General features: G+C 43.6%; 2 protein-coding genes across 5 annotated transcripts; one reads left to right on the top strand and one right to left on the bottom strand.

The window, feature by feature from the left end:
• Positions 1 to 28389: 28389 nt before the first annotated feature.
• On the bottom strand, positions 28390 to 33642 carry JMJD4 (jumonji domain containing 4). Its single transcript, XM_082836685.1, has 6 exons — positions 33167 to 33642; positions 32745 to 32910; positions 30547 to 30672; positions 29930 to 30197; positions 29205 to 29351; positions 28390 to 28754 (listed from the first exon to the last, which is right to left on the bottom strand). The coding sequence occupies exons 1-6, from the start codon at positions 33429 to 33431 to the stop codon at positions 28452 to 28454; spliced, it is 1275 nt and encodes a 424-aa protein (XP_082692811.1). The 5' UTR covers positions 33432 to 33642; the 3' UTR covers positions 28390 to 28451.
• A 313-nt stretch (positions 33643 to 33955) lies between these two features.
• SNAP47 (synaptosome associated protein 47) lies at positions 33956 to 92953 on the top strand. Of its 4 annotated transcripts, none has more exons than XM_082836678.1 (5): positions 33956 to 34045; positions 44399 to 44943; positions 66896 to 67386; positions 74866 to 74990; positions 92346 to 92953. In XM_082836678.1, exons 2-5 carry the CDS (start codon positions 44444 to 44446, stop codon positions 92490 to 92492), a joined length of 1263 nt encoding a protein of 420 aa, XP_082692804.1. In that variant the 5' UTR covers positions 33956 to 34045; positions 44399 to 44443; the 3' UTR covers positions 92493 to 92953. The 4 variants fall into 4 exon arrangements, with proteins under 4 accessions (XP_082692804.1, XP_082692806.1, XP_082692803.1 ...); XM_082836680.1 differs by having other exon boundaries at positions 33967 to 34045; positions 44599 to 44943; XM_082836677.1 differs by lacking the exon at positions 33956 to 34045 and having other exon boundaries at positions 44215 to 44943.
• The last annotated feature ends 17992 nt before the right edge of the window (positions 92954 to 110945 follow it).

Below are 110945 nucleotides of genomic sequence, written 5' to 3'. Positions count from 1 at the left end.
CATCCCTTCCTCAGTGTAGCAAAATCTTGGTCTGGAGTGGCCAAAGCTAAGTTCCCAATTCCCTTGCTCCAACAGAGAGGGAACAGAGGAGCTTTTATTTGTAAAGTTCTACCCTGTCTGAGGGCTGCCAGAAGTACTGGGCTCTGTCTTGTCTATCTCGGAACTCAGATGGGGAGAAGCAATAGGCACTGCTCCTAAAAGTTGTGGGTGGACTACAGTCCCACAGACACCTGGGGCAAGACAGTGAGGGTAGAAACATAAGATAGACCATCTAAAACCCTGAGGAGAGGCTATGGTTAAGCTTTGGGAAATCAAGACTTAAAAGCAGCTGAAAAACCAACATAAGGCCCAACCACAAAAGACCTAAGGAGCTCTTAAGTTTTCACCTCCATCTGATCCCTAGGCTGAGAACAAGCCAGCTAATTAGTAAAGGACTGCTCTAGCAGAGAACCAGTCTGCAAAGACTGGGAGAGGTGACTAGTTTCTCGTTTTGTTCTGTTTTTTAAGAAAAGACAAAAAAGTATTAAAGAGCAGTTTTAGGTTCACAGCAAAATTGAGAGGAAGGTATAGCGATTTCTCATTTATTCTCTACCCCAGCACATCATAGCCTCCCCCATTATCAACATCACTCACCACAGTGGCACATTTGTTAAAATTGATGAACCTACACTGACATATCCCAGTTACCCAAAATCCATAGTTTAGGGCTCACCCTTGGTGTTGTACATTCTATAGCTTTGAAAAAATGTATAATGAATGACATGTCTGCCATTACAGGGTAGTTTCACTGCCTTAAATCCTCTGTGCTCTGCCTATTCATCCCTCCCTGTTCCCTAACTGGCAACCACTGATATTTTTACTGTCTCTATAGTTTTGCCTTTTTCAGAATGTCATATAGTTGGTATCATAAAGTATGCAGCCTTTTCAGATTGGCTTCTTTCACTCTGTAATATGCATTTAAGTTTCCTCTGCATCTTTTCATGGCTTGATAGCTCGTTTCTTTTTAGAGCGGAATAATATTCCATTGTCTGAATGTACCACATTTTATTTATCTGTTCACCTACTGAAGGACATCTAGGTTGCTTCCAAATTTGGGCAATTATGAATAAAGCTGCTATAAACAGCCATGTGCAAGTTTTTGTGTGGACATAGCTTTCAACTCTTTTGAGCATGACTTCTGAATCATATGATAAGAATATGTTTAGTTTTGTAAGAAACTGCCAAACTCTTTTCCAAAGTGGCTGTACCATTTTGCATTCCCTTCAGCAAAGTATGAGACTTCCTGTTGCTCCACATCCTCCACAGCATTTGTCAGTGTTCTGGATTTTGGCCATTCTAATAGGCATGTAGAGGTATCTCATTGTTGTTTTAATTTGCATTTCCCTAATGACATACAATGTAGGGTATATGACAATCTTTTCATATGCTTATTTGCCATATATCTTCTTTAGTGAGGTGTCCATAAAGGTCTTTGGCCCGTTTTTTAATCTGGTTGTTTATTTTCTTATTGAGTTTTAAGTGTTCTTTGTATATTTTGTATAACATCTGACAGGTCCTTTATCAGATATATTCTTTTGCAGATATTTTCTCCCAGTCTATGGCTTGTCTTCTCATTATGTTGACAGTACCTTTCACAGAGCAGACATTTTTAATTTTAATGAAGTCCAACTTAATAATTATTTCTTTCATCAATCATGTTTTTGGTATTATATCTAAAGTCATTACCATACCAAAGGTCATCTAGATTTTCTCCTATGTTATCTTTTAAAGTTTTACATTTTGTGCTTTACATTTAGTTCTTTGGTCCATTTTGAGTTGATTTTTGTGAAGGGTGTAAGGTCTGTGTCTAGAGTCATGTTTTTTGCATATGGATGTCCAGTTGTTCCAGCACTGTTTGTTGAAGAGACTATCATTGCTCCATTGTATTGCCCTTGCACCTTGTCAAAGATCTATTGGCTATAGTTATGTGGGATTTCTATTGTGTTTCACTGATCTATTCTTTCACCAAGATCGTGCTATCTTGATTACTCTAGCTCTATACAGGCATATCTTGTTTTATTGTGCTTTGCTTTATTGCACTTTGCAGATATTACATTTTTTACAAACTGAAGGTTTGTGGCATTGTGCCTGGAGCAAGTCTGTCAGCGGCATTTTTCCAACAGCATTTGCTCACTTTGTGTCTCTGTGTCACATTTTGGTAATTCCCACAATATTTCAATTCATTATGAATTCACAGTCATATTCATTACGATTATATTTGTTATGGAGATCTCCAATCAGTGATATTTAATGTTACTATTGCAAAAAGTTTATGACTTATTGGAGGCCCAGATGGGTTAGCATTTTTTAGCAATAAAGTATTTTTTAAACCTAAAAATAGAACTACCATATGACCCAGCAATCCCACTACTGGGCATATACCCTGAGAAAACCATAATTCAAAAAGAGTCATGTACCACAATGTTCATTGCAGCACTATTTACAATAGCCAGGACATGGAAGCATCCTAAGTGTCCATCGACAGATGAATGGATAAAGAAGATGTGGCACATATATACAATGGAATATTACTCAGCCATAAAAAGAAACGAAATTGAGTTATTGGTAGTGAGGTGGATGGACCTAGAGACTGTCATAGGAGTGAAGTAAGTAAGAAAGAGAAAAACAAACACCAGTTGCTAACGCATATATATGGAATCTAAAAAACCGGTACTGATGAACCTAGTGGCAGGGCAGAAATAAAGACACAGACGTAGAGAATGGACTTGAGGACACAGTGGGGGAAGGGGAAGCTGGGACGAAGTGAGAGAGTAGCATTGACATAATACACTACCAAATGTAAAATGGATGGCTAGTAGGAAGCTGCTGCATAGCACAAGGAGATCAGCTCGATGCTTTGTGACGACCTAGAGGGATGGGATAGGGAGGGTGGGAGGGAGGCTCAAGAGGGAGGGGATATGGGGATATATGTATACTTATAGCTGATTCACTTTGTTGTACAGCAGAAACTAACACAATATTGTAAAGCAATTATACTCCAATAAAGATATTAAAAACTATTTTTTAGTTAAGGTATGTACATTGTTCTTTTAGACATAATGCTGTTGCACACTTAATAGACTACAGTATAGTGTAAACATAACTTTTATATGCACTGGGAAACAAAAAAATTCATGTGACTTTATTTTGATATTCAGTTTATTGCTGTGGTCTGAAACCAAACCTGCAATATCCCTGAGATATGCCTGTAGTAAGTCTTGACGTCAGGTAGCATCAGTCTTGCAACTTTGTTCTTCTCCTTCAGTATTGTGTTAGCTATTCTGGATCTTATGCCTTTCCATTAAACTTCATACTCAGCTTGTCAATATGCACAAAAAAATTTGCAGGCATTTTGATTGGGATTGCACTGAATCTATAGATCGATTTGGGAAGAGCTGACATCTTGACAGTACTGATCCTTCCTATCCATGAAAAAGGAATATTTCTCCATTTATTTAGTTCTTCCCTGATTTTGTTCATCAGAGTTTAATAGTTTTCTTCACATAGATCTTACACGTATTTTGTTAGATTTATACCTTAGTATTTCATTTTGGGGGGTGTCAGTATAATGGTATTATATTTTTGATCTCAAATTCTACATGTTCATTGGTGGTATAGAGGAAAGCAATTGATTTTTGTATATTAACCATGCATCCTGCAACCTTGCTATAGTTGCTTATTCTAGGAGTTTTTTGCATTTTCTACATAGATGATCATGTCATTGTTGGAGGAGGTCATCAAGAAGATGTGACTGCTAGTTGACCCAGGCAATCAGAAGCTCCTTAACCTCTCCCCCGTCCTTGGAATTTATGTTCCACCTACTATTTCCATACCAGTAGCGGTTTTGAGGATGCAGCCTTGAGAGAGTAATGTGTTGTTGAGACCATCTGGACTGGATGTGTGACGAATCCCGTTAAAGCCTCTTTATAAACTTTTAAGATTCTGGTGGGAGGATGCAAAGATCTACTTGTCTTGCAACTGACGAAGATAAGCCTCATATGTAAGTTCCGTTGTTTATTAAAACTGCCACCTACTAGCCTGGAGTGGTCTGCCTCTTTCTTCAGTCCCTCCTTGCCCTCTGTGTATGGGGGCCAGTTTAAAATTTCAACCAGTGAAGTCCTGACTTTGCAAATGGGCAGTCATCTGTGAACAAATATAGTTTTTTTCCCTTCCTAATCTGCATGCCTTTTATTTCCTTTTCATGTCTTATTGTATTAGGTAGAACTTCCAGTATGATGTTGAAAAGCAATGGTGAGAGGAGACATCCTTGTCTTGTTCCTGATCTTAATGGAAAGTTCTGAGTTTCTGACCATTAAGTGAGTTAGCTATAGGGTTTTTATGATAGTTTTTATCATGAGTGGATATTGTTTTTTGTCAAATGGTTTTTCTGCATCTATTGATATGTTCATGTGATTTTCTTCTTTAGCTTGTTAATATGATGTATTACGTTAATTGATTTTCAAGTGTTGAGCCAACCAACCTTGTATACCTGGGATAAATCCCACTTGGTACTGGTGTGTAATTCTTTTCATACATTGTTGTATTAGATTTGCTAATATTTTGTTGAGGATTTTGCCTGGTATGAGGATCTTCGTGAGAGACATTGGTCTTGTTTTCTTTTATCCTGTATTTTCTTTGTCAAGTTTTGGTATTGGGGTAATGGTAGCCTCATAAAATGAGTTACCATTTTATGAGAATTAGAAGTATACCCTTCTAATTCTATATTGTGAAAGATATTGTAGAGAATTGGTATAGTTTCTCCTTAAATATGGTAGAACCCATCTGGGCCTGGTGCTTTTCATTCTAGAGGGTTATTAATTATTGACTCAATTTCTTTAATATAGGCATATTCAGATTGTCTATTTCTTCTTGCATGAGTTTTGGCAGATTGTGACTTTCAAAAAGAGTTAGTCCATTTTATCTAGATTATCAAATTAGTTGGCATATAGTTGTTCATAGTATTCCTTTATTATACTTTCAATGTGTTCTGTAGTGATGTCACCTATTTCATATCTCATATTAGTAATTCATGTCCTAGCTCTTTTTTTCTTCGTTGGCACAGCTGGAGACTTTTTGATATTGATCTTCTCAAAGAACCAGCTATTGGTTTCATTGATTTTAACTATTGATTTCCTGTTTTCAACTTCATTCTGCTTTTTTATGATTTCTTTTCTTTTGCTTACTTTGGATTTAATTTGCTGTTCTTTTTCTAGTTTCCTAAGGTGGAAGCTTGGATTATTAATTTTAGATCTTTCATCTCCTCGTAGATGTATTCAGTGCTATAAATTTCTCTCTAAGCACTGCTTTCCTTATACCCCACAGATTTTGATAAGTTGTGTTTTCATTTTCATTTCATTCAAAATATTTAAGAATTTCTCTTGAGATTTCTTCTTTGACCCATGTGATATATAAAAGTGTATCATTTAATCTCCAAGAACTTGGGAGATTTTTTCAGCTATCTTCTGTTACTCATTTCTAGTTTAATTCCATTGTGATCTGAGAGCAGACATTGGTGTTATTTTAAATTTATTAAGTGTGTTTTATTGCCCAGAATGTGGTCTATCTTGGTGAATGTTCCAGGTTAGTTTGAGAAAAAAGTATATTCTGCTGTTGTTGGATGAAGTGTTCTGTAGATGTCCATTATATCCAGTTGATCCATGGTGTTACTGAGTTCAGATATATCCTTACTGATTTTCTGCCTGCTGTATCTGTCCATTTCTGATAGAGGAGTGTGGAAGTCTCCAATTATGATAGTTGATTCATCTACTTCTCCTTGAAGTTTGATCAATTTTTACCTCATGTAGTTTGATGATACATTGTTATGTGCATTCATGTTAAGGATTGTTATGTCTTCTTGGAAAATTAACCCCTTTATCATTATGTAATTCCCTTTCTTTATCCCTGATAATGTTCCTCACTTTGACATTTCCTCTGTCTGAAATTAATAGTTACTCCAACTTTCTTTTGATTAGTGTTAACATATTATGTTTTTCTCCATTTATTTACTTTTACTTTGTGTGTCTTTATATTTAAAATGAAAACAACATATCTTACAGACAACATACAGTTGAATCATGTTTTTGATCATGTTTGATCCATCTGACAATCTCTGTCTTGGTGCATTTAGACCACTAACATTCAAATTGATGTAGATTAATATTATCATATTTGTTACTGTTTTCTATTTGTTGCTTATGTTCTTTGTTCCTGTTTTTGTCTTCCACCCTCTTTCTGCCTTTGAGATTTTAATTGAGTGTTTTATTTATTTAAAAGTTTTTCTTTTAATTTTACATACTGTTTACTGTTTTTTTTTAAGTTTTAATTTTTTCAATTGAAGTATAGTGGATTTCCAATGTTGTGTTAGTTTCTGGTGTGCAGCAAAGTGATTTGGTTATTTATATATATATATTCTTTTCATATTCTTTTCTATTATGGTCTATTACTGGATATTGAATATAGTTCCCTGGTCTATACAGTAGGACCTTGTTGTTTATCTATTTTATATATAGTAGTTTGTATCTGCTAATCCAAAACTCCTAATTTATCCTTCCCCCACCCCATTTTCCCTTTGGTAACCATAAGTTTGTTTTCTATGTCTGTGAGTCTGTTTCTGTTTCATAAATCAGCTCATTTGTGTCATATTTTAGGTTCCATGTGTAAGTGATAATCATATGGTATTTGTCTTTCTCTTTATGACTTACTTGACTTAGTATTATAATCTCTAGGTCCATCCATGTTGTGGTAAATGGCATTATTTCATTCTTTTTTATGGTTAAGTAGTATTCCATTGTGTATATATACCACATCTTCTTTATCCATTCATCTGTTAATGAATGTTTAGGTTGTTTCCTTGTCTTGGCTATTGGAAATAGTGCTGATATGAACATTGGGGTAAATGTATCTTTTGGAATTATAGTTTTCTCCAGATATATGCCCAGGAGTGGGATTGCTAGATCATATGGCAATTCTATTTTCAGTTTTTTGAGGAACCTCTATACTGTTTTCCACAGTGGCTGCACCAATTTACATTTCCACCAACAGTGTAGGGGGAGTCCATTTTCTCCACACCCTCTCCAGCATTTGTTATTTGTAGACTTTTTAATGATGGCCATTCTGACTGGTGTGAGGTGATGCCTCATTGTACTTTTGATTTGCATTTCTCTAATAATTAGTGATGTTGAGCATCTTTTCATGAGCCTATTGGTCATCTGTATATCTTGTTTGGAGAAATGTCTGTTTAGGTCTTTTGCCCATTTTTTGATTGGGTTGTTTGTTTTTGCTGTTGTTGTTATTGAGATGTATGAGCTGTTTGCATATTTTGGAAATTAAGCCCTTGTTGGTCGCATTGTTTGCTAATATTTTCTCCCATTCCGTAGGCTGTCTTTTCATTTTGTTTATGATTTCCTTTGCTGTGTAAAAGCTTGTAAGTTTGATTAGGTCCCATTTGTTTATTTTTTATTTTATTTCTATTGCCTTGGGAGACTGACCCAAGAAACTATTTGTACTATTTATGTCAGAGAATGTTTTGCCTGTGTTCTCATCTAGGAGTTTTATGGTGTCATGTCTTATATTTAAGTCTTTAAGCCATTTTGAATTTATTTTTGTATATGGTGTTAGGGAGTGTTCTACCTTCATTGATTTACATGTGGCTCTCCAGCTTTCCCAGCACCACTTGCTGAAGAGACTTTTCTCCTTTTATATTTTTGCCTCCTTTGTCGAAGATTAATTGACCATAGGTGTGTGGGTAATTGAGCATTATATATGGTTTCATTTTCTCGTTTCATAGCATTTCAGTAATACTTCTTTTTTTTTTTTGCCGTATGCGGGCCTCTCACTGTTGTGGCCTCTCCCATTGCGGAGCACAGGCTCCAGATGCGCAGGCTCAGCAGCCATGGCTCATGGGCCCAGCCGCTCTGCGGCATGTGGGATCTTCCCAGACTGGGGCACGAACCTGTGTTCCCTGCATCGGCAGGCGGACTCTCAACCACTGCACCACCAGGGAAGCCCCGTAATACTTCTTTTATTATTTTCTTTAGTGGTTGCCCTGGAGTTTGCAATATACATTGACAACTAATACATGTCCACTTTCAAATAACACTGTACCACTTCATAGGTTGTGTGAGTACCTTATAACAATAGCAAAATAATTCTAATTCCTCCCTCCTGTCCCATGTATCATTGCTGTCATTCATTTCACTTATATATAAGCATACAGAAGCATCTATCTGTCTTTTTATCTACCTATCTATATTATGTACACAAGCATACAAAATCAAATACATTGTTAATATTATTGTTTTGAAAAAGCTCTTATCTATTAGATCAATTAAGAATTAAAAAAACAAAAATTTTAGTTTTATCTTTGCTTAATCCTTCTTCAATGCTTTTCCTTTCTTTATGTAGATCTGAGTTTTTGACTTATATTATTTTCCTTCTCTCTAAAGAAGTTCTTTTAACATTTCTTGAAAGACAGGTGTCCTGACAGCAAATTCTGTTAGTTTTGTTTGTCTGATAAAGTCTTTATTTCTCTTTCACTTCTTAAGGATAGTTTGCAGGGCACAGAATTCTAGGTTGGTGGGTTTTTTCCTCAACACTCTAAATATTTCACTCTTCTCTCTTTTTGCCTGCATGGTTTCTGAAAATATGCTGTATGTATTCTTTGTTCCTCTAGGTAAGGTGTTTTTTCACCATAAGAGTTGCAGGGGCTCAGCTCTATTTGTAAAAGCTGGTTGATGTGAAAGCTTCTTCCCACAGAAGGGTAAAGATTGTTTCCCATAGAGAAAATGTATTTGTCTTACAGAGTGGTAAGACAAAAGTTTATACAGATTGTACTTTCATGGTACGGAACACGTCCATAGGATTTGGAGTAGCTAGGGCCATGTTTGAGACACCTGAAAACCAACATTTTGAAACATGGCATCAAAAGTGGCGAGATGGTCTGAGATTGTAGGCAAGATAAGAGTGAAATCTTTGCCGATTGCATGCCAAGGCCTGCTTAACCCTTAGTAAGAGTACTTGTTTTAAAAGATGGATGCAAAAATTTTTAGGGCACAGTGCTTTTTCAGGATGTGGAATGTACATCAAGTGAGTGAAGTGGGTAGTGATTTATTTCGCAGTTGTCTATCACCACTGTTTCCAGGGTACTTTGAGTCTCTGCAAAACAGGTGTGTGAATGTAATCAATGGCCTTGTCAAGCTGCAAACCAAGAAGAGGCTCCTGAGCAACCGGAAGGCTTTTGGATCAGGCTACCAGCACAGAGTTTTTCCAGCAGTGTTTTCCCATCAAGGAGAGTTCTACCTTGTATGTTATAGAGGCAGACATGTGTCCCTGGAACTTGTAAATCTAGCAACTGTAATTGCTAAGTGAGGTTGCGCTCAGTTTAGAAGGTGGCTTCTAAAGCTGCAAGATGCTCAGTGGTCCTAGGCGGAAAGAGAGTGAAATCCTTGCAGACTGCGTGCCTAGGCTTGTTTCACCTGTAGTAAAAGCATTTGTTTTCACAAGATAGATGCAAGAATTTTTAGGGACAGTGGTCTTTTGGTGTATGGAAGGTAACCGAAGTGACTGAAGAAGGTAGTGATTTATTTCACAGACTTACAAGATGAGTGTTTTTTACAGACTACTTTGAGTCTTCCTCAAAACAGGTTTACGGGGGCTTCCCTGGTGGCGCAGTGGTTGAGAGTCCGCCTGCCGATGCAGGGGACGTGGGTTCGTGCCCCGGTCCGGGAAGGTCCCACATGCCGCGGAGCGGCTGGGCCCGTGAGTCATGGCCGCTGAGCCTGCGCGTCCAGAGCCTGTGCTCCACAACGGGAGAGGCCACAACAGTGAGAGGCCCGTGTACCACAAAACAAAAACAAAGAAAACAACAACAAAAAAAACAGGTTTACTACCTGAGAATATAAGCAATGGCATCCTCAACATGCATCCGATGAAGAGTTTCCCATGGTAACTATAATACTTCTTTTTGAGATATCCTTTAAAACTGTGCTCAGCTCTGAGTGTAAAGCACGTAAGTGTGAAGTAAGGAAAGTCCTGTTTCCCATAGAGATAATGTACATATCATACAGAGTAAAAGGAGCTGCTAGAGGCTCTGTGTTCAGAGGCAAAATGAGAGTGAAATTCTTCTAGACTTCATATGAGGGCTTGTTTCCTCCATAGTAAAAGTATGTGTTTTTCACAAGTTAGACGAAAGAATTTTTAGGCACAGTGTTCTTTCATTGGTCATAACTGACCTCGAGTGACTGAAGCAGGTAGTGTTTTATTTCACAGATAAGAATGCACTGTGTTTTTTTATTGAGTGGAAGTTATATTTGTTTATGATGCATGAAGTATGTTGTTAAGAGATCTGTAATACTTCTCTTTGGAGAGGTACTTTAAAGCTGCTCTCAGCTCTCTGTGTAAACCCCAATAGGTGTGAAGTCCTTTCACACTGTGGAATTGTCCAGATTTCCATAAGAAAATGTACTTGTCATACACGTATGAAGACTAAGTTTTATACATATTTTTCTTCCAGTGTATGGAATTTTTACCCATGATTTGGAGTAGCTAGTGAAATGTTTCAGAGACTGACAAACCAATCCTTTGTATAGTTGCATGGAAAGCTGAGAGAAGCTCTGTGTTCAGAGGCGAAATGAGAGTGAAATTCTTGCAGATTACATGTCAAGGCTTCTTCCCCCTTCAAAAAAACTGTGTGATTTTCACAAGATGGACTAAGGAATTTTTGGCACACTGTTCTTACACTGTATGGAACTTACTGCAAGTGACTGAAGACGGTGGTAATTTAATTCTCAGACATATATAACAAGTGTTTTCCAGGGCACTTTGAGTCTTTCCTCAAAACAGGTTACTAACTGAGAATGTAATCACTGGCCTTGTCAACCCACATGCAATGAAGAGTCTCCCATCACAACCAGAACCGCTTTGCACCAGGCTACCATACCAGTACAAAGTTTCTCCAACAGTGTTGTTTCCATGAAGGAAAATTATACCTTGTATGTGATACGGGCAGAGGTGTGTTCCCTGAACTTGTAAATTGGCAACTGTAATTGCTAAGTGAGGTTGAGCTCAACTAAGTGTGCTCAATGCAATTGGAAGGTTAGGCCTTTCAGATGGCATAAACATGATTCTCACAGAAGGAATGTAGCCAATTGTTTCTGTTAAACTTCTATGCACTGTGGGTTTTTTTTTTAATAGAGTAGAAGATGTATTTGAAGTGTGATGCATGAATTATATTGTTTAAGAGATGTAATACAGGTCTTTCGAGGGGTAATTTAAAGTTGCATTCAGCTTTGTTTTTATGCCAGTAGCTGTGAAAGCCTTTCCCACGTAAGGAAAGGACTGTTTCCCATAGAGAAAATATACGTGTCCTACAGTGTAGAAGGATGAAGTTTTATACACATTGATCTTTCAGTGTATGGAACATGTACCCAGGATTTGGAGTGAAATGTTTGAGAGACCTCAAACCACCCCTATGAAAAGTGGCATCAAAAACTGCAAGAAGCTCAGGGTTCAGAGGCAAAATGAGAGTGAAATCCTTGCAGACTGCATGCCAAGCCTTGTTTCTCTCATTGTAAAATATGTGTTTTTCACAAGATAGGTGAAAGAACTTTTAGGCACAGTGCCCTTTCAGTGTTTGCACCTTACCCCAAGTGCCTGAATCAGGTAGTGTTTTATTTCACAGCTGTCTTTAACCTATGGTTTTAAAGGCTACTTTGAGTCTTTCCTCACAACAGGCTACTAAATGAGAATGTGATCAAGGGACTCGTCAACCCTAATACAATGAAGAGTCTCCAGTTGCGACCAGAAGCATTTTGTGCCAGGCTACCAATACAGAGTTTCTCCAACAGTGTTCTTTCTCTAAAGTAAAGTTATACCTTGTATGTGATAGAGGCAGAGATGTGTTCCCTAAACCTGTAAATCTAGCAAATGTAGTTGCTAAGTGAGGTTGAGCTCAACTAAGTGTGCTCAATGCGATTGGAAGGTAAAGCCTTTCTTCAGAAGCCATAGTTAAACATGATTCTCATGGAAGGAATGTAGCCACCTGTTTTTTTACCATAAGAAAGAAATCCTATGCACTCCGTTCTTTCATTGTGTGGAAGATATATGTGAATTGTCATGCATGAAGTATATTGTTTAAGAGATCTGTAATACTGGTCTTTGGAGAGGTACTTTAAAGCTGTGGCAATTGGTGTGAAGGTCTTTCACACTGTGGAACAGGCCTGGTTTCTATATAGAAAATATACGTATCATACAGAGTAGAAGGACGAGGTTTTATACAGATTGTTCTTTCAGTGTTTGGAAATTGTTCTCAGGATTTGGAGTAGCTAGTTAAATGTTTGAGAGACCTGTAAACCAACCCTTTGAAAATTGGCATCAAAAGCTGCGAGATGCTCCATGTTCAGAGGCCAAATGAGAGTGAGACTGTATACCAAGGCCTCTTTCCCCCATAGTAAAAGTATGTGTTTTTCACAAGATAGAGGAAAGAACTCTTAGGCACAGTGTTCTTTCAGTGTTGGGAACTGACCCCAAGTGACTGAAGTAGGTAGTGTTTTATTTCATAGCTGTCTAACACTATTGTTTTACAGGTAATTTGAGTCTTTTCTCAATACAGGTTACTATCTGAGAATATAATCAATGGCCTTGTCAACATGCATACAACGAAGAGCCTCCCATCACAACCAGAAGAACTTTGTACCTGGCTACCAGTATAAAATTTCTCCGACAGTGTTCTTTTCATGAAGGAACGTTATACCTTGTATGTGATAGAGGCAGAGATGTGTTCCCTAAACTTGTAAATCTAGCAACTTTATTTGCTAAGTCCTGTTGACCTCAACTAAGTGTGCTCAATATGATTGGAAGGTAAAAGCTTTCAGAGGGCAGAATTAAACGTGATTCTCACAGAAGGAATGTAGCCAATGTTTCTTACCATAGGAAGGAACTTCTGTGCATTGCATTCTTTTATTGAGTGGAAGATGTTTTTGAAGTGTGACGTATGAATTATATTGTTTAAGAGATCTATAATACTGCTCTTTTGAGATGTACTTTAAAGTTTTGCTCAGCTCTATGTGTATACGTCAATAGGTGTAATAACCTACAGTGGAAGAGAATGTAAAAAAATATGTGTGTGTGTAACTGAATCACTTTGCTGTACACCTGAAACTAACACAATATTGTAAATCAACTATATTTCAATAACTATTAAGCTAATAATAAAAACTAAAAAATATAAAAGGATTAATAGTCAATACCTGTCCTTCTCAAACTATTCTTAAAAAATTGGAAAGAACATTTCCAAACTCATTCTATGAGGCCAACATTACGCTGATATCAAAACCCAAAACACTTCAAAAAAAGAAAATTACAGGTCAAACATAAATATAAAAATCCTCGACAAAATATTAATGATCTGAATTCAACAATATATTAAATGGATCTTACATCATGATTAAGTGGGATTTATTTCAGGATGCAAGGAAGGTGCAGTATCCTCAAATCAATCAATGTGATACACCACATTAGCACCCTGAAGCATGAAAATCATATCATCATCTAAATAGAAGCAGAAAACTATTTGATAAAATTCAATATCCATTTATGGTTAAACCTATCAACAAAATGGGTATAGAGGGAACATAATAAGGGCCATTTGTGGCAAACCCAGAGCCAACATTATACTCAATAGTGAAAATCTGAAAAATATCCTGTAATGTCAGGAACAAGACAAGGATGTCCACTCCTATTTAACATAGTATTGGTAGACCTAGCCACAGCAATTAGACAAGAAAAAGAAATAAAAGGCATCCAAGTAGGAAGGGAAGAAGTAAAAATGTTACTGTTTGCAGATGCATAGGAAAAGAATAAAATGCATAGGAATAAATTTAACCAAGGAGGTGAAAGTACTGTTCTCTGAAAAATATAAGACACTGAAGCAAATTGAAGATGATACAAATAAATGGAAAGATATCTGTGTTCATGGATTGTAGGAATTAACATAGTTAAAATGTCCATACTATCCAAAGCAATCTACAAATTTAATGCACTTCCTATCAAAATACCCATGACATTTTTCTCAGAACTAGAATGAACAATCCAAAAGTTTGTACATAAATACAAAAGACCCCAGATAACCAAAGCAATCTTGAAAAAACAATGCTCCCTGGCTTCAAACTATACTACAAAGCTAAGTAATCAAAATAGTATGGTACTGGCACACACACACACACACACACACACACACACACACACACACACACCACACAGATCAGTGAAACAAAATAAACAACCTAGAAATAAACCCATGCATATATTGTCAGTTAATCTATGACAAAGGAGGCAAAAATATATAATGAGGAAGAGACAGCCTCTTCAATAAATGTTGTTGGGAAAACCAGACAGCTACATGTAAAAGAATCAAACTGGACTACTTTCTCACATCATACACAAAAATAAACTCAAAATGAATGGAAGACTTAAATGTATGACCTGAAGCTCCAAGAAAAAAACATGGGCAATAATCTCTTTGACACTGGTCTTAGCAACATTTTTTGGATATATCTCCTCAGGCTAGGACAACAAAAGCAAAAAAACAGGTGGGACCAAATCTAACTAAAAATGTTTTGCACAGTGAAGAAAACCATCAACATTTGAAAAGTCAACCTATTGAATGGGAGAAGATATTTGCAAATGATATGTCAGATAAGGAATTAATATCCCCAAATATATAAAGAACTCATACAACTCAATATAAAAAAATCTGATTAAAAAATTGGGAAGATGACCTGAATAGGCATATTTTCAAAGAAGACCTACAGATGGCCAACAGGCACATGAAAAGATGATCAACATTTTACTGAACTTAGATTGGGTCTGCTCACCAAATGCACAGCAAAGCCAGTCTGCTGACACTGAGTTGTATTAAAGGAAGGTACAGCTTTTATTGTAAGGTGCCAAGCAAGGAATTCAGGTCTTTTTTGAGCATGAGCTGCTGATTCTCCTTGCTTGGTTCCCTGCAATAAATGCTTTACTTTCCCTAACCACAACCCAGTGTCATAAGACTGACTTTGCTGAGTGTCAGGTGAGTGGACCCAAGTCCAGGTTCAGTAACAAATATCACTACTCATTAGGGAAATGCAAATCAAAACCACGGGATAGCACCTTATACCTGGTAGAATGTTATTGTCAAAAAAACTACAAGGGCTTCCCTGGTGGTGCAGTGGTTGAGAGTCCGCCTGCCAATGCAGGGGACATGGGTTCGTGCCCCGGTCCAGGAGGACCCCACATGCCGCAGAGTGGCTGGACCCGTGAGTCATGGCCGCTGAGCCTGTGCATCCGGAGCCTGTGCTCCACAACGGGAGAGGCCACAACAGTGAGAGGCCTGCGTACTGCAAAACAACAACAACAACAACAACAAAACAAAACAAAACAAAACAAAAACTACAAATAACAAGTGTTGAAGTGGATGTGGAGAAAAGGCACCCTAGTACACTGCGATGGGAATGTAAATTGGTACAGCCAATATGGAAAACTTTATGGCAGTTCCTCAAAAAATTAAAAATAGAACTACCATACAATCCAGCAATTACACTCCTGGGTATTTATTTGAAGAAAATGAAAACACTGTTTCAAAAAGATATATGCACCTGAATGTTTACAGCAGTACAATACTCAAGATGTGGAAGCATCCTAAGTGTTCATCAACAGATAAATGGATAAAGAAAATGTGTTATGTATACACAATTGAATATTACTCAGCCTTAAAAAAGAATGAAATCTTGCCGTTTGTGACAACATGGATGAACCTGGAGGGTATAAGTCTTAGCGAAATAAATCAAAGACAAATACTGTATATTTTCACTTATATGTGGAATTTTAAAAAACCAAAGCAAATGAACAAATATAACAAGAGAGAAAATTACTCAGATACAGATAATAAACTACTGGTTGCCAGAGAGGAGGAGTGGGGGAAGAGTTAAAATAGGTGAAGGGAATTAAGAAGTACAAACTACAAGTTATAAAGTAAATAAGTCAGTGGAATGTAATGTACAGCACAGGGACTATAGTCAATATTTTATAATAATTTTGTATGGTTTATAATCTATAAAAATATTGAATCACTGTGTTGTACACCTGAAATTAATATAATATTTTACGTGAACTACACTTCAATTTTAAAAAATTAAGTGAAATGGTAACATACTTGTAATAAAAGGTGTTTCTAACAACCTGCTTGCCAGATGCATTCAGTAGAGTATTCTTTCAGTGAATGGAAATGATTCCTGTTCACTAAGGCATGTAGTGATATGGTTAGAATCTTGTAATAAAGGTATTTCTAACAAGCTACTTTGCATTATGAATTAAGTACAGAGTTCTTTCAGTGAAAGAAAGTGAAACCCACTATATAATGACTGTAAAGAATTGTGTCAAAAATTGAACTAAAGATTTTTCTATAGAGGTGTTCACAGGTGTGTTAACCATGGTACTCTTTCAGTATATGCAAGTGAAATCCATTCTTTAATTCATGTAGTATAGTGTTACCAAGACTTGTCATAGTTTCTAACAAGTTAATTGCAAGATGTGTTTGATACAGTGTTCTTTCCATGATTGGAAGTGATAGTCATTCTGTAACGCATATACTGAATTGTTTACAATACTTGAAGTAAAGATGATTATAACAAGCCACTTGCAAGTTGCACCACAAGCACAATTTGTTTTTCGGTTCATGGAAGTGATACTCATTCTGTAATGTATATCATGATTGTTTAAGAGACATAATAAAAGTGTTCCTAAAAAGGTATTTGCATGCGATATTCAGCACAGTATTCATTCATTGAATAAATTGATATTCTTCCATAATGCATGGAGTGAAGTGTTTAAGAAACTTGTAGTCAAGGAGTTTCTAACAAGCTGCTTGCAAAATGCATTTGCTACGGTGTTTTTTCAGTGAATGAAACTGATACCTGTTGTGTATTGCATTTGAGAACTGTTTAGAGGACGTATAATAAAACTGTTTCTGAAAACACTTGCAAGCTGTGTTCAGTGCAGTTTCTTTCACTGAATGGACGTGATACTTATTCTGTAACGCATGTAGTAATGTGTTTATTTTTAAAAGTAATAAAGATGTTCCTTTCAGCCTACTAGCAAACTTTGTTCAGCAGTTTCTTTCAGTGAATGGAAGTGATACCCATTCACTAAGGCATGCTGTGTGTGTTTTAAGTTCTTGTAAGAAAGGTGTTTCTAACAAGACACTTGCAAACCATGTTTATCACAGAGTTTATTCATTGGATAGGAGTGATATTTATTCTGTGATGCATTTAGTGAGGTGTTTAAGTGACTAGTAATGAAAGTTTTTCTAACAAACTATTTGCAAGTTGCTTTCAGCATGGTATTCTTTCAGGGATGGAAATAGATCCTGTAGTGCATATAGTGAAGTATTTATGTGACTTGTAATAAAATTGTTTCTAACAAGGACTTGTAACAACAGTGTTTCTTAAAAGCCACTTGCAATATGTGTTCTGCATAATGTTCTCTCAATGAATGGAAATGATGTCCTTTCTGTAATGCATGTACTAAAGTGTTTAAGAAACCGTAATAAACGTGTTTCTAGCAAGCTACTTGCAAGATGTGTTCAGTTTAGTTTTCTTTCAGTGAATGGAAGTGAATCCCATTCTTTACTGCATATTGTAAAGTGTTCAAGAGACTAATAACAGTGTTTCTAATAAGCACTTAAAAACTGCATTCAGCAAGTGATACTATTCTGTAATGCATGTAGCAAAGTGTTTAAGAAATTTGTGGTTTCTAACAAGCTTCATGCAATCTATATTTAGCACATTATTCAGTGAATTGATGTGATACCCATTCTGTAATGCATGTAATGAAATGTTTAAAGTCTTGTATAAAGGCATTTTTCTAACAGCAAGATATTTTCAGTAGTGTTCTTCAGTGAATGAAAGTGATACCCCATGTGTAATGCATGTTGTAATATGTATGAGACTTGTAAGAAATTATTTTCTAAAACACCACTTACAAGCTGCATACTGCACATTGTTCTTTCAGTGAATAAGACTGATAACCATTCTGTAATACATGTAGTAAAGTTTTTAACTTTACAGGCATGGTCTGTTTGGTTAACCAGCTCTTTTCCCTAGGCATTTGGACTTTCCCTCAGCACTGGACTGGTAAACCAGTTGTCCATCTGAAGCTTCCAGATCACCAAATTATTTGCCTTGAGTGCCAGGCTGCCTGGGTGACCAGCTTTTCTTCCAAGGCATCCCAAAGTTGACCATGGACTCCAGGGTGCCAGATGACCAGCAGTTCTTCCCAAGCATCCCAGACTTAGAGTTGACCAGCTGTCTGTCCGTGGTGTCATGTACTTGGCCTCAGATGTTATGCTTCTGAGTCGACCAATTGTCCATCCCAGCCTTGGCCTTCAATGTAGGATCACCAATTCAACCAGATGTCAATCTTGGGCATCCCTGAGTTGGCCTCAGTTGCCAGGCTGCTGTGCTGACCAGCCTACCATTTGGGGTGTCCTGGATTTGGCCTCAGAGAGTGCTGCTGGATTGACCAAGTGTCCATCCCTAGCATCCTGGACTTGAGCTGTGGCACCACGCTGCCGAGTAGACCACTTGTCCATCTTGGACTTGACCTCCAGTGTTGGGCTGCCAGGTCAACAGGGTGTCCTAGACTTGGCCTCCAGATTCAGGCTAATGAGTTGACCAACTGTCTATCTGAGGCATCCTGAGCTTGGCCTCAGAAGCCAGGAAGTCAGGCCAACCAGCTATCCATCTTAGGTGTCCTGGAATTGGCTTCCAGTGTCAGGCTGCAATGTCAAATAGCTATCTTTCCCAGGCTTCCCAGGCATCCAACACTTGGTCTTGAGCTCTGGACTTTTGGATCAACCAGCTGTCCATCCTGGAATCCTGGACTTGGTCTTAGGTGCCTGTTTCCAGGTTGACCAGCTGTCATTCTGGTACATCCTAGACTTGGCCTAATGTGCTAGGCTGCTGGATTGTAAATCTCGGATGTCCCAAACTTGGTTTCAGGTGTTTGGCTGGTAAGTCAACCAACTGTCTATCCCAAGTGTCCTGGTTTTGGCCATGTAAGCCAGGCTTCCAGGTCAACCAACTCTTTGTCTGATGCATTCTAATTTGGCCTTGTGCACTGGCTTTCTGAGTTAATGAGCTGTCCTTCCTCTCTGCCCCAGAATTGGCCTTCCTTAAGTGCCAAGCTGCTGGGTTGACCAGCTATCCATCCTGTTTCCTGGTCTTGGCCTCAGGAACCATGCTTCTGGGTTAACAAGCTGTTTGTCCCAGCTGTCAAAATCCTGGCCTCAGACATCATGCTTCCAAGTCAACCAGCTTTTTGTTCATCTCACATCTGGTCTCAGTGTTGGGATGCTGGGTTGACCTGGTGTCAATCTCAGGTGTCCTGGGCATCCCAGACTTGGCCTTGGGTGCCAGGATACTGGGACAACTTTGGGCACCAAGCTGCTGGGTAGTTCAGCTTTTTTTCAGGCATCCTGAACTTGGCCTCAGGCGCCAGGTCTGAGGTTGCCCAGCTTGGGCATTCCATAGTTGACCTCACCACCAGGTTACCAGGTAAACCAACTGTCTGTCCCAGCCTTCCTGGAAGTGGACATGGTCTATAGTGCCAGGCAGCTAAGCTTTCCAGCTCTGTGTCTCAAACATCCCCGGCTTGGCCTTTGGTGACAAGCTTGGGTTGACCAGCAGTTTGTCTCATGCATTTTGGAAATCCCAAACTTTGCCTCAAGCACCAGGCTGCCAGGCCAATAAGCTGTCCATTCTGGTGGTCCTAGACTTGGCCTCTGCCTTCAGGCTGCTGGGTTGGACAGCTGTCTATCCTGGGCATCCTGGACAACTCTGAGTGGGCCTTAGGTGCCAGAGTGCTAGCATGACCAGATATCTTTCCTGGGCCTCCCAGACTTGGCCTCTGGCACTGAGCTACTGGGTCAGGAAGCACACAATACTGGGTATCCTGTACGTCTGAGACTTGGCATCAGGTCAGGCTACTGGATTGACCAGCTGTCCTTTCAGGATGTCCTGGACTGTTTGAGAGTCCCAGACTTGGCCTTGAATGCTGAGCTGCCAGGTTGATCATCTGTGCATCCCATGGCATTCCAGACTTGGCCTCAGACCCTGGGCTGCCAAGTTGACCAGCTGTCCCTCAGAAGCATCACAGTCTTGGACTCCTGTATCGAGCTGCATTGACCAGTAGTCTGAGGTGCCCTGGACTGGGCCTCTGGTGCTGTTCTGTGGGGTTGACCAACTGTGAATTCTGTGGCATAGGGAACTTGGTCTCAGACACCCAGCTACCAGGTGAAACCAGTTGTTTGTCCCAAGCATCACACACGTGGTACAGTGTTGGGCTGCTGGGTCAACCCGGTATCTATCTGGGGTGTCTCAGACATGGCCTCAGATGTTGTGAAGAGTTGGCCAGCTGTCAATTTGAAGTATCCCAGACTTGGCCTCCAGTGTTAGGCTGCCAGGTCAACAAGCTGTCCTTCCTGAGCACCCTAGTGTCCTGGATTTGGTTGGCAGGTTCACCAGCTCTTTGACCTGGGCATCCCAAACTTGGCCTCAGGTGCTGGTCTGCCAGGTAACTAGCTGTCCTGTTTGGGAATACTGGATTTGGCTTTAAGTGTCAAGTTTCTGGATCAACCACATGTCAATCCTGGGCATCCCTTGTATCCCTGACTTGGCCTTGGGTGCTAGACTGTCAGGTAAACCAGCTGACAATCCTAGGAGTCCTAAACTTGGCATCAGGCACTGGGCTGCTGGGTTGACTTGGGTGTCCTGTGTGTCTTGGAGGGTCCCAGACTTGACCTTGGGCACTGAGCTGCCAGGTCGAGTTATCACTGGCATCTCAGGCTTCCTGAACTTGGCCTTGGATACTGTACTACTGGGTCAACCAGCCGTCCATCCCAAGTGTCCTGGACTTGGCCTCTAGTGCCCGACTTTAGTTGACCACATGTATGTCCTGGGCCTCCCAGACTTAATCTTGGGTGCTGGGATACTGAATCATCCAGCTCTTTGTCCCATATGTCCTAGACTTGGCCTTGGGCACTGAGCTGCTGTGTCTACCAGCTGTTTTCCCTAGGCCTCCCAGACTTGGACTTGGGCGTTGGTCTTCTGGGTTGAAGAGCTGTTTGTCCTGGGCATCCCAGACTTGGCCTTGGTCACCACGTTGCTGGGTCGGCCAGCTGTCTTTCCAGGGTGTCCCAGACTTGGCCTTTTGTGCCAGGCTGCCATGTCAACCAGCTGTCTGTCCCAGGCATCCTGGACTTGACCTCTAGTGCCAATGTGTGAGGAGACCACTGTCCTTTCTGGGAATCCTGGAGTTGGCCTCAGGCTTTAAGCTGTCGTGTTGACTTGTCTGACCCAATCATCCTAGATTTGGCCTCTAGCACCTGGCTGCCAGGTCAATCACCCATCTTTCCAAGGTGTCCCAGCCTTGGCCTTGGCCCTGGGCTGCCTGCTTAACCAACTTTTTGTCCCAGACTTGCCCTCTGGAATCAGGCTGCTGTTTTGACCAGTAGTTTGTCCCAGGCATCCCATATTTGGCATCAGGTGATGAGCATCCAGGTCAACCAGCTGCCTGGCACCCTGAACTTGCCTTAGGTAACAGGCTGCTGAATCAAACAGCTGTCTGTCCCAGGCATTCTGGATGTCTTGGACTTAGCCTCAGGCATGGGGCTGCCCAGTCAAACAGATATGTATCCTGGTCATTCAAAACTTTCCTTGGGTGCCTGTCTGCTGGGTAGACCACCTTTCTTGGTCCCAGGAGTCACGAACTGGCCTCAGGCACTGAGATACCAGGTGGACCAGCCATTCATTCTGATCTTGGACTTGGCCTCGGGCACTGGGTTGGCCAGTTGCCTGTTCTGAGTGTCCCTGTCTTGGCACTGGCACCAGACTGGGGGGCCAACAGTCATCCTAGTCATCCTGGAATTGGCCTCACAAGACAGGTTGCTGGTTTAACCAGCTGCTCATCCTGGGCATCCTAAAATTGACCTCAGGTGCTGGACTGCCGGGTTGAACACCTGTCCATTTGGGCATCCTGGACTTGGTCTTGGGCACCAGGATACCGGCCTGTCTAACCATCAATCTTGGGCATCCCAAACTTAGCCTCTGGATTCAGGTTGCCATGTCAACTAGTAGTTTGCTTTAGACATTCCATACTTGGCCTGGGGCTCTGGGTAACCAAGTCAACCAGCTGTCCATCCTGGGCCTTCTGAACTTTATGTCAAGTGCCAGGCTGCCAGGTCTACCAGCTGTTTGTTCTGGGTATCCTGGACTTGGCCAGAGTTTCCAGGCTGCTGAATAGACTGGGCTATTCATTCTGAGCCTCCTGGGTGTCCAAGACTTGGCCTTAGACTTCAGAGTCCTGGGTCAGCCAGCTGTCCACCCAGAGGATCCCACCTAGGGTGCTGGGCTGCTGGGTCAATCAGTTGTTTGTACCAGTTTTCCCAGACTTGGTCTTGGGCACTAGGCTGCTGGGTTGGCGAGTTATCCATCCTGAGCTCGGCCCTGGGTGCCAGGTTCCAAGTGACCAGCAGTCTGACGTGGGCTCCTGAGCATCCAAGACTTGGCCTCAGGCACTGGGCTGCCAGGTCAATCAGCTGTTTGTCTTGGACATCCTGGACTTGGCCTTGGGCACTGGTCTGCTGGGTTGACTAGCTGTATATCAGTCCAATTGCCTTCCAATTCTGATGAAGTCCATTTGTTTTCTATTTTGTTGCTTGTACCTTTGGTGTCATGTTTAAGAAACCATTGCTAAATCAAAGGACATAAAGATTGGCCTCTATGTTTGTTTGTTTTCTTTCCCCTAAGGGTTTTGGAATTTTAGCTCTTGGATCCATTTTGAGTTAATTTTTGCATATGGTGTGAGATAAGGTTCCAACTCCACTTGTTTGCATGTTGAAAACTGGGATATCCAGTTTTCCCAATGCTATTTGTAGAAAGACTGTTTTTCCTTCATTGGATGGTCGTAATGCCTTTGTTGAAAAATCCACTGGCATGGGTTTAATTTTTAAGTCTCAATTTCTATTCCATTGATCCTGCAGCTTGACTGAATTTGTTTGCTAGCTCTAACAGTTGTGTGTATGTGTGTGAATTTTTTAGGATTTTCTACATATAAACTTTTGTCATCTGTAAATAATTTTACCTCCTACTTTCCAATTTGGATGCTTTTTGCTTTGCTTGCCTAATTGCCCTGGCCAGAGCCTCCAATGAAATGAATGTTGAATAGAAGTGGTAAAGGTGGATGTCTTTGTCTTGTTTCTGATCTTAGGAAGAAAGCTTTCAGTCTTCCAAAACTGAACATGATGCTAGTTGTGGGGTTTTATACATGTCCTCTATCATGTTGAGGATGTTCCCTTTTATTTCTACTTATTGAGTTCTCTTATTCTGAAAGCGTGTTGGCTTTTGTCAAATGCCTTTTCTTCATCAGTTGAGATGATCGTGTGGATTTTTCCTCCCTTCATTTTACTAATGTGGTATAGATTGCATTTCATATATCGAGCAGTACTTTAACCCCTGGGATAAATCCCACTTGACCATGATGCATAATCCTTTAATATGCTGCTGGATTCTGTTTGCTAGTATTTATCAAGGATTTTTGCATCTATACTCATGGGGGATATTGGTCTCTAGATTTTTCTTGTGAGATCTTTGTTTAGCTTTTGTATTAGTGTAATGTTGCTCTCACAGAAATCCTAAGTGTTCCCTCCTCTTTTACTTATTGGAAGAGTTTAAGAATTGGTGTTAGTTTTTCTTTAAATGTTTGGTAGGATTCACCTGTTTTGTAATTTGTGTGCTTGTTAGAATTTTCCCATTTCATCTAGAGTATGCAATTTGTAGGTGTATAATTGTTTAGTTTCTTATAAACCCTTTTATTCCTGTGGGGTTGGTAGTGTTGTCCCAACTTTGTTTCTGACTTTAGTTACTTGAGTCTTCTCTACTTTTTTCTTAATCAATCTAGCTAAAGGTTCATCAATTTTTTCATTTTTTCAGAGAAACAACTTTTAGTTTGTTGATTTTCTCTATTGCTGTGTTCCCTATTCTATTCATCTCGGCTCTAATATTTATTTTTTAGGTTTACTTTGCTCTTTTTCTGGTTCACAAAGGGCATCTTCTAACTGACTCCTGGCACTAGCTAGCCTCAGGATCACCCTCTCCAGGGTGAGCTAAAAACTTACAGACTGGAGTGGTCCAGGCCAGACAGGCACCGTGCTCCCAACGTGACAGCCCAGGCCACCTCCAGGCTTGTTTCACCACTGAACCTCTTCTGGCTGGGTATGACACCTAACAGTTGACAGGCTGACCTGGACTCCTGTGGACCCTCTTACTGCCTTTTGCCTTCTGCTCTCTGGGAACGAGAAGGCTAGTTAAGTTTAGCTGAGGAGCACTACCAATGGGTACAGTGCCCTGCCTGCTGCCAGATATTGCCCTCTGTACACTTCTCTCATTCCTTCACAGGTACCAGTCGTTGTCATCTGTGCCCACAGGCATCCCAGAGCACTCACCCACCCAATGGGTCTGACAACTTCAGTTCTATCTTCATGACTTACAGCACCTGCCTGTTACCCTCCCAGGGGTCCTGGCCCTGCCTCCCACCGTGTTCTCAGGCTAGATTCCATCAAGGCCAACTGAGAGTGATGGACTTACCTACCCCCCTCCCCCAGTAGAGGAGAGACCCCACTTCACATACCTTGCTCTTCACCAGGTGAGGGGCAGCTGAGTCCCACTGATGTTGTCTGGTGCCACTGCAAGTGCCAGATACCAAGGACTTTATGAGACCACAGGAGATGGGGTCAGTGGGAAGGGAATAGTTCAGAGGAGGTGAGAGGGTGATTGATTTTTTTGTATAAAAGGTAAAAAAAAGGTTTACTATAGTTGTAAATAGCAAAAGCTGTACTGGAATATTATATTAAAATCCCATTTCTACTATAGCCTGGGAGTTGTGGTTTTGTTCTTTCATTTCTTGTGTTTCAAAAGAGATAGATACTCTCACTCTTCATTCAATAAGTCTTTAGGGCCATCAGTTTATTGTATGTGGGAGAAGTAGGAAGGGCCAGCTACCCTTCTCTGAAGGACATGCCCAAGTCCATCTTTCACAGAGATGTTTGTTTCAGTATCGTTAAACTGGGCAAGGAGCTGAGAAAGCCCCTCAGAACTCAGGGGGCTTGGAGGGAGGTTGAAGGTACTTTCACAGGCATAGCAACAACCACTGAAAACTGGGCATCTTTAAAAGTAACTCTTGCCAGGACCATTTCCTGTCCCAGGACAATGGCTGCTTTTCTACACTCTGGCGAGAGCTTTTTGCTTCTCTCGCTGAGGTATCTTTTGACCACCAATTAGGAAACTGTAGGTCAAACTCTGGAATTCTATAAGCCCTAAGTAGGGAAAATGGTAAAAAAAAAAAAAAATACAACATGGAAAGGAAAAAGCCAGAGGAAGATTATTTGCAAACAGACTGAGGGCAGGCAGGATTTTTCATCATCCCTCCCCACCAAGGTCAGCACTTTACCTAAATTTGAATACTCCTCTGACTTCAGAATTCCTTTTCCTGCTTATTTCTTATCCAGGGGAAAGATTTGTGATGCAGAGTTTAGGCCTATAGCTGGGTGTCATTCTATAAGCATCCCTGCAATGCCCTGTATAATTGTTTTAACCCAGAAATGCCCTAGATGGCCCCCAGTCCACCATCAGGTACACTGATCAGGTACATCAGGTCACTCCTCTCTGGCTGGGGCCTGATGAATGTACTTTGGTTATGTCAAGGGGATGTTAACCTTTCATGTCGGAAGGGCTAAAAGATGCAGCCTGATAAGCAGGGGAGGAGGTGTACCACCAGGACCAACAATCCATGGGCAGCACAGACACAGCTCTACCAATTAAACACCAGAGTGCTTCCAATCTGGGTGGGAAACACACACTGCCCTGCACTCACCTGAGTGCCCTCCTGGGGCTTCTCCCAGGATTGGAAGCTAAAGGGCTAATGCCAGGCACAGGGAGGGAGCCCCTGAGACCCTATACAGCCTTCAGCCTGCACCCTGTCACCTATTTTCAGTAACATCCCCTAAATATACAGCCTATAAAGACAAGAGACAGATGAAATGCAGGGCAATTCTGAGTTACCCTTTCCTCCGTGACGGCTCTGTCACTCAGACACAGAGCAGGGCTCACCTCTGCCAGGCCCTAAGTGATTTGTGCAAGTGACTGTTGAATGCAAGTGGGAGTGCAAGAAGCGGACACAGAATAGAGCAAAACGGAGCAAATGGTTGTTGAACTACAGATAGCGATTGCAAAGTTGATTATTGATGGCTTAGTGGAATTTGGATGGTGCAGAATGTGCAAGGAAAGATTGATAAGTTGACAGAAACGTGCAAAATAGTTGTTTTGCAGTGAGTGCGCAAGCACTGACTTAAATGGCACACAGTGGCTGTATAGGAGGGGAAGCTGGAAGAATAGTGAAGAGTAGTTGATAACATGGCCCCAGGGAGTATTCAGTGACTCTTGCAGTGGGTGCAACAAGACTGTTGAATAGCACACAGTGGGTGTGTGAGAATAGAAAATTTGATGGTGAGCATGGGAGGAGCAATTGTTAAATGCTGCAAGAGTGTGCTGGAGTGGAAGTGGGATGCACATGCATAGATTGGCTGTTGAACTGCACATGGCGAGTGTGTAAACACTGAATGGCAGAGGTGTGCAAAGTGTGAAGTCAAATGGAAATGACAGTTATTGGCTTTTGAATTGCACAGTGAGTGGGCAAGGAGACACTGGTCAATATCATAAGAAGTGGGCACTGGATGAAGCAGAGTGACCAGTGAATACGCGGGGAGTGATTACAATGGTGCATTTTATGTGCCAGTGTGGTCAGGTCATGGTGCACAGTTGTTTGGCTAAATGCCAGTGTCTGGATGTTGCTGTGAACTCAACAGACTTTAAGCAGATTACCTTCCATAATGTGGGTGGGCCTTATCGAATCAGTTGAAGATCTTAAGAGCAAAGGACCTAGGTTTCCCAAAGAAGCACTTCTGCCTCTAGACTGCAACACAGAAACCATGCCTGAGTTTCCAGCCTTTAGACTCAAGACCGCAAGGTCAACTCTTCCCTGGGTCTCCATCCTATCCTGCAGATTTAACAATCAACAGCCCTTAACACCTCTCTTTCTACACATACCCTATTAGTTCCATTTCTCTGGAGAATCCTGAAACTCTGACTATTGGGTGTAATATAGGTGTGCAAGAAGTGGAAACTGGATAGTACATACAAGTGTAAAGAGTCTGCGATGACAAAAAATTCTGGACAGGGCAGAATGAGTGCACAAAGAGTCGTTGTTGAATCAAACACTGTTTGCAAAGTGACTTTAGATGGCAGATAGTGGGTGTTCAATGAGTTGAAGTAGTATGGTGCAGAACAGGTGTATGAAGTGTGGAAGAGGCCCAGGTTCCAGCTGGCCTTTGGGGCCCTACCTGGCCTGCAGGGAGACCTTGGGCAAGGCCCTCTCCCTCACTGGGTATGCAGCTGCTAGGGTTGGCTTAGTCTCTGAAGGGGAAAGGTGGTGCTGTAGCAAGCAGGAGGGGGATGAACTCACTGGTGCTTTGCCTTGCCCTACTGGCAGCAGGGCCCAAGCGGCACGTCAGTGATGTACCTATGACACTTGGGGGGCTTGCATGAAGGACAGCACACGAGGCCTAGAGCCCTGACCAACAGACATCTTTGGCTCAGGATCCTGCTGGGGAGGAGGTGGGCACAGGTGGTTCTAGTGTGGGATAGAGACACAGGCCTTTGGTCTTGGGGCTGCCTTGGGGCCCAGACCCTCCCACTGATGGTCTTGCTCCAGTGGGAGATGTGTGGGCTCATGCAGGGATGTGGTGCTACTGCAGAGGGGGCCCTGCCAGACGAGCCAGCTGCCCTGCACTGCTGAGGATAGGAGGCCTGTCAGCTTGGATGCTGGCCTTTGCTGAGGGAAGGCTGGGGGGTGGGGGAGAAGAAAACCTAGCCACATGCCACCCCCACTCCTGAGTCCCCAGCACATTTCCAGCCTCCTTGCTGTGGGTCCAAATGACCAACACCTCCCCATGCACCCCCCCTCACCGGATCCAGTTCCCAGTCCTGGCTGGGCCTCACGAGGACAAGGAGCCTGGACCCTCTGGACAGGCATCGGGGCCCCAGGGATGCCAAGAGACAGCCAGGACATATCAGACCCCAAAGAGCAGGAACTGTGCCTGGGACGCCGAGGTGACAGTTCAACAGGGAGGTGACACATCCCAGGCCACAAAGGAGGACAGAGCTTTATTTCCAGAAGGGACCCTTGCACAGGGTGACTGCCTTCCACACTGGTGCCTCCAGGGTCCCCCAAGGATGTGCTGCACCCGATCCTTGCAGCATGCACTAAAGGGATGTGATGGTGGCCACAGCCTCCTCCAGCTGCTGTAGGAGCTCCTCTGGCCGTGGTGAGAATGCACTGGTGTCCACTCTCTGGAAGTCAGGGTGGGCCACGACGGACTCCAGCACCTCAGCTATGCGGCAAATGTCAAAAGCGGCCTGCTGGGGGCCCAGCCTGGTGCCCTTGCCGCCCTCCACCTTGCCAGGACCCATCCCCTTCGCCAGGAGGAGAAGCCTCCTTTCAGCAACGACCTTGAGGAAGTGATAAAATTCCTCGAAATTAATCCCGGAGCAGGACTTCATGATGACCTGGGCCAGAAAGAACAACCAGTGAGCTGCTGCTCACTCACAGCTCTAGGCAAGCTCTGCTGACCCTGCATCGAGTCTAGGCTACAAAGGGCCCTGAGACACAGTCCAGTCCTCGAGGATGGAGACACCTGGGGGCCAGCCAGTGATCAAATGGGTCTGAGTCCTGCAGCCTGAAAGCCCCAGAACCCTCACTCCAATAGGTAGGCCTGGTTGCCACCAGGCCCCCAAGACTACAGATCTGACCTTAGAGACCACACCCTCCCTTAAGACTGCAGGCTGTCCTGGGGCTTTTCCATACCCTCCCCACACTGATGCCCTGGGCCAGGTGAGCACCCTCTTGCCCTTGACTGTGGTCCTGGTTCAGGTGAGCCCCCTACCAATCCTCCCACTATAGATAGCCCTGGTGAGCCTCATCCTGTGCCCCCCTCCTGCTCAGACCAGTTGTCCCACCTGGCAGTGGTGGTGCCAGTCGGGCATGCTGTCCCTCCACTCAATGATCTCCTGCTGCACAGCACAGAGCTCCTGCTGCAGGAAGTGCCACATGTTGGCCAGGTTACAGCCGTTGACCCAGTTGTGGTTGATGGAGATGGTGTCCTCCTGGAAGGGGTAGGGCACAGGCTGTCCCCGTGAGCCCACAGGGGGCACCATCCCCTCCCCGTCCTGGGGTCCTCTCAGCTTTCCTCCGCTGGGAGGAGCTGCTTCCATCTCCCAATGGGAGCCAGCAGAGAAGAGGGAGCTGGGATCATTTGAATCCACAATTAGCCCAGAATGGGGCTCCGTAAGGGCTGGGACACCACAGTGTGTGGACCCCTTGCCCACTGTTGCCCAGGGAAGCAACATGGGAAGGAGGGAAAGAGGCTGGGGGCCCTCAGCAGTGCTGCGTGCAGGGAACCAATATAGCCACATGCAGTACCAGCCTTGCCCATGGCCTGCCCCATCCCATACCCAGGCTCTCCCAGAGGGACAGCCTGCCCACTCTATGGGATCAGGGCGGGTGGGCTCAGCCCTCTCTCTGCAGGAACGCATTTAGGAAGGTGCCGAGGGCAAGAAGAGCTGCTGAGCAGGCCAAGGGGGCACAGGTGAACGGGGGTAAGAGTCAGCTCAGTGGAGCCCTGTGGCCTGTCTCCCTGACCCATGTGGGCCACAGCACATGGGGTAGGGCGTGCCCAGCATACCAGGTTGTGGACTTGATGGTGCCACCCACTGGGCACAAACACCATCTCGCCTGCCTCCTGTGTGACCTCCAGTGGTGGGCTACAGTGATCTCGCATGGGGTGTAGGCGGCTATCCAGGAGTGTGGGGGAGGTCACGTCGTAGGGCAGGCTACCGTGGCAATCCCGCAGGGCTTCTTCTTGCCCCGGTGGGAAGAAGAACCACTTTTTCCTCCCGCAGATGTTGACGGACCAGCTGAAGGAGCGGAAAATGTCAGCATGGAATGGCGACCTGTGCGAGAGCTTCTGTTGGTGCTGTGTGGCTTGGATGTGGGCTTTGCTTCTTCTGAGTAGACTGGCCAGGCTCAGTGGTCCCCAGCTCTCACGCCTGGCCTGTGAGCCAGGTGGGAGGGCCAAGCCTCCCCCACCCCAGAACATCACACAGGAGGTGCACGAGCTCTTTCCACAGAGGAAAGAGGTAAGTGGGCTTAGAAATGCCAGACCTGGCAGCCGACTCCATTACGTGGCTAACAGGAATCTCTGAGAGGCTCTGGGCAAGAGCTGACACACCAGCAGGAAGGTTCAGGAGAGTGACCAGGGACGGGGTGTAGGATGGTGGGTGGGAGCAGACAGGCGGTTACCAGGTGCCGGTGGGCCCCATGTAGATGAAGCGGTAGTCATCCACGTCCAGGGCATCCCAGTACTCGTTGAGCCAGTCAGATGAGAAGTATATGGGCAGGGTGAACACGTCCTCCGCCGAGGAGTCCCTTTAGAAAGTGGCATGAAGCTACAGAAGTGGCTACAAGCCAACCTCCCGGCACCCACGTCCTGAGTGCATGAAATATCATGAGAGCTTTGAAATTATGTGAATGACCCCTGACCTGCCTTCTGGAGTCAGCACCAACCACCAGAAGTGGGGCCACCTCAGACCACCCAGCCATAGACCAGCCACCAGATGACCACAGCCCCAAGTAGCCCTAGCTGATCCCTGCCCAAGTGACTGAACCAGAGTTGTAAGCAGATGAAATGGCTTTGGGGGTGCTGTGACACAGCCTAGACAACTTGTACAGGCAGTGACCTAGATGTTCCTGGCCACTCCCACACCCATTGCAGGATATCAGCTTCGGGCTGAGCTGGGGTTTAAATGCATCATCTGCATCATGCTGGTTTCCCGAATTTGGGGGCCTCCTCCACTTTTTTAACCACACCAGTGACCTTGATTCTGCCGAGAAGATTCAAAGCCACAGGCCCAGGCGTGAGGACAGCCCAGGTACGCGGAGGTCCTTTTCAACCCCTCACTTCCCTGGATCCATCCCCACAACCCAACCAATGGGCTCCCAAACAGAGGAGCATTCTAAACCAGCCCAAGGGAGAGTGCAGTTCTACCAACAACATGGTCACACAACACTCTCAGTCAGAGCCCATGACAGGGGAGAGCCTTAGTAGTACCAAACCACCAGTAGTTCCCCAAAACACCATGCAGGTCCCTCCACTGCCATGCCTTTGTACAGTAACAGACTCCTGCTTATCGTTCAAAACCCTGCTCAGATATCACCTCCCCTGTGGCTACCCCTGCGTGCCTGATCCAGGCCTTCCTTTGTTCTTTTTATTTTTGGGTTGCCAAGGAAAACGCAAGACACTTCCTCAAGACTGAATTTCAAATAAACAGTGAACAAGTTTCTAGGATAAGTATGGCCCTTGTAATACCTGGGACATACTTATACCCAAAAAACTACTCGTTGCTTATCTGAAGCACAAATTCACAGTGCACGAGTGTCTGAATCTATGAGTCCATCTGTGCTGTTGGAATATGAGTCCGTGAAGTCTAGGACCAGAGTCTGGTAGCATCTTAGTGACTGTCTGCCGGGCCAGGTCTCTCTGACAAGTAAGAAGCTGTGTGGCAGACAGTACCAAGGGCAAACTTTGAGCAGGATGCTCGTGCCCTTCATGTACTCTTGGATTGCTCTTGGGAATCACAAGGGCCTGAATTTTTTTTTTTTTTTTTTGAGTCTTAGTTCCTGCATCAGCAAAACAAGAATTCCACTGTTCACTCATTCATTAAATGAGCACCTGATCTGTGCCAGGGCCCTGTGCTAGATGATGGGGGTCTGACTAGGACCTCCTCTCTGCTTGTGAAAAGCACACCCCTGGCAGGGGAAATGGCTACAAAACCTAAGGACCACCTCAGAGAGTGGGAAGGCCAGCAGAAGGGGTGGGGCTGCCTTCAAGAGCGAGGCGTTTCTCAGAGCACATCCTTTGAGCTCCCCAGGTGGAAGAAGCATATGGTGAGTGGCAACAGATCTCAGAAGGCCTTGTTAAAGAGTTGGCATTGCTTGTTAGTGATGGAGATTTTAAATGGGTGGGGCACAGTCCTGCTTGAAAGCTCACTTGGACTTTAGCAGTGGGGTGCAGGACTTGAGGCGGGGCAGCTAGTCTGGAGACTGGCAACAGCCAAGGTGGATGATAACAGGCCTGACTTGGAGAAGTAGGTCTGGACAGGGGAGGCTGGTCCCAGGGGCATCTGAGAGAACAGGCAAAGGCTGGATGCTGCCAGTTAGATGGAGGTGAAGCTGACAAGCATGGTTCTGGGCAAATGTGACAAAGAAGAGGTGGGTAACCATAGCCCATCTGTGCCTCTGCCAGGCCCACATTCCTCATAGCAACCAAGCCTGTGCAGGCATGGTGAGATGGCCATGATTGGAGGGAATGACACTTCCAACCAGGCCGAGGAAAGTGGGTTAAATTCCGAACTGGGGAAAAGATGAGTTCCTCCGTGTGCAGCCAGGGCTCACTCAGAACTGAAAAGCAGTGCTGTGGCCAGTGCTCCAGGCTCCTTTACCTGCACAGATGCCAGTCTTTGAGATAGAGACAGCCCCGTGAAGAGGAGTAGTTTCCCTGAATGTACTCTTTCCAGTAGCTGATGTAGTCCCTGAGGGTCATGTGTTCTTTGGGGTTGGAGTTGTATTCCCGGACCCCACAATTTGCAACAGGTACAACCACGTCTCCTGAAAGGAAAGGGTCAGGGACAAGACTTTTCTGAGTCCTCCAGCCTGTCAATCCTCCCTGACCCTGTCTGCCCTCCAACTCATTGTTACACCGTCTCCAGGTGAATTCTTCTGGGGAGTGACTCATGCCTTGCCTCCCTCAAGCCCTCTGTGGCTGTCCTCATTTGCGCCCTCCCTCACAGTCCGACCTAAGAGTCTAGTCCTGTGTTTGCACTCCATGCTGTTCTTGCCCGGGGCACTCGCGCTCAGTCCTTACCATAGTTCTGAAGCAGATAATCGAAGTTGGGCTTTCCGCTGGGTGTCACCCAGAGCCTCCTGCTGCCCCAGCCCTCGGTGAAGGCGCTGGAGAAAACACAGGGTAAGTTAGGGAGCAGGTAACCCTTGAAAAAGTCGGCGTAGGAAAAGGAGTCCGGCTTCTCGATGAAGTCCACGCGGTCCAGTTTCGGGCAGACCCTGCGGGGGAGACACCCCTCAAGGCCTCGGAAGTGACTCTCGGCGAACACGCGCGCCTCCCTGTCCATCCCGGGCCAGGTTCGCCGTCCCTGGCGTGCGGGGTGCGTGGGGTGGGAGTCTGCCGGGGGGGATCTGGAGGGCTGCCGGGAACAGGGCGGGGCTCGGGGGGGTGTCGGAGGACCTGCAGGGCACAAGGAGGGCTGCGGGGCGGTCACAGAGGCTGCGCGGAGTCGGAGGAGCTGCTGGGGACGGAGTGCTCCTGGAGGCCCAGAATCCGGCTTCCGGATTCCCACTTCTCTGCTCTTTAAACAGGGAGGTGAAAAAGGAAGTATTTGTTAAACCTGCTTCCGGAGTACACGCTCTGAGCACCCGCGCCTCACAGCCCCGCGCCGGCCAGAGCGAAAGCGGCGAGGTACAGACACTCATAGGCCGCGGTCGTCCCGGAGCACTCGAGCGGAACCTAGAGCCCGCGGTCTAAGTTCCTGGCCGAGCCTGAAACACGGCGAGCCAGTTCTTGGGCGCATGCTCGCTGCATTCTACGGCCCTCACCCGGCACAAGCACAGGAGCGGCCCACAGCACAGTCCTCCCAGCTCCGGGTTCCCCCGCCCCCCGCGGCTTCAGAGACTGTTGAACGGTGTCGGCCCCCAGTCTTGTCGACTTCGCGCCTCCCCCGCGACTCAGGTAAGGCGTGTCTCCAGTCTGCAGCTGGGCCTATGCTCTTCCGTCAGGGTCCCTCCTAACGCTACCGCCGAAGTGAGGACTCCTCCTCTTTCCAATGCTCCAAGGACTACGGAAGGTGGTGGGATGTGGGCTGGGCTACCAGAGAGGCACAAGGGCCAAAGGTAGTGTCCTGAGGGATGCTGGGTGTCTAAGGGGATGCTGGGGACCTGGAGGGGATGCTGGGGGACTAGGGCGATGATGGAGGCCTAGGGGGCTGATGGGGACTTGGAAGGAATACTGTAACTTGCCGGTGATGGTGGGACCTGGTGGGGATGCTGGGAGACTAGGGAGGTTCTGAGGGCCTAGGGCGATGCTGGGGACCCGGAGGAAATGCTGTGGACCCGGAGGAAATGCTGTGGACTAGGAGAGGATGGTGGGACCTGAAGGGCATGGTGGGGACCTGGAGGCATGCTGGGGAACTAGGGCAATGGTGGGGACCCGGAGGGGATGCTGGGGGAATAGGGTGGGTCTGAAGTGAAGGTGTGGGGGCATCAAGGGTGGGGATATGAGGCTGTGCCCACCAGCAGACCTGAAATGGGGGACATCAAAGAGGAACTTGGGTGGGGGTGACACGTCAGGGTCTCAGCATGTTGGAGAAATAGATGTCCTTCCTACCCATATCAATATGGAAAGGAAGAAAACAGTTTCATTACTGTATGAGCAGATTACATGCATGTAAGGCATCTTCAAGAGAGTACAGAGCTGGGCAGAACGTCACACATTTTATACACAAGGAAGTAGAAGAATGAACTGTTAAGACCTCTCTCATCTCCTTGAGGGAAAAATAGATGCACCAGTGTAGTCTGCAGCTGATGAGTGACTCCTGCCTCAGTTCTGGAGGTCCGTGTTTACTGCTCTGAGTCAGCAGGTGGTGACTGTGCCCTGTAAAATCTGAACACTGAGTTTGTTTCATTCCTGACTAAAGGAAACACTCAAAGGGCAGGGAAGGGGCAACTTCTTCCCCTTTGTTAAACAGTGAAGATGTAATCTTGTTTATTTACCCTTATAGATGGCATAAGTGAGATTCTGGGGATATGAGGGCTCTGAGCTGTGGAGCGGGGCTTGAGGGGGGACTCTTTCCAAGGGGTATGAAGCTTATGCAGAAGGTGAACAGCGAGGACCAGAAGTGGGGAAAGGCAGAGAAGGGGAGGACTAGGAAAAAGTGAGTTAGGGAGAGTCTGAAGTCCAGGTATAGGAGGGGTCTAAAGTGGGAGCTGAGAACATGGGCAAGATGTTGGAGTGGAGAGTTCGTTGCAAGCAGAGCAGTGTGAGGGGTTGTGTGATTCTGTGTGCACTGTGCTCCCTTCCCAGTCTGTCTCATTGTACCTCACATGGTCAAGCTGTGGAATTCTTCATTGGGCCAGTGTTGGGCAGAAAGTTAGAATGCACTGGGAAGTTAAAATGGAGAAAAAGAGTCACCCTTAATTCCATCCAGAGATGAGCAGTTTTTGTTTCTTGATATAGAGTTATCCTTCCAGGCATGCACTCATACATTCATTTTTTTTCTCTTTGTCCCTCCCTGTACACACACACACACACACACACACACACACACACGCACACACAAAGACACAGTCTCTCTTTCTATTTTATATGTATGTAGCTTATATATATAAGCTTTTGCTGCTTTTAACTTTTTTAAAAAGATTAACATGTCAATTTCTTGCCACATATTGACCAGATGTTTCTTAATTATTTGGTTTTAGTTGTGGTGAGTGCAGATCATGGAAGGCAAATAGAAAAAGTGTGGGAAGCAGAATGTTCATAATTGTCTAAAGAACTGGGAAATATGGCTCAAAGTTTGCCTCACAGGGGAAATATGAAATTCAGATAGACATTGCCTGGGAAGAATCCCAGGATTCTAGCTTCTGAAGCTCTGTGGTTGAGACTAAGTTTCATAAGAAAGGGGACGCTTTAGGCCAGCAGGTCCACATGCTCCCCAGGATTGTTGGGGCAACTGAACCAGTAACTCAGGGTAGGAAAGAAGGTCTCCTTTCTTGACCATTTGCCCTGGGCCAGGCATTTTGTCCTGTATTTCCCCTAGTTCACATGATGGCTCGCTGGTGTTGACAGTATTATCACAACTGTACGCATGAGGCCCTGACATAACTAGTGAGAACAGGGGACTGGAACACAGGTCTGTGTCCCTCCAAGGCCACTAGACGGCAGCCCTGGCATCACCTGGGAACTGGTGGGAAATGCACATTCTTGGGCCCCACCCAGACCTGACTCAGAATCTGGGAGCAGGGTACTGCTCTAAGCCTTGTCACATCTCAGTGACACACCCCACAGAGGGCCAGAAAAAAAATGGCAGAAGTGGAGTTTAAAAGTTAGCATTTTGTAGGAGATGCAGTGGGAATAACATAAAATCCTAGTTGTCTGCTCTGAGAGGTTAGAAAGATAGCACATACCATGTGAATAGGCTATGTTATTGCAATGAAACGAACACCCACAAACCCCCGGTTGAAAGTGAGAGCCTCCGAGGAGCAGGAGGTGAAGGTAATGGAAAAGACTGGCCACTGGTGCCTGGAGACACTGCTCCCAGTGTTCTGACTCTAAGCCTTCTTGTGGTCAGGAGTTATTGGAAGGTGTATAAAATGTTGCTTAGTCTGTTACTTTGGAAATTAACTAAAAATAGGATGTTTACTTGATACTGAGTCTACTCCAGGACACAGGTCTGATGGAAGTGCTAAGAGAGATCCATTATACTAATTGCAGTGTGTTAATTAGTTCAGTCCCTGTGACCATTCATTTATTCCCCAGGAGCATCACTGTGTGGATTAGTCTCAAAGACTCGTGAGGTACCTTGCAATGACCTCTTCTCCCTAATTCAGCAGGCATGTTTTTTTTCCCTGGAAGATGTGGGTTCCAGTTTACAGCAGGTGAGGACCAAATAAGGACTCTGTGAACTTAGCATAGAGTGAAGACCTAGTTCAGCAGATAGATGGAAGAAAACTGTCCACAGTGGACACAGTTAATGTTTTCACATCATATGATTTGTGGTTCACTCAACACGTATTTATTGGGTTCCTATGATGCACCAGCATTGTGCACAAGGCACCCTCCTTGTAATGTTTGCCTTCTCCATTGTCTTGACTGAGTTGGTCAACAGGTAAGCACATTCACAGGCTTTTTGGAATTATGGTGAGTACTGTGGTTGGTGAGTGCTGTGGTTGGTGAAGGGGCAAGGATGCCACTGGAGCTGAGACCTGGAGAGTGAGGTAGAGTTGGCCGTTCAGAGTCCCAGGAGCAGCAGGTGGGGAGCCTGAGACAGGAACAGAGCAGAGCAGAGAGAGGGTACGGGCTGGTCGGTGAGGCTGTAGTTAGTAAAGCCTACATGACTTGGGTGGCGACTTTGGACTTTACTCGAGGTACATGGGGAAGGGTTTCAGCAGAAGAATGATATTTTCTAATTTTGTTTTATGACTGTCACATTGGCTGCTGGCTAGAGAACAGGTAGTGGGAGGCAGAGTGAAACAAGGAGGTCAGGTGGGAAGTTGTCCAGGAGGGTAATGACAGTGTTGCATAGTCGTGTGGCTGTGGGGATGGGGGGCGGTGCAGACGGCAGATGTGAGATACAACTGCCAAAACTTGCTGACAGATTGAGAGGGATGAGGAAGAGGGGATCCAGGAGAACTCACCTGGCAGTGCCTTCACTGAAATGCAGGAGCAGAAGGAGGGGCTTGCTAAATTGCAGATGCCTGTTAGATGGTCATGTGGAGATGCCCAGGCAATACTCAAGTCTCAGAGAGTCTGGGCTGGAGAGGAAAGTTTGGCAGGCCAGGCAACAGTTGGAAGGTGATATTTAATGCTGTGAAACTGTGTTGACTCACTTAGAGAGTATTGATTAAGAGGACCAAGGTTGTGACCTGGTCATTCCAGCATTTAGCAGTCAGGTGGAAGAGGAAGAATCAGCAGAGGAGACTGAAGACAGGCCCCAGGGGGCGGGAGACCAGGGGAGCATGGTATCTGGGAAACCAAGACATGATGTGTCTCAGGAGATGGGCAGGTGTGTTGGACAGAGGTTAGAACAGATGTGGGCATTGGATTTGGCCACCTGGAGGCCTGGACAGAGAAGTGTCAGCGAGTGGCGGGGACAGGAGCCTGTCTGGAGGGGGAGATTCCTGGCTGGTGGCTGGGGGGCAAGCACAGGGAAGCATTTGGAGTCTCTTGGAGGAGCAGTAAGTGGAGAGGACTGCGGGGATGTGGGGAGGGTATCTGTTTTAAGATGGTCTTAGAGTGTGAGTGTAAACTGATGAGATGATCTAGGACGGGTTGGTAAACTATGGCCCGTGGGCCAAGTCTGGCTGCCACCTGTTTTATAAGTGAAGTTTTATTGGAACAGCCACACCCCTTTGTTTCTGTATTGTCGCTGGCTGCTTCTACTCTACAATGGCAGAATAGTTTAAGGGAGACCATGTGCTCACAAAGCCTAAAATATTTACTACCTGGCCCTTAGGGGAAAAAAAGCATGCCCTTTCCTAGTGTCGAAGGGATGGAGACCAGACTAGAATCTGGTCTTTGAGGGAGGGAGCGGGGACACTGCTTCCCGCAAACTGTGCATGGAGACCAGAGGAAAGGCAGGACACCCAGGAACAGGTGTGGTATCAGAGTCCTCAGCTGAGGGAGAGGGAGGGTGTGGGTGGGGTCATTCTAATGCACACGGGAATGTTGTTCTCACTTTGGCCCTTCCACTTAATCCTCATTTATTTTGGTCTGTTGGGAAAGCTGCCATGGAAATCTGTGGTAGGAAAAGTTGTGGCCACAGGTTTTTCCTTTTGCTTTTTCCTTGGTATTTGTCAAACCTGAGTACTTTTCTCATATTTCTTGTATTAGTACAATCATGAGAAGTGTTTTCGTTCTTCTCTTAAATTTTCTTTCCTCTAACTTTTCTCTCTTTTTGAATTTTAGAATAATTTAGAGCTGATATTGTCCTTAGGTCTTTTAGTTATTTTCATGGTTAAACAGAGGCCCACAAGATGAAATAGCTTTTCCACAGTCATAAAGTTTGTGGCAGAGCTGGAGTTGGAACTACAGCATGGTTCCTTGGATGCTGCAATGCCAGACTCAGTAATTCTTTGGGGAATTTGTGCATAATCTCACTCAGTGCTTAGGGAATACCTCTCAGAGTACACACTCAGGAATGACAGCTCGGGTCAGGCAATTGTTAGTATAAATTCAATTTTCATGCTAAATCAAAGTCTCAAAGTATGGGGAATAGCGGTAAACAAGATATGGCCCCTCCTCGACTCTCTTGGGGGTGGTTTATGGCAGACAGGGGGTGGCCAAGTGGCAGGAGGCTCTTTTCAGCCAGGAGGACCAGAGTCTAGCTGGTTTCAGGGGCTGACCTGAGCTGTGAGCACATTGCAGTGACTGAGGCCAGAGGTACCTTGCCTCTGACATTTGTTTTGGACGTGGAAACACTGAAAACCATGGTTGATGGGGTTAGTAGTCCCTGATGCTGAGAGTAAAAACTTTTCTATTATTCACATCTGAATAACTGCCGAGTGGCCTCATGGCAGGACAGTGCTAGCAGGTTGTGCCGGTGGCTCGCCGGGGACCTCACAGCTCATGGGGGACTGTAGGTGTGTCAGTCATAAAAGCTGAAGGTCTACAAACCCTTGCTTCCCTGTCCTGTGAGAAGCCCTAGTCCAGCGACACTCTGTAGTCTGTTTTATGTCTGTTTCAGAGTGCTCAGGTGAGTGTCCTTCTTACTAGGGAGAAGGGTCTGATGAAGACACTTTGGCTTTACAGTTCCTTTTGTCCAGAGTGAACCACTGTTAAAGGGGAAAGGCACCCTCCCAGCTGCTCTGCCCCACGCAGGGAGCTTCCACACAGTCCCACTGTGTGCAGGGAGCTCACACATAAAGCCCCTAAAGAAGACACCAGTCTTCTGTACAGGAGGTCAGGAGTTTTAAACACCAGAGATCTTCGTTAGCGTTCCAGTGACATAAGAGCATGGGTTTCCTGGATCCTTTACAGAGCCCTGCTGAGTTGGGAGTATGAGATTGTTTGTGTTGAGTATTGTGTAGTGTTGAGATTCCCCTTGGTCTGGCATTCATCATCATGTTGCCTAAGAAGATGGATTCTTGGGTTTGTGTCTCCTTGGGGAAGTTTCTGACCCCATAAGCCTCAGGCTCCTCTGTGACTCAGAATGGTCATTCCTACTGACGCACGAGAAGGTGGCACCAGACCTGAGAGTGGAAAGTCTCTGCTTCTTCCTGCTCCAGCCCTGCTACATTCTTCAAGTAGGAGGCTTGCCTTCCTTATAGTCTTAATCTGCAGTAGTCTCTTCTAGAATGTTCTTTACCACTTACTGTTTTTGCAGTTCAGTGCAAGTATCTGCAGTCTAATTGTTGCTTATCTTTAACTGTATATGTTCTGTCTCCTTACCCCTGTACCCTCTGGTCCCTGCACTGTATTGTATCTCCTTAAATATGTAGGTCCTAAGGCTATTGCTTTTTCAGAATTGACACTCAGAGAAAACACTTGAAGATGCTAATACTCCTGAAAGAGTATTAGCCAAGCTATCAGTGGACTTTTAGAGCTTCTGCCATGATAGAGTTGTGCTCATTCATTTGTTGAATGAAGTGAGTTGGAGATGATCTCTGTGGTCCCTCCAGCCCTGACATCATTTTGTCGTGATGACAAAATTCTCATGCTTAATATGGCAGGTTTCTTTTAGGTTTGTCCTAATTTCAGGTATTAGTAATTAGCAGAGCTGGTAGACTGGACTGATTTGTAGTACTGAGTAACAGGGGTTGATTGGCACATACGCATATCTGGGAAGTTTGGGTCAGCCCTTGCTACTGTGATTAAGAGAAGTTCTAGAGTGTACTTGGGAAGTACTTCAATCTGATTAACATAGGAGTTAAATTTATTTCTCTTATAATGGAATGAAGTTGTTTGGCACTTTAATTTTGTGTACACTAGGCACATTCTTCCTTCTTTCTTTCTCCTCTTTTTCACTGTCATGTTTGTTTTTGTGGCCAGGTGCTGTCTATAGCCAACTCTGATCAGGTGGTGAAAACTAATGAGACCAAATAACAGATTCTGAGTATGGTGATGTTTTAGCAGTCGTTAAAGAAATGGAATCAAGAGTAGACTCTTCACATTCCTATTAGATGAGCTGAGTTAGTTCTGTAGATACTTTGTAGTATTCACAATGATTGTAATAACACCTATAGCATATATTAGGTGCCAAGTACTCTTCTAAGCACCTTTCACATTATCAGTTCAGTTAAGCCTTACAGCTGCAGTGTGGGATAGGTACAATTATTATCCCATTGACAGATCAGGAAGTGGAGGCAGCGGGGCTGAGTAGCCAGGGGTCACACACAGATGAGTGGGAATACCTGCCATTGTCCATATGAAAGGTTTGTGCTGTAGTCTTCCAGCTGTGCTGCTACCTAAGGCAGTGATTTCAGATGTTTTTGAAATTGTAATGCCCAGCTGAAATTTAGTTTTGGTATATCTTTCATATGTACATTTATTATTAATTTTTAATAAAATTTTATATTATTACTAAATAGTAAATCCTTCATTGAAGTATTAATGAAGAAAAGTGAACAAATCATAAGAACCAAAAATGCACAAATCTTGAATTATCAGAAAATTAATACACCCAGGGCAAGAAATAGAACATTACCAGCACCACAGAGTCAAGGCCTCCTTTCTCCCCAGTTATAACCACCATTCTGACTCCTGTTTCTGAACTTTTCATGTACTTATTTTTAAAATGAATTAAAGTTTGGGGAAAGATTTAATTCCGATAAGTCAAATAAAAACATCCTAGGGTGTTATGAATCGATAGAGTCGATTTGTAGAGTTTGCTTCCTAAATATTTAGCTTAATAGAGATTCTCATATGAAGAACCCATACCCAAAGTAGAATGATCTTTGTGTTGCACATCACTGTTGGGGATTGTGAAGGGTCTGAGACTTTATTGCGGGTTGAAGAGTGAGCCTGCCATAGTTTTGTAGATGTGGCAGAAGAGAGGAGGCCCTCTGTCAGAAAGGGCCTGTTATGCATGGCACAGCAGGATTCATGTGTGCATCTGTTCCCCTTGCCCCCTACATTCTGAGGGCACAGGTGGATGCTGCATATACCATGGGTTTGTGTCACAGCTTATGAGGGGGCTGCTAGCAAATCTGCCCAACACTTGCCTCCAAGGGGACACTGACCTATTATCCTGGTCAGGAAACAGATCTTCTTTCAACCAGGAGGGAGACACTGTCCACAGTTACAAGGAAGATAGCCTGGGACAGTTTTTGGTACATAAAATTTTATGTCAGTTTTTGACATAAAATGTGGAGAAGCACTGTGAAGAATTGCCTCCATAATGTCCATACCTTGTATGCGCTGTATTTAATTAAGCCGTAGGATGAGACCAACCTGAGCATTGACCTCAGCTATGCTGAGAGTCACAGATGGACAGATACCATAAACCACGAGTGTCTGTTCCATTTATTCAGTCACAAAGTGTTTCCTGAGTTAGGATTATGAATAAAATATGGTCATTGCCCTTTGAGAGCTTGCAGTCAAATAACAAGTGGTCATCCTACCATTTAACAGGTACAGTAAGTGTGCGTAAGTTCCATACAGCCCCACAAGGGAGAGAGAGGGTGGGAGAGGCCGAGGGCTGGATGGGGCCTCTCTTACTGTGGAAAGAAAATTGCAGTGGCAGTGGGGGAGTATTTTGGAGTACCAAAGGCAGGAGACCAATTAGACTGCCACTGTAGTCCACTTAAGACTTCCTTACATTCCATATCATGCCTACAACCCTATGAGCTTTGGGGTTTTGTTTACATTAACATATTTCATATTTGATGATACATTGCCTAATCTCAAATCACTTTGTTTCTTCATAATTAGGAATCTCAATTCAATTCAGGTTCTTCAGGTGCAGGTACTGCCTTTTTCTTTTGCTGTCCAGGCTTGTGCTGCTTGATGTGGCGTCTAGTACAGTAATTACATTGAAGAGTCTGAGTCTTTAGAATATAACTCAATGAGGAAGTTTATAGAATTCCAGTGGACTCTAAGCTCCATGAACCAAGGACTATGTCATTGTTGTTTCTTTTGTACTTGCAGCCCAGCGTGGCATGGTGGGGGCTTAAAACTTGTTAACCAAATGCAGAGAATCCTTGTACCATTCTGTAAAAGTCCACACGTTTCAACATTTTTAGGGATAATATTATGTCTTCTCCTGTTTTTATAAGTGAAATCATGTCATAATTAAACTTGTGTGTGTGTGCACACGTGCGCGTGCGTGCGTGCAAGAGAGAACGAGGATTTGAGGAAGGAAGGAAGGAAGGAAAGAAAGAAGGAAAGAAGGAGGAGAAAGGAAAGAAGAAACGCCATATTACAGGTGGACCTCTAATTGGAAGAGCATTGGACTAGGCATTACCCTGCCTAGTTCTAGCCATGTTAATATCATGAACTTGTGGTTTGACCTTGTACAAAGTCCTCATCTTTTCTTGGCCTTATATTCTTTATCTGTACAATGAGAAGGTTGGACTAAGTGTTCTACAAGGGTTGTTTCAAATCTGTCATTCATGACTTTAAAATGCATCCACAGGGAATTCCATGGCAGTCCAGTGGTTAGGACTCCACACTCTCACTGCCGAGGGCCTGGGTTCAGTCCCTGGTCGGGGAACTAAGATCACACAAGCCGTGCAGCATGTCAAAAAAAAAAAAATGCATTGATAAGTGCAAATGGTGAATAGTACACCTTTGTTATGTATAACTATATATAAAATATATACATATAATTAAATAATTATGTAGAACCCTATAAAATTAGTTGGGATTACAAGAATGGAAAAGGTTGTCTGTAAGATTATTTTCTATATGAAACTAAGTAAATTTATAAAAATTTCAAAAGGAGAATGTTAGTTTGGAAACTTGTAGAGTGTGTAGTTGATAGGGGTCATCACAGCTGATGGTGTTCCTATGAAGAATCCTTGGGTGGTCTTTTCCAGTGATTTTCTTCTTTTGGTCACATCAGCTGTGGACCCTGGTCCCAATGTGGGTGCTCTGGTGAGTGAAGAGCCCCTGGGGACCTTGATGCTTTGGGTCAAGCACAAGTCTGGCCCCAGCCCTTACCTCTCTGCTGAGTAGGGCAAGGTCTTCATCCTGCCTATCACAGGTGGTGTGAGAGTCCTTGCTAGGTGAGGACTTGGCCATGTGCTGGAGTCTCCAGTGTGCTTGGAATCCAGACCATATCCTTGCTGTCAGTGTCCTAGTATCTCTAGTCCAAGTGTGATGTCCTATTTTAGGCTCATCTATCCACTAATTTGTCCCCCTCTCCTTCAGAGGCAGAGTGACCTTGGCCGTAGTACAAACCGACCTAGGAACCAGATGAGCAGAGACATCTGCGTCCACACCTGGCCATGCTCCTATTATTTAGAACTTGAGAAGCAATGGGTCCCTGGAAAACTTTCATTAACTTCTCTCTCACTAAAATTTATGACTGATAAAACTAGAGAAATTCTTGTCAACTTTCCTCTTTCTAGTATAGTTGAGATCAAGAAAGAAGCTTCTTATTTTATCTTCAGTTCTATTACCATCCTGGAAAAGGACCACAACAAGCACTGGTTCAGTTCCTTGCAGCCTAGTCGAAATGTCGTTTTCAGCATCATCGAGCATTTCTGGAGAGAGATGCTGTTGTCCCAGTCAGGAGCTGCTGTTGAGGAATCATCCTCCCCCATGACCAAGGGGAAGGAGTTGACTGGTCTGATGGCCTGTACCCAGAAGCGTCTGGAAGACACAGCCAGAGTCCTTCACCATCAGGGCGAGCAGCTTGACAGTATCTCGAGAGGCCTGGACAAGATGGAATCTGACCTGGATGTGGCTGACAGGTAAACAAACACTGTAATCATAACCTGACCTTTGGATGGCTGAGGTATGGTATCTTTTCTATCATCCCGTATTTATTACACATTCAGCCTTCTGAAAACACATGCTGTGCCCCTGTTGTGGACAGTTACACTGGGCTGACTGCTGTGGGCGTGCAAGTAATGAGGGCCAGCGTTTGCTAAGTGTGCAGTATGTGCCAAGGACAATTTTAAGTGTTGAAGGGGGATTACCTCACTGAATCAGCAGACAAGTCAAGAAGAGTGTGTTGTTCTTCGTTTTACCCATGGGGAAACTGAGGCTGAGAGGCCGGGTAATTTGTTCAAGATCACACACACTAAGTTCGTTAGCGTAGTTTATCTTAATTTCTTTTCCATAGTTGTAGAGCAGCAAGGTTTGAGCCAAAGCATTTTGGCTTCAGAATCTGCCATCTTAGCCACTGCACTAGCCACTCTCAAACCTTCAGTCTTGGGGGCCACTCCACCCACCTTAAAAACTGAGGACCCAAAGAACTTTTGTTGATGTGGGCTATATATACCGATATGTACCATATTTTTTTAAAACTAAGAAATTAAATAATTATTTATTTAAAAAGTACAATGATAAATCCATGACCTAGTAACATAAATAACATTTTTTTAATGAAAAATAACTTTTATAAAGCAAAACGTGTAGTGAGAAGAGTGGCACTGTTTGAGATTTTTGTACCTCTCTTTAAAGTAAAGCTTAGCAGAAAACAGCTGGATTCTCATGCCTGCTTCTGCAGTCAGTCTGCTGTGATTATCACAGGTCACATGGTCTCTGGAAACTCCACTCTACACTCATGAGAGAATGAGAGTAAAAAGCCAAATAGCCAAATAGTGTTGTGGTATTGTATGAGGTGACTTTGACCTCCCAGACTCCTTTGGGGGGTCTCAAAGACCACACTTTGAGAAGCGCTGCACTGACTATAAGACATATAAGGTAAGTCAGGGATCTTAGAGTCTAGTAGGAATAACCTCTCCCCCATGTCTGGAATGGTTGCTTGAGAGCTCAGGGTGAGGTGGCAGCCTCTCAGTGATGGGCCCTGAGTGTGGGCCCCCTGTCTCAGACCAGGGCTGCATGGCTGCTGTTTGTGAGACCCCTTGCCTCTGAGTGACCCCACTCCGCAGTTACGACCTGTTGCTATTTCTAAGCACTATGTGGTTAAGGGCATCGTGCTAGAGCTACAGGGAACAGGGCCCTGCATCTTATTCTTAGAGGGGGTGCTTATGGTGGTTGAGATGTAAGATCACCAGACCTTTGTGAGTTTTCCTCATGGGAACATGGCTAGACATTTTTCCACCCTCCCTTGCAGTTTGGGGTTTATATGACTGAGTTGTGGCAGAAGTGATGTAGGTCACTTGCAGGCCTAGTCTCTAAAAGCCCTGCTACCCAATCTCTAGTACTGTCTTCCCCTTTACCTGCTGGAATCCTCCAGGACTCGAAGGCCCTAGGACAGAAACATTAGTTAGACAGAGTTTAGGGCCTCAAATGGCTTCCCAGAGCAGAACGCTGACCCCAGCCCTCAATTGGACTACAGTGTGAACAGGAAATAATCCTCTATTGGGGCTAGGCCCTTAAGATTTCGGGAGTTGTTATAGCAGTCAGCCCTCGCAGAATAACACAACATTCCTGTAGGAAATTGAGACACCTATTAAATATCTTCAATACATAACAGGACATAGAGACCAGAGATTTAGAAGAATGTTCATTTGCACTGGAAATCAAAGAAATGCACACTAAAATAATGGAAATCTAGGTTTTAATGATCAAATTAGTAACAATTAAAAGTAAGAATACACAATACCAACTGAGGATAGTGAATAAGCATTTTCATACACTGCTTATTAGGAATGACAATTGGTATAATCCTTTTGGAGAACAATTGGGTGGTTTGTAAATCTTCTTTTGACAAACAACAAAGTGAAAGGATGAACCTGAGGCTGGGAGAAAGTATTTGTGATACCTACCCATATCCCAACAAAGGATTAATACCCAGCTAGTTAAAGGCAAAATGAGAAAAAGGCAATTCAGCAGAAAAGTTAGTAAAGGCCGTTGACTGGAGTTTAGGCTAAGAAGCTACTATAACAGAGATCCAAAAATATTGTGGTTGAAATAAGCTAGACCTCCATATAATGATCCAGAGGAAGGTAGTTGTCCCAGGCAGACAGAAAGCTCTGCTTTAGGCCTTCACCTCTGGCTGCATGTTGGCTAGAAGGTCTCCTGTCTTATCACATGGCACCATCACTACATCAAAAGTTGCTGGTATCACTCATTCGCAGCCAATAGGAAAGGGGAACAAAGAGGGAGGCCAGGGAACACAGGCTTGTCTTTAAGAAGGTGACCCCAAAGTTGCACATATTACTTCTGCTCATATCCTACTGGTAGGACTTAATCTCATAGTTACACCGAGGAACAAAGAAGCGGGGTAGCTGTGAGAGATTACTCAGGTATTCCATTATGGAAGGAAGAACAGGAAAATGGATACTAGGCATCATTAGTTGTCTCTGCCACAGTGTCTCACAAATGAGAAATCCCAAAAGACCAATGAAAAGGGAGTTTAGCATCCCTAGTGATTAGGGAAGGGTAAATTAAACCAACACATGTATTAGTTGGGTAGCACCAGCTGTTGGTTAAGATGTGGGGTGATAAGAACTCTAATGTTTTTGTCAATAATATGAAATGGTTCAGCCACTTAGGAGAGCAGTTGTCAATACCTAGTGAAGCCAGAGGTGCACAGACCCCATGACTGTGACCTTGCTCTTTCAGATGTGTATCTTAGGGAACATTGGCACTTGTGCACAGCATGTGTGGACATGAACTTTCATTAAAGGATTGTGGATGGAAGCGAGCGATTGCAGTCAGTTGCTTCTCAAGGGGGATTGGGTATATAAGCTATGTTTTAGTCACAAAATAGACTAATTCTTTCATGGTAACTGTTATATGTTAGATCTATACATATCAGCTTGAATAAATCCCAAAGCAGTATTAAAGAAACAAAGCAAGTTGCAGAGATGTGTACAGCAGGATACCATTTATAAGGCTTTTTTTTTTTTTTTGCGGTACGCGGGCCTCTCACTTTTGTGGCCTCTCCCGTTGCGGAGCACAGGCTCCAGGCTCAGCAGCCATGGCTCACGGGCCCAGCCGCTCCGCGGCATGTGGGATCTTCCCGGACCGGGGCACGAACCCGTGTCCCCTGCATCGGCAGGTGGACTCTCAACCACTGCGCCACCAGGGAAGCCCTATAAGGTTTTTTTTTTTAATATGCCAAATAATACTATAGGAAAAACATTGAGTTAAAATATGAAAACCTGAACAGGAAGGGTGCATGCAGGGCACCATACTGTGTAGCTCTGTGGTTAGTTATCCAGAGAGCAGCTGATTGGTGTTCCTGGAGTGGTCTTGGGGTTCACGATGCTCTTTGGCGTGGGTCCTTTCAAGCCGATTGTGGTAGGCCCTCAGTGAGCTCTCTAATTGGTCCATCAGAGCTGGGGAAATTTCCTGTATTATTTCTTTGATAATTTTTCCCCCTCAGTTTTTAAAATGTGGAACTTCTCCTTTTTTGTTATCTGACTTCCTGAACTGATCTTCTAATATTGTTCTCATTTTTTTCTCCTCATCCTTTTGTTCTGCTTTTATTTCTTGAATTTTATCTTCCTACCTTCTACTTCTGTTATCATGTTTGTAATTTCCAAGACTTATTTTTGTTTTCCAATGTTCCTTTTGAACAGCAGCCTATTATTGTTTCATGGACGCCCTATTCTCTTATCTCTTGGGTTGTTATGGATAGCCTTGTCTTAGTGTGTTATGTCTTGTATGGGAAGGCCTGGGTGGACTGTGAAATTTTTGGTTCTGCTGAAAAGGGCTGTGGTCACAGTGTTTGAGAGCAGTGCTCTGTGGTCTGAGAATATCTGGTCTCTCTTCCCATGACAGTCCTAGATTTATGCAGTTACAGTGTTTTCAGTAGTCTTCACAAAATGTGGTCTCTTCTCTTTCTCTCTCTCTCTCTCTCTGTTTCTCTGTCCCTCCTTCCATCTCTGTCTCCCTTTCTATCTCCCTGGCCCCCTCCCTCTTTCTCTTTCTGTACTGAAGGGTGAGTTTTATGAATTCTAAGGTTTTTGGAATCTCTAATCTGATTAGATTTAAAGCGACTAATAACTCTTATTTCAAGTGGTATAGAAGGCACTGATGATGTGGCAATGGTGATATGTAAAATAATCATCATGGGATACTCGTAATCAAATATTTTAAAAAGGCTCTGAGTGACCATGTATTTGATACCTAATAACATTTTTGTCAAGCTAATGAGTAATGAGATTGGCTGGCTGCTCTAACTTTACTGGACAAAGTGTGGAAAGGAAAGGATGAGTTCAGAGTGCCCAATAATGACTGAACATTTCTATATCTGCCTTGAAAGAAAACCTTAGGTCCCGTAGCTGCAGCACTGAGATTTCTGAAATTCAGATCCGGAGTGTCATCCTGTGAGTGACTAAATTACAATGTAAATTGAAATCTCAACTTTGCATGGTGTCTGCTGTTAAACTGAGGGTATTGATAGGGGAGAAATGGGATCCTGAAAACTGGAATGTAGACATATGGGAAGATCCTGATGAAACTGAGAAAATAGAACCCCTAAATTCTGATGAGTCTTCTTTGCCAGTAGAAGCAGCCCTTCCTCCCCTATCTGAGGTGATTAACCACACTTTGCCTGAGGAAGCTGTAATGGCCTCCCCTGAGATAATTGCTTTGCAAGACGGTGCAGATTTCTTTCAAGACCCACCCCCACCACCCCTCTTTGCTTCCAGGTATATTGTTAGAGTTAAGTCTCAGCACAGCCCAGAAGATGAGGCATAAAGTGTGGCCCATGAAGAGGTGCACTGCACTCTGAAAGAACTGCATGATTTTTCCAATTTATACAGACAGAAATGCTGTGGGAATGGATATCTTGGGTGTGGGGTGATGGTGAGAGGAATATGAAGTTGGATGGGGCTGACTTTACTGAAATGGACCCACTAAGCAGAGATCCTGGATTTGGTACCATGGCTCGAGGAGTTAGAAGGGCTCTAACAGTTTGGTTGGTTGGCTGAGATGTGGACTAAAAGGTGGCTTACTCTAAATGGAGTCTGAAATGTCAGAACTGCCTTGGTATACTCCAGGGGAAGGATCCAAGACTGAGGAAGATTGGAATGGTAGAATAGATTTATTATGTGAGATCTCCTCACCCATCCTGGCAGGGTCCAAGAAGACACACTTTTTACCATGACGGTGAGAAATAAATTTTTAAGGGGAGCCCCAGCATCCTTGAGCTGTGTGGTTGCTCTTCTCTGTAGGCCAGAAATTACAGTGGGAAGTGGCTGGGATCTGAGCTGGGAAGCCACTGAGCTGGGATCCTTAAATGCAGCAGGGATAATTGGATCCTGGGGTGGCAGGGCTAAGTGGTAGCACTTAATCACCAAAGACAGTTGGGGTTGGTTACCATAATGGACAGCAGAGTCAAAGCAGCAATCAGAATAGTCTGACTCCCAGAGACCTATGGCATTAGCTAGTTGGTCATGTGCCCCTAGAAGAGAAATAGTTGGGCAGTCTGCTCAATTCTTACTTGATCTGTTAAGCAGAAGAGTTCTAGGTCATGTGAACAAGCATCTAACCTGAATTAAAAAAAAAGAAGTCACGGCTCCTTAATTGATTTCTAGATTTGACCCGGTTTACACACCCAGAACACCTTGAATGACGGGGAACGTGGGTCCCCTTGTGGAAGGACCTCAGTATGCTACCAAATTTTGTACTGTTAATCTTTCTCCCAGCCTTTCCCAGAGAGACATATGGCATTTTACCAGGGTGACTGTGCATTGGGGAAAAGGAAATCAGATTTTTCAGGGACTACTGGACACTGGCTCCAAACTGACACTGATTCTAGGAGACCCAAAACATCACTGTGGCTCACCTAGGGGCTTATGGAGGTCGTGATCAGTAGAGTTTTAGCTCAGGTTCATCTCACAGTGAGATGGCCCCTGAATCCATCCTATGGTAATTTTTCCTAGTTCTGGAATAGACATACTCAGTAACTGGCAGAATCCCCACACTGGTTCCCTGACCTCTGGAATGAGAGAGATTCTGGTGGGAAAGACCAAGTAAAAGTCACTAGAACTGCTTCTACCTAGAAAAATAGTATACCAAAAGCAATTTTGCATTCCTGGAGGGATTATAGAGATTAGTACCACCTTCAAGGACTTGAAGGATGCATGGATAGTGAGTCCTACCCCATCTCCATTCAGCTCACCTATTTGTGCAGAAAAAAGATGGATCTTTCAGGACAGTGGATTATCTTAAACTTAAACAGGTGGTGACTATAATTGCAGTTGCTATTCCAGATGTAGTTTTACTGCTTGAGCAAATTAACACATCCTCTGGTACCTGGTATGCAGCACCTGCTCTGGTAAATGCTTTTTTTCCATCCCTGTTAGTAAAGACCACCAGAAGCAGTTTCTATCAGCTGACAAGGCCAGCAATACACCTTCACTGTCCTACTTCAGGGGTATACCAACTTTTCAGCCCTATGGCATAATATAGTTCACAAAGATCTTGATGCCTTTCTCTTCCACAAGATAGCATGCTATTAATGCTGATTGGACTGAGTAAGAAGTAGCAACTACCCTAGACTCATAAGACATTTGCATGTCAGAGGATGGGAAATCTGACAAATTCAAGGGCCTTCTACTTCAGTGAAATTTTTAGAAGTCCAATGGTGTATGGCTCATTGGAGTATCTCTTCTATGGTGAAGGTTAAGTTGTTGCATCTGGCTCTTCCTACAACCAGAAAGGAGGCACAATGCTTCTTAGTGTTTTGGAAGCAACATATTCCTCATTTGGGTATGTTACTCTGGCACATTTACCAAGTGACTCGAAAGCTGCCAGTTTTGAGTAGGGCCTAGAGCAAGAGAAGGCTCTGAAACAGGTCCAGATTGCCACAGAGCTGCTCTGTCACTTGGGCCATATGATCCAGTGGTATATGATGGGTTAGTGGCAGATAGAGGTGCTCTTTGGAGCCTTTTGCAGACCTCTATAGGGAATCACAGTGCTCACCCTTAGGATTTTGGAGCAAAGCCCTGCTATCCTCTGCAGATAACTACTTTCCTTTTGAGAAACAGTTCTTGGCCTGCTACTAGGCCTTAGTAGAGACTGAACACTTTGGACTTTTCAGCTTCCAGAACTGTAAGAAATAAATATTTGTTGCTTAAGCTACCCAGTCTGTGGCAGCCCAAGCTGACTGATAATACTCTGGAAATCTAATTCTCCTATGCCTCAGGGGTTGCTGGGTTTTGCTTGCGGAGGGTTGGAACTGACTTTTTGTGACTTTTCCAAATTATTTTTTCAAAGCGTGTATTCCTTGTTAAGTGTGGTCACTGAATTTCCGAAGAAGGAAAAAGTAAATAGGTCTTGTTTCTCTCAATTCCCTCCTGGCTGGGAAGCCACTTCAGCTCATGGTGGTAGAAAACTCTGTGCCAACCTCTCAGCAATCAGAAGCCCCAATCAGACTCACAGTCCCAGTTTTTGGAGGAAAGGTCTTTATTGCCCACCCTGGCTTCAACAGGCCATACTAAGAATACTTGCGGCTGTCCCACAGCTGCCAGTTATGGATTTGTGGGATGGGGGTTGGTAGCTGCTACTGCTTGGAAGCAGAAGTTGATTGAAATTTATTGGTCTCTCCATCAAACTCACTGCTGGATGCTGCAGATGTTCTCCTTGACCTAGAGTTCCAAAATAGTTGCTTCAGACAGTTCTGCCAGTTCCTTCATTTTGCTGGAGGGACAGATTCCTGCAGCTTCCTATTCCACCATCTTCCCTGCTGCCACTAACTATATGGCTTTCATGAATAGATGCTGCCCTTCATGTACCATTTCATTCTGGGGCAGATTTCATGGAGGTTTGCTGTTTTTCTGTATTTAGCAGTTTTCAAGGTAATGACTTTGTTCTTTATCCTCAAAAGATGTTCAGTTATTATTTTAAAAATCCTTTTGAATCCCTGGATTTAAAAATATTTGAGTTTCAATCCGTTGCAATTAGTATCTTATTGAACTTTAAACTTCCATCTTTGAGCATGTTGTGACATTTTTAATCCAATAATTTAGCAAGGAGTAATGTCTAGGATTGTAAACCTTAAATTATATAATACCATGGGTTCCTGGACAGTTCCTGTGACCATTTTTTACACTTTAAATATAACTATGTTGGGTGAATGGGCAGACAAATACCAGGTAAAGTCCACATTACAGAGCAGAAGCAAGGGATGGCGCAGAACGTCAGAGTGACTGGAGCAAGTCTTGTCAGTGAGGTTGGCATCCAGAGGCTTTATTTGCAGCTGCCTCTTGGGAGGGAGTTAAGAGCCCTGGTTCCCTAATGCTCATTCAACAGCCATGCCATTCTTTAATCAGATCTTCACCACTTCCTCACATTCTGTGGTAAAATAAGGACTACATAGTGAATTTTTAGAAAACAAAGTTTATTTACATATATTAAAATTCTGGATTAGACACTTCCTACTTTTTGGTATTATGTATGTCAACCGAGAAAAGAGGCACAGCTAAAATAAAATAATTTATTTGGTGTCTTAGAACCATCACCTCAGTTGTTTGTCAAGAATTGTGATTGGAAGATATAATTACAATTTACGTTTCATTGGGTTTCTAAGCACTTTGCATAGGATACTAGGAAATCTATTGTTGGAGTGTCCAGATTTTATCTTGGAAATGTGGCCATAGCAGTCATGTGGTCAGCCGTCTGCCTTTGCCCAGTACAAGAGTAAAATTTGGTTCATGCTATATCAGCATAAGGTGGAGGTCAAATCCAAAATGCAGTCTGTTCTGTTCAGTTAAGCACACAGGTTCACACATGTCTCTTTAAATGAAACGAGGACGTGTTAGTAACGCAGACTTGATCGCAGTTTGCTGGAATCTACTTGGTGAAATAATTGGTCTGATTCTGTTTTCACTGGGGTTTGTGAGTAAGTAGTATTGTCTCAGTCTTTATATGTTGGAAAATGCCTTTATTTTGCTGACACTCTGAATGATAATTTGGCTCTTCACAGTTGAGCCAAATTTAGCTCAACGTTTTGAAGATGTTTTTCCATTGTCCTCTTTGCGTATGTTATTGCTAAAGAGAATTTACTGTTTCTTTGTGGCTAATGTTTTTTTCCCCCTATTTTAGATGTTTTTTTACTCCATTGTGTCTGTGTAGATATTTTAGAACAGGTTTCTAATTTACATACCACAAAATTCACTCATTTTATATGAACAATGATTTTTAATAAATTTACAGAGTTGGACAAACATCACTATAGTTCAATTTTAGGACATTTCCATCACCCCCAAAAGTTGCCTCAAGCCCATTTGCTGTCACTGTCTGTTCTCACCCTAGCCCAGGTCACCACTAATCTATCTATTCTCTTTTCTCTATTGTATAGGGTATTATCTTATGGGACTCTGGACATTATATTCTGTTTTAGCAGATCTTTCTTTGACACATTGCCCCGGGGAGCAAGAAGCTGATTCTTCTTACTGCCATGTGGGGATGAGAGTCCACATTCTTCTCTTGGCCCTAGTTTATGCCTTGGGATGGAAAAGGACACCTGTTGCTACTGACTGGGAGTGGAATTTCAGGTTTCCCCATAGGCCTCTGCTAATACCACCCTGATTGGGAGAATGAGGGCTGTCTTGTTACCCCCTCCTGGCCTATGTTGACCTGTAAGGTTTCCCTCATTACTGCTGGCTCCTCACATGGCCTTCTCTGACACTACCCCAGTTAGGAAGAAGTACCCCTCAGTGCAGGTAGGAGAGGGTCCATGTCTAGGCTCCTCATGTGGTGTTTGCTAATGAGGGTGGGAGTGGGCTGCGCTTCTTTCTGGGGAGTTTGGCTGGAGTAGAGCTGTTATTGACTAAAAGTTCTCTGTCTTGTCAGCTTCCCCTTTTCTATGGGGTAGGGAGAGTAGGCTTTCTTTTATTTATTTATTTATTGTCTGTTTATCCAGGTTTCTGGCTTTTTCAGGACTCAGTTCAGAATATAGTAAATAAAAAGAGAACTCGCTTCCTCAGAGTTTCTGAAGTCCTGAGACCTACCAGCCTGACTTTTTCTCTCCACTCTCCATAATCTTAAGTGTGTTTCATGTATAATATCCAGGGTTTTAAGCTGTATTTAGTGGGGAGAACAGGGAGAAGCGTATCTACTCTATCTAGTCCTCGAATTGGAAGACCTTCAATAGATCTTGTCTTGTATCCAGCCAACTTTCTGAATTCGTTTATTAGTCCTAGTGGCTTCTGTGTGGATCTGTAGGATTTTCCATCTGCAGAATCATGTCTTCTGTGAATAAAGATTGTTTTACTTTTTTGCTTCTAATCTTGATGCCTTTTATTTCTATTTCTTACCTAATTGTACTATCTACAATTTGTAATACAGAGTTGGCTGGAAGTGGTGAGTGCAGACATCCTTTACTTGTTCCCAGTATTAGGGGAGAAAGCATTCAGTCTTTCACTGTTAAGTTTGATGTTGCCTGTAGGTTTCTGATATCAGATTGAGGAAGTTCACTTCTATATCTGGTTCATTTAGTGTTTTTATTAAGAATGAATATTGGGTTTTATCAAAAGCATTTTCACCATCTGTTGAGATGGTCATGTGGTTTTTGTTCTTGATTCTATTAATACAGTGTAGTATCTTAATTGATTTTCAGGTACTAAACATTTCAGATATTTTTGTTCTTGTATTAAGTCCCACTTGGTCATGGTACATAGTCCTTTTGGGTTTGGTTTGGTAACTTTGTTGGGGATTTTGTGTCTGTAGTCATGAGGTTTATTGGTCTGTAGTTCTCTTTCTTGTGATGTGTTTATCTAAATTTGGTTTGGGTAATACTGTCCCTCATCTGTAGTTTCTTGAGAAATTTGTGAAGGATTGGTATTATTTCTTCTTTAAATCTTAATAGAATTTACCACTGATGCCAACTGGGCCTGAGTTTTTTATGTGTGTGGAATATAATTACCAATTCATTTCTTTACTTGAATAGGTATATTCAAATTTTCCTTTTCTTCTTGAGTCAGTTTAGTAGTTTGTGTTGTTCTAGGAATTTAAAAATGTTATCTAAATTGTCTAATGTTGTAGCGTAAAGTTGCTTGTGGCTTCCTTTATAATCCTTTTCATTTATGTAAGGTCTGTATTAATGTTCTGCTTTCATTCCCAATTTTAGTAATTTTTTAAAAGATTATTTATTTATTTTGGCTGTGCTGGGTCTTAGTTGTGGCATGCAGGATCTTCATTGTGGCGTGTGGGATCTTTTAGTTGCGGCATGAGGGCTTCTTGTTGCCACATGTGAACTCTTAGTTGTGGCATGCATGTGGGATCTAGTCCCCCAACCAGGGGTCGAACCTGGGGCCTCTGCATTGGGAGCGTGGAGTCTTACCTACAGGACCACCAGGGAAGTCCTGATTTTAGTAATTTTTGTGTTCTTTCTTCCTGGTTGGTCCAACTGAACAGTTTGTCAATTTTGTTGATATTTTCTAATAATTAATTTTTGTTTAAAATGATTTTTCTTTTATATTTCTCTTTTCCATTTCATTGATTTCCTCCCCTCTTTAATTTGCTCTTTTATTTTCTTGTTTCTTAATGTGAAAGCTTATGTTTTTGATTTGAGATCTTCTTTTGTAATACAGGTTTTATGGTTATAAATTTCCTTCTAATTACTGCTTTAGCTGCATCCCATAAACTTTGGTATGCAGTATTTTTATTTTTATGTAGCTCAGACCATTTTCTAATTGTCCTCAGGATTCTTTCTTTAACCTATTGGTTATTTGGAAGTGGGTTAATTTCCAAATATTTGTGGTCTTCTGAAATTACGTTCTGTTGATTTCTATTTCATTCCATCATGGTCAGGGAACAAAGATACATTGCATTATCTAAATCTTTTTGAATTTATTGAGACCTGTTTTATGACTTAGCAAGGAGCTGGCAAATGACAGCGGACTAAATTCATCCCACCTCCTATTTTTACAAATGAAGTTTTATTGGGACACAGCCATGCCCATTCATTTGTGGTTGTTTTCCTGGTCTAATGGAAGAGTTGAATATTTGTAACAGAGACAGTTGGTCCTCAAAGCCTAAAATATTTGTTGTTTGGCCCTTTGTATAAAAAGTTTTCTGACCCATGGTCTAGCATAGCATCTATGTAGGAGAATGTTCCATTTATACTTGAGAAGAGTGTACATCCCAGTGTTGTCTGATGAAGCGTTATTTAGATACCAGTTAGATGGAATTGGTTGATAATGTTCAAGTGTTCTGTATCTTTGATGGTTTTTTCAGTCCATTTTGAGAGTAGGGCATTGAAGTCTCCAACTATTATTGTTGAATTGTCTATTTCTCCTTCAATTCTGTCAATGTTTTCATAATGTATTTTGTGATTCTATTGTTAGGTGTGTATATATTCATAATTATTGTTTCTTCATAATGAATTGACCCTTTTATCATTATAAAATGACTCTCTTCATCTGTGTTAATTTTTTTTTTCTTTTTTTTTTTTTTTTTTGCGGTATGTGGGCCTCTCACTGTTGTGGCCTCTCCCATTGCGGAGCACAGGCTCCGGACGCGCAGGCTCAGTGGCCATGGCTCATGGGCCCAGCCGCTCCATGGCACGTGGGATCTTCCCGGACCGGGGCACGAACCCGTGTCCCCTTCATCGGCAGGCGGACTCACAACCACTGCGCCACCAGGGAAGCCCCATCTGTGTTAATTTTTAAAAAATTTTTATTTTGTCTAATAACAATAGTATAACTCTATACCTACCTTAGGATCACTGTTTGTGTGGTGTATCTTTTCTCTTTTTACTTGCAGTCTATATCTTTGAATTTAAAATGTGTCACTTATGAACAACATATAGTCTGATCTTTTTTTTTAATCCAGAGTGACAACTTCTGCCTTTTGATTACAGTGTTATTCATTTACATTTATTCTAATTATTGGTATGGTTGGATTTACTTCTGTGACTTTGCTATGTGTTTTCTATATGTCTGTAGCTTTTTTCTTTCTGTTTCTCCTTTACCACCTCTGTGTGTGCATTAGATTTTTTTCTAGTGTACTATTTAAATTATTTCATTAGTATTTTAAAAATTATTTTCTTAATTGTTATGTTAGATATTACAATGTACATCTTATGATCTATTTCAGATTAATGCCAATTTAATGTACTCCATTATAGCTTCATTCCCTCCCCTACCTTTGTGCCATTGTCATATATAGTACATCTATATATATTTTAAACGCAATAAAACAGTACTATAATTATTACTTTGTACAGTCTTGTATATTTTAAAGAAATTAAGAGAAGAAAGAAAAATACAGAATATTTTATTCTAATCCAAAAACTGCTTTCAGTACACATCATTTCTACCTGTGGACCTGAGTTACAATCTGTTGTCACACTCCTAACCCCCTTTTATGCCATTATTTTTCATATATATTATATCTTTATATGTTATAAGCCTCAGTATAATTTAAAATTATTATTTTATGCAATTATCTTTTAAATCAGTTAGGAAAAGTAAACAAAATACTTATATTTTCTAATTACCTGCATGATCTCATTACCAGTGCTTTTTGTTTCTTTGTGTGGATTTGAGTTTCCTTCTGGGGGTGTCATTTCTTTTCAGCCCAAGGAACATCCTTTAGTCTTTTTTTCAGGAAACAGGCTTGCTAGCAGTGAAGTTTCTCAGCATTTATGTGTTTGGTAATGTATTTTCCCTGATAGTTTTGCTGGTGTAGAATTCTCTACTGGCAGTTTTATTTCTCTCAGAACTTGGCTTTTGTCATCCCATTACCTTCTGGTGCTCATTGTTTATGACAGAGGCCAACCGTTAATATTATTATGATTCCCTTATTCATGATAAATCATTTTTATGTTGCTGCTTTCACAGTTTTCTCTCTGTCTTTGGCTTTCAGTGGTTTAACTAGGATGTATCTTACTATCGTTTTAATTTAAGAAATTCCATTTGGTTCTTTTTATATAATTTCTCTCTCTGATTTGATAGTCTCTGATGAATCATTGTCACTATACTTTTCTTTACTCTTCTTAACATGGTTTTCTTTAACTCTTGAACATTTATAATTACTTCTTTGACATCTTCACCTCTTAAGTCCAGTATATGAGTGCTCTCAGAAATGGATTCTGTTAACTTTTTTTTCTACTCCTGTGTATGAGTCACATTTTTCTGTTTCCTTGCATATCTAATACTTCTTTGTAGAAAACTTGGCATTTTAAATAATACATTGTTGCAACTCTGGATTCTGATCTCCCTCCTTGCCACAGGATGGTGGTGTTTGTGGTTGTTTTTATTTGTTTACTCATTTTAGTAATTTGCCTGAACTAACTCTGTGGAGTGTGTTTCCACTGTCATGTGCAGCTTTTTTATTTTTGTTTTTTTTTATGTTTTAATTTTTAAGCATGGCTTGGTTCCTGGTGGTTGTCCCTGCATCAGCATAGCTTAGTGGTCAGCCATTGATTAGTCAGAGGTTATGTTTAAGTGCCTTGTGCTGACAAGGCTCTGCCCTTTGCCATTGGATCTCTGTGTAGATTTGGGGAATACTTTCAAAATTCAGATACTTTAGAAGTCTGCCCATTTTTTAAAATTTGTTTCTGATCTTAAACAGAAGACATTGACTTTTTCAACATGAGGCATACAGTGACATGTACGTTTTTTTATAGATACATACATGTATGCTTTTATAGATGTCCTTTATCAGATTGAAGAAATTTCCTTCTAGCTTGCTGGGGTTTTAACATGAATGAGTATTGAATTTCATCAGAATCTGTTTTTGCATCTTTTGTGATGATCATACAGTTTTCCTTTTGTTTTTCTACCAATGAAATAAGTTGCGGTGATTAATTTTCAAATGTTAAACCAACTTCAGTTTCCTGGGATTAATATCACTTAATCATGATATTATATTCTTTTTTTATATATTATTAGATTTGACTTAATATTTTCACGGAACTCTATCTGTGTTACTGAAGGATATTGTTATGTACGTATTTCCTTGTAATGTCCTCATCAGGTTTACGTATAGGAGTTATATTGGTCTTGTGAACTAAATGGGCAAAACATTCACTCTTGTTCTATTCTTTGAAAGAGTTGGTATACAGTTATGATGATTTCCTCTCTATATATTTGGCAGAATTCATCAGTGAAGCCACTTGGACCACAGTTTTCTCTATGGCAAGATTTTAAATTACAGATTCAATTTCCTTGTGAGGCTATTCTTATTATTAAACTATTTCTTGCCTCAGTTTTGAAATTTTGTGTTTTTCAAGTGTTTTGTGTATTTCATGTAAGTTGTCCCATTTATAGGTATAGAGTTGAGTATAAAATTCCCCATAAACCTTTCAAAGGCTAAATGATCTGTGGTGATACCCCTTTTTTTATTCCTGATATTGGTAATTTGCATTTTCTTTATTTTTTTCTTTATTATTTCTTGCTAGGTGTTTAATTTTTAAAATTACTTCAAAGAAGCAACTTCTGGCTTTGTTAATATTTTGTAGTTTTTCTGTTTTCCATTTGATTGAGTTTTTAAAAAATAAATTCATTTATTTATTTATTTTTGGCTGCATTGGGTCTTTGTTGCTGCACACGGGCTTTCTCTAGTTGCAGCGGATGGGAGCTACTCTTCATTGCAGTGTGTGGGCTTCTCATTGTGGTGGCTTGTCTTGTTGCGGAGCATGGGCTCTAGATGCGTGGGCTTCAGTAGTTGTGACACATGGGCTCAGTAGTTGTGGCTCATGGGCTCCAGAGCGCAGGCTAGTAGTTGTGGCGCATGCAGGCATAGTTGCTCGCGGCATGTGGGATCTTCCCAGACCAGGGTTCAAACCTGTGTCCCCTGCCTTGGCAGGCAGATTCTTAACCACTGTGCCACCAGGGAAGCCCCCATTTCATTGATTCCTACTTTTCCTTTCTTCTACTTACTCTCGGTATAATGTGTAACTTTTTGAGGTAGAGACTTAGATCACTGATTTTAAACCTTCCTAAGAAGTTTTCAAATATATGCATTGAGAGATATGAATTTCCCTCTTATGACTGTTCTATTTGCATCCCCCTGTTTTTTTGTGTATCATGTTTTTAGTTTCATTCACTTCAAATATTTTCTAATTTCCTTTATTTTAGAATTGTGTTTAGTTTCCAAATATTTGAGGATTTTCTAGTTAAATTTTTGTTATTGATTTCTAGTTTCATTTCTTTGAGGACAAAGGATGTGCTCTATATAATTTCAGTACTTGAAATTTATTGAGACTTGTTATACTCTTTTTTTTTCTTACAGTGTTATTGAGATATAACTGCCCTACCATACTGTGTAAGTTTGATGTACAGTATAATGATTTGACTTACATACATTATGAAATGATTACCACAGTAAGTTTAGTGAACATCCATTGTCTCTGATAGATACAAAATAGAACAGAAATTTTTTTCTTTCCTTGGGATAAGAACTTACAGGATTTACTCTCTTATCAACTTTCATGTATAACATACATCAGTGTTAATTAAATTAATCATGTTGTATACATTACATCCCTAGTACTTAATCTTATTATTGGAAGTTTGTACCTTTTGACTACCTTCATCCAATTTCCCCTTCCCCCAGTCTCCACCTCCAGTAACCACAAAACTGATCTCCTTTTTTATTAGTTTGTTTCTTTGTTTTTTTTCTTTTTAAAGATTTTTATTTATTTTAATTGAAGTATAATTGATTTACAATGTTTCAGGTGTATAGCAAAGTGATTCAGTTATACATATATATGTGTATGTATATTCTTTTTCAGATTCTTTTCCATTACAGGTTATTACAAGATACTGAATATAGTTCCCTGTGCTATACAGTAGGTCCTTGTTGGTTATCTGTTTTATATATGGTAGTGTGTATCTTTTAATCCCAAATTCCTAATCTTTCCGCCCCACCATCCCCTTAGGTAACCATAAATTTGTTCTCTTTTGTCTGTGATGCTGTTTCTGTTTTGTAAATAAGTTCATCTGTATCTTTTTTTTTTTTTTTTTGCGGTACGCGGGCCTCTCAGCGCCGTGGCCTCTCCCGTTGCGGAGCATAGGCTCCGGACGCGCAGGCTCAGCGGCCAGGGTTCACGGGCCCAGCCGCTCCGCGGCATGTGGGATCCTCCCGGACCGGGGCACGAACCCGTGTCCCCTGCATCGGCAGGCGGACTCTCAACCACTGCGCCACCAGGGAAGCCCCTGTATCATTTTTTGAAGTGTAATTTACCTACAGCACTATATTAGTTCCAGGTGCGCAACATAAGTGTTTTGAAATTTCTGTACATTACAAAACAATCACCATGATAAGTCTAGTTACTGTCTGTCACCATTCAAAGATGTTACATTATTATTGACTATATTCCCCATGCTGAATTCATCCCTTTGACTCATTTATTTTGTGCCTGGAACTTTGTACCTCTTAATCTTCCTCACCTGTTTTACTCATCCTCCTCTCCCTTCTGGCAACCACCTGCTTGTTCTCTGTATCTTTGACTCTGTTTCTGATTTGTTATGTTTGTTCATTTGTTTTGTTATAGATTCCACATATAAGTGAAATCATACAGTATTTGTCTTTCTCTGACTTATTTCACATTGCATAGTACCCTTCAAGTCCATCCATGTTGTTGCAAATGGCAAGATTTCAATCTTTTTTTATGGTTTCCATTCTATATATATACCACATATTTATGCATTCATCTGTCAATGGGCACTTAGGTTGCTTCTGTAATTTGGCTATTGTGATTAATGCTTCATTGAAAATAGAGGTGCATATATCTTTTTGAATTAGTGGTTTTGTTTTCCTCAGAAAAATACCCAGGAGTGGAATTGCTGGATCGCATGGTAGTTCTAGTTTTAATTTTTTGAGGAATTTCCATAATGTTTTCCATAGTTTTCTGTAGCTGTACCAATTTACATTCCCGCCAACAGTGTTCCAGAGTTCCCCTTTATCCATTTCTTTGCCAGCATTTCTTATTTGTTGTCTTTTTGATAACAGACCACTGACAGATGTGAAGTGATATCTTATTGTAATTTTGATTTGCATTTCCCTGATAATTAGTAATATTGAGCATCTTTTCATGTGTATGTTGGCCATCTGTATGTCTTCTTTGGAAAAAATGCCTGTTCAGGTCCTCTGCCCATTTTTTTAATTGGGTTGTTTAGTTTTTTTTGATGTTGAGTTATATGAGGTCTTTGTATATTTTAGATAGTAACCCCGTACATGTATATTGTTTGCAAGTGTCTTATTTTTCTCATGTTTCCCTTGCCTGCGGAGACATATCCAAAAAATATTGCTAAGACTGATGTCAAAGGGCGTACTGCCTATGTTTTCTTATAGGAGTTTTATGGTTTCAGATCTTAAATTTAACTCTTTAATCCATTTTGCATCTATTTTTGTGTATGGTGTGAGAAAGTAGTCCAGTTTGATTCTTTTGCGTGTAGCTGTCCAGTTTTCCCAACACTATTTATTGAAGAGGCTGTCTTTTCTGGGTTGTATATTCGTGCCTTCTTTATTGTAGATTAATGGACCATATAAGTGTGACTTCATTTCTGGGCTATCTGTTCTGTCCCATTGATCTTTGTGTCTGTTTTTGTGCCAGTACCTTACTTTTTTGATTACTGTAGCTTTGTAGTATAGTTTGAAATCAGAGCATAATACCTCCCACTTTGTTCTTCTTTCTCAGGATTGCTTTAGCTATTTCTGTGTCTTTTGTGTTTCCATACAAATTTTAGGATTTTTTTTTCTAGTTTTGTGAAAAATGCCATTGGTATTTTGATAAGAATTGCTTTGAATCTGTAGATTGCCTTGGATAGTATGGTCATTTTAATAATATTAATTCTTCCAATCCATAAGCATGGTATCTTTCCATTTGTTTTTGTCACCTTTGATTTCTTTCATCAGTGTCTTATAGTTTTCCAAATATAGGTCTTTAACTGCCTTAGTTAGATTTATTCCTAGGTATTTCATTCTTTTTGATGCAATTGTTAATGGGTTTATTTTTTAATTTCTCTGATAGTTTGTTATTAGTGTATAGAAATGCAACATTTCTATACAGTAATAACAAACTATCAGAGAAATTAAAAAATAATCCCATTAACAATTAATGCAATGTATCCTGAAATTTTACTGAATTCTATTCTTTGAAAGAGTTGGTATACAGTTATGATGATTTCCTCTCTATATATTTGGCAGAATTCATCAGTGAAGCCACTTGGACCACAGTTTTCTCTATGGCAAGATTTTAAATTACAGATTCAATTTCCTTGTGAGGCTACTCTTATTATTAAACTATTTCTTGCCTCAGTTTTGAAATTTTGTGTTTTTCAAGTGTTTTGTGTATTTCATGTAAGTTGTCCCATTTATAGGTATAGAGTTGAGTTGGTCGGCTATAGGGCCTGAGGTCCTGGGGCTGGCTCCAGTCCATTGGTGGGTGGTGCCAGGTCCTTGTGTGGCTGACTACAGAGCCGTGGGTCCAGGACTGGTCTCAGCCTGCTGGTAGTCAGGGTCATTTCCTCATGTAACTGGCTTGTCAGTGTGGGAGGTCCCAGGACTGTGGCCAACCTGCTGGTGGGTGGGACCATGTCCTGGTGCAGATAGTCTAGACACCAAAATGGCCCTTGCCAGCACCAGTGTCCTCGTGGTAGAACCTAAATGGCCCCCATAAATGGCTGCCACCAGCATCTATGTCCCCAGGGGGAGTTCTGGTGGCCTCTTCCCTCTCTGGCAGCCTTCTCCAAGTTCAACAAGTGGGACTGACCTAGGCTTCTTTCAGATTACTCCCTCTGTGGTGGGTCTAAGACCATGTGAGATTTTGCTTGTGGTTTTTTGTTTTTTTTTTTGCGGTACACGGACCCCTCACTGTTGTGGCCTCTCATGTTGTGGAGCACAGGCTCCGGACACGCAGGCTCAGCGGCCATGGCTCACGGGCCCAGGCACTCCGCGGCATGTGGGATCTTCCTGGACTGGGGCACGAACCTGTGTCCCCTGCATCGGCAGGCGGACACTCAACCACTGCGCCACCAGGGAAGCCTGCTTGTGTTGTTTAAGAGCAGAGTTTCTGTTTTCTACAGCCCTCTAGCTCTGTCTTATGTAAGTCCCACTGGCCTTCAAAGTCAGATGTTATGGGGGCTTATCTTCTGTGTAATACTGGGCTGGGGAGCCCAGTGTGAGGCTTGGACCCATCACTCCTTGGGCAACCTCTGCAATTGTGATTGTCCTCCCTTTTGTATGTCACCTACCTGGGGATGTGGGTCTTAACTATACTGTGTCTCTGCCCCTTCTACCCATCTCATTGTAGTTCCTTCTTGATAACTTTAGTTGTGGAAAATTTTTTCTTTCTAGTCTTCAGGTCCTTCTCATCGTTAGTTCCTCTGTAAGTAGTTGTAAGTTTGGTATACCTGTGGGAGGAGGTGAGCTCCAGGTGTTTCTTCTCTGCCATGTTGACCACTCTGTTATATGTAATCTTTTTGTTGTTATTGTTTATATTCTGAATATACTTAACAGAGTGCATTCAGCATTTGGATGATGTTTCTGTAAATATCAGTCAGGTTTGAGATGGTTGAATAGTGTTGTTCAAAATGTCTATATTCTTATTAATTACTTTTGTCTTCTTGCTGTATCAGTTGTGGAGAGCAGTTTGTTAAAATCTACAACTACAGGTATGATTGTCTATTTCTTCTTTTAGTTTTGCCAGTTTTTGCTTAATGAATTTTGAAGTTCTGTTATTAGATGCACGCATATTTACTATCATTAAGTCTCTCTTTTGGATTGATCCTCTTATTATTATGCATTATCCCTCTTTTTCCCCAGTAACACTCCTTGTCTTAAAGTTTACTTTTGGCATGATTCTTTTTACTTTACTTTTCCAATCCCTTTACTTTCAGTGTGTCTGTATCTTTATATTTCACATTGCTTCTTGTCGACAAGATATAACTGTGTCTTGTTATAGACTGACCATCTGCCTTTAAAGGCTGACAATCTGCCTTTTAATTAGAGAATTTAGTCCACTTACATTTAGTATGATTACTAATATGGTTGTGATAATTCCACCATCTTGTTATTTGTTTTCTGTTTATTCCATTTGATCTTTGTTCCTTTGCTTTTCCTTTCCTGCTTCCACCGTTTTCCTCTCTTATTGTCTTTTTAGGTATATCTCTGGATATTATTAGTGGTTAATTTAGAGTTGTCCAATATGGTAGCCACTAGCCACATTAAAATTAAGTTTAGGGCTTCCCTGGTGGCTCAGTGGTTGAGAGTCCGCCTGCCGATGCAGGGGACACAGGTTCGTGCCCCGGTCTGGGAAGATCCCACATGCCGTGGAGCGGCTGGGCCCGTAAGCCATGGCTGCTGAGTCTGCACGTCTGGACCCTGTGCTCCACAACGGGAGAGGCCACAACAGTGAGAGCCCCGCTTACTGCAAAAAAAAAAAAGTTTAAAATTCAATTCATCATTGCATTAGCTGCATTTCAGGTGCCCAGTAGCCACATGTCCCCATTACTGGATTAGGCAATACAGATTACTGAAGAAAGTTCTATTAGACAGCTCTCTAGAGATTATGATCAGGATTTATTTTGGTCAAAATTACACCAGGTCAAGTGTGAAAAGAGCAATATTCTAGTCACAAGATGTGTGTTTTTGTTGTGTGTCTACTTCTGGTTAGTTTTGTATCTGTAGGCAAATGTCCCACTGCTCTTAGCCTCAGTTTTCTTTTCTAAAATGTGAGGATAATAATGCCTGCTTTTTCTGCTTCATGGAGTGCTGTGGAAAAGAAAACTATAAAATGGTAACATTCTTTATAAAAGTCAAAACAGTTTTCAAAAAAAAAAATTAACTCATTGACTACTTTCTGTGTTGTGTTTGCTTTTTTAGGCTGCTGACAGAACTGGAGTCTCCTTCTTGGTGGCCCTTTAGCTTCAAGCTTTGGAAGATGCCATCAGAAACAAAGCCCAAGTGGGACGCCTCAATGGCTAGTTCCAAAGCTTTTGGAAAAGAAGGGATAGTGATCAAAATTCCTGCTGTTATTTCCCAAAAAACAGAATCTCATGTTAAACCAGGAAGGCTCACCGTCTTTGTTTCTGGGTTGGAAATCCACAACTCAGATTCTTTGCTCATGCACAGATTTGAAAGAGAAGAAGTAGATGACATCAAGGTTCATACACCTTATGAAATTAGCATCCGCCAGCGGTTCATTGGGAAGCCAGATATAGCTTATCGTTTGATATCTGCCAAGATGCCAGAGGTTATCCCCATTTTGGAAGTGCAGTTCAGCAAGAAGATCGAGTTTTTAGAAGATGCCTTGATGCTCAGAAGCACTAGAACCTCTCCCCTAGCAGAGAAGGGCTACTCAGTCTGGCATGCAGGTGAGTGATCATCAAAACAATCCGTGCGCAAGACCTCTAAAGTCACAGTCAAACTCGACACACCCATGGTGCGTTGCCGTGATGCATCACATAGAGCAACTGCCAGTTTCAGCTCACTAGTGACTACCTATTTGTTTGTAAATAAAAATAATTTCAGACCATTTTCCTTAGTACTTGCCACCTGAATCTCAAATCACTCAGGTTTATCATGTACTTGAGAGCTGTGCCTTTTCAAATAGGTCAGAAATGGTTTTGGTGATGCTCTCAGAACAAAGGAAAGCTCCAAGTTAGATGTTTTCACCTCTTTCCTCTGTTTGATTTGAGAACCAACACTTTAGGGTCTTAACTAGCATCATCCCCACCTGCTCTGGTGTGTCTCCAGTCCCTTCCCCTGACCCAGCATCACACTCGGTTTTCTTGGCACTTAATTGAGGTATTCCCAGCCCACCTTCCAGATGGGCATTTGGATATCAAAATTTTTGAAAATTACGCAGCGTAGTTTCTGTGTGTTTTTTTTTTTTAGCATCCCAGAAGTATTGTGAAACCCTTGCTTTTCTTGGCATTATGGCTGCAGTATCCTCTTTTAGGTCTCTGTGGGGCATAGAGGGTATAGCTGAGTTTGGCTTGAGGTTCTAGTGTGGGTGGCAGGACATGTGGATATGTCCCCAGGTCCCAGCCTCCTCCCTAGCATAGAATAACTTGGTGGTATCTGACTTCTCGGTTTTGCCATTCTGACTGATGTCAAGTGCTATCTTAAAGGTATTTTTATTTTTTTGATTGATTGTGAGGTGGAGCATCTGATGCCTTTTAGTTGCTTTTTGGTCCCACAGATTTTGCTCTGTGGGTTGCTTGTTCTGTTTTTTTTTTTTTTTTTTTCCCCTACTGGGCTTTTTTTTTTTCCTCTCTGATTTGCAGTAGTTCATTATTCATTCTAGATATTCATCCCTTGTTGACTTTAGAAGCTACCAATACTTCTCCTAGATTGTCAGCTTCCATTACAGAAATCTTTAATTTTGCTATGGTCAGATATACCATTTTTCCCCTTAAGTTTATTTTTGAGCCCTGCTTAAGGAATCCCAAAGTCATAAAATATTCTCATACTAGCATTATAGGTGACATTACTTCTATGTTATAGTGATTTTTCTAACAAGTAATAGTCTTTTCTTATTAACTTCGATTGCTAGAGTTTGTTTAAAGTAAGAGATATGGGCTTCCCTGGTGGCGCAGTGGTTGAGAGTCCGCCTGCCAGTGCAGGGGACATGGGTTCGTGCCCCAGTCTGGGAAGATCCCACATGCCGCGGAGCGCCTGGGCCCGTGCGTCCGGAGCCTGTGCTCTGCAGCGGGAGAGGCCACAACAGTGAGAGGCCCGCGTACCGCAAAGAAAATCCAAAACCAAAAACAAAAAATAAAGTAAGAGATATGTTTGTTACTATTCCAGTTCCTTTTCTTTTTTCCTCTTAAGTGATTAATTTCAATTCCAATATGTAATCTGTTTCCCTAACATATGAATATTTTGATGTTATTCTAGATGACTTCAAGTTTCAAAAAGAAATTGCTTGATAATAGATCTGGTCCCATAAGTATCAAAATGTTGGAAATGTTAATGTAAAAACTTAATTTAGAAACTTACTTTCTTAATTTAGAAACTTACATTTCCAGATTTTTCTTTGGCCCCTCATTCAAGGCAGGGCTCAGAAGCTGGCCCATAAAAGGGCCAAGAAGGGTACACTGTACCAGCCAACATAAGATCCTGACCAGAAGGGCCCTTCAGGAAAGGCCATTTGCAAGCTCAGCTGGGTAGCCTCTCTGATACCCCAAATCTCTGAGTCCCCCTCACTGCTGTTTTCCTCTGGGAGGAGCCTCAGCAGTGAGAGGAGGGAGGAGGCCCTGGCTGGTGGGACCAGATGCAGAGCACCGTGGGCTGTTGGTTCTGACAGTGCTGTTGGAGAATCCCTCTGTGCCAGGCATGGTGCCAGGTACCTACAGTCCTGAAAACAATCCTTCTTCTTATGGAGCTCTACCATATTCGTGGGTTTTATGTTAGGCATGGTGGTTTCAGAGAGAGAACACGACATAGAATGTTACAAATGAGATGGCAGATGCGAGCATGTCACGTGTGTCACAGAAAGTCACACTGTACAAGTGAGAAGGGTGCAAGCTTGCTGTGCCTTGCTGTCATGGAGGGTGGGTCCCGAGGAAGATGGGATGGTAAGCTCTGACTCCAAGCATACAGGTGGCAGATGGGCCTAGAGAGGAGGGAGTGAGTGCCAGGGCCTCTGTAGCCATAATCAGACTGCAGGAAGCTGAGTGAGTGCAAATTCTGCAGGGCCACCCATCAGGAAGGGGAAAATGAACCTTTTGTGCACAAGCTGAGGCTGCTGGCCAGAGGCTGAACATCTTTCTCCTCAAGGAAGCTGCAGATATACTTTTAAGGTTTTTCAGCTGATTGAACCAGGCCCACCAGATTCTCTAGGACAGGCTCCCTTCACTAAAGTCAACTGACTGAGAGCCTTCACCACGTCTACAAATACCTTCCCAGTAACACCTAGATTAGGGTTGGATTGAATAACTGGGGACTATGGCCTCACCCATCACAGTAACAGATTGTATATGTATGGAATGAGCTGAGCCGCATCCACGGTGACAGATGGGTTTTCATCTCAGTGCTAACTTTAGCCTGTGGGTAGGATCCCTACAGTGTGTCTGAGTCTGGACTGAGCATGAAGTGCCATCCTCCCCTGGTGAAGCCTCCCTGCGTAGGCGAGGCAGGTGTACCTTACAGCTGTGGATTTGGAGAGGTACAGGTGACAAGGAGTTATGTTTGCAAGAAGCCGGCATGCTGAGTTCAATAAGCAAGATGGTATCTCATTTGCTTGGAACTTCACAGTAATCCTGCACAAGCCCAGCAATGAGAACTTACTTCTCATTGTTACCTCTCTTGTTGCATCTGTCAGCACCTCTGTTTTTACTGTTCTGCACTGGAAACTACAGAAACAGTGGAGGTAGAAACCATGACTTTGACCTCTCAGAAACAATTTCTCTCCTCGATGAGCTATTTTGGTAAATTGTGTGTGGCCAGAAGGTGGCGGTCTAGTAACAGGGCACCAGTGTCCTAGAAGAACTTTCCAGAGACCTCTGTAGTAATGTATAGAGTAGACAGGTTGAGGGCCTGGGGTGGCCAGGCCAGGACTGGGGGAGGAAGAGAGTCTCCTGGGCTTCAAGGGCTGGAAATGATACAGGTGGGCAGATCCCACCTTAAGGAAGAGCAGTTGCAAATTGCTGTCTTTCTGCATAGTATCTTTAAAATAATCTTTTAAATTTTAGAATAGTTTCAGACTTGAGAAAAAGTTGTGAGGATAGTACAGAGAGTTCCCATGTCTCCCACACCCAGTTTTCCCTGTTCTTGTCATCTTACATGAGTATCGTTCATTGTCACAACTAATGAGCCTGTACTGATACACCTTTATTCACTAAAGTCCATATTTTATTCAGATTTCCTTATGTTTTACTGTTCCAGAATCCCATCCAGGATCCCACATGATATTTCGGCATTTCATCTCCTTGGACTCTTCTTGACTGTTACAGTTTCTCAGACTCTCTTTGCTTTGATGATCTTGATGGTCTTCAGGAGTAGCGGTCAGGTTTTTGTAGACTCCCCTAGTTGGACTTTGTGTCATTGTTGTCTCATGACCCACTGGGGTGATGGGTTTTTGGAGGAAGCCCACAAAGCTCTTATCATATAAGAGCAAGGTCCGTGCATAGCATTTTTAAAGAGTTTTTTTGATACTGATTTTTGTTTTCACTGTTTGCGAACTGTCGCCTTCTGAGAGGGACCTTCTCTGACCACCTAATTTAAGAGGACTAGTTTCCCATTCACTGATCCTATAGAAATCTTGCCTAGCACTTGCCCTCTGGTGCTGGTACCCTCTGGTTTGCTGTTCAACTTCCCACACTGGGATGTGTGCTCCAGAATCAGACACAAGTCTGTCTTTTCTCACCCCATCTCCAGCACCCAGGACAGGCCCAGGTAACCAGAAGGCACACGCATCTCTGTGTAATGATAAATAAACTTCTGAGGCATTGAAGTCTCTGCATAGGGTCATTAATTTAAGGTCATCTTTTGAAATAGTAAAGTTCTGACCCTGGGACACAGCACCATGCTGACCACCAACAGACTTCATGTGGTCACTAGATATGGGTATCAGGTTGACCACCAACAGACCCCTCCATGTGGTCACTAGGACACAAGCACTGCACTGACTTCAGACAAGCCCCATGTTATTAGTTTATTAGGACATGGTGACCCCCTGACTATCGACAGACCCCTGGAGAGCTGCTTGGCCCTCACCCACTTGATCCCTTCCAAGGACCCATGAGTCAGTTGAGACTGCTGTCTCTCTCCATTTCAGTTTTCTCTCTGTTACACTTCCTGTTGTATTGAGGACATGGGGCGTTTTGTGTTTTTTTTCTGAAAGGGCTTCCCACCCCAGTTATATAAGCTGTTGTATCCATCCCTGGGTAGAGTAGGCATTTTCCTGTGTCATCAGTGAGGCGTATGGGGCCCAGAGACAGGGAGAAAGATTTGCTCAAGGCTGGACAGGCTTGGAGCAGTTTTTCTGCTTCCAGGTCAGGCCCTGGTAGTCTTTGGTCTGAACTTGCAATGAGGTCAGGAGTCTATGTCTGATGCACAAAGGAGACTGGCGTCCCAGTGCTGCCCCTGCCAGCGCAGTCCTTACTCAGGGTTTCCCTCGATGCCTCCTTGTTCTTGGAAAGTGGAATCATCTGTAAGGTAGCATGTAGCTTGAACAATTTGTGATTATTTTGTTTAACTGAGATAACTAATGACTTTTGAGACAAAAACCATCTTATACTGAACTAAATTAATTTTTTCAGAAGGTATTTCAAAGCATTGAAGTAACTGAGTCAGCAACCCAAGTCTCAACACAAAGTTCACGGGGGTGGCCGAGTTTTGTATTAGGCAGGATCCTGCTGATCCCACAGCTCGTTGTGAAAAACATCTCTTATTAGTATGTTCCAGGAAGAAAAATCCTCAGTTTTGGTTTTCTGGTTGTTTAAGTAATCCCATTTGTTAAACATTCAAAAATAGTATGTCTCTAACTGTAATATAGCTGTAGGTGTTGAAATGGAAACCAGAGTGACAGTGCAGGAGCACAGTGCTGGGCACAAGTGTGAATTAGACATGGGCCGTGCTCTCAGAGAAGCTAGCTGGGGAGATCCCAGTTTGAAAAGATGCTGAAAAAGATAAATAGCAGTGCAGTACCAAGCAAGTGACTGTCAAAGGTGTGTAAACTGAATGGTACCAGGACAGATGAGGGAAGATTGCTGCTAATGGAAGGGCTGAGTGGAGAACATGTCTCCAAACTTGGGCTAGGGGACATCTGTCTGCATGACATGTGCAGAGCGGGGGCAAGGTGGGCAGGAATAGCATGCTGGGGCCAGGGTGCCGGGGTGGCTGGAACAGGAGTCTGCAGGATCAGGAGCAGACTAGGAAGGAGGAGGGTGTAGGCTGAATGGGGAGTTTGCTTCCACCCATTAGGCCATAGAACCACTGTTAACATAGACAAGTGAAGTGCGCTTTGCCATCATGTTATCACTGATAATGTTTTAACGTCAGGTGTGTTAGTTGGCCTTTCCTTTAGGCTAATAATATCTAGTAAAACATGTCCTCTGTTGTCTAGTTTAGCTCTGATGGTGTTCTATTGCTGTTTTAGAAAAGTGCTTTTCATTATGTAACATGTTAGTGACATTTAGATCATGTAAGACCAACTGACAGTGAGTTGTATGCTATGGAAAGTTCTGTGCTAATTAATAAGCCCTTAGGATGTTGAAGTAGTGGCACTTTGGAGATTCCAGGACACAGGTTGTAAAATCAATTTGGTTGGTTGCAACCAGCTTTTATATGAAGAATAGAATAGAAAAGCACATCTGAGTACATGGTGTGTACTAAGGTTTTTGTCTGTGAAACTTTTTCAGACCTCCAAGGTGCTTGTACGGGTGTTGCAGTTCTGTGTAGGAAGCACTTCGCACAGTGGTGCACAGTTAAAGGGCACGAAGACTCTCACAGAGGGCCTCCTTCCCAGTGGAGATGGGCCTGGGGAGGGCTCAGGCCCACAGTGTGGAACCCTCGGGTCTTGCCTTCATGCAGGTTTTGCTTCGCATCAACTGGTTCCTGAACTCACTCCATCTGGCCAAGACCCTTTTCCTCTCTAGGATCCCAAGAAACATGCTTTCTTGTCATCATGTCTTCTTTGCTCAGCTAGGTAATCTCAGGGAGTGTTAATTTGTAAGAAATTTTTTGAGAAATAAGAATAAGGGGATGTTTGTGTACCTGTTGGAGGTGGCTGGTCTCTCCCTGGGGAGGAGGGGCTTGTGCAGTTGGTGTGTCCTGGATTCACCACCTGGGTTGCTGCTGTTCAGGCCCAGCAAGACCTTTACCCCAAGATGGATTTCCTTTCCTAACAATGCATTTATCAGTTGCTCCAGGCTGCTCGGATGAAAGGCAGCTCTGCTGACTGCCACTAGGGTCCTAGGAAGGAAGTGGGGTGTCCTGCTTTTGCCCTCCCATTTTGCTGAAGCAGAGAAATCTGCTCAAAGGAGTTGGTGCTGGAATCCACACTGCTGGTTCTCACCCCAGAATGCTTTCCAGCATCCTAATAAATAAACATGGCTATATTGACACATCTGAGGTGGTCTGTATTATGGAGAAAAGCAGGTGACAGACTCTAAGCTATGCTCTTATCTGGGCCTTACAGTGCCAGGGTTGCAGATGGAGGCAGCTCTTTAAATAAAGAATTTTTACTGTTCCTTGCCAAGCTGCTCTTCTGCTTCTTAGCAAGACTACCCAGGCATAGATGTGTGAATGGAAACACCCCTGAGCAATGCCTTGCCACGTGCAGCAGTCTGGCTCACCCCTACCTCAGTACAGCTCCACATTCAACTTTGATTGACCTGACTAGCTGACCATTTCATGTGCTCTCTAGAACCACAGTGTTTTGTGGGGTAATCAGATGGTAATGCAGTTCCTAGTAGTGTATTTCATGTACATTTCACCAGGGCTCAACAAGTATTATGTTTCATACTCCAATCTATTGTCCTCTCAAAAAGAAAAAAATCACTCCTGGATAAAGCATCTTTCTTCTAAAAGCCAGTTATAGAACTAGATCCTGAGTATTTACAGTGTTGCACACTCTGATCAGTGTGGGGTAAGGAAGCAGCCCTGGATTGGGGTAGAAGGCAAGGCTCAGGTGGGTCCCACATTCAGTCAGCTCAGCAGAGGTTCAGAGAGGTGGACTCACCGCTCCCGCAAACACAGAAGCTCTAAACCAGTAAGTGCCTGGGAAAACACTTCGTCAACCCAAAGAGCTCTGACGGTCTTAAACACTTTTTGTAAAGTTCTGAATGCCCTTGCGTTGTTCACACCTTCTAGAAGATGCCACTCTGTTTGACTTTCCATTTCAGCATCTGGGCTTTTGGACCGAGCCATGCACTGTGAGCCCTCCTCAGGGAACCAGGAAGGGAGGCCACTTCAGCTACAGATGAGCGAACCGTTAATTTCCGAGGGGGACAGCCAGGAACTGAGACAGGTAACATGCATTCGTAGTGTCATGTCCTCCCCTGCAGGCAACTCACTTCTCTTTCTTGTCTAAAAACAACTCTCCACTGATTATGCTTGTCTGTCACCTGCACGGAAATGCTGGGACATCCACCTGATTTGCTCAGCTCCCTATAGCTTGAGGAAGGGCGGTGCCCATTCTGAGTCCTTGCGTTTTGTGGCATGCAGACACACATAGCATTCCTGTGCACACACAGTGGTCTTGGCAGCTGCCTATGTCTGTTGTATGTGTGTGTATGTCTGTATATGTGGGCTCAGATGCACATGTAGGCTGTGTATGTGCACGATGTGTGTGTCCAGGTGGGCTCTGTACACGTACATGTATGCATGTGTGGCGTGTATACTGTGTGCACACGTGTGCAGCACCTGTATGTGTGTGCCATCTGTGTGTGCACTACCTGGGCATGTACAGTTGAGGGCACTTGCTTTGAAGTGCTCAACACAGGTTCTTGCGGAGGCTTGCCACTTTTTGTCCAGGAAGTTGAAATTTAAACAATGTTTGATAGAAATACTTGCAACTTATCTTCCTGGGTTAATGCTGGACAACACAGTGGCCTTTTCTTTTTCCTTTTTTAATAATTATGTAGCAAATACCTAGACGTTATATCATTTCATTCATAAATATTTCAGTATGTAGCTTTAAAAGATAAGAACCGTTTTAAAAAATCAGCACAATACCATACTCACCTTAAAAAAGTAAAAAGTAAATTCCTTGGTATCATCAGACATCAAGCCAGTGCTCACATTTCCCTAGTTACCTCATTTAGGAAAATGTGTTACATGTTTATTCAGATCAGGATCCTCATGAGGCCCGTGTGTTGCATTTAGTGAAGTGCCTTTAATGCATAGCTTTCTTTCCTCTGTCATCTTTTTCCTTTGAAGTTTATTTGATGAAAAAACTAAATTGTTCCTCTGTCAAGATTTTGCAGCTTGTATCTTCCTGACTTGGTTTCCCCAGCTCCCAGCAGGTGGTGAACTGCCTGCTCTCTGCCCTGGTACTCTTGTAGGTCGGTTTGTACCTCTAGAGGCTCCATCAGATTCAGGCTCCATTTTGGAGAGACTGTTTCATTGGTGGCAACCCACACCTAACATCAAGGCATACAAGAGACTGTATGTATGTCTTTTAAACCTGTTTTTAAATAATTTTATTCTGTGTGTCTACATAGGCATAGACTCCTTTAAGCTCAGCCTTTTCCATTTTGGGAAAAAAGTGTTCATCTTTTGCTATGGGGTATTTTAAATATACATGATTTGTCACTTTTTCCTTCTGGTCTAACTTTTAATCACTTTTAGTAATGACACAGAGACATGCCACTTTCTAGCTGCAACTAGGAAACTCTGCAGGTTACTAATCACTTCTTTTGATAGGCTTAGTGACTCCAGAACACTGCAGATCTTGTCTACTTTGGGGCTTGAGAAACCCTCATACTATAAAGGCAAACTTAACCTGTTCTCATGAAAGTGGGTAAGATTGCATATAGGCCTCAGGCTGGTAGGATCTGAGACCCTCCTCTCCCATCCTCCAATGAAGGTGTCTGTGGCTGAGATGAGCTCTTCTATGTCCCACAGGTGTGTTGAGGCTGAAGCAAGAACATGGGTTTTGTAGGACATGGGAAATGTAGGAATTTTATCTGTTAATTCTAGTGGTGGACATGTAGTTTGAGAGGGCCCTTGCAATTTCAAATAACCAATCGCTACTACCATGTATATACAACGTGCCCTTCCCCTAAAAGCTGTGATAGAATGGGAGAGGTCAGGATGAATGCACCAACAGCTGTGAGTAGAATAAAATTCCTCAGTGACCACTGAGGTCACCATTCTTTCCCATGAAAGTGTGTTTCTTATGTGGTTGGTCCTGACTGTCATCAACAAGTCTTAGTGAGCCCTGTGGCGTCCATGCTGGGAACAGCAGATGCCATGGTCATGAATCAGGAGGCTGGCTTGGGGGCAGAGGACACGGTGATCCCTGAGCAGTTAGGCTGGGAAGACCCACCCACAGGAGGGGCAGGGCTTTGTGCTAGTTAGCTGCCTCATTCTCCTTCCCTGCAGGGAGAACCTAATTTCATAAGAGATTGTCCTTTTGAGGTAAAACACATGTTTCATATTTAGAGAAGAATTCTGAGCTGTGTAGTTGAAGCTCAAGCATAGGTAGGAATGAGTTAAATTTCTGGGGAAAACGAAAATGCAAGAAAATCTCCCTCCATTCATCTGTGGTTTCTGTTGCAGATGCTATTAAAGTCATTACGTGGAAATGGGTTTTGGTGACTTAAACTGCAGTTGGGGTGCTAGAGAGAGGATTTGCCGTGATTTCCTCAGGGAGCAGCCGTGCTTAGTGCAGTGTGCCAGCTCCCTCTGTGCTGGGCCCCTGGAGCGGGCATGTGGGCTGCGGTTAGGCCCCATCTGCTGCGTAGCTGTGGCCGTCCACCATCCGCTGTGGGAGGGCACGTGGTGGAGGAGGCTGGGAGAGGAATCAGAGTCCCTCAGATGGGTTTGGCAGAGTCCCTCAAATCATTTCCAGTGTCTGATGTGCTAACTTTTCCTGCCTCAGAACTCCTGCTCTTTCGTTACTGAGTCTGTGGCTACCATATATTTGATACAACATTTGGAAGTGATAAAACAAAAAGCAGCATGGCTCTGTCCTGAGGACATTGCAGTTTTACATAAAGTTTCTTCATAACTTCTTAATCTGCACTTCTCTATCTTGTCCTGCGTTTGGTGTTTTTTCATCCCGCCTCCCTCTTTCACCAAGAAGGAATCAGAATGAAAAGCTGACCCAGGTCTGGTCTCATGGTTTATCAGGCTCTGCAACAGCCCTGGCACTGGGAACAGCAATGAAGGAAGACTTGCACTGGATGTTCTCATCATTTCCAATAAAGAGGGATGCACAGAGTGTGGATTCATGGCAAGTTTTTAGGTCATAGTTTTGAACTTTCTGTTTGATTATATTCGGCATTTAGTCTGCCTACTGTATGTGGTATCTTTATAAACAGTAAATGCAAAACACAAAAATTAAAAACTGAGGTGATTAATTCAGTTCAGTCAGAAAGTTCGTTTACTGGAAAACCTAGCTAGTCAGCTGGCGTGAGGAGAAGAGTTTATTGAAAAGGCAGCCCTGCGGATGCCTGTGCTGGGGAGATGAGTGAGGCCCAGGGCTTTTGTCTCTGTGTTGCTTAGCAGAGCCAAGTTCCACATGTATCTGCACTGGCAAGTCACTGGATCTTTCCTGAAATAATTCTAGGCCGGAAAGGATGCTGTGGTTCTCTACTTGCTGTGAAACTATCTTAAGAAATTAATGTCCTTCTTTTCTTTTTTTTTTTTTTAACAGATACATATATTCATTTTCACATTCTTTTCCATTATGGTTTATTATAAAATAATCTTATTTTCTTATTTTAGAAATTATAGGATACATTTCATCTTCAGTAACTCCACCATTCTGGTCTTTTCCCCTGTACTTTGTTCCCAGTTATTTAAATTTGTCCCAATTCATCTGTCTCCTCTCCTACTAGTCAGGGAAAAAAAAAAAAAAATCTGTCATTTCTTGCATACCTAATCTATGCAAAAGAATTGTGTTTAGCAAGTGTTCTTCAGCCTAAACTAAATGTCTGAATCAGTGAATTATTTAGCTGTGGCTTCAGTGAGTTATTTGGAGAAGACAACAGATCTGGGTTTCCTTGGATAATTGTCAGGACAAAGTCATGAGATAATGAGCAAGGGGTGATATCCATGATGCTTCTCATCAGTTGTGGCAATGGACTAGACCACACTTCAGGAATGCAGATTCCAGAACTGATACTGCTTAGGAAGTAGGGGATGGCTAAACTGGTGGGCCCTCAAAAGTAGAAAGGCAAGGGCAATGCACTCCAGCTATAAGACCACCGAACAGTGCTGGGACGGTGTGCAGACACCTTTGTTGGAGTGAGCTCTGTGGAGGGGTCTGGGGACAGAGAGCTGGACATGTCCACTTATCAATACCTTCATTTAGTCTGGGTTTTGTCCTGTAAGCAGTCTGGAATCATTGAAGATTTTTAAGCAAGGAGTCATGAGATAATTTCAGATTTTTACCCATTCTCCTCAGGTTCTCCTATTGTCCTCTGCTGCCTTCTGAATCTTTCAGACTGTATCATTTCATTCGTTAATTATGGGCCACAGTTAGATGGTTAGTGTTTTTATTTGTGGCTTTGATACCAGCCTGGACATTAGCAATGAGCTAGGCCGTTTATTTAAATATGTGTTACTCTAATTGTGAATTATTAATAAATGTTTCTGACATCATATCCTATGTCACTTCTAAACGTTAAACCATAAGAAGAGCCTTGGTAACCAGGAAAACATACCTAGTAACTTTTGATGTCCACACACAGTGGACATTTCAATAAGAGGTCATATGTCTTAGGATGAGCCCTGGCCTAGGAACCTGGCATCCTGGCTCTGGTCCCAGCCCCTCCCTGTCAGCTCTGTAGTCCTGGGAAGGCTGGTTTGCTTCCCTGTCCTCAGTCTCCACCTCTGAAAAGGGCACTGACTTGTAGCGTATTCCAGTATCTACCGTCTAATGTAGAATCCATCGCAATGAAATGAAAGCTGAGTTACAGAAAAATGTCACGCCTTACTTTTAAATATTCGTTCATGGTTTTCCTGTCTGCTCTGTTGGTTAACTAGGTCACTGGTAACGATGAGCATTTCTTTGACAGACAGGAGACAGACACGCGGTGCCCCCACCGCTAGCCCAGCCCTGCCTGCTGTGGTTTCATGTGCCTCCCACTGCTGCCTCTGTAATTGCCTGGGACAACCAGCTCTTCTCCACAGCAGCCTTCAGAACTCCCATTATGTTGGATGTGGTCACCACTCTAGCAGAGGCCCATGTTGTCTGTGGCAGTGGTTGTTCGGAGTGGGAGGACCTGTCAAAGCGTGTGGCTGTGTGTCCTCTGCAGTTGACAGAGAAGGCTATGTGGGCACACCGGACCTCCCTCACATAGAGGCCATGGTGTAAACGTGAGCTGCATGGAGGTGGCATCTGCCCTTCAGGTCCAAATACCCATGCAGATGAATCTTGGGGGTGTATTCTGTCCCTTCCACTGCCCCTGGGAACTGTGGACAGGGAGGAAGCTGCCAAATAAGGAACTCTAAGATACTGTGCCAAGGGCAGGATTCCAGAATGTACCAGCATCTCAGCGAACAAATTCTAGAGCAGCTGCTTGGCTGTGCAGAAGGTAGAATGCCAAGGAGCAAGAAACAGATGCTCAGGCATTTAGACTGGGAGGATGACTTGTTCCCCCTTTGGAACATTTTCCTGTGCTCTTGGTCAGCTTTCAAATGAACCTCAAGTCTTAAAATCAAGTGTTTGATTATATTGTTATTGAGTGCTTGGCTATGGAAGGTTTCATATATTATAACCATGTTTTTTATTGTGGTAAAATATATAGAATAAAATCTTGCCATTTTAACTATTTTAAGTGTATAATTTAATATCATTAATTACATTCAAAATATTGTGCAACCATCACTGCTATCTATTTTATTTTCAAAGCTCGTTTATCACCCCAGCAGAAACTCTGTTACCATGAAGCAGTAACTCCACATTTTGCCTCCCCCCAGTCCCTGGTAACCTCTAATCTTCTCTCTGTCTCTATGAATTTGCCTATTCTGGGAACGTCCTATAAGTGTAATCCTTTTGCATCTGGCTTTTTTCACTTAGCATAATGTTTTCAAGGCTGATCCATCTTGTAGCATGAATTGGTACTTGTTCCTTTTTATAGGTGAATAATATTCTGTTGTATGGTTAAAACATACTTGGTTTATCCATTCATCACCGATGGACACTTGGATTATTTCCACCTTTCAGTTCTTTTGGACATATACCTAAGAGTAGAATTGCTTGGTTATAGGATAATTCTATGTTTAACTTTTTGATGAGCTGCCAAATTATCTCCTTAGCAGCTACACCATTTTACACTCTCACCAGCAATGTATGAGGATTCCAGTTTTTCCACATCCCTGCCAACACTTATTTTCTTTTTTGAAAATTTTAAAATTATTCTAACTATCAAATAGAATAGATAAGGAGGTAAGTGTTGGAGGCAAGGGTCCAACTTCATTCTTTTGCATGTGGCTGTCTAGTTGTCCCAGCAGCACTTGTTGAACAGACTATCCTTTCTCCATTGAGTAGACTTGGCACCCTTGTCAAAAATCTGTTGATCTGAGGACTCTTTATTCCATTAGTCTATTCTTATGCCAGTACCAAGCTGTTTTTATTACTATAACTTTGGGTAAGGTTTAAAATTGGGAAGTGTGAGTTTAATTTCATTCTTCTTTTTCAACTTGTTTTTACTATTCAGGGTCCCTTGCAATTCTATATGAATTTGAGGATTAGCTTTTCCATTTCCGAGTAGGGGGGCTGTTGGAAATTTGATAGGGATTACATTGAATCTGTATATCACTTTGAGGAGTATTGCCCTCTTGCCAATATTGTCTTCCAGTCTAGGAACACAAGATGTCTTTTATTTATTTAGGTAGTCTTTATTCCAGCATGATTTTATAATTTTTAGTCTTTCACCTGCATGGTTCTTTTTTCCTAGGTATTTTATTCTTTTGGATGCTATTATAAATGGGATTATTTTCTTAATTTCTTTTTCTGATTCTTCATTGCTGCTGTATAGAAACACAACTGATTTTTGTGTGTTGCTCTTGTATACCGTAACTTTGCTAAATTTGTTAATTAGTTCTTCTAGTTTTCTTGTGGATTCTTTGGGATATTCTATATATATATAGGATCATGTCATATGAAAATAGAGATAGTTTTACTTCTTCTTTTCCAGTTTGGATACCTTTTATTTCTTTTTCTTGCCTACTTGCTCTGTCTAGGACTTCCAGTGTATAGCAGTACTGTGTAGCAGTGGCGAAAGTAGGCATTCTTGTCTTTTTCTGATCTTAGGGCTTTCAGTCTTTCCCCATTGAGTATCCTATTAGCTGAATTTTTCATAAGTCCCCCCTTTTTTTTAAAAGTGTTTTAAGTTTTTACTTTATTACAGGCTTTTCTATTTCTAATCATTACAAATGTTTTCAACATTTCATTTATCTGCTCCATTGTATTCCATTTATATTTCATTATGATTCCCATCTGTCTATCATATATTCAAGTTATGTCTACTATTTTCTTTTTTTTTAATTTTTATTTTATACTGGAGCATAGTTGATTAATAATATTGTATTAGTCTCAGGTGTACAGCAAAGTGATTCAGTTATACATATACGTGTATCTATTCTTTTATAAATTCTTTTCCCATTTAGGTTATTAGAGAATTTTGAGCAGAGTTCCCTGTGCTATATAGTAGGGGTTTGTTGGTTATCTATTTTAAATATAGTAGTATGTACATGTCAATCCCAAACTCCCAGTCTATCCCTCCCTCCCACCCTTCCTCTCTGGTAACTATAAGTTCATTCTCTAAGTGTGTGAGTCGGTTTCTGTTTTGTAAATAAGTTCCTTTTATCATTTTTGGGGGAGGTTCTGCATATAAGCGATATCGTATGATATTTGTCTTTCTCTGTCTGACTTACTTCACTTAGTATGATGATCTCCAGGTTCATCCATGTTGCTGCAAATGGCATTATTTCATTCTTTGCAATGGCTGAGTAATATTTCATTGTATTATTTCATAGTAATATTTCATTTCATTGTACCACATCTTCTTTATCCATTCCTCTGTCGATGGACATTTAAGTTGCTTCCACATCCTGACTATTGTAAATAGTTCTGCAATGAATGGTGTGCATGTATCTTTTAAATTATGGTTTTCTCCGGATATATGCCCAGGAGTGAGATTGTTGGATCATATGGTAGCTCTATTTTTAGTTTTTTAAGGAACCTCCATACTGTTCTCCATAGTGGTTGTAGCAATTTACGTTCCCACTAACAGGGTAGGAGGGTTCCCTTTTCTCCACACACTCTCCAGCATTATTGTTTGTAGATTTTTTTAATGTTGGCCATTCTGACCAGTGTGAGGTGATACCTCACTGTAGTTTTGATTTACATTTCTCTAATAATTAGTGATGTTGAGCATCTTTTCATGTGCCTCTTGGCCATCTGTATGTCTTCTTTGGGAAATGTCTATTTAGGTCTTCCGTCCATTTTTGGATTGGGTTTTTGATATTGAGCCACATGAGCTGTTGTTTGTAAATTTTGGAGACTAATTCCTTGTCAGTCACATTGTTTGCAAATATTTTCTCCCATTCTGTGGGTTTTTTCCATTTTGTCTATGGTTTCCTTTGTTGTGCAAAAACTTTTGAGTTTCATTAGGTCCCATTTGTTTATTTTTGTTTTTTTTCCCATTATTCTAGGAGACGGCTCGAAAAAGATATTGCTGCAATTTATGTCAAACAGTGTTCTGCCTATGTTTTCTGAGTTATTTTTGTGTATGGTGTTAAATAATGTTCTAATTTCACATGTAGCTGACCAGTTTTCCCAGCACCATTTACTGAAGAGACTCTCTTCTCTGCATTGTAGAGTCTTGCTTCCTTGGTCATAGATTAATTGACCATAGGTGTGTGGGTTTAGTTCTGGGTTTTCTATCCTGTTCACGCATCAGTCTATATTTCTCTTTTTGTGCCAGTACCATACTGTTTTGATGACTGTAGCTTTGTAGAATAGTCTGAAGTCAGGGAGCCTGATTCCTCCAGCTCCATTTTTCTTTCTCAGGATTGCTTTGGCTCTTTGGGGTCTTTTGTGTTTCCATACAAATTGTAAAATATTTTGTTCTAGTTCTGTGAAAAATGCCGTTGGTAATTTGATAGGAATTGCATTGAATCTGCAGGTTGCCTAGGGTAGTATAGTCATTTTGACAATACTGATTCTTCCAATCCAAGAACATGGTATATCTTTCTGTTTGTATCATCTTTGATTCCTTTCATCAGTGTCATATAGTTTTCAGAGTACAGGTCTTTTGTCTCCTTAGGTAGGTTTATTCCTAGGTATTTTATTCTTTTTGATATGATGATAAATGGGATTGTTTCCTTAATTTCTCTTTCTGATCTTTCGTTGTTATTGTATAGGAATGCGAGAGATTTTCATGTATTTTGTAACCTGAAACTTTACCAAATTCATTGATGAGCACTAGTAATTTTTTGGTAGCTGTTTAGGATTTGTTATGTATAGTATTATCTCATCTGCAAACAGTGACAGTTTTACTTATTCTTTTCTAATTTGGATTCCTTCTATTTCTTTTTGTTTTTTCTTTGCGGTACGCAGGCCTCTCACTGATGTGACCTCTCCTGTTGCGGAGCACAGGCTCCGGACACGCAGGCCCAGCGGCCATGGCTCACGGGCCCAGCCGCTCCGCGGCACGCAGGATCCTCCCGGACCGGGGCATGAACCCACATCCCCTGCATTGGCAGGCAGACTCTCAACCACTGTGCCACCAGGGAAGCCCGATTCCTTCTATTTCTTTTTCTTCTTTGATTGCTGTGGCTAGGACTTCCAAATCTATGTTCAGTAAGAGTGGCGAGAGTGGACATCTTTGTCTTTTTCCTGATCTTAGAGAAAATGCTTTCAGCTTTTCACTGTGTGTATGATGTTAGCTGTAGGTTTGTCATATATAGCCTCTATTATGTTGAGGTTTGTTCCCTCTATGCCCACTTCCTGGAGAGTTTTATCATGAATGCGTGTTGAATTTTGTCAGAAACTTTTTCTGCATCTATTGAGATGATCATATGGTTTTTATTCTTCAATTTGTTGATTTGGTGTATCACACTGATTGATTTGAGGCAGTGAAAAATCCTTGCATCCCTGGGATAAATTCCACTTGATCATGGTGCATGATCCCTTTAATGTATTGTTGGATTCAGTTTGCTAGTATTTTGTTGAGGATTTTTGCGTCTATGTTCATCAGTGATATTGGCCTGTAATTTTCTTTTGTGGTATCTTTGTCTGGTTTTGGTATCAGGGTGATGGTGGCCTCATAGAATTAGTTTGGGGATATTCCTTCCTCTGCAGTTTTTTGGAATAGTTTCAGAAGGATAGGTTAGGTGCCTTTTATCATGTTGAAGTTCTCTTCTAGTCCCAGTTTTCTGAATTTTTATCGTGAAAGGGTGTTGGGTTTGTCGTTGCCATTTCTTCATCAATTGAGTTGATTGTGTTTTTTTCCTCTCTGTTCTAATAATGTGGTATATTGCATTAATTGATTTTCTAAGGGTGAACCACCCTTGTATTCTGAGATAAATCCTACTTGGATTCAGTTTGCTAGTATTTTAGTATGTTGTGGTTTTGTTTTCATTTGTCTCAAAGAATTTACTAATTTCCCTCTTTGACCCACTGGTTGTTTAAGTGTGTTGTTTGATTTCTACATACTTGTGACTTTTTTAGTTGTCCAGATTTCCAGTTTCATTTCACTGTGAAGGTACTTTCTATTACTTCAATCTTAAGTTTGAGGTTTATTTTGAGGCCTACCATGTGGTCTGTCCTGGAGGATGTTCTGTGTGCACTTGAGAAGAATGTGGGTTCTGCTGATTCGGATGGAGTATTTCGTGTATGTCTGTTGGGTCCAGATGGTCTATAGTGTTGTTCAAGTCTTCTGTTTCCTTATTGATCTTCTATCTGGGTGCCTTATCCATTACCAACATCTTTTTATTAACTTTTAAAAATAGTTAACAAGTATTAGACAGTTTTTGGGTTCAGGCTGGGAAGTTGGTTTTGTGCAGTTTTTAAATGTGAAATTGGACTGTATGCATGAACACAGTGTTGAGTAGGCTGTGTGGCCTTGGGCAGCATATGTCTGTCCATCCCATCTGTGGCATAGGGCTGGGGACTGATTGTTGGAAACATGGTTTCTCGTAGCCAATAAGTACCTTTGCCATGTTAGCCATGTGGCCTTCAGCAGGCTTCACATTTCCCTGAAAAAGTACTATTATCACTTTTTACACAACAGGGTCCTGCCTTAAGGCTTGCATGGGTTTGAAGTGAGGATGAGGCTTGTACTATATGGAGCAGAATTCTAGCACACATTGAGTTCTAAATAAATGTATCAGTGGGACCCCAACTGTCTTTGACCTAGTCAACTCTGAAGAGCCCCAAACTTAATGCATTTTCTGTCTGTTTCATATTCTGAGAATGTCCCTGCTGAGGCATTTACTTCCGCATGTAAGATGAACCTTCAGTTTATTGAGCATTTCACTTGGTAGGGATTCCATTGCTCTCTTAAAAACGTGGTTCTCATCATGGGAAGCTCTGATAGCAGCTTGGCTCTCAGGACCCCTCTCTAGTCCTGGGAGGTGCTTTCCCTGCCCAGACCTTGAATTACAGGGGCCATCTTTGCTGTGGGCCATTGGGGCCATTTGTAACTGGAGGCCAGTCAGCAGACTTCAAGTGAGGGCTATTAGATCCTTGAAGACTCAGCTCTGAGTCTTGCTATACAGATACAGCCATGGTGCCTAAGGCAGGTTTGTGCTCCTCCACCCTCTGCCCTGAGAGGGGGTCGTGAGGAAGGGAGCACCGGGGTGGGGGAGCTCCTTAAAAGAGAACCCTGTGCTGCCCCTGTTCATCCACAGAGCATCCTCAGGTCCTCAAGGAATGCAGCGCAGAGGACAGGGTGGGATGCGGGGGGTGGTCTGTGAGTGCTGAATGTGACAGGTTGCAGCTTAGGATATTCTTTACAGCCTCCAGAGCTTTGGCTGAGAGGGAGCCAATTTTTCCCTCTTTACCTTCTTTACAGCATGTTCTACCCCAACTGGTAGAATTGCAGACAACTTGATTTATCCCAGCTCTGTTCTTAAATGGTTGCTAGTTTCTCACTGCAAGAAAATTCAGTTTTTCAGTGGGTCAGTTTAATAACAAGATCAAGGCAAACAGTCTAGCTAATACTAACTCACTTTAGGTGCTTAATATTAATATACTAATACTCTAAATCCTGGAGTTCTGTCATGAGGTAGAGCAAAACATTTTTTTTCAGACTATAAGTTGAGGCAACAACTAGCATATTGTAGACATTTTAGAAATATTAATAGGCCCATACTGTGTGTACCATGTCCTTACACAGTGAAAGCACAAGCTTGGTTGTTTCAGGACCCCCTTGGGGGCACAGCTTACAGCAGAGCTTGGGGCCTCTGATTCCCAGACTTGTACACCTTGATAGCTGGCATGAGGCATACAGTTAAATACATCTGTTTTGATAAGTGAACCTCCTCTACTGGATGAGCTATTTTTCCATAATTTATTTTCTGTTTTTATAAACAAAATGGAAATGGTTGGAAGGCTAAAATGTCTCCATATCAGCTCTTACATCAACCCAGACGGTGTCTGTGCCACCTTTCTGAGGTCTGTGGTATTGCAGAGATGGAGGTCACTGTAGCATGTGACCAAAGCAGAAGGTCTTCCTCTTCCAGAGAGGACAATAACTTCTTCTCTGCCCTGGGGACCATGTGGTGCCTCCCACTTCCTGCCTGAGTCATCTCGGCTATCCCCCTTGCCGGTTACTGACGCTGTGAGTGAGCCCAGCATCCTGCCTGTGGGGAACCAAGCCTCCTGCTCTGGCTTTGTTGAGTGCCTGTGACCCCTGAGCTGAAGAGCACTGAGTGTTTCTCTGGGTTTTATTTCCAAGATACTGCTCCCAGAGGTATTGGCATGTATGTTTTTATGTCTTAACTTGTGGTTATGTGCATTATATATTTCTTTGGAGTTAGTTTCTCCTACAACTCAATGTACTATTAATCAGGTAATTTCTGTGTAGGTACAAATGTGGCTGGAAAGATGGCTGGCTGCTGGGTTTATTTATTAGTGGAGCAGAAACTTGGGGAAAAGTCCATTTTGACCCTGGTCTTTGACTCAGAGCCCAGCGAAGTCTCATCTGAGAGGCCAGTTGATATTCCAGAGGCTGGCAACATCATACTTTGATGACTAGACAGCTTGTCATCCTGGGCCACAGAAGTAACAACTGTTTTTAAGGTTTGGCCAGACTTCATATTCTCCATTCTTTCCATCCCATGTTATATGGAATGCACACGATGCCATTTAATTACTTCAGTCCCTTTCTTAAAGGAAAAAGACACTGGACCGATATTCCAGCGGTACTAGTAGTTTGAAAGTTTACTCAGTAATTTTCTTTGCAGACTTAGTAGCTGTAAAGATCTCGTTTATATTTTTGTGGTATTAATTAATTTCAAGTGCAGTTTTGGCAGACCAACCAAGGGTCTCAACAGGCTGCATAGAATGGGTGCTATTTTTAAGGCCATCATCTCAGTGAAGCTTTTTCCAAATGAAATTCAACAGGAACCAGCCTTTATTTGGAGTGTACACTCAGTAAAATGCTCAACTTTTGTAGGCATGTCAGCAGTTCTTACAAAATAAGTTGTATGTGCCTTTTATTACTGTGCTTATTAAGTGTAGACTCAGGAATGTAGGTGTTCTTGCTTTTGCCACTGTTTCATTTTGGAAAGAGGCAGTTGATTCATTCTCTAGAGAAAGATGGCCATGGAAACGTAGGACACATAAGGTCAGTCACACAAAGTGGCCCTTGGTGGAAGTGCTATCATGTGGTGATGTGGTCCTGTGCTACCTGGCACAGTAGCCACTGGCTACTGAGCACTTAAAAAGCAGTTGGTCCGTGACTTCCCTGGTGACAGAGTGGTTAAGAATCTGCCTGCTAATGCAGGGGACACAGGTTCGAGCCCTGGTCCGGGAGGATCCCCCATGCTGCAGAGCAACTAAGCCCGTGCACCACAACTACTGAGCCTGTACTCTAGAGCCCGTGAGCCACAACTACTGAGCCTGCCTGCCACAACTACTGAAGCCCGCGCACCTAGAACCTGTGCTCTGCAACGAGAGAAGCGACCGCAGTGAGAAGCCCGCACACCACAATGAAGAGTAGTCCCCACTTGCCACAACTAGAGAAAGCCTGTGTGCAGCAGTGAAGACCCAACACAGCCAAAAATAAATAAATAAAAATAATAAATATATTAAAAAAAAGTAGTTGGTCCAAGTTCATACTAGCTTGCTAGGACTTCATATAAAAAAAGAATATAAAATATCTCATTAATAATTGTTTATATTGACTTCATGTTGAAATGATAATGTTTTGGGTTGATGGGTTTAAATAAAATATATTATTAAAATTAATTATACTATTTACTTTTTATTAGAAAATTTGAAATTACAGGTATGGCTCTCCCCTAACTGGACATCTTGCCACAGTTGCTCAGGGCTCTAAGAGCTGGCACAGGTTCTGGGGTGTGTGAATGGACTGCCTATTCCTGGTGGGAGCCCTTTTGCCATTTTTTAAGGGTCTTAGGCAATTTCTTTCAGTGTCTCAGTGATGTGACCTCTGAGTCATGGCCATGACATCTATTGTCCACGCAGCGGTCATGTCAGGGCTGCTCTGGGAGCTGGACCCCAAGAGCTTGAGCAAGTCACCCACCCTTCTCAACCTCAGCTATGAAACAGAGTTAGATCGAGGATCAACAGGGAATAGTTAGGGCACATTGCAGGGGTCTCATAACTCCTATCCTTATTTAGGGTAACTGGAGGATGAGGAAACAGAAAACAAAACCATGTATATATATATATATATATATACACTTTAATCCCCAGTTTTTCTTTTCTCTGAAAGCGTACAGATGTTGGGATGAGAAAGCAAGATGAAAAGGCCACACAATATTATCAGCAGTGCTTATCTGATAGGCAGTAATTTGCATTTGAATTTTGGAGGAATTTTATTTTCTCCTCTAAGTTCTGTTTCCTGGTTTTCTATGTGCACTGTAATTATCGGAACAGAACAGGACAGTTGACTATCTGTGTGCACTAAAGGGAATACATGGCTGCCTTGCTGAAAGCCCATCTCCTGCCATCAGTGCACGTGCAAACACTGATTGTTTACAGTTCAGAATCTGGTGGTCCTGAAAGACAGTTCAATTGAAAATAAACTTGACCACATTTTGATATGATTGACAAGGATGTAGAGGTAGCAAAGAGAGCCGCAAGGTCTGTGCGGGCTGATCACTTAACATAGGAGAGAGATTTGACACCCTCCTCGAGGGTGTCAAATCGGATGCAGGTGTGTGACAAAGGGGACATTTTATGCAAGTTCCTGGTAGAACGGCCTTATTATCACACTAAAATGGAGGTAATGAGGAAGGAATAGTTGACCAGAGAGAACAGCATGGAAGGACCTGCCTAACATAGTGATGAGTGGTGACTTTTTTATTATGCTCTCTGGGCCTCAGCCATATGAGATCATAGAAATGAGAGATGGAAAAGACCTCCTGTATTAGGTCATCCAGCCCATCCCCTCCAGAGCTGACTGACCCCACAGTGTACTTTCCAGAGCTCCGTCCAGTTTTTCAAGTGACTCAACTGATGGAGTTTCCACCAGCTCCCAGAAGGTGCAGAAAGGTGGTGTCTGAGACAGCTAACTTGGATCTGGATTTATTCTTTCTCATGACGAAGATCCCAGCGATGATGCTTTGTTCAAAGAGAGATGTGGGGGTGAATCCCACCTCTGTCACTAACTTGCGGATGACTGCGGATGACCCCAGCTCACCTCATCTCCACATCCCCCTCCAAAAGTGGGGGTGCTTTGCTGGGCTCCTTCAGTCTGAGTGTTCTAAGACTTGGCGGCGGCATCTTACATAGCACTTTATGGTTTTCACAGCTTGTTCACATTTGTGATCTCATTTGAGCCTCACCATTCTTAGGGCAGGAGTTGATCTTATTCTCCTCCTGGCCATCGCCCTGCCCTTATTGTTTCTTGTTAATCAGATGAAGCAGTTCTCCCAGGCAGTGGGTGCTGGGCCAGGTGGTCAGGCATTCCTTTTGATTCTAAGCACAGAGCTGCTTCCGTTTGACCTCACGGGTACTATTATACCTTCTGAGACACCACACGGGTACAGTTTACTCTCCTTGAGGTGTGGCCTCCTTTCCCGGCAGTAGCACTGCTCAGGATTGTCCCAGGCCTCCTGTGGAACCTAGAGCTCTCTTGCCTGTGTCACCTGGTGGGACCTCTGGGAGCGGGGGGCAGGATTTCAGTGTGGAGTATGATATATTATCAATAGATTGCACTTGGGGTCCTCTGAGGTGGTCACCCAGGCTGTTCACTAGTAACATCCATCCCTGTGTGATAAAGGACTTTGAATGGATCTGTAGGCAGGTTCATCCACTGGGAGTTAGTAAGCAGGGCACCAAGGGCTCATCTTAATAATTCAGATTCTGCAGTTCCTTTTTCTTGACCTAACCAATGATCTGAAACTTTCCCTAAAAGAAAAGAGGTATTAACATTTATTGCAAGTAGTTGGTCATTAAGATTTCTCTTAAAATCATTACTTTTTGTTTCGGCTTGGGGATATTAAATTTTTAAACCAAGGTTCAGTAAGTATGTAATTAAAGTACATTTCACAATGCAACTAGTCCCAATAGAATTGTAATACAGTGCTGTTCTTAACTAGTTTATGAAACTGTATGAAGTATGACATGAGTCACAGAAATGGGGACGAGGAGCTGCCATCCAGCCTGGTCGGCTCCCTTGGTCTAGCCATGCTGGAGCAGCCCTCCACGCTGTGGGCGCCATCCTCCCCTGTGGCATCACTGTGTGTTTATGGCATTTCTGAGTGTCCTCCACGTGTCTGCGCCCACAGATATCCTTTTTGCCTCTCCACAGAACCCTGCTGTCTCCCAGTTTTTCTCAGTAGGCCCACGGGGTTATGTTGTGTAACTGCTTCATCACCTTGGGTTATTTGTGCTGTGTTTTGTTCTGCCTTTTGTATTTGTATGTGAAATATTTCAAACATACAGACAAAAAAGTGTTTTGCCTTTCTTCTTAAATTTTGTTTTTCCAGCTTCAGTCTGCAGTTAGGCACTTGGATGCAGAAAGGTAATGAAAACAATGATTGGGTGAGAGCTGGAACTCAGATCTGAGTTGTAGGATCCAGATCCCTGGTTCTGCCCTGTGCTGCTACTGTTTGCAGGAATTCCACGTGGATGTGGTAACATTCCCAGCAAGGCTGTCAGGGTTGGTGAAACAGCAAACCGTGGGTTGGAAACAGCAGTGCCGCAGGGGTGCATCTCCTGGGGCTGTGTGGTCAGTCTCCTTGCTTATGGCTTGGAGCAGGGCCAGAGAGCAAATACATCATCTTCCAACAGCTCTACCTCGCTGAAGGTCAGTGCCAGAAAGTGGCAGAGCTGAGACCCAAACCCAGGGTCAGAGCTGCAAGCTCTGGCTCTGCTCAGAGTGTTCATCATTCCCATTGACTTACAAATTTTCTTAAGTACTGTAAAAATAATGGAAAGAAATATTGTCTGTTTTTGAGAGTATAAGAAAAGGCACTCCTCCTATCATTTGTGCTTCCCTTGCAGATCCTGAGGAAACTAAAAGATCTCGCGTTGGATGCCGAATCAGAGCTGGAGAGACAGGATGAGGCCTTGGATGGCATCACTGCAGCTGTGGACCGGACAACCTTAACCATTGACAAGCATAATCGACGAGTGAAAAAACTGACCTAGAAGGACAAGAAAGCATAGAGGTGACTGCTTTTGTTGAGAATCACTTCTCTGAGTACGTTGTTCTCAACTCCTGCATGCTTCCTTTGAGATGAAGACCCCAGGAAGTCATTCCAAGCGCCCTGCCCCCGGAGGTGCACAGCTGCCTCAGGGTGAAGGGCTGCTGTTGACAGCTGTGAGCAGCTTAGCTTGGGGCGATTGTGGCTTCCACCAAGGGATTCCCTTGCAGGGAGCCGAAAGTGCAGCTGAAGGAGAGGAGTTCTGCCTGCAAATACAGCGAGCTGCTTCCTCCCAAGGCCCTCTCGGGCTGCTCGTGGAGTCAGGAGCACACGCGCATTCAAACATGGGCTGAGCCCTATTGAGGTGGCCACGACAGCAAGGCAGCTCTTCATTCTGAGGGTGGGCTGCACCCAGCACTCAGGGACCACTTTGCTTGGCCACAATCCCAGGTCTCCAGTGGCACAACTAGCTGCATTTTCATCCTTTTTCCATTCTTGATAAGCATAAAAAGGTTGGTTTAAGTCTCTGTGAAAGAAATCTACTTATTTCTAACCCTCTGCCTATCTGAACACTCTAGGCATATCCTATGTCAGCAAAATCTCTTCTCCAGGATCACATTCAGGTCTGAGCCTGCCTCTCCTACATGGGCTGCTCAGCACAGACCCCACTGCCTTCACTTTGTTCCATTTTTCTTTGGTGAACAGGTCAGTTTCTTTTTGGTTGTATTATAATTTCGAACCAAAGCTGAGTCTAGTATACCTCAAGGTCATCCTATAAGCACCTGAAATATTTTCACTGCTCAGTTTTTAGTCAAACATGAAAATAGTACATACTGCACTTATTTTAAAAAGTGTTAATTTTTGCTTTTTTGCCCCATTTCTACCCGGAAACAAAAGAGAAATGCTAGCTTTAGAATATTTTTTGAAACTATGCATTGATGCTGCTTTTTGCTTGGTTTTGGGTATCTTAGTGTGTCCCTGGGAGAGCCCCTCATGGGGAGACAAGAGGAAAGTAGAGAAGTGGGTGACCTCCCCCGCTTCTCACAACAAGCCACCTCCAGACTGCTTTGAAATAGCATCCCAAAGAACCTTGCACAGAGAGGCTCATTTAGACCTTGTAGAGATGTTACTTTGAAGCGCCTGTCCTACAGCCCTCCTGGGATGGCGCTCGCAAGCCCTGTGCTGCCTTGCTGCACCACTCCACTTGCATACTAAGTCCTGGATCGTTTTAAGAATTAATTCACAGATGCATTGTAAGTTTTCTGGGGCCGCCCCAACAAAGTACCACGAACAAGAGGCTTACAACAATAGGAATGCACTTCCGGAGGCCAGAAGTCCAGGATCGAGGTGTAGGCAGGCTGTGCTCCTTCTGGAGACTCTAGGAGAGGATCATTCCTGCCACTTCTAGTTGCTGGTACCTCCATGTATCCCTGAGCTTATGGCCACATCACCCCAATCTCTGCCTCCGTCGTCATGTGGCCATCTTCCTGTGTTTCTGTGTCTCAAATCTCCCTCTCCTCTCTCTTATAAGGATCCATCCTAATCCAAGGTCATCTTATTTTGAGATCCTTACCTTGATGACATCTACAGAGACCCCATTTCCAGATAAGGTCACATTCAGAGGTTCCCAGTGAGTATGAATTTTGGGTCACCTAGGGATGCCCAGCCTTGTCATAGCTGACCCATTCCAAAAAGACATGGAAAGTAGCACTTTTAGAAAGTAATGTTCATAGGGGTCTTTCAGTTCTTTCCTGTTTTGCAATTTGGTATATTATATTCCTAGTCTCTGTTTGTCTTACTTGGTTAGTACTTACTAACCTCCAAAATGACAGGTGGACCTGTTCTGTCAAGGTTTCTCACGCTAATGCAGCATGTGAGCAGTTTGCTCTTGACCTTTCCTGGCATATCAAGTGATGGAGCTCTTGGAGGTCATGATCATTCCAGGGGGTCTGAGCCCCATGCAGCCCCTTCTAGTGCTTGATGACAGGGAGGGCGGGGAGGACACGGCAGGTGTGAAGATGTGTCAACAAGGACAGTTATTGAGAGCTCATGCATGCCTAGAGGCAGCGGCAGCTGGATCATGTCCCTAGGGAACTTGGAGGAAAGGCAGCTCGTGCCCTGGGCACAGGGCAAGTGCAGGTGTGCAGGCTGCACCCAAATACTGTAGCTTCTCACAGCAGCCCATGAAGAGTGAGTTCCCCTGAGGTAGAGTATGTGGTTCTCACCGTGGCCACACACTGGGCTCATGCCAGGAACTCAGAAGATACAAACACACACGCACACACGCGTGCACTGACCCCAGACCCCTCAGTCAGAATCTCTGAGGGTATATACATTACCCAGATGTTTCTAATGAGCAGAAGGGGAAGATCCACAGGCCAGGTGACTTACTGCCACTAGACCTGCTCTCTCTCTACATCTAGCTCTAGAGAGCCCTGAACAGCTGAAATGAAAACGAATCTGTCCCACTCATGATGCTCTTCTGAATCCAGGTGGGCACTGCTCAAGAGTTCCCAGTGCAGCCTCCAGCGGCCAGCCAGCCTCTGCTTGTCCTGAAAACAGATACCACGCAGCACTCATGTGGCATCAGGGCTGTACACACCTCGGCTGCTAACAGGCCTCTGGAAAGCAGGGGGCCAGGACTTCTGGTGATCCCTCGCCAGGAGCAAGCCCTGAGCTCTCTGGGCCTCACGCTCTCCTAATCCATCACCTGGGGATGCATAAAGCCCAGACACTCTGGGCATGAAGGTGTGTGGTACAGAAGACATTGTACTGTTAGAGGATTATTCTCCAGGCCTTTTCTCTCCCATGAATAGTTAAATTGATAGAGACTATGGTCTGTTTATGTGGAGACTTACAGTGTAAAAAAAAAAAAGGCCATCAAGGGCCATTTCATGCTATTTTTTTTAACCTTGGCCCTAGAGTTAACTTCTTTAACCTTAACCCCTTCCAGTAGCAGAAAATCCATGTGCCAAACTGTTAGTCACCAAGGCTGAAACAAAATTGCCAGGAACCGTATAACACCAGGCATTGATTCCCACGGCACACTGATTCCCCACCCCAGGTGCACTAATTCCACCTCCCATTGCTCCCTCAACTTATGGTGCACTGACTCTGCCTCCACACTTCAGGACACGAGGGGGAACAGATATTATGATGCTCCTAGAAGCAGTACCAGGGGAAGGAGATGAGCAGGTAGGCTGGTGATCTCTCCTGCCATCCTCAGGCAGCCCAGGTGGTAAGTGCCATGATGCTTAGAACCAAGTGGATCCCATCAGGTGAGTAGACCCTCTGGAGAGTGGCAGAAAGGGCACACTGAGCCTGTTGGCATCATCATCGCTGGTGTTTGGATCAGGACCCATTGTGTCTCCTGTTTTGTTTTTTACTTTCCTGATGTAGAGTATATCCTCTAACATTGACATTGGGTTTATGTGTGGGGTCAGGCTCACCCACATGAGTACCAAACTCTATTTGCCGCTGTTTAGCCTGTGACTGAGGGAATTATGAGGGGATTATGTTAGTTTGTTGTCACCCTGTAAGGTGTTTGTACTTCCTAAAGCATGTAACACTTTGAGCCCAGTTTTACACTCTGTAGAGGTGGGCAGAATACAAGACCCACGTCTGATGCAGCTGTGAGACCAATATTGAACTGAAATGAAACTGCTTTGACATTTCATCAAAAATGGCTGATCCTTTTGTTTGTTTTGTTTCTATATAAGGGTCAGGTAGAAAATACTTCATCTTTCAAGCCATATGGTGTCTGTTGTGAACAAATGGCCATGCTATGTTCCAGTAAAACTACCTGTGAGATTAGAATTTTCATATATGTCATGTGTCCTGAAATGTTATTCTTGTTTTGATTTTCTTCGTTCAACCATTTGAAAATTCAGACATGTCCTTAGCTTGCAGACCATAGGAGAACAGACTGCAGGGCTTTGTAGTCACCTGCCCAGGTGGGTGTGTTCCTTTTGAGGTTTCACATAAAGTTGTCCAGCATTGTCTGTCCTGGAGGGCAACTTACTTCCCTCCTCAGCCCCAAACTCAAGCATGGCCTGAGCTCTTCACATGCCACTGCTGCTGGTGGCCAAAGCTGAGCCTAGGGTTGCGGCTGGGAGGGTTCTGGGTATTTTTGCCATAAAAAATAAAAAGGGCAGGGGCTTCCCTGGCGGCGCAGTGGTTGAGAGTCCGCCTGCCGATGCAGGGGACACGGGTTCGTGTCCCAGTCCGGGAAGATCCCATATGCCACGGAGCGGCTAGGCCCGTGAGCCATGGCCGCTGAGCCTGCATGTCCGGAGCCTGTGCTCCACAATGGGAGAGGCCACAGCAGTGAGAGGCCCACGTACCACAATAAAAAATAAAAAATAAATAAATAAATAAAAAGGGCATAATGAAAAAGACAAAAATGGCATAATGAAACATGAAAAATTAATGACAAAATCTTTAAAAGATTTTATTGTGGAAAAATGAAAATACTAAAAATATTTTAATACAATTAAAATGTGTGTAGATTCATGGTTATAGTTGTATTTGGGTATAACTTAGAGGAAGTGATGATACTTCCTTTCTCAAAGTCAGTCATTAGGGATTCAGGATCTAATGTCAGTTGTAAGTTCTTTACGATATAAAAAAATCTGTTGTCTCTTCAGGTTTTTCTGGAAGTAAAATAACAGATGAAGGATGCTATTTCTTGTGTATAACTGGTAGTACATATCTGGACTACATTTAAATGTTCCATCACATGTCCAGTTCTTATATTTAACCAAATCATCTAAGCAAGATCTGTGCCAAATGCCAAAATTCTGGTTACATCATGTACTCCGCTATCAAATAGCAAAAACGTTTCACCATTTTCAAGAAACTTATGCTCATCAGGAATCACGTAACCATTTATTTTTGTGAGGGATAGGAGGTCCTAGATTCTTCTTTTCCCTCCGACTTCTAATATTGCATAAGTTTGGTAAAGAAAGCATTAGAGAACAAGCTGCCATATCTAAATTAGCTAAAGAATCGATAATGCTCTCAAAGACTGTTGTGAATTAGTTACTTTATCTTTTATGGCACAATTGCCATACAGCCAATTAGTTGTGTGACCGAAATGCTTGCAGCAAAGATGCTTACAGCAAACATACCGGTCATAGGCTGGGAGACCCCTACCACCTTGTTTCTTGACTGTGCTCAGCTGTTCAGAGCCTCAAAGCCTGCACTGATGGCACAAAGTCAGTCCTGTTCCTTTTAAAGGCAGAAACAGGAAACTGTAGAGAGAGGGGAGTGAGATGGGAAATGGCAGGTACTGGTTTCCACAAGTGATCTTCTCTGGAGGCCCCAAATCAGCACACACACAAATTTTAGGAGAGAGGAAAAAACAAAAGTCAATCCTTGAGGGCTTCCCTGGTGGCGCAGTGGTTGAGAGTCCGCCTGCCGATGCAAGGGACACGGGTTCGTGCCCCAGTGTGGGAAGATCCCACATGCCGCGGAGCGGCTGGGCCTGTGGGCCATGGCCGCTGAGCCTGCGCGTCCGGAGCCTGTGCTCTGCAACGGGAGAGGCCACAACAGTGAGAGGCCCGCGTACCGCAAAAAAAAAAAAAAAAATCCTTGAGACATTTTCAAATAACACAGGAAACTCAACTATATGCAGTCAGGTGGGGTGGGGGCTTTGGTTTTGGGTTTGATGAAATGGCCTCTTGGAGACACTTGTATTGATTGGGGCTTCAACCCTGGCATGAGACCACACGACAAGCAGGTGCCTCCAAGGCCCCACTGGCCTCACCTGTGAGGAGCCCTCTCCCCTTTCACTGCTCCCAGTTTAATCATTAGCTATGGGTTTGAATAAAACTTGAAACACTTGCAAATTGTAATCAGTTTTCACATTTGCAACTGATTTCCACAGCCACATAATATCTCAAGCTTTTGGCACCCATCTGGAAACTAAGAACAGCAGTGGGTTTGCTCAGGAGGTAATTTTCCCTGATTCATTTTGAAAGTGAAAAGTCACAGGGTTGGTCCTTCAGCTAGGGTGGTCCTGCTTCCCAAAAGGACTGCTCAGTCTCATCCCTCAGCTTCCTCAGTGAGAAGTAGACTGGCATGGGCAGAGTGGGGAAGGCATAGATTCAGAGACAGCAGGAGCTGCACGCCAGCCCAGGAGAGCCATTCAGGGGCCACATGCAGTGTCCAGGTGAGGAGACCCAGGCTGCAGGGGTGGGGAGCTATGAGCAGGACCATGGTCAAGGCTGTGTTCTGTGGGCCTGACTCATGTCCTGGGCTCTCGCTGGTTAGGCAACCAAGTCCAGGCCATCCCATCATAAGTGGCTACTGTCCTGGGGGGCACTGGTGCCGTACTAACTGTCCAACCTGTTCTCCCACCAGGTCTGAAGCAGCACTTGTTCCTCAGAGCCCTCTGGATTTTACTCTTATCACCTATCACAACCTCTGCCCCTTTGTCTCACCCTGGGGAGGCAAGTGTGAGCTAGGGAATGGGCAACTCACTTCCCCCATCTATCCCTTCTGGAGGGCGGAGGGTTAGGGAGATCTAGGGCATGTTTCCTAGAATGAGTAAAGGGCAGGGTGCAGAAACCCAGCTGTACATGAAGGAGGGTCAGGGCCTCACAGGTGTCCCAGGATGCCTCTTCCTCCACACTCTTAGGCTGCTTCCACCCATCAGCAGTGGCTGTTCTGTTCCCACGCCTGGCCCATGGAGCTGGTGCTGAGAGATTAATGAGGCTGGCCGTTTTTTAGAGGCTCAGGGCAGATGCCTTGGAAAGGGGTGGGAGGTGGGGTGCAGCCATTGGGCTCCCACACCATGGAAGGTGAGGAAAAACAGAGAATGCACAGCCTTGTGAAGTCCCTTGGGTGTAGTTGTTTGGACCTTGCACTGCATTTTCCAATGGAAATGACGCTCTAGAGGGCAGTCTGTTTCCTAATGTGATGGCAGCATTGAGATGCACAGCATGGGAATGAAGATGATAGGGATGGGTCAGAGGGCAAGGCCAGGGATCCCATTCCCAAGTGCCCAGTAAGTGGGTCATCTGTGAATCAAACACTCAAGTCTGCTCATGTGTGCTTGCCTTGCTCTGAGTGCTTACCTTGCTCTGAGTGCTTACAGAAGCTCCCCAGAGGGGAGCTCTGTTTACCTTTCTTATGGGCAAGGAAACAAACACCTAACTCCCACCCAGGGTTGGCACTCAAGCCTCTGGGGGCTGCTGAGATCCTGACTGCCCAACGGGAGCAAACCCACAGGAGGGACTGTGGGGAGAAGGGAAAGTGTCCCAGGTCGTGGGTGGGGTCTGGATGAGCCAGGGTTACTTACAGATCCAAACCCACCCATTTATGCCCCATCTCATAGAAAACTGGTTTCTTTTCGGAAGCAGTAGCTGCCTGCTAAACTTTCAGACCACCTTTCTTACCAATTGGCTTGTTCATGTAGGACATTGCCTTGGTGCAGGAGGGTCACAGAGAGGGGTTGAAGCAGTAGCTGGGGAGGCGGTGAGATGCCCTCTGGGACACTCACTGTCCTGATCCCTCCAGCTTAACCCCAAATCAGGAGGTGCCTGAACCTGGAGCCTCACTTGCTCTGTGTGCTTGCTGGAGTGTGTGGTCATGAGGAAAGACACCATTGCATCTTGTTCAAGCCCACTCTGACCTCTGGGTCCTATGAAGTAAGCACTCTGCCCTCTTGGCATCATAAGCTAGCCTGAGGCTGCTCACAGCTCCACCCACTCTTGCTTGCTTAGCTCTCCCTTGTCACACTGCCCAGCACAGGAACATCATCATGGGTGGGGTCTCCGTGTTACTGTGCCCTCAGGGTCCACAGACTTCAGCATGGGTGGGTTCTCCCCATCACCCAGCCCTTCACTCTTACCAGACCTTACAGCATGGAGTAGGGTCTCCCCCTCACCTGGCCTGGCTGCAAACTGTACAAAAGAGCAGATGGAGGTGTATGATCTTCCTGGGGCTGCTATAACAAAATACCACGAACTGGGTGTCTTGAAACACCAGAATTTAAGCTCTCACAATTCTGGAGGTCAGAATTCTGAAATCAAGGTGTCGGCAGGGCCCTGCTCTCCTCAGAGGCTCTAGGGGAGAATTCTTTCGCCTTTCCACCTTCTGAGGCTACGTCTCTCCATTTCCACTGCATCTTCGCATTGCCTCTTCCTCTTCTGTGTGTCTGCCTCAAAATTCCCACTGCCTCTTTCCTATAAGGATACTTGTCAGTGGATTTAGCATCCACCAGGCAATCCCGCATGATCTGCTCATCTTAAGATTCTTAACCTAACTGCATATGTAGAGACACATTTTCCAAGTAGGTCATATTTACAGGTTCCTGGAATTAAGATTGGACATATCTTTTGAGGGCAACAGTTCAGCCTATTATAGTCTGCCTGCTGTTCCTCCTAAATTCACATTCATCCCGCATACAAAATACATTCACTCCATCCCAACATCTCCAAAAGTCTCAACCCATTATATAACAGCTCTTCATCCAAAATCTCATCTAAATATCATCAGCTCTGATCTCATCATCTGAATCATCTAAATCCAGTATTGGTGAGACTCTTGGTATAGTCCATCTGGGGCAAAATTCCTCTCCATCTCTGATCTGTGAAACCAGAAAACAAATTATCTGCTTCCAAAATACAGTGGTGGGACAAGCATGTGATACATGACAGACTGTTCCTACTCCAAAAGGTTGGGGGAGGAGAGGGGGAGTGGAAGTTAGGAAGGGTCACCAGAGTTGCTTGTTTCCTGTCTGGCATGTGAGGAGCTGGGAAGTCGCTACTCCATCTTAACAACAATTTAAAAACTGAACAGACTGAAAATGAACAACCCTTCTTGGATCCATTAAAGAAGTGAGTTCACAGGGCAAACTTCCTAACTCATTCTAGGAGGCCAGCATTTCCTTAATACAAAAAGGCATTACAAGAAAACTACAGACCAATATTTCTCATGACTATAGATGCAAAAACCCTCAACAAAATATTAGCAAACCAAATCAACAATGCATAAAATGATTACACACAATGACCAAGTGGGATTTATCCCATGTTTGCAAGGCTAGTTTAACATTCAAAAAACAATCAATATAGTCCATCACATCAACAGACTAAAGAAGGAAAATCACATGATCATATCAATAGATATAGAAAAAGCATATGATAAAATCCAATACTCATTCATGATAAAAACAGCAAACTAGGAACAGAGGGGAGATTTCTCAACTTCATAAGGAACATCTACAAAAAAATCTACAGCAAATATCATAATGGTGAAAAACTAGATGTTTTCCTGCTAGAATCAGGAACAAGACAAAGGTGTTCCTTCTCACCCTTCCTTTTCAACATTGTACTGAAAGCTAATGCAATAAGATTAAAAAAAAGAAAAGTATACTGATTGGGAAGGAAAAAATAAAACTTTATGCTTGCAGAGAATATGATTGTCTATGTAGAAAATCTGATAGAATTGACCCAAAAAACCCAAACAACCTGCCGGAACTAATAAACCGTTATAGCAAATTTGCAGGATACAATGTTAATATACAAAAGTCACTTTCCTATATACTGTTGATGAACATGTGTAATTTGAAATTAAAAACAATGTCATTTGCATTAGCACCCCTCCAAATGAAATACTTAGGTAGAAGTCTAACAAAACATGTACAAGATCTCTATGAGAAAAACTACAAAATACTAATGAAAGAAATCAAAGAAGAGCTAAATAGATATTCTATGTTCATGGATAGGAAGACTCAATATTGTCAAGATGTCAGTATTTCCCAACTAGATCTATAAATTCAATGCAATTCCAATCAAAATCCCAGTAAATCATTGTGTGGATGTCAACAAACTGATTCTAAAGTTTATCTGGAGAGGCAAAAGACTCAGAATAGGTGACTTAATATTGAATGAGAAGAACAGAGTCAGAGCATAACCTGACTTCAAGACTACTATAATGCTATAGTAATCAAGACAGTGTGGTATTGGTGAAAAAATAGACAAATAAGTGAAACAGAATAGAGAGCCCAGAAGTAGACTCACATGAATATAGTCAATGGATCTTTGATAAAAGGGCAAAGGCAATACAATGGAGCAAATATAGTCTTTTCAACAAATGGTGCTGGAACAACTGGACATCCATATGCAAAAAATAAAAAATATGAATCTAGGCACATACCTTACATCCTTCACAAAAATTAACTCAAAATGGATCATAGGCCTAAATGTAAAACATGAAACTATACCTAGAAGATAACATAGGAGAAAACCTAGATGACCTTGGGTATAGTGTTGCCTTTTAGATACAACACCAAAGTCATGATCCATGGAAGAAATAACTGATAAGTTGGACTTCATTAAAATTTAAATTGTCTGCTCTGTGAAAGATAACTGTCAAGAGAATGACAAGTCAAGCCACAGAATGGGAGAAAATATTTGCAAAAGACATACCTGATAAGGACTGTTATCCAAAGGACTGAATGAACAAACTGTGGAGCATCTAGACAATGGAATGTTAGCACTAAAAAAAATGAGCTATCAAGTCACAAAAAGACATGGAAGACCCTTAAATGTGTATTACTAAGTGAAAGAAAACTATATGAGAAGGCTACATACCATACGATTCCAACAATATGATGTTCTGGAAAAGTCAAGACCGTGGAGACAGTAAGAAGACCAATGGTTTCCAGGGATTTCAGGGAGAAAGGGATGGATAGGCAGAGCACAGAGGGTTTTTAGGGCAGTGAAACTACTCTGTATGATACAAACATAATAATGGTTATATTTGTCAAAACCCATAGAATATAACACCAAGAGTGAACCCTAATGTAAACTATGGACTTTGGGTGATAATGATGTGTCAGTGTAAGCTTATCGATTATAACATATGTACCCTTCTGTTGTGGGATTTTGGTAGTGGGAGACACTCTGTGTATGTAGGGACAGGGAGTACCATCTCTATACCTTGCACTCAATTTTGCTGCATAAATCTGCTCTAAGAAAGAAAGACTACTTAAAAAAAAAAACAGGGAAAGGAGGGAAGGAGAGAGGAAGGTAAAGGAAGGAATGAAAGCAGTCTCCAGTCCCAAGCAATACTAAAATCCAGCAAAGTCCTTTCAGTTTCAAGACCTGAGAATAATCCTCTGTGATTCAAGGCTTTGCCCTCTGAGCCCAACTCCATTCTTGGAGTCATTCTTCTTTTTTCTTGAAGGATAGAACAAATATGTCAACAGCTCAGTAGTTCTATCAGCCTGTTTGCTGCCTGTAGAATTTCAGAAGTCCAACAGCCCTTTTTTCGCTCCATCCCTTTCAGTTTAAGCTGTCAGTGTTTCTGCTGATTAACGTTCTCAAAAAACTTGTGGGTTGCCTGTGTTTGTCATGGGGATCCACACCATAGACAAGAAGATCCTCCATAGATCCTTCCTGGGTAACACCATCTCTATTCCTGGCTTCTGCTGAGATGGTTGAGTGCATCCATGAGGTCACACCCTTAATCTCTTCAGCCACACTGTTGGCTTTCTCACCAGTGCACACTTTCCCAACCTTGAATCTCCTAATTTTAGCCTCTTTTGCTATCTGAACAGGCTGAGAATTTCCCAAATCATCAGGTGCTCATCATTTCTGTTAGTTCCTTCCTCAATTTATCTCTTCCCTCTAAAATGTTACTATAAACAGCCAGGAGGTACCAGGCTACACCTTCAAAACTTTGCTTAGAAATCTCTCTCTTCATGTTCATTTACAAGTTATGCTTTCCACCCAACAGTAGAATACAGTTCAGCTGAGTTCTCTGCCACTTTATAATAAGTTTCCTCCAGTTTCCAATAACATGTTACTCATTTCCTTCTGAGCACTCACTGGCAGAGTTTTTAACATCCATATTTCTACTAATAGTCTATTCAAGGCAGTTTAGGCTTTTTCTATCACGTGTCTCAAAACTTTTCAAGGCATTACCTAATTCTAAAGCCACTTCCTTATTTTTAGGTATTTGTTGCAGTGGCACCCCACTCCTGGGTAATAGAATCTGTATTTGTTTCCCGGGACCATAACAAAGTACTACGAACTGGGTGGCTTGAAACAACAGAAAGTTACTCTCATAGTTTCGGAGGCCAGAATTCTGAAATCAGGGTGTTGGCTGGGCTGCGTCCTCATCTGGGCTCATCTGGGGCTCCAAGCTCATCCAGGTTGTTGGCAGAATTCAGCTCCTTGCAGCAGTGAGACTGAGGTCCTCATTTCCTTTCTGGCTGTCAGCTGGGCCGCTCTGAGCCCTTGGAGGTCACCCATGTTCCTTGCCACATGGCCCCTCCATCTTCACACTAGCAGCAGAGGCCAAATCCTTCTCGTGCTGTGAGCCTAGGACTCTCCCTTTGCAACCAGCTGGAGAAAACTACTTTTAAAGGAAGTCATGTGATTAGGTCAGGCCCACCTGGATATCTTCCTATCTTAAGGTCCACTGATCTGGGACTTTGATTCCATATGTCTGCAAAATCCCTTTGCAACAGCACCTTATTAGTGTTTGATCAAATAACTGGGAGAGGCTGTGTGTACAGCAGGGCAGGAATTTTGAGGGTATCTTAGGATCTGCCCCTCTCTGTTTCCAGTATCCAGGAAAGCTGTGGCCCGGCCCTCATTCCTCACCCACAAGGAGTAGACGCATCGACCCACAGTGCTGGCTCTCCTTGCTGACTGTAGGACTTCAGTAAGTTACCTCCCACCTTTGAAGATTCATTTCTGCACCTATAACAGGTGGATTCTGAAGATCCACTGTCACAACCAGGCAGAGCCCCTGGCCCAGGCTTACTTCCTCTCTGCTTCTCTGTGAGACGCCCCCACCCCTGACGGCTGTGAGATGTCCTCACACTGGCTTCAGGAGCTAGGAGAGAGTGAAGAAAGGGCTTTATGAAGCCACTCCTGTTCCAGGAGGCTGTTAGTGCCGAGGGCCTGGGAGAAGTCCCCTTCCTCTCCTTCACACGTTTGAGGAGATGGAAGGAGCACAATGAAGCCAATCGTGAGGGCTGCAGCTGTGGGGAAGAAACCCCCTCACCCTCTTGGCCTGGAGGGCGAGGTGACCAGGTGCCTTTGTCGTCTCAAAAGGAACCTCTTGCTATGGTTCTAGCAGGCTATTTTCAGGGTGACAGCCAGACCAGAACCTGCAGCGGGCCAGGGAGGTACAGCTGGGGACTTCCAATGAAAATGGCCAGCTGGACACCAGCCCCATCCACAGAAATGTTCCTATTTGTTCCACATGTTCGGCGTGTTTTTAGTTTAATGGTTTCTATTGTGGTGCACAGTGTTTCCAGCAGTAAAGTCAGGACAGACAGGAGGTAACTGTGGGCCCAGGATCCCCATATAGCGAGTAGGGCACTGCCCAGTTGCCAGTGACCAGGGGTGTGAGTAAGGGTCTGAGAGGGGACATCGTGGTTTGCTGCTGTTTGTGGGTACAGCTCACACCAAGAGAAGGGCAGTGCAAAGGGAGAGCAGGAAGAGATGCAGACCTGAGGGGTGAGGCCTCCACGGAGCTCACTCTGCTCCATGTGGGGTCCCTCAGCGCTCTGCGTGCTGTGGATGGATTGGCGAGACAGTGTTTCTGATGGGAAACTGGCTCTGCCTGATTGGAGAGCAAGTCCAGAGCACCCTGCCCTCTGGGGCTTGAACCTTGTCTGTTTGAAAGCAGGATCCCCTTGAATTTAGTTCCTTCCCACAGCATTTCAGTGCAGTAGACATCAAGCATTTCTGACAGTCATCGAGTGCAGGTGGTGAGCTCCTATCACTGGAGGTGTTCCAGGAACCAGGGCACTCTCGAACAGTGACTGTACTTTTTTTGGAGAAACTGCCATAGGGACCTGTCCATCATGTAACATCATGTAATGCTGTGGTTCAAAAACCCGCCTTCCTACCTGCTTGTTACAAGAGGGTCACTAACTCAAATTGCTCGTGTTTGGGCCTGAGACAAGTCTGGCCCTCCTGGTCAGCACTGAGATCAGCACTTTGTTCAACACCCTCAACAAACACCCCTCAGCTTCTGGGAGGGAAGAGAGGCAGTCCCTGCCTTGGAAGGGCTCAGCATCCATGGAGAGAGGGGCCCAAAGTGGGGCAGAGATCTTCTGATAGCACCCAGGGCACTAGGAGGCTCCCTCTGATGGAAACAGAATGGGGAGAACTAGCCAGGGCGTCTGAAGTTCTGGGTGAAGTTCTCAGTGCTGTTGACAGATCTTGTGATGAATTGACTGACTGCACGGAGCAAAGGTCACCTGTCCAGTGCCTGGGAACCTTTCTGGAAATTGCCATGGAGTGATTCTCTGGGAGACAGAGATGCAGATTCTCCAGGTGGCAGCCCCTTGGGACTACCGTCTTCTCTCTCCTCTTTGCACCAGGGCTGCAGGAACCCCGTGGGGAGGGGCCCACCTGTAGGAGGGTGCTTGGCAGAGGAAGCAGAGACAAGGCCCCAGTCTGTGCTCTCTGGTTTTGGCCCCCACTCCCCCTGGGGAGATAGGGCAGGTGGCTGCAGCATGCTGGCATTCAGGGTGAGCCCTAAGCAGGCCCAGAGGTGATACTGGAGCCCCCATTAGGGTCTAGGTGCATCAGCTATACCCACGTGCAGCTGGGTTCCTCCACCCTTCCAGTGGGGCCTGCCAGGGGTCAAGTGGGCACATTTATACCCATAAGGGCATTCCTGGCACACAGTTGGCGCCAAACCCCATTTAGGGTCATGCCTTATGAAGTCCAGTTGGATGGCATAGGGGAGGGCTCCTGATGTGTATGCCGCTGGGACAAGCTATTTTTATTGCCCTAAACCTCAAGCCTCCAGCTTGGGTGTGTCTCTGAGCAGGGGAGTGGTGAGCATGGGTGGTGGGAGTGAGGAAGCAGAAAGCAGAGGGCCTGGGCAGCGTCCTGGGGAGAGGGAGGGGTGGGCGTTCCTAAGGCCCCTTCCTGTAAAGAAGAAGGCCCCATTGCTTGGGACAAGCACAGTCCTGCAGGAGGGTGTCGGCGGTCCCTGTGGAAGGTCTCCACACTTGGCATCCGCCTCTGACCAGTCTCTTATTTTAGAAAGAGGGCCGGACATTTTGTGCATTTGTATGACTGAAGTTGCTGTGTGCTTGGCATGACTAAATCGCAGACTCTCACCAAAAGCAGATGTTTATCTCCAGATGCCATCCCAGCGAGCACATGGCCTGAATAAATAAATAAATTACTCTGCAATTTCAGAAGTAAAGCATGCCTGTCAGTATTGGCTTTCAGTAATTTTCAAGGGAGAAAGTTCCAAAACAAAAGTCTGCTTGGATTTGGAAATGATACCTCCTTCAAAGCTTAATTCTTTCCTTATGCTCAGAGTCTGATAAAAATGAGATACAGATTGAGGCCTATTTTAATACAGTCCTGCTATCTGTATAGTGCTAAAGGATCAAGATAAAATTTTGTGCGGGAAGTATTTTGCTCATTCATTTGTTGAGCACACTCACCTCTGAGTGTGGGCTTGCCTGGACCCCCGCTTCAGGACCCCTGGGAAGATGTGAGGGTGAGCTTATAGCCACAGCGAGGCAGAAGTGGGCTGGGCAATGGTCAGATGGCAGGGAATTTGGACACGGGCAGGGGGAGGGCATCCAAGTGGAGGGGACAGGCGATGGAAGGGGCAGGGTGCAGCTGGTGCAGAGCTCAGGTGGCATCTCCCAGCAGCTGGAATCTGGGGTGTATGGAAGGTGGGAAGGGGTGGACTGTGATGAGCTGCTTGTCTTTGGTAAAGCGTCAGGGTGGGGGGAGCAAAGGACCCACACCCTCCAGGCACCAAGCCTAGACAGGGAGACGGTGAAACCCTGATGGGTGTTCTGAAAACAATAACTGAGCTGATACAGTGGTACCTGCACACACCGTGGAGCCTCCCGGACAAGTGTTTCTGCACGTAGGCTGCCCTCAGCTTGGGCAGACATCAGCAGACCACGGGAGGCTCCCTGCTCCTTGATGAGCTTCCCACCTGTTTTTTTTTAAACTTTTAATTTTACATTGGAGTATCGCCGATTAACAGCGTTGTGATAGTTTCAGGTGCACAGCCAGGCAGCTCAGCCGTATGTATACATGTATCCATTCTCCCCCAAACTCCCCTCCCATCCAGGCTGCTACATAACATTGAGCAGAGTTTCCTGTGCTGTACGATAGATCCTTAGGATCTCACTTTCTGACCAGACCCCTGGCCTGGGTCTGGGTCCCTAACCTTCAGCTCCTCAGGCCTTGGTCACCAGGATTTGCACAGGATACTAACCAGGAGCCCTGCCCAGGGCCGGCCTCTCTCCCTCCCGATTCCAGAGCTGGGTTTGGTCAGGGGATGCATGCCTGGGGTGTCCAAGGGTGCAGCAGGAACAGCCTTGTGGGGTGGAAGAGAGAGGGCTAGCCTGGCTCTAGGGCAGAGGAGCCAGTGGGAGAGAGTATTCTGACCTGTAGCCCACCAGGCTCCCTTGGTGCTGTTGCTGTCAGTGTTCCTGAGCCTGGGTGAAGACACATCACGGGACAATGGTGTGTGTACGTGAGTGTGTGTGAGTGTGTGTGTGTATTGGGTGTGGGGTCAGGTGTGTGTGATGGAGGGTATGTGGGTGGATTTAGAGGTGTGTGTGTATGGGTATGTGTGTAGGTTTCAGTGTGCATGAGTGTGTATGTGCATGGGTGTGTGTATATGTGTGTGCGCATGTGGTTTTAGGATTTGTGTGAGTGTGTGGATGTGAATGAATGTGTGCATGAGTATGTATATGGATTTGGGTGTGGGACCTATGTGCACGTGAAGGGGTTGGGGTGTGAGTGTGTGTGCATGGGTGTGTGAGAGGATCTGGGTGGGTGGGGAGCCTGGACCAGGGTGCCCTGTGGCAGGACAAGGAATTCTGCTTCTTAACAGCCGAGGTCAGCCATGTTCTGTTCTGTCGTCGGGCAGTAGCTGCCAAAGAAGCTGTGAAGCCCTGTGCAAGGGTGGATCTGAGGCTGTCTGCTCCAGACTTTCCCCTCTACCACCCACAGTACGTTGGTTGCAACATCTGAATTAGGAAATGTGAGTATTCTCAGCCACGGCGGTTGAGGGAATGGTGCTCGTTTGGGTGGTGTGCCAAAGACACTTAGCAGCCACTACTGTCAGCTGCACATTGGTGTCCCTTAGGGAGATGGAAACCTGTGTCTGGGGCAGAAGTGCTCTCGTCTCAGAGGGACTTGAGTTTGGTCTCCACGTGTGTGGTCAACCCTTGCCCCTTGCCCACTCCAGATCCAGCGTGTGATACCTGTGCTCTGTGTGGGCTCTGGCTTCCCATCCAGGTGTGTGGTCCTTCCATCTGATGTTGAAGCCTTCCTATTGGTGACAGCCAGGTTGTACTGGCACTAGTTTTTCATACTCTGTGCACTCCCCATGCAACAGTTAACTAGTACCACCTCAGCACAGAGCACAGCAGTCCTTGGACTACATCACTCCATCTGAGTGGCCCACCAGTGTGAGTCACAGGTCACAGCACCCAGTAACTATGGAAGACCAGCAATCTGTGCCCTATCCAGTGGACACCAAACAGTACTGCTTTCATCAAGTTTTGGGGCCACCATACGAACTTTTTACTCTTCTCCCAGTCTTCTGCTTCAGTCACAGACCCTGGACCTTTCACACCCCAGGGAGGAGTTTCCCAGGATGTGGGACTTTGGCATGAACACTAGGATGTCACTTCCCTGTCCTGGGACCTGAGGAACCCTAGTGAATGCAGGGTCCACATGGTCCCTCTGAAAAGGCACAGCGGTAAAGAAATTCATTAGCCAAAGTGGCTTCACAGCGCTAAAACCTCCCACCTGTGTTTCTCAAATAAGCAAGGCACACACATCCTTTGTGGGGGCATACTACACTAGTTTCCTGTGCTCTCCCATCTCCACCTCCACTGCTTCCTCCCTCCATGCGAGAGGGACCACATGCTCATCAGAGCACTCCAAGGACTAGATGGGAAGGGCACAGGATGTGCACAGCCACGGGGCTCCCTTCGGCCCATCTGCTGCTGGCTTTGAGTGGCCCAACGCCCCACCGGACACCAAGGGCCCTGTTCTTAATGCACCACCCAGGGAAACTTGGGTCGAGCTCTGGACTCTGGGAAGGCTGAGGAAGCTGGGTCAGACATAGAATTTCTCTTGGAAGGACAGGAGTTGTGGCACCCCAAGTTCTCTGCAGACCAGCAGAGAATGGTATCACCATCTTCCCTGGTATCACCCCACCCTCCTGCCCCCCTGGGCGGGGTGCCACTCCTAGCTGGCCAGGCTTTGGCTCCTGGCCAGCTGAGAGCCAAGGATGGGAGAAGGAAATGTGCATGAGACAGCTACGCCAGCTCACCTAGGCCCAGGCTCCAGACAGGGATGGTGACCCCCGTGGGTGGGCCCACACCCAGCTCCTCACTCCAACGGGAAGTAGGACCCTCATGGCCTCATCTCTTGGACCCCATCCTCCCTGAGTGCTGTCAGTTCCTCCCCAGTTGCTG

The sequence above is a fragment of the Leucopleurus acutus genome (genome assembly GCF_964270905.1).
Source record: "Leucopleurus acutus genome assembly, chromosome: 3".
Classification (NCBI taxonomy): domain Eukaryota; kingdom Metazoa; phylum Chordata; class Mammalia; order Artiodactyla; family Delphinidae; genus Leucopleurus; species Leucopleurus acutus.
This window is presented reverse-complemented; position numbering and strand designations above follow the sequence as displayed.

What these genes read in the sequence shown, in the direction of transcription:
- JMJD4 (XM_082836685.1), bottom strand. Translation starts at nt 33,431, where the DNA reads ATGGACAGGGAGGCGCGCGTGTTCGCCGAGAGTCACTTCCGAGGCCTT. An exon ending in ATGGGGCCCACCGGCACCTG is followed by an intron (nt 30,198 to 30,546) that starts GTAACCGCCTGT and finishes GCTCTCGCACAG; the next exon opens with GTCGCCATTCCATGCTGACA. An exon ending in ACCATCAAGTCCACAACCTG is followed by an intron (nt 29,352 to 29,929) that starts GTATGCTGGGCA and finishes TACCCCTTCCAG; the next exon opens with GAGGACACCATCTCCATCAA.
- SNAP47 (XM_082836677.1), top strand. Translation starts at nt 44,348, where the DNA reads ATGTCCTATTTTAGGCTCATCTATCCACTAATTTGTCCCCCTCTCCTT. An exon ending in GACCTGGATGTGGCTGACAG is followed by an intron (nt 44,944 to 66,895) that starts GTAAACAAACAC and finishes TTGCTTTTTTAG; the next exon opens with GCTGCTGACAGAACTGGAGT. An exon ending in ACAGCCAGGAACTGAGACAG is followed by an intron (nt 74,991 to 92,345) that starts GTAACATGCATT and finishes CTTCCCTTGCAG; the next exon opens with ATCCTGAGGAAACTAAAAGA.